Source organism: Melanotaenia boesemani, chromosome 3, assembly GCF_017639745.1.
Source record: "Melanotaenia boesemani isolate fMelBoe1 chromosome 3, fMelBoe1.pri, whole genome shotgun sequence".
NCBI lineage: Eukaryota > Metazoa > Chordata > Actinopteri > Atheriniformes > Melanotaeniidae > Melanotaenia > Melanotaenia boesemani.
In genome coordinates this window covers 34,903,092-35,019,723 of record NC_055684.1, presented here as the reverse complement: position 1 = coordinate 35,019,723, position 116,632 = coordinate 34,903,092, and the positions used below count along the sequence as shown (strand labels likewise).

At 39.2% G+C, this 116,632-nt stretch overlaps 6 protein-coding genes across 15 annotated transcripts; 4 read left to right on the top strand and 2 right to left on the bottom strand.

Moving 5' to 3' along the window:
* Positions 1-499: 499 nt before the first annotated feature.
* Positions 500-21,830, bottom strand: LOC121637146 (RNA-binding protein Musashi homolog 1-like). 2 transcript variants are annotated; one of them, XM_041981105.1, is made up of 14 exons: positions 21,688-21,830; positions 21,123-21,163; positions 20,334-20,415; positions 20,101-20,185; positions 13,143-13,184; positions 12,635-12,727; positions 7,559-7,607; positions 6,946-7,028; positions 6,432-6,549; positions 5,490-5,570; positions 4,866-4,922; positions 3,292-3,348; positions 2,985-3,139; positions 500-2,869 (listed from the first exon to the last, which is right to left on the bottom strand). In XM_041981105.1, the coding sequence occupies exons 1-14, from the start codon at positions 21,750-21,752 to the stop codon at positions 2,828-2,830; spliced, it is 1,050 nt and encodes a 349-aa protein (XP_041837039.1). In that variant the 5' UTR covers positions 21,753-21,830; the 3' UTR covers positions 500-2,827. The 2 variants fall into 2 exon arrangements, with proteins under 2 accessions (XP_041837039.1, XP_041837038.1); XM_041981104.1 differs by lacking the exon at positions 21,688-21,830 and having other exon boundaries at positions 21,123-21,605.
* A 10,785-nt stretch (positions 21,831-32,615) lies between these two features.
* Positions 32,616-37,650, bottom strand: LOC121635880 (protein unc-119 homolog B-like). 2 transcript variants are annotated; one of them, XM_041979270.1, is made up of 5 exons: positions 37,138-37,650; positions 36,204-36,317; positions 35,914-36,013; positions 35,528-35,700; positions 32,616-33,102 (listed from the first exon to the last, which is right to left on the bottom strand). In XM_041979270.1, the coding sequence occupies exons 1-5, from the start codon at positions 37,367-37,369 to the stop codon at positions 32,990-32,992; spliced, it is 732 nt and encodes a 243-aa protein (XP_041835204.1). In that variant the 5' UTR covers positions 37,370-37,650; the 3' UTR covers positions 32,616-32,989. The 2 variants fall into 2 exon arrangements, with proteins under 2 accessions (XP_041835204.1, XP_041835195.1); XM_041979261.1 differs by lacking the exon at positions 32,616-33,102 and having other exon boundaries at positions 34,455-35,700.
* Positions 37,651-39,908: 2,258 nt separating this feature from the next.
* Positions 39,909-60,933, top strand: tnks1bp1 (tankyrase 1 binding protein 1). Its single transcript, XM_041980847.1, has 12 exons — positions 39,909-40,127; positions 41,897-42,901; positions 44,608-45,619; positions 46,411-47,835; positions 53,166-53,513; positions 56,024-56,136; positions 56,662-56,746; positions 56,955-57,099; positions 57,260-57,396; positions 57,506-57,702; positions 57,803-57,888; positions 59,817-60,933. Exons 2-11 carry the CDS (start codon positions 41,907-41,909, stop codon positions 57,876-57,878), a joined length of 4,533 nt encoding a protein of 1,510 aa, XP_041836781.1. The 5' UTR covers positions 39,909-40,127; positions 41,897-41,906; the 3' UTR covers positions 57,879-57,888; positions 59,817-60,933.
* Positions 60,934-61,214: 281 nt separating this feature from the next.
* LOC121635886 (beta-crystallin B3-like) lies at positions 61,215-63,578 on the top strand. Its single transcript, XM_041979282.1, has 6 exons — positions 61,215-61,561; positions 62,043-62,123; positions 62,257-62,372; positions 62,470-62,602; positions 62,748-62,890; positions 63,076-63,578. The coding sequence occupies exons 2-6, from the start codon at positions 62,049-62,051 to the stop codon at positions 63,398-63,400; spliced, it is 792 nt and encodes a 263-aa protein (XP_041835216.1). The 5' UTR covers positions 61,215-61,561; positions 62,043-62,048; the 3' UTR covers positions 63,401-63,578.
* A 573-nt stretch (positions 63,579-64,151) lies between these two features.
* On the top strand, positions 64,152-108,028 carry cita (citron rho-interacting serine/threonine kinase a). Of its 8 annotated transcripts, none has more exons than XM_041980999.1 (50): positions 64,152-64,240; positions 64,471-64,590; positions 64,729-64,870; positions 65,515-65,690; positions 66,660-66,761; positions 72,749-72,891; positions 73,115-73,208; positions 73,323-73,526; positions 73,662-73,815; positions 75,036-75,225; positions 79,463-79,568; positions 80,231-80,374; positions 80,575-80,694; positions 81,907-82,077; positions 82,723-82,776; positions 82,878-82,931; positions 83,152-83,292; positions 84,327-84,452; positions 84,873-84,968; positions 85,226-85,342; positions 85,906-86,015; positions 86,407-86,581; positions 87,450-87,647; positions 87,887-87,940; positions 88,581-88,778; positions 89,076-89,269; positions 89,369-89,504; positions 92,763-92,867; positions 93,002-93,142; positions 93,369-93,476; positions 93,574-93,766; positions 95,200-95,361; positions 96,109-96,132; positions 96,671-96,808; positions 97,230-97,410; positions 97,509-97,600; positions 97,696-97,800; positions 97,979-98,148; positions 98,539-98,583; positions 101,926-102,006; positions 102,134-102,269; positions 102,524-102,663; positions 102,803-102,895; positions 103,031-103,139; positions 103,284-103,412; positions 103,597-103,677; positions 103,781-103,859; positions 104,008-104,190; positions 105,269-105,656; positions 106,017-108,028. In XM_041980999.1, exons 2-50 carry the CDS (start codon positions 64,489-64,491, stop codon positions 106,038-106,040), a joined length of 6,408 nt encoding a protein of 2,135 aa, XP_041836933.1. In that variant the 5' UTR covers positions 64,152-64,240; positions 64,471-64,488; the 3' UTR covers positions 106,041-108,028. The 8 variants fall into 8 exon arrangements, with proteins under 8 accessions (XP_041836933.1, XP_041836932.1, XP_041836936.1 ...); XM_041980998.1 differs by having other exon boundaries at positions 84,324-84,452; XM_041981002.1 differs by lacking the exon at positions 96,109-96,132.
* A 1,750-nt stretch (positions 108,029-109,778) lies between these two features.
* myl2a (myosin, light chain 2a, regulatory, cardiac, slow) lies at positions 109,779-112,416 on the top strand. The gene is made up of 7 exons (XM_041981729.1): positions 109,779-109,966; positions 110,328-110,420; positions 110,942-111,017; positions 111,197-111,301; positions 111,415-111,493; positions 111,681-111,729; positions 111,970-112,416. Exons 1-7 carry the CDS (start codon positions 109,964-109,966, stop codon positions 112,072-112,074), a joined length of 510 nt encoding a protein of 169 aa, XP_041837663.1. The 5' UTR covers positions 109,779-109,963; the 3' UTR covers positions 112,075-112,416.
* The last annotated feature ends 4,216 nt before the right edge of the window (positions 112,417-116,632 follow it).

Genomic DNA, 116,632 nt, shown 5'->3' with positions numbered 1-116,632 from the left:
GCAGCAATGGCTGCACTACAGGTAACTACTTAAAAAACGGTGTGCATGTGTGCTGTCTTCTTTCATGTGTAGACATGTACAGAGTTGTTTGTCCTTTGAGAGACACCGTAATAAATATGGTGGCCTAAATATGGCAGCTGCTATGTATGTGGACCCACACAGATTAAAAGCATAAGTTATTTTAGTGGAGTGATTATATACCAGTAGACAGATTCTATTTAAAGGCTAAATGTTTCTGCCAATAACCTGTTCTTTTTTTATGCATTGCACCTTTAACTACTTTTTTGCATAACACCCTGGCCTGTGGTCTGCCGCAGTATTGTCCACTGAAAAGATGGGTATTGCTATGTGCAATGCATGTTTTTCCAGCAGAACATTATATTGTAACAGGATTATCAGTGTTACTCACTTAACCCGTCTGCGATTTTAAAGTTATGGCTGATAATTTTTTTTATAAAATAAATAAAAAGGAGTAAGAAAAAAAACAATCATCACAAAACACTTTAGAATAATTTATTAGGATTTTCAAATTGAAATTGTCAGAAAAAAAAGAGAAAAAAAGGAAAGCTTGGTGGGGGACAGTCCAAATCTTTGACTTAAACCGAGCTCATGCAGAGCTCCATTCAAAACACTGGCCCTTTCCTGACATCAAAATAACAAAAAAATAATAATAATAACAATAATTCATTAAAATCAATATACAAGGGGAACAAGATTTCAAAACAGAAAAATATAGTTTCTTTTTTTTTTTCTGAAAATAAGTCTTAATGCCGCAGAATTTTCCACATGTTGTCTGCTTTTACCAATAATAGTACTATTTTCATTTGTAAGGTAAAAAATAACTTATTGCTTTATTGTAAGTTAAAAAGTTACAGTGTTGGTGTCCAGCAGTAGTTTTTTTTTTTTTTGTTTGTTTTGTTTTTTGTTTTTTTTTTTTCTTTTTTTTTGTGTCCCAGCCTGTCTGACAAGAGGAACCACTGGCTGGATCAGGAAGTTTTCTGCTTTGCTGAACATCAAACAGGCTGCAGCAAGAAGGCTGAACAAACAGACTACTTGTTTTTGCAAAGGTTCAATTTGTTCCAGCTTTTTTACTTTTCCTGCCAGCCAGCGTCGTCTCATACTGAGGTCCCATATCAAAACCAACTGGGAGCGAGACCCTGTTCCATTTCTGGCTCCCTGCCCAAGCCCTGTCTGTTCACCACCACATGAAGCAGCAACTTTATATAAACAATATGTTGGTTCCAGAGGAGCACAAATTTATTACAACTAAATATGAAATGGGAGAAAGTCAGGCGAGAGGAGCAGATGAACCAAAATGGAACAGAGCAATCTTCTCTTCTTTTTTTTTTCAGTACCAAAGAAAAAGGCAATCAAAATGCTCCTTCGTTGCCAGAAGTAGTTCCATATTACACTTTGATGTATGCGTACAAACACACACACACACACTCACGCTCAGACGCAATCACATGCACTTTCGATAGTGATAAGAGGACAGAAAACGATCTTAATTTTCTAAAACTGCTTTCTCTGAGAATGTCCTTCATTTGTCTTCACGGTGGACAACACCGCATAAAAGAAACTTTTTTTAAAAAGAAAACAATAACCAAAAACATTAAGAAGTGAACTGCACAAAAAAATATATATATAATATTTTAAAAAAAGAGGAAGTTAAGTCAACCCATCCCATGAACCCCACCCCCTGATTTATCCAGCTTAAGGTTGTTATTCTTCCATAAGTCCTTCGTGTTAATCTGAAGTAGTTTTCATGAAAATGCAAGACTCAAATTTGCTTTCTCACGATGTGAAGTGAAAGGGATGACTTGTAACATAAACTGTTAATAAATTCAGCAAATATACCAGAGAAACTTCTGGAAACGTACTTGTCAACGGCTTTCGTCGACAGCGCTGTGACTGGCCCACAGTGTACGCATACTCCATACGCATACTGATGAAAAGCAGTGAGATGAGCACAGATAGTAGCAAATGACATCCAGTCAAAATGCTGTTAACCCTCTTTAAACCAACCAATTACATGCCAGCCAGTTCAGTAACCCCACCACCCCACCCCGAGTCTATGTACAGTATCTTACAGGAAGACATAAAAACATTGCTTTAAAACCAATTACAGTTAAAATACCATACAGATTATCATTATTATGTCAATATTAATAACAATATTACAAAGGTTTTGTTTTTAAAGACTACCAAAATATACATTTTAGTTTTTTTTTCCATGTTTCTGTTACACTTGACTGTAAAAAAAGGACTTTGTTGGATTTGTTCTTCCTTTGTTAAAAATGTGTCTCAGACAAAGACCCATCTCGCACAGTTTTTCTCTATCTGTTCACAAGTAACAGCTTGAAAGGATTTCATGATGAAATGACATATCACATTGAAATATATAATAATATTAATAATAATAATAATAATAATAATAATAATAATAAAAAAACTGAAGATAGTTCTCTGTGTCTTACTGAAAGGTGGCGGTTTCTCAGAGATTTTTTTTTTTTTTTTTGCAGTTTTCTTCTTTCAGCTTTTAAAAAGAACAGAAGCGGATAACTGAGGGGAGATCTAGGTTGTTACACTACATGAGGACAAAAGAGGAGAAATGGGGGAACGTTATGTTGAAGTGAAATTAGTACAGCAAAACAACAGTTCTGGTTTTAAAAAGATATTCAGTCGGTGGGTGGAGCCACGTGGAACCCGGAGAGCCTGGTAGAGCGTGTGGCCAGCCAATCAGCTTGTGCCATCAATGGGCAGCCAGCATTCTGATTAGCTCAACAGCAGAGGAGAAGCCCTCCAATCCTCAGTGACCTGAGTCTTCTCAGTGGTAGCCATTAGTGAATGCAGTAGCAATCAGAGGACCCTGAGGAAGCATAAACAAAGATGAATACTCACTTTACTATCTTACTGAATACATAAGTGCAGTCTTGCATGATTGAAGTGTATGGAAGCGTGGGTGAGGGGGGTGTGTGACCTACCCCGAGACCGTGACCAAACCCTGTGCTAGGGGCGGGGCTAGCAGCACTGATGTAGCTGCTGACTCCTGAATCCTGATTGGCTGCAGCATACAGATCAGCCATTGGTCCAGGGCTGCTGGTACCCAGGAAGCCAGCTGTGCGTGAAGGGGTGGAGCCTGAGAGGCAAGAGAGAGGAGTCAGGCTTCAGCACCAGAGGGCTTCACACACATCTAAAAATATACTTTTATTTGTTCAAACAGACCTTTGTGCACACACTCTATCTAAGGCATACAAATATTCAAAACACATACACACACACACATATTACCTCTAACTACAGCGGCTGCTGCAGCTGCCATTGGTCCATATGCAGTCAGGGGAATGGCTGAGGATTACACAACAAACCAAATTATTACACAAACGAGTCATTGTGCATAACTCTTATATCAGATCATCAGCAATAATCTACAGCTCAGTGTGGGTAAATCTACATCTGCTCACACATCTGTCATGCCATAAAATGCACCAGTATTATAGTATTGTATAGCATCTGGCTATAGGAACTGAAGAAAAAACTATATGGATGATGAAAAAGACAGATTGTGTTTCAAAATACGTTTCCAGGATAACCGTTCAGATTTAACAGCAGAGCTGCAAGAGCTGCTTGTAAATCAGGGCCATGTGCACAAAACCTCCAAAGGCTAATGACTTGTTCTACCTAGCTGCATCAGGAGGGAGCTAAGAGTTTTTAATCATTCAAAAAATATTTTATGAGAGAAGATAAAGGCAGTCCTGAGGACTATTAGATCACAGAATGTTGGTCATAATAAGTAATGTGCTGCAGGAGTTCGTTTTAGATAATGATGTCATTTAAAAATCTGTTTTGATCAGTTTGATCGGTTTTCATCTTTTGATAGCCAGAAAGTTTTCCATTAAAAAGATTTTGTTAAAAAGAATCACTTAAAGATGAAGCTTAGATCAGGCAACAAAAACGTAGTCAATGCTTTTTAATATTTTTTAGTTCTTGATGCAAGAGATTATTTATAATCTCGTTCTCGTCCGGGTTGGGGTCATTCAGAATGACTCTGTGTAACGTAGATACAACCTCAAGATTCAAAGATAAATATCTTTATTTGAGTTTAACCCTCTGATGCTTTAATTATTCTAAAAAAAAGTGTCACGTTAAATTTCACATACAATATTTTATAGACATGCACATTGATGATTTTCTTTTTTTTTTAAATATTTGATTATTTTATTTAGTTAATTTATTTTTATCTATTTATCTATAAAATGTTATTATTTTTAAAAAATAGCATTATCATTTTCATGCCCTGTTTATCACTGAAGTAAACGTATTTATTATTAAATTGGTATGTAATTATTGGTATGTGTATATATAAAATTTTAGGATCTATTTAATTATTCTGTAGTGAGTGGATGTGTATTGGATGAGTCACTAAGGTCCAATGAAGTGGATAATTTGCAAATGTACCAACAACAATATAAATATACTAGTGTCCACTGTAGTGGACACAGTGCATCAAAGGGTTAAAGAATAGTTTGTAAAGTCACTCTTCTCTACAAATTTGTCTTCACACTACAGACAAGAGGTAACATGTCACCTGGTGAGCATTAGAGGTCCTATTAGGTAGATTTTGTTACCTTTCTAGTCTTCATGCTAAACTAAGCCAGCTAGCTGCAGGGATTAGATTAAATCACTATTTCACTTCAAAACTACACCAGGAGACCAGACAAGAAGGACGTCTTGTGAAGGTTTCAGTTTCTGTGACCTCATTTAGCTGAATTTAGCAGCAGGGACATCAAGTTCAGTTTGACTTTCAGCTGCTAAATGGGTTTGTTTTTCTCTCTTGGCTTTTGGAGAAGTAAGGAGCTACTGACCTGTCAGCTCAGGAGGGTGGGATGATGTCAGGAGGGGGGTCCTCTCTAAGTGGAATTCTAGAAACAGAGATGGTCAAGAGAGAGCCCCTTGTAAATACAGTCACTAATCAGAGTACAAAGCCCCACACACACACACTCAGTCACGCCAACACAAATGAACAAACAAAGATATAAAAAAAAAAAAGCTGGACAGACAGGAAGGTAGGAGCAGAGGAAAAGGAGGGGCAACATGGCCACATGAAAGGAGACTCCATAAGTAGATCAAATAAACAAAATATTTTAGGAGAAAAGAAGCAAATCAAAAGTAAAACATCAACAGTTTGTGTGTAAGACAGAAGAAGACAATTAGAAAAAGAGGAGAAACTCCAAAAGGACAGACAGAAACATTTAAGAGTTCACTTTAATCTACAAGCAGCCAGAAATGAAGGCGGCTTTAACTGTGACTGTTTGTATGTGTTTGAGTGGGAGAGGAAAAGATCCATCCGCATGGCTGATGTTCACACACCTTTCATGTCCCACACTTGAATCAACTACATGCTGCAGCCTGTATCCTTTTATAACTCTTCTGCCCTTGTCTGCAGACCTACAGAGACTCGGCTGTGTTTGAGGTTTTTACGGACTTACCTGGGAACTGGTAAGTGTATCCAGGAGCAATTCCAGAGTAACTGCGGCTGGTGTAGGTAGTAGTCTGAAAACCTGGGTAACCTGTTAAAAAGATATAAAATAATCAGTTTTTGGTAAACCCGACTGATTAAATACATGGATAATAAGCAAGCTCCAAGTATTGTGTTTTTGTATTAATAAAAGTAAATAAAAGTTAATAAAAGTAAATAAATAAAAACTAAGTACTAGGATATTCAGGTTTAGTAATTTATCTGTAATTGTGAATTCCACTTTGCATGCTTCCAAATGAAGCTCAGGGTTGATCGATCTATGATTAATCAAAGAGAAATTAGATATGAGCCACACCTGATAACACAAGGTGACATCTGCATATTTCACCGAGTTAAAGCATTGCTCATCACAGTATTATCTCAAATGGCCAGTAGAGGGAGTGAAACAACCACAGACAAAGAAGCTATCAGTGTGTTTTCTCAATGAAAATCTCTTCAAACATAATTCTCCTCCAATAAGATCCATTTACTCATAACTTCTGTGTTTAAATGCATCACAAATTAAACATCAGCCAAACTAGAGAGATTAGTTTCACCCAGGTCAGCAGGACAAATTTTCTAACATGGACATATTCATATGGGTATTATAGTATAAAAATTAAATGGAAGTTTGGGTGCAATTTACTATATTTTAAATACACTATTGCAACTAAAACAAATATCTATCATGTACTGATCTTTATTCCTTTTTTAAAAATGTTTTATTATATAGCTGCAAATTTTCACCTGTCAAGATATTTTCCAAGTAATTTAAAGTAATTGTTAATTCCAACCAACTTATGTCATGTTAAGTACAAGCTGTATTTGCGGGTATCCTTTTAAAAGCATTTTGATTGCACAACATGTCATGTTATATTTCTTTATTTTTGTAAATATTTATATTTTATCTTACCTAACATGCCAATACCCAGCATGAAGGCGTCCATCCCATAAGGCATCACTCTGGAACGGCCTCTGGCTGAGCCTGTTGGAGTCATCACCTCCTTGGGCTGGGCTTTCTTACACTCCACCTGTATTTACATAAGCATTTACATTTAGTCATTTAGCAGAGTCTTACATCTGGAACAACTTACAAGTAATGCAGCAAGAGACCGTGGGCTATGCATTACATGCTAAATCAATTCAAATTTATTTAAATGGCAGAGTACATGTAGAGCAGGTGGGGTGAATGCAAAAGGTGCACGTAAGTGCAAAGAAAAACAAACCTTAAAAGATACAAAAAAAATATCAAATTAAAAAAATTAAAGATCCAGACATAAAACTCTGCAGCTCCACAATATGATTTGTGATGTTATAACTCATCCTGCCAGACAACTCAATGCATTTCTGCGATGTATATCTTTACATCACAGAGTGAACCACACTCTGGACATGGTGACGAGCTATGTGCTTGCTCAGAGGCATACCATTTTGTTGTTGATCTCATGGAAGTGGATCTCACACACTTTCTCCACCACATCTTCATTCTCAAAGGTGACAAAACCAAAACCTGGATGAGTCAAAAACAAAGACAGAAATAGCTTAATGGCTGCTCTTGTCTTAACAGAAGAAGTAATTGCTTCAACCTCCTCCACTCCCATCATCACTATAACACAAAGAGCTGAGGCGAACCTTTCGTGTCATGCCTGTCAATCAGGTATTAGCATTTATGGAGCAGAGGGCATAGGGCGTGGTTCTCCAAACACTGAGCCCAGATCATCAGCACCAAATTTATCCAACTCTGCTTTTCTACTTCTCCCCATTTCTTCACTTGTCTTGTGAAGTTACATCATTGCCAGTAACCATCCTGACCCTGTGTGATGACCCTCAGCGGGCCCTGCCCTCCCAACCCACAGAGAGGACAGAGATTAATGCACTGGAGAAAGAGATAAATGTGATTGGAGAAAAACACAGTCTTGTTTGCAGATTTTAATGCAAAGACTGTCACGCTGTTTCTCCTTTCATTTCTACAGATGCACTTATTTGCATTATGTGTGTGTGTGTGTTTGTGTGTGTGTGTGCATATGACTGCTCACCTACCTCTGTGTCTATTGGTTGTTTTGTCAAACATGAGCATGGCATCATCGACCTATGAGAACAAAGCAAAGAATACATGAGCTTCAACATATTAGCACTCACACATCATTACCCAGCATGGGGTGCCATTGTCCCTCTTTAGCATTGGAGTAAGACGGGAAAACAGATGGAGAGGGGGGAGGGGGGAGAGAGGGAGGGGATGACAGGTGACAAAGGAGAAAACTGAAAGGGCGAGAAAGGAAGAGAACGATGGGGAAATCAGGGAAGAAGGGGTTGTGCTGTGTAGGGAAAAAGAAATAAAATACAATCTATTATTGTGAAAAAAGGAGCGAATGTTCAAGAGATGATGAGGAAAATCCTTCTGCTCGAGTTCTCACAAACTGTCCTGCTTTCTTTCTCCTCTTTTCCTTTCATTCTTTCACCCTTGCTGTCTTTCTTTCCCTCTCTGTAAAGTTTACTATCCCCATGGAGACTGTGTAAAGAATTTCAATTAGAAGAACTTGCTACCCCCCCACCCCCAACTCATTTTATTGAATAGGATGGAAAGAAAAGGGGAAAGAAAAAAAAATGGCAAAAAGGGAAAAGGAGAAACTGACAAATGGCAGCATGATTTACAAAAAATCAGTTGTAAAGTTTTGATGACGGATAGAAAATCTGTTAGGGAAGATTTTGAATTATAGAATAGAAAACAAAGTGAGCCAGGGTCTTTGTCAGCGTGCTCTTCTTTTATTCTCCCTCCTCTTTCCTTTTTGCACTCACTCCACTGCCCTATTCATATTCCACCTCCTCCCCCACCTCCTCCCTTACTTGTCCTTCACTGGCAGGAAAGTTAGCAGCTTCTGCTCGAGCTCTGACGACATGAGGAGGCACGCGGGGAAGGGGAAACCAAGGCCTGAGAGACTGTGGAAATCAAACTTTTCTGTTTTTAAATCTAAAAAAGCCTCTTTTTTACAGACTTGTGTGTGGAACATGACTATATTGCTATTTTCATTAGGCAACAAGCAATGAAACTTAAACCAGTGAAACATGAGTGGCAGAGGCCTCTGGATGCACTGGCCATCTGATTTCTAACACTTATCTCACATAAAAAACACCACACACACACACACACACACACTCTCGCTGGTCGATAAACATGTACAGGATCAAGGTTACTTCCACAACCTTCCTGACTCTCATCCCTGTCATCATATAGCTTGAACAAGCATACAGCTCCCCCCTGCTCCTCTCTCTGTCCTTCATTCAGTTTTTATCGTCCCCTTCATCTCCTCTCCCTTCATGTCTTCCGCCTTTCCGGTTGTCCAAACTCAATGACACAGCAGAGAGCTGGGGAAGAGAACACTAGGTAGACAGCTGCAAGCCAACATGTTATCATTAGAGTAAGGTTACACACACAGCTAGCCACTGAGTTAGCATTAGCAACATCTCTTCTAAGAGGAGATGGCTAACAGGGCCAGCCAGAGGAGATTTTGAGCCGTGTCGCTTTGCTGGCACGTTTTCGAAGCAAGAAAGAAAAAGATAATACCCTGAACAGAAATGCTAATGCGGTTCAGCTAATTGTCTTCCACGAGAATACAATGGTGTGCAGACATGCAAACAATTCTGTCACGTGTGTGAGCTTATGCTGTGGTCCTTTGCATTTGCCAAAACCAATAAGAGGACACTCTCACAATGTCCACTGCCCAGGGTGCTGTAAAACAATCTGATTGGATAGCTGTGGGAGTCTGAGATTGGCTTAGCAGTGGCTCAGTCACTAACTACTCTGCATTACATGAAAGCAGTAAGGAAAAGTTAAGGTCATATTCTCAAGTTCTGACATTCTCAAATGTACCCAAACAAGGTTCAACAGAGAACCCGGGCTGCTGAGCACAGCCTTAAAAATATCCCGTTTTAAGTGAAGCGTAAAGCCATTGTCTGAAGAACAAGTGTTTGCTGACAAGTCCATTACACTTTTTTTGCGAGATTATGAAAGGTGGCATTCACATTTTTTCCCTGCTGTCTCCTCACATCTCCCTCTTTCATTCTCGCTCTGGCTCTCCGGCCATCTCTTTCTAAACAGGCCAGCAGACAAAGTGTTCAGTCAAGCCTTCTAATCGCCAGCTCACATGGGTGAGTGCAGTCCCAACTTTTCCCGTCTGCTCTGTCCATGCTGCATTTTTCATCTTATCCACTCCTTCCTTTGCTCGCTGCTCTAACATATCCTCTCATTTTATTCAGGAGTACAGGAGGAGGGGGTGGTGAATCACAGTTTTACTTGTAAGGTACTTTCAGGTATGCAGTGCAGAGGCAGGATAAGAAGACATGAAACAGAGATTTCCTTTGGATTTAAAATAACTGACTGCGTGGCCAAAAAGCCTGAAATTCTAATAATCAAAGTATCTAATTGCAAGCTCAATTACCAGCTTAAAACACATTTCTGTGCTTCAGACAGATTGTATTTTATGTCATGCCCAAAAAAATGGGGGCTTTTGACAACTTTCCACCAGGCTAAAGGAGATTACAAGATCTCCACCAAAGGATTCAGATTCATTTCTCATACAAACAAGATTGCTGCAGTCGTCCTGGCCTGGAGACATTTAGTGATAGAAACTGTGATTTGTTCTGTTTGAAACCACTCATAAACCCAGCCCACTGACTCCTCGGTTTGGCCCAAAACACCTGATGTGTCAACTGAGCAGTCTTGTCTAATAAGGTCTGCGTAGGTATGCTTTGAGATGTATATTCAAAAAAATAAACTCCAGCACGAATCAAAGAGTTGAATAAAATACAGAGTGCATTCTGTGTTTTCCTTGCAAGGCGGTGCCACAGTATAAAAATAAACAGGACACAGAGTCCTGCTCCATCTAAACCTGCACCTTGTAACCAAGCTCAGATAATAAACAAGAAATACCTCCTGCTCAGCAGGAATGCACTGTGGGATTGCCGCTATCCATGATACAGCTTTGGTCTCACGTGTCCAAACAGCCCAAATATTCCCTCATCCTGCGGAGGGTGTGTTGTCTTAGATATGAGTGTCTCTAATCACCAGAGAGAACTGATTCGGCACAGAGCCGCAAACTGCCATTTTAGAAACTGCATTCACGAAACGAGACACATGTCACAACATCCACCTGAATGGGTGTGATGGTCACACATGTAATCCACACTTACCCGGCTTTACTAGGAAGAATTATTAGACATTATTTAAATTTGAACCAGCACCTGAAATACAGTAATACCCCAAGCATGAGTCAGAGGCCAACAGAGAGAAAACACAGCCAGACATGAGGCAGAAGGAGCTTCATGCTGTTAATTTCTTCCAACCCATTAGGCCAACATCCTGAAGCAGTGCTCATTTTCAGACTGTCCTGCTCACCGACAGCAGCAGAACCAAACACTTAATGTTTGTGACAACTGGATCACTGCCTGTGAGCCCTACTGTCTGTCTGTGTCTCCACAAATGTATGCAAGCTCGCCTCCCTCTGCAGCCATGACGATGACACTGTCACACTTTCATGCGCGCACACACCCGTCTTTCCATTCATGCAAATGCACACTTCTCCCACATTTTTTTTTAAAGGAAACAAAAATACACTGGATTACAGCGGGACAATGGGCGAAGGCAGGTCACCACGGCAACAAGCAGAGAGGGGCTGGAGCAGGGGATGCGAATGTGGAATAGGAGGGTGTCTGAAGTACTGATTTTGGCTAAGGTGGGGAACAGGGGGAGTGGTGGGGTGCTGTTACAGGAGCAGCTGTTGCATTTGATTAGTTAATAATGAAAAGCCTGAATGTTACTCCAACACACTCCGAATCCCCTTTAAGTATGGTTAGTTAAAAAAGTAATCCAAAATGTAATGTGTAATGGATGCTTTGATATATTTGTGGCTCATCAGATTGGCGCTCCCCTTTACTTGTCACTTTTATGCCTCACTATCTCAGCATCCCCCCTTTTCTGTGCCCTTCAACCTTTCCTGAGATCCCCTCCCTCTCTCTCTATGGGGGGTTAGTTCTTTCCTTTCAGTCCCCTGCCATCTCTCTCTTTTCTTCCCCCTCCTGCCTTTTTTTTCCTTCCTCCCTCTCCCCCAGCCACTCATCTGTCTCCACAGCATGTGTTTGTGCCTTTCACCAAATTTCATTCAAAGAAGCTAAACAGGACAAACACAGAGGCCAAAAACACTCAAATGTGATTAGAAAAGAGCAAAACAGCGAACAAAGGAGATAAACTAACAAACTAAGATGAGTCAGTGCACACCAGAACTACCGATGACGACACAGGATTTTCTCAATCATTTAGGTCTTTCTTGTGTTAGTGCTCTCCAACACTTTTGTTGTCTGCTGTTTTTTTTTTTTACTAAAGTCCCTTTTCTTCTTTACTTTACTTTTTTTTCTTGTCAATGTTCATAAAAGTGGAGGTAAGTCAAGCAAAACGAATAACACAAGCTCTTGTCCATCAAAACTGATATCTAGGTAAAAGATGTCAAATGGACAGACCCGATACACTTTTTAACTGCTGCCAGAGGCTACACGGAAAGACTCAAATGTTCAAGTAAAACAGAAATTACAGGAAATTTAGGTTGTTCTTTTTTTTGTTTGTTTGTTTTTGTTGTTTTTTTACAAAACAGAAATTAGTCAGTAATGACAATTTTAAATGCACAAACTCCCAAAAGCAAACCCAGTTTGCTGAAAATTACAAATTAAACATGGAAAAACATTCAAATACTCACAACTTTATCTCACAGCTATAGTTAAATGGTTAAATTAGCTAAAGCTAACTATTTTAGCTACGTATTTTAGCTAGAATCACTGTCTAGCTAGAATATAGCTAAAAGCTTATTGACTGAAATGGCTAAAAAACAAACATGAATATTGTTAGCCAATGGTTCAACAGTTAAAAAACCTAATAAATAAATTATAGTTTTCTGTTCTTTAAAAGTAAAAGATAAGTACAATTATACACAGCAAATAGCTGACAGTTCATTATTTTTTAAAAAATCCAGGTTTAATTAAATCCAGATGGTGATATCTGTGAAGAAAACACTAGGTTTTGATAAAAACAAAAGGTTAGAAAACACTGCACCAGGCTTGTGAACAGCTTACCTTTCCAAACTGGTCGAAGTATTGCTTCACATCTTCGATGGTGGTATTGACTGACAGTCCTCCAACAAAGATCTTCTTTGTCCTGGTCACCAGCTAGCAACACAAGAAGAGGGTATCTTTCATCAATAATAACATTAGGTGGAGGGTAGATGTTTGTGGTACAAAGACTTTGTGCTGGTTATCTAATCAGAATGATTTCCCTTTCCTCACAATTTAAGCTGACTCAGATAGATTTAAGGCCCCTAAGGAGTCTATAAGTGTATGTACAGGTAAATAATTAGTAAAAGCATTTATTTATGTGTCAGCCAGGTCACAAATGTATATGTGTGTGTTTACAGCGGTCAGGGTTCAGAGTAAAGGGTCACGGTGTCAGGCTGAACAAGTGGACTGTAGCTCCTATTTGGTCACGTGCCTGACTCTAATCCCAGCCAACCAGGTTTGAAGGATTATGGGTGACATATGACATCATCACTACTCCTTGCTGTTAACCCCATTAGGGGGCACTCACCTTAGGCTGAGCTCGGCGGGGAAATGCCACCTTTGGGTCGATCTGCAGGGGAGAGATGAATCGAGATGAGTTTTAAATCCAAGATAAAGTATTCAAACAATAATCCTTCCTCTCTGTGGTTTACTATTTACATTTTATATGAGCACATCATTTATGTTTAGGGTTCATTAAATTCTTTACAGCTCAATAAGAAAACTGCAAACAGATTTTATTGGGGATTTTGGAGCAGTTGAGCGGCATAAAAATTTATGCCAACACTAATAGCAAACAAACAGCGTTACTAAAAAAAACTATGCTGTAAAAATAAGCTCTCTAACACCATAAATATGGGTAATACAAACAGAAATGTGTCATCATTTCAAAGTTTCCAGATACAAGGAAAAGTCATATTTATCACATTCTTGCCCACTAACAAATTGCTATTTCTTTTAGCATGGGTCTGCATTTGCTCCATCTATGTTGATCAGTGGCTTATATCCTGCTTGTATAAAGTGCATCAGTGAATTATCACAGTGTTAACTAACTAGAATTAGTTACAACACAGAGCCTCTAAGTCTGAGCTCATGTGAAAGACTACTAAGGTCCACAAATAGAACATATGCTAATCCGCGAATATGTATAGTAGACCCTTGTTTGTGCAAGCTACCACAAATCCAAACACACCAGCCAAACAAACAGGCAAAAGGAACTAAATACACACTGAGACATCAATACATACTTTCTCTGAATTGTGTGTTGAGACACAAGATATACAGTATGTCAGCCACAAACAAGACAAGAGGGCAGTCTGGAATCAAAGATGAGCATTTCATAATATTATCGTTTTTTTTTTCTTGTTGTTTTAAATCTCACAAATCCTGACAAGCTCTGTTTTTGATTAGCCAGATTTCACTGTATTCATATTTCTTCCCACTGGAATGTCTCAGCAATGGTCAAGGTTACAGATAAAATTAGAAGTAAATGAGCTTTGAATGAGCTGGCCTTTAATAATGCTAAATATGCAAAGCCTGGCCTGGCATTTTAAATTTGTGTGGAATCTCTTGTTATTCACTCTCAAGCTAACGAGAAAGATGATTTTAGGTCACAGGACCTCCTAGTGTATTATGGTCTTAGAGTTCCATCTCTGTTGTAATAATTGGCTGTGTGAAGCGAAGCCCCTTGTGTCTCACTCAGACACTATTAAAGGTACTGAATTGTTATTAGCAACTAAAAAAGAAGCCTAAAAATAATTTACTCATAATGTGGACAATACAACCAACATGTCTTTCATGTCTTTTCTGTGGTAATTGCACGTATCTGATAACAAATGCACCGGCAAATACATCCTTTGAGAGCTTTTAAGTGCCTCAGATTTACCAGTGCTTCGAGAGCACAGCACTGTGTAACTAAGATGCAGCTGCAGCGCCCTTGGAAGGGATTGCAGAAGGACTTTGCACCTTGAAGTGGGATGCAAAGATGAGAAGAGTCATGTCACCTCCAGCTGGTCTAAACAAAAAGACAAAGGTGACAAGGACACGCGAAGCCACCAACGGCTAGCTGCAACAGCAGTGCAACAACAGAGCGCGGTCACAGACAAAGGCAACGCAGCTCTTCTTATAGGATCCGTGCTCAGTGGGACAAACATAACACTATTGATGGGGGCAACTTTACACATCCAATATATGATGTTGATTTTTGTCCTTTTTCAGGATGCGAGAAGGGATATTTTCATTGTTTCTGTAGTACAGAGCAAGTGTCAGTGCAACTGAACTAGTAAAAAAAAAACTAATTTATTGGTAAAAAAATTATATTTATGACAAGCAATGAACATCAGAGAAAGCCAAATGAATAAAAGGCAGTTATGAATGAAAGTATACAATGATTATGGTTTAAAGGTGGCAGCGTGACCATTACCGCTCAATCTGACTGGCCTCTGATGTTCAGGTCAGCCCACCTGCCTTTAACTGCTTTAACATAAGAGGACTGGAGCTGCCTGAGGCGATTACGTGGCAAAGACACAGTCTACGAGCTGACAGTGACAGCAGTCAGAAACCACCTCACATTTGACGTGGAACTGCAGTCACATAACGATTACCACAGTAAACAGAAAAAAAGTGCAAACAAGCATGAATGTCATAAACAACATTTTAATTCATTTAACACCGTGTGCTAAATTTAAGAATCAGCTTCCTGCAAAGGACAAGATCTGTTAATTGTTTGGACAACTCATCTGTTTTCAGGACTGGGAGTACAGTGAAATGCATGTTTGCTTTTTGTTTTATTAATAAGTTAATCAAATTCCTGATAAAGCAATGCCACCACAGAGATGCAACAGTCTTTTTAAAACAGTATAATCCCACCAGAAAGATTAAACACACAGACACATTTCATTCATACTTATTCATACATACTTTGACAAAATACCAGTAATTCCAATAAAAGCTCTTAAAATACAGAGACTAGGTTAGACCTAATGCAATATCTGTAGTAGAGCTCCTACAGCTACAGTCATGCCATGCTGTTAAAAGAAATCATTCCACTTCAATGAAAAAAACAGAAAATTTCTAAAATGTAATTTCTACATCCAGCTGTTCTCAGAAGGAGGCAATAATAAACAAAATCTAAAGCATCTATCAGAGTGGCAGATTAGCCTCAAGGAAGACAGATAGGCCACGAAGCAAAAAGTAAAATGACTTAGCCAGTTCACTGTTTGCAACACTCAGACATAGCTCTTCAGATGCTTGACATTTGAAAAGAGGCTCGGCCATGTAGCAGTCCCAATCAAACTGGTGAAAGTGTAACTAGTCTGAAAAAATGTTAGGAAAGGAAAAAAGTTGCACTTCCCGAGCCTGACAGAGAAGAGTTACAACCGAGTGTTCGTGAAATAGTCTGACTAACATCCTGCTTCATGACATCCCACCTCTGCTCAATCTAAGCAGCAAAGTGACAGCAGAGCCTACGATATGATTTTAGTGGTTTAGCTTTTAAACACTACGCTAAACTACAACCAATAGTCACCTCACGTGGCGCAGAGCATCCACCAGTGTTACAAACTGGAACACAAAAATAATAAAAAACAAACAAAAATAAGTTAAATCAATAAGTTGGACTGGAATATAATGTGGGGATCAGTGAGTGGGAATGAAGGAAGAGGGAAAGCACAGGGAAGAAAGGGAAAGCATTCGTTTGGAAAACAGAGTCAGGCCATGAGAAACTGGGCCTGTCCAGAGTAGCGGTGCAGCAGGGCCGTCCCAGCAGGATGCCCCTCTGATTTCATTAATTAACAGGACAAAGAGTGCAAAACAGATGGGCCCGTAGAGGAACTGGGGCTTCTGTTCTACCCCCACAGGCACACATACATATATGTACACATTCTGGAGTGCCCACATAATCTAGCACAAACGTAAACACCTGCATATATAGACATTGTGACATATATATGCAATTAAACAGGCAGAGAACAGACTCATACACACAAATATGCTGATGTGCCTCTTCCACACGCCCTCACACATAGACATATTAAACCTGGCCGACCTGCCAAGACATTCTCGCAGCAAAATGGCAAACACCCACACTGATAAAAAGGCACCACAGGCTACCCCATTATTGCAGCCTAATCAATATCAGCTAAACAAAAAGCTATAAACACAAGAGGAAGCAAAAGAGGTTGGCTTGTCAATACAACCCGCAGAGTCAGGGAAGGAGACTTGGTTTGGGTTCAGGCCAGCAGGGTCAATCTGCCCAACTGCACAGTGGCACGGTAATTAGTTAACGAAGCTTGCTAATGAGGACCTCCGACCCAACCCCATCCCTAACCCTGTAACCTTCCTCATGCTTAATCAGGGTGGATGTGTGGCGGAGAGGTGAAATGGGTTGCAAACATGTAGCATATTAAGAGCGTCCCGGATCCACCTTCAGAGCAGGGCCAGGCTTTATCCACAGATCTGATGGTGTGCATGGACTTCGGAAGCCCAATCCAGTTTGTTTCCTTCAATCCGATTAGTTGCTTTTCAGATCCATACTAATTACAGCACAGGAGCCAGGCCTCCCCCGTCTCTCTCTTATTCTCCACCCCCATCCTCCAGTTTTGTCCATGTCAGCATTAACAGCTAATCTTCCAGTCAGAAACGAAGAGTCGCCGCGAGTGTCTGAGCTCTCTGGTAGCGGTGTTGGACCAGTAGCCAGTCAAGACCCCACATTTGACAAAGCTACAGAAAAAACGATGCTTCATTAGCACCCCGCTGATATGACCTGCTGTGTCTTCACAGATATTTGTGCCAAAATCAATAACTATCAGCAACTATAGCACAACATACTCCACTTTCATTAATGTAAACTATTAAAATAAATAATATATACTGAATATAGAGATCACAATGAGACTTGGATAAAAAATGACACCAAATTAAAGTTACATATCATTACTGGATACAAAATGTACAATAAATGATGCAAAAATGCACAGTAATCCATCACTTAAAAATGCACAACAAACCGTTTGCTAAATCACCAGAACCAGAGGTGGCTGCAAATATCTGCTCTCGTTTTCTCCTTTTTTATGTAACTGGTTCCAGTAAAGCATTTCAGAGAAAACAAATACCAGTTGTGCCCTTCTTCTCTGTCCAGAGATACACAACTGCACATCACAGCCCTGAGGCCATACTCTGCACTGACAGGAAGTCTAACCTCCAACCAAAACAACAACCTCAATAGACCTCTCTCTGAAAACAATAGACAACCTCACATTTGTTGTATTTGAATTTGTCAAGCAGCACAGGTATGGACGACATTGCTAACGTTCTGTTCATGTTTAGCCCGTGATTTTCTTTTTCTGAGGGTGGATTAAAAACAATACAGGATGTAACAGGACTGTAAATGTTTAATACCACTTTTTAACCAGTGGCATGGACCTTTGCACCAGTTAATGTTGCTTCCTTCTCAATCTGTGGCCCTTCACAGCTCCCGTTCTTGTTATATTACGGCCATTCTCAAAAAGCAAAGGCTCAGCATAACAGGAGAAAAACATCACACACCAAATATTCCTCCTCATTCCAGGGAGGAATGTCTTTCTCTAGTCTGATCAAACAATAGTGTGGACATAAGGTCCAGGAGTGTTACCGAAACACAGGGCACAGAAGTTATGAGATGAATACTATGTAAAAGGATTTTGGCCGACTATATATATATATATATATATATATATATATATATATATATATATATATATATATATATATATATATATATATATATATATATAAGAAGAATAAGTCTACAAGTGGAAAAAAATATTTTAAAGTTACTTCTTAAAAAATACTAAATATTATTTCCAGAGCAGAACAGCAAAATGGCAACCATGTCCTTCTCAAAAGTAACTGGTCGGATAAATGATGCCATGGTGTGAGTGTGTGTGTTTACACCCCCCTCCCATCCGCCTCCCAGACTGCTGCCAAAACAACCTGAGTAACCATAGTTGCATTAGATCCAATAACATTATTATTGTTTAGCCTTACACTGTATTTTGGTTTATAATAGGGCAACGCCTAACCCCACCAGCGACCTGCCAAGCTGACCTCCCACAAGCACCCAAAAGCAGTGTTCAAATCGCACAAACACACACAGGGTCTGGCTCTTGAACACTTTAGCAGTACCTAGTTTTAAGAGGTAATATGACTCACTGAGTAACACTTTGCAGTTGCTTAGAAGCTACTTTGAAGCAAACAGCAGCAGTCATGTTGCAATGAGTCTAACAGCAGCTGAACAGAGATTCATTCATTTCCAGTATTTGAAAAATGCCGCTTTAAACTACAAGAACAGATAATATCTTGCACTCACAAAGTGTAAATAACTTGACACTATCTGCGTGTGTCAGTGCTTTGCCGCCCGACTGAGCCCAGTGCCTTAAGTTAATGCAAAATAGCTGAGAAGTTGTTATGGAGACATAAATCCCATTGGGTTGTGCAGTTACAGCACTACCTCCAGAGGCTGGCGTCACCCCCGGCAACAGACTTGCTCCAACAACTAACCAACTCCCCCCCCCACAGGCTCTGCTGCCTTTCTGTGCCACTGATTTTCACTCTCAAATTATCCTATTGTGTGTGTGTGTGTGTGTGTGTGTGTACATGTAGTGATAAAGGACCACAAGCTGACGACACACCCAGCCTCCGCTCCTACAACCAATCTACATGACCAAGACAGCAACGTTCACACCCTCATGCATATTCAGATCAAAGCCTTGTAGCTCTGACTCTCAGCAAACAAACCACTGGGATTCACATGCGTTTTCATGCCATTACCTTCCATGTGAATATGACCTCTATCTGGCAAGTGATTTGTCCCATTTACACACATTTGAATTTCCATGCGTCAGTGGTGTAGGAGGAGAAATTTCTCAGAGTCCTCCAATCAGAGGAGCCCTTTAAACACATTCTCTACAAAGTTACATTAATATTTAAATTCAGTTGAGACTCACTTCAGGCTCACACTTCCTCTGCATCAGTTTGGGATCTGATGCCACAACTGTGTCCTCTTCTCAAACCCTGAGAGCTGCCACTTAAAAAAATAAAATAAAAAAAAGTTGCTGTTGTTTTCTAGGTAGAAAAAAAGGAAGAAAAAATTTGAGCTCCTTGCTCTACATAAAACCTGTGAGGGTTTTGCAGGGGCTCCAACCCCATTCAGGTCCCCAGGTAACCATGGCAATGAAGACCAAGAAAGAACGCTTTCATGTTGGCGCCCTGAACCGGGATTTGGAGGGGGAAATGAGCAGACAGGAGGAGGAGAAGGAGGAGGGGGGTGGCTGCTCCAAAACGCACTCCTAAACTTTACAAGCCATACGGTGGGAGGCAAAATGCTCCGAGAGGCAGAAGAAAACAAGCTACACATACCCCCATATCAGGAAACAAAGTTACCCAAATGGTGCCACAAAACTCTTCAAAAATCCCCCCCCCTCCCCCCCCCCAAAAAAAAAAAATCTTACCGTTTTGGAATCCAGTTCGTGTCTGTTTTGCGCCAAAACCTTTTCCACACCAGCTTGTTCTGCGTACGTAACAAACCCGAACCCCCTGCAAAAGTAGAAGACAAGTACACACAAAAAATAAATAAAAGTCTGAAAACAAACTCATGGCAGCTCAGACGCCCTTCAAAGAAAAGCATGGAAGACTGTGAGGCATCCAGTAATAGGACGGCTGGGCGCACACGCCTCCTTCTTACCTCGACCGCTTGGTAACGGGATCCCGCATCACCATGCACTCCTTCACCTCGCCAAATTTACAGAAGTACTCCCTCAAGCCCTCTGCGAAAGCATCGAGGAGATAATGTTAAATAAACCAAAGAGATGAGAGAGTTAATCAACAGGCCCCGTGAGGTGAAGGGAGAGGGGGGCTCGTAGTGGCCGGAGAGACACAATGGGGTCGGGGTGGACCACGTTGCGTTTGTGTCCCTCCAGATTGCACATTGGTTTATCGCCATACAGCACAGTAGCTCATCAGATCCTGTGGTCCACAAACAAGGCTGCTGTTTTTAACACAGCAGCGGGATAATAACACAGGCCATCCAACAAGAATAAACTGTATTCATGCATCAGACTGCGCTCATGGCTCTTAAAATAAATGAATGGAATCAGTGGAGCGCAACAATAAGGAAAACAACAGAAGCCTATGCGTCAGTGTGAACTCAACTTCTGCTTTAATACTGAATAATAGTTTACTTTTAATAAAAATGTCCTCTTCGGTTATGAACAGTGTGAGTGCACATGGGGGGGAAAGGCAGACAAGTCGTATGTGCACGATTTCCAGTCTTAATCTCCTGCGTCTCGGCAAGTCTAAATCCCGAGAGCTGATCCTCAGTGAATAGAAGGCTTTGATTTAACTATTTAGCGTTTCTGCTTAACTTCAGCAACCCTCACATGTAATATGAAAGCGATTGTCAGGGTACAGATATAAATGAGAAAACAGGAGGCTTTTATCCAGACTTATTAAAGTAGCGTGCGGGACAGCTCACCTTGTGTTGTCTGCCAACTCAGACCCCCGATGAACATTTTGCTGAATGAGAGAAATACAAGCCGTGAGTCACACAGAATAAATCGCGTCTTTCGAGCACAACACGGGCACATTAGAGAAGAAATCAGAAGGAATTATGTGTAATATGGTATCAGTAAAGTAAGAAGAAAAGCATCGGCCATGTTGCGAAGTCGCCCATCGGCCAGCCGGGCCGTTATAATCCCCTAGAGGAGGGAAAAAAAGAGAGGATTTTCCAGATGATGGAGGAGAAGTTGCAATGTGGCCTTCTGGAGGAAAACCGCGATAAATAAACAAACAAGAGAGGAGGGGGTGGTGTTGGGGGGACAGACAGAAAGCAGCGGTGCGTCTGTGTCTCCTCCACTGAGTGGATCCATCCCACACATATAGAGAAACACACATACAAACACACACACACACACACGCAGCGTGCTTGTCTTTTGTCTCGGCGCGGCTTCGCTCCGCACTGAACTCAACTAAAGTCCAAGGTGAACTCAAACCGGGCCGAGAGGCGAGCGAAAGGCAGCCGGACAGGCTGAGGCTGTTACCAGGGGTCGTGGGGGGAGTTGTCCGTGCCGGAGGACAGGCTGCTCTGGCTCCCTTCCGTATCCATTCTGCTCTCCGCTGCTATATTCCCGCACTGTGAGGCGAGGAGAGGCAGTGAGGCTTCCACTGCTGCTGCTGCTCCAGACTCAGGGGCGGGCAGCGCGGTGGGGTGGGGGGGAGAGGGGGGAGGGGAGGGGAGGGGGCAGCGGCGGTGGGGGTGGGGAGGACTAAAGGAGGAGGGGTGAGCGAGGAAACACACGAATGCGTATACGCTTAGAGACAGACTCCGCCCCCACCTCGTTTTCCCGTAGCCTCGGACCTCCCCTCCCGTCCCCTCCCCTCCCTCCTGCACATTGCCTGCCTTTATTCATGCTGCCACTGGCGCGCTCTCTGTAGTGTTTCCCCGCCGTTCTTGTCATTGGTTGATCTCAACAGCATGGCCCATTACAGCATATTGACTGCCGTGAGATCCACAGTCGGGTGTTTTTTCCGCCTCTATTCAGAAACCTGTTGTGGCATCATAGCCGCATTTAGAGAAGCTGGGACAAGCGAGAAGTTAGTTGGTGGACATACATGAAATCACATAGGACCATATATTCCAGCCTTTCCCAAACTGAGGTCCTAGGATCAGTGCAAACAAAATAAAATTTATAAAATAAAATAAAATTGGGATTTTTATTAGGGCTGTTAAAATTATTCCTTTAATGCAAAGAGATTAACCCTCTAAGCGCCAAAGTCTGCACCAGGCCATGTCTTCAGATGTTAAACCGGATACCAATTCCCACCACTGGATGGCAGACATGTGAGCCCGTCAACGATCGACCGCTGTTCATCAGCCATCACAGTGAAAGTATGGACTACAGCTGCCAACCATATGCCACAACATGAAATTAGACGAGTACTTTTACTACCATCATCAACTCTTGGTTCATAGTCAACTTTTTTTTTCTCATTTACAGTATATCTTAAAAACTTAAAAATCTCCGGCGTCTAAAGGGTTAATCTGTGACACGATAAGGTTCATATTTTAAAAATGACAGCATATAAAACAAAAAGTTTTACTCACGCCATATAAAAAATCTGAATTTAGAATTATTGGGCTAATTTTGGGCATATGGGTGCTTTGTTACAACGGTGTCCAGAAACAAAGTTATTATGGTGCGATTTTAAAATTCCAAAATTTGGCTCTATTTCAGCGAGAGAAGCTGATTTTCACCATATGGGGGTTTTGTCACAGCTGTAATCCACCACAAACCAGTTAATCCTCCTTATTTATGAAGATTCTGTCAGGTTTCAGGATCTTACATTTAGAGGAAGGCAGCAGGATGACCCATGTGAAACATCACACAATTACCTCACGAACACCAACACATCTTATCTTGGGGGTTATGGCTAAAAAAGTTTAGGAACCACTGTACCATTTTTGTAAAAGCATGTTTCTAAAAATAGACCACTTCCCTCTCCCTTATACTTAGTTACATTTATGAGTACTTTGTGATTTGGGACTACAGGGGGAAATAATGAAGAGTGATGTCTTCCAGTAGTGTCAGGTTAGGCCTCAGGTGTGTAAATAGATTACTGAATGGGCACACACTAAAGGCACAGTGCCCCCAAAAGTCAAAGGAACACTCCAATTATATACTGTGAAAAATAGAGTAGTCTATACTCATTTAAAAAAAAAAATCTAGTTTTACTTATTCATGTATAATCTTAAAAAAGACATTTCTCTATAAGATCTTAAACTAACGTAAAACTTTGAATTCAAGATTCTATATTGTCATTCTTCATGTTTAATACGAGGGGACCAAAATTATGATTCAAAGGATGGATGTTGTGGCATAATAGTTGTTGCTGGTCTACATCCTGTTATAGAAATTTTATACATCTTAATTTGTTATAATTGTATCATCTCTGCTTTTATGTATTTATAGTTTTATGGTTTTATGATGTTTGTGTTTAAATGTTATTTACTAGTAAAAAAAAAAATGTGTTAAAAACATTCTAGACACTTGCCAATCTCCCAAAAGCTGCTTACCAGAGGTTGTATTTACCTCATTTTAAGACCTAAAAAGACCAGATGTGGTTCCTTAGTTTGTTTTTAATTATTCTAATTATATCTAATGTTTGTTCTTAGTTTGTTTTTAATTCTTAGTTATTATTTTTAGTTATTGTTAGTGAATTATTAGTTTTTACTGCTGCAATGCTGCATTTTCTAGACATTTACTGGGTAGCATAAACGTATCTGACTCTATGCAACGGTTCAGTAGCTTGACCAATTTTTGAGAAAACGTCCAACTTAGTCCATTTTTTAACAAAGCAGGCAATCTTCCAGAGAATTTACCATAGCTGCAGTTTTGTACCCGTTTCTGGTTGTCAGTGTATTGCTTTCGACATGTTGGACAATATTGTAAGTATTTCTATTTATATGATTAATATCAACATGAAGAGACTCGTCATCATCACAAATAAGTAAAAAGACTTGTTTGCATTTTTGATTTGCTACAAACAAGACAGTGATTTCAGCACCGGTTGGATGGACATTCTCTGCTGTTCATGTGGGAAATGGCTTAAGATGTAAAACAACCTTTGAGGCATTAAATATTATCACAAAAGAGATAAACAGAAGGATCATACAGCTTCCATATAGTCATAACACAAACTTTAAACAAACTTTTCTAAATTTTTCCCAAAATAGCAAGTTACAAGGGCTTTAGAGTTGTTCAGTTACATTACTTGAATATTCAGTAGTTGAGCCAAACTAGTGTTATGTGCAAACTCTGTCTGGAACATTCATTGTGGACTTCTTGGAGACAGTTTCAACCCTGATTCTCCTGAAATCTCTGGAAGATCAAAAATGAGATAATGTGTAAACATAAAAGCATATCTTCCAAAACATTTACTGACTGTGAGTGAGTGTGTGCACTTGGAGGAAGATTTGATGAATAAAGTTGTTTTGTATCTTCATGGAGGATCCTTTCGCTATGCTTTCAACCCATAGACGGGCCTTTTTTTCTCTATTTTTTTTTTTCAATGTGCATAAACTTTCATTCAAAAACCAAAAACTAATCATTGAAGCTTTCAGAATTTTCTGGATTTTTGCTATTTTTATTTATTATTTCCAATGCAAGACTTTCTTATACACACACACACACACACACATATATATATATATACACACACACACACACACACACAAATAGAATAAAGAAGTTTTTTTTTTTTTTTTTTTAAAAAAAAAGCTTTTTATTTGACACCTAATGGTTGATCATGTATATTTTCTTTTCTTTTTTTTTATTTATGTATTATTGCTAAGGTCTCATCACTGCCCAGGGGTCTGTTGTTTCTAAAATAGCAAATCTGTAAACATAATACCAACAACCATCTTTCTACAACGTGACTGAGAATTTTTAGTTTGCATAATTCAGTCACGTCCGGTTTGCTGTCCATGTGTAAATGTTATTTGATCCCATGTGATGTGTGTCATGTGATCCCATTTGAATAAATGTGACCTGATCATTTATGGTGCACACAACCTCATGTAATGTAATTTGTTGTGATAAAAGTCACTGTGTTTTATCACAGTCATATACAATGTAAACTGATATTATTTTATATGATGTAATATTTTCATCTTACATGATGTAATATAATGTGATGTAATCTTACATTCAGTTATTCAGTGGTGTCATAACATTTTTTTTTATAATAACTAATATTTGAAAACAGCATGTATCCAGCTCTTTTGGGTTTTTCTTGTTCCACCAGTCATCCTTTCCTGTGTCCTCAACTCGAGTGCAGCCCTCGGATCACCTGTTCCTTTGTGATTCATCACATCCAAAACAGCTGTGCTCAACATCACACATCTGTCATCCAGTCACCCAATCATGGTCCAGTCCCCATCTAAACCTGATCTCACCTAATTTCTTTCTCCCTCACTATGTGACAGGCTGTCCTAACCAGCTAAGTGCCAGATTAGCAGCATTACCTCTAAGTCAGCCATACTCTTGGCAGGGCCAAGCCTGGTCAGCTGAGCAGTTTCATCCTCTACCTCAGCTGCTGTGACAAATGTAAACCAAGAGCTTGCACTTGGTTCATCATATTCTGACCTTGACAAAGAAAACATTAAATCTTGCACAATAATGCTGTCTAGTGCTGGAAAGGACTACTTTAGGCCAGAAAATTACTTTATTTATGCCCTTTGAGTATTTATAGTAGCACATAATTGAAATTGAACAACTTTTTTTTGTCCACAAAAGAGATGTGGACAAAAAAAAAGTGCTCAAAAATCTTTCTTTCTCCACCTGACTGAAAGTTTTTAGTCGTGATGAGTGAACATTCCCAGCACGACATGATGATCTGTGCTTGTACCGGTTCTGTGAAGGGCCGCGGGGTGTTTGTGTGTGTCAGGGAGGAGAGGCAGGTCAGGGGGAGGGTGCAACTGTGGCCTGGCGGACCATAGCGAGAGAACAGTATGTAGGACAGGGCCTCGCACTAGCTAACCTATCCTGGCTGGAGCCATGGCTGGGCGTGCTGAATTTCTGCATGCATGATCAATGGCACTGAATAAAAAAGAGAGGAGAAAGACAGTGGTATGGGGGAGGGGAAGAAACAAGTTTGGGCGCTTTGAAAAGCCAAAGATTTAAGCAAAATTATTGGGCTTCTGATATCAAAAAGTAAGTACGGTTTTATGCGTGATTATTAGTTTAAGGAAACAGCAAATTAGAACAATAAGAAACAGATTTTTCCATCTTGAGAAACTTTGACTTGTTTTATGAGCTTAAGCAACAGTTTTGGCTGATTTAAAAATCTGGCAAAGTATACGTGGAGGTAAAATTTACACAACTGTGGATTGTGTGTGTGTGTGTGTGGGCATGTGTGAGAGAGGTTTTCAGTGCACTCACTGCCCTCCTCTGCTCTATCCAATCTCCATTTCTGTCTTGTTGTCAGTATGCCACCTCAAAACCCTGCAGTTGTTTGTCTAATCCAGGTCTTCACTGCTTTTGTTTCCTTGACTGCAGCTGACCCAGAGTGCGAAGCTTTTGTCTGTGAGCGCCCTCTGACCTATCAGGGCCTGGGACTTGCTCTCCACCACCCTCGAGGCTTTTTGAAATAGCACTGAGAGGGGGGTCTCCTTAGAAAAAGAGTTAGAAAGCCATGGTCTGATGGTCTAAAAAAAGCGACAAGCTGTGTGTCTCAGCTCAAGCACGTTTTTTAGAGTCAGAAACCATCATTTGAATGTGATGCAAAATGTACACAAGTAACAAGTAGTTCCTGAAAGACCTCACTAAATTGAAAGCAGTTGGCGGATAATGAAAAAGGATAAAAATGGAATGTTTGAACAAGCAAAAGCTCCCTTAAAGCGGAAGCCAGGAGGCCATTTTAAAGCATACCATTTGCTGTGGGTGTATTTTTCACCTGGCAGGTGGTGAGCTGAAGAAATCATTACATGAGAGAGGAGATGGGAGGAAGTGAGCACACCTGTGAATGTGCCAGGAGCTCCGCCTCCATTCTCCAATCACAATCCCTGCATCCCTGAGGGGGAAGGTGTGGCAAAAGCAGAGAGACAAAGGGAGGAGAGAAAGGCAAAGGAAGGAAGAGATTGAAGGGGAGATTTACATGCAACAGTTGACTGAAGGTTGAGTTAACCTTTTATTAATCATACGCACACAAAACAAAGTGGACTGATGATGCTAGGAGGCTCTGAGAGGCTTCCAAAAAGTGGCTGTGGGCTTCCTGTGAGTGCAAACACACCACAGCCTATCTACCTTAATGACACAGGACTATTTCTGTCTGACAGCCGCATGGGGGTAAGCAGCAGCGGAAATCTGTGCTGTAATACCACACAGACAGACGGCTGGGCGGACGAGCATAGGAACAGCACACACACACACACACACACACACACACACACACATGCTACACATTGGCTTCTGGGTACAAATCAGCAGAGACCTAACACTTAAAGACAGATTGTCAATACTGCACTTGCCACCATGGAAATTGGTATGGGAATCACAGTTTGTTAAAGGACTGCCTATCCATCACTGCTGCTCTGAGTGCATCATTAACTTGGAGATAACTAATTATCTCCTATCTCTTGTCACATCTACAAAGCTTTGCTGGGTGTGACATTGAATTACAGCAAGTACCCAGTCCAAAAATTACTCAAATAAAACCTCCATATGCCTCTTCCCCACCCCTGCTCAACATCGTTTCAAAATGTAGTTGTGATCTTGAATGAACTTTAACTGATGCTCGCTCATATTTAGGGCGGATGCATCATCCCTCATGTCTACCTTGACCTCTTTCAGGAGTGAGATGAAGTCACAGAGCTGTTGCAGGGAATGGCATAATGACACATCCAGATGGAGTCACGGCCATCTCTGAGACCATCATCGTGCTGACCTAAAAGAGAAGTCTGTGTGGTGACTCATCGTTTCTTTGCGGGTGATGTAGGTTTAACACTTGATGGATCTCACAGCGGGGAGCAGGGTGAGAGAAAAGCAACAGGAAAGGAAGAGAGAGAGAAAAATGAAGATGGCATGTGGACAGAGAGAGTGGGGAGCAAGGATGAATGGTGTTTTTTTTGTTTTATCAGGGAAAGTGTGTGTCTGTGTGTATGTTTACTTGAGGAGGGGTAAGAAAGCCATACAACCTCTCTTCGAAGTACCTCACTGACAAATACGTAGAAGAGGAGTCGCAGTGTGTCCCTGTATCTCTTTTAATCCTTTTTCCACTCCCCCCTCCATTTCTTTTCATGGGACCTATCAACGCCATTCCTAGCTTCTATTTATAGGAGACTACTGTCCCCCCCCACACCGTTCCCCTGCTTGTGTGTAGATATGCATGTGTGTGAAAGAGAGAGTGTGTGTGTGTGTGTTTTGGGGGAACCTCAATAAAGCAGTGCCTCTCACTCCTAATCTCCATGTGGCGTGATTCACTAAGCAGAATATATGGGGAAGTCAGGTACTAAGATATGTGTGTGTGTGTGTTTGTGTGTGTTTTTGTACAAGGGGTGGAGTGAATGAGCTTGATTTATCCCACCTGTCCTGTTGTTTCCGGTGCGTGTGTGTCAATCCACAACTGCCAGCTGAAATGAATCCTACGAAGGCCTGGGAATGCACAAATCATCCCTGGAAAGTGTGTGTATTTATTGCCTTGAATGCTTTTGTACTCACGCTTATCCGAATTATGAGGAGTCAATCTGGATATATTGAGATTCCTGTTATACCCAGACACAGTTCAGTACAGTACAGCTGTTTTATGTGTGTGCTGCAGTGTGCAGGCCCGACAGCCTGATGGAAGGCTGTGGTTATTGATTTATGAGCTCACAGTTAAATTGCGCCCTGCTTTGTGGTCTAATGAGCAACTGACACATGAGGTATTCACACCATCATTTGTTACTCATTCTAAAGAAATAAAAAAGTGAGAGTTAAGTAAAATCAAAAATGCTTTTTGTATCTGCAGGTTGCTTCAAGTTTTCCATAATAAATATTGGGTTTAACTTATATGCACATTTATATACAGCCTGTGTATGTAGACTTAACTTTGGAAATTTATAATACACAGCTGAAATTTCACTTCTTTAATGTAAAATTATTTAAGATAATTACCAAAAGTTCTGTTGAATTTAATTCAGGAAGGTGATTAAGAATCTTTAGAAACGTCTGTGCCATGCTTTGAGTGTGTAGTAGTTTGTTATTTTGCAGGAATATTGCTCTTCCACTAAGATCCCACAAACTAGAGGTTGTCTTCTTAGTCAGTGTTGTGATCTGCTTTGAAAATAGTCACAAAAAATTAATCTATAAATGTAATCATCCCTCAACCTTCACTCATTAGGACTATGCATTGACTGTTGCAGACCTCGGCAGGTTTAGTGTAAACATGCTGTTTTTGTTTGAACCTGCCATCTGAGCCATCAAGTTTATTTTGGTCTCATCTGACCAAAGATTGTGTTCCCAATATTCATCAAGCAACTGTTTATGTTCTCCATCAAAGTGTTATCACACAGTTCATGTCAAAGAGCAAATTTCTTTTATTTTATTTGTTGTTGCTGTATCTTTCTTGGATACTGTACAGAGGTTGGTGTTATGTAGATCCCTCACTGTGCCTGAGCTGTCATAGACATTCAGATTTCCTCTGAACAACCTTTGTACCAAGTCCACATCTTGACTGTCAGAGCTACGTTGTGAAAGTGGCATACTGTCCACAGTGCCATTTAAGGAGGTCTTATTACTGTTACTGAGGTTCATTCTGTACCTCCTGATTGCTGCTGCAGCTGTGCTTTCAGATTTTTACTTGGTCTCTAATCATTTTTATACCTTTTATAACTTTGTGAGGTCTCACAATTGCATTTATTTTATTTCTTTAAGCAATTATTTCTATGAGAAACCCCAATACAGATATACAGAGACAGAACATGGATCCAAGTAAGACCTTGCTAGTGTACACTGGTATGTTGATCATGATGGAAATCAGATGTACTCAATTTAGTTTATGTTCTGCTTTGTGTGTCCAAGTATGTTGCAGCGAATTTGACTTTGGGGCATGCATTTTCAAATGTTTTTGTATTTTATTGTTCATAAGATAAAAATAACTTACTAACTAAACTTAGAAGTCACAGTTATTATGAGGCAGTACAGTTTCTAATGATTGAATATTTAAGTGATATCACACAGGGATGCCCCAACTTCTGTTTTACCCTGTAAAATGTTTTTTTGGGTTGTTTTTTTTACCATTTTAATCATTTTATAATGTTAGAAATATGACTTTTTGATATAAATGATGGTAGTTTTGTGTGTATCAAATTGTGCTAAATCAGTTATTTGTTGACTTGTTTTTTCTTTTGTCTCGACAGTGTTTTACATTTATGTTGCAGTCACTGTTTAGTAGTCTTGGAGAAATCTCACCACTCTTCCACAGCTTTTGGCAGCCAGCATTAGCAACAAGATGGTAAGTAAAGTGGAGCATGTGGCAAATAAAGAGGCAAAAGATAATGCAAAAAAAGCAAAAATGTTTTAAATTTAGACAAGGTTTTATACAGATTATGACACTATTGTACCATGACAGTGTGTAAGTGTCCAAAAATCAGTAATATTGGCTGTAAAATTGAAAACTTTGACCACTTCCTGTTTGCATAGCCTCAAGGCCACAGCTGCAACAACAAAGATTCACAATAACATTTAAAGATGATGGGACATCTCAGCAGGTGATCAGCAGTTGCCTTTTATCTCAAAGCACCAATGTAATATTACAAGGAGGATTAAAACTGAAGTTAAGGAACAGAGAAAGGTGAAAAGTGGTACAGTATCAGTGGGAACTAGTACAGGAATTAAATAAAAATGATTTAGCTGAAAAGAGGAGAAAAGGCATCCCACAAAAAACAGCACAAAGAATCAAATGAGGAGGGAAAAGCACATAAAGACAGAGGGTGTGTGTATTCTCGGTGTGTGTTTCTGTGTGTGTACAGTTGTGCAGTGACGGAGCAAAGGGAGGAGTGAGCAGAGGGGGTCCATTGTGGGTCTTTGTGTGGTTCAGATTGTCCTCTTCTCTGGGAAAGTGGAAACTCAACACTTCTCTCCAGAGGTCTGGTTACCAGGTGAGAGAAGAGGAAAGAAAAGAGAGGGAGAGAAAAAAACAGAGCGAGAGTGAGAGGGAGTGAGAGCTGCATAGGTGTGGAGAGAAGCAGAAACAGAAGAGGGGGGAAAAGACTTGGAGGTTTGAGATATCGACCTGTGAAGGATGACACGATACGAGAAGGAATAAACAAGAGAGCTTTGATTTAAATCCAACACAACTTCAGAAATGGAAAATCAAAAGCATAAGAATACATTTAAAATACATTTAATGTTCATTACATGAGGCACAATAATAATTAAGGATTAGACAATTTTACATGTTTTTCCTTGTGCAGTGAAAACAGCCATAGATGAATGCCAAGAGAGCAAGTCATAACCTCATCTGAGGTTTTAAGTAACTGTCAGAAATTAACATATATGTTTGACAACAACAGCAATAATAATAATAATAATAATAACCATTTATCTATTATTATGCATGAATGTGCCCTGACAAGCTGTGACTGTTGTAGTATAGCTCCCCCCAGTGGCCACTTACGGGATTTTCTGTTCTTGCCTGTTTTAACTTAACAGAAATGAGACAAACATAATTTGTATCTGAAAATGTATGTTTATTTTCTTAGTTTTTACAAACTATATATATATATATATATATATATATATATATATATATATTACAAACACTAGCTTTTATCCTGAACACCAGTACACAAAGTACAAAGAGAAGGTACAACCATTAAGCAAGAAAAACAAAAAAAAGTAAAACATTTGCTCAATTTCAAGACAAATGCCAACTTCAGATGTTTTTGATTCGTGTCTGATAGTTAAAGAATGGAAAATACAAGTTGATAAATAACAACATTTCATTTTGATTTACAGTGAAGAGCTTCAATCGTCATTTTAAGATCATTTGTTAAAAATCCTTCCTTTTTTCCCACATCAACACATGCATTGTGACATCTGCAGCTTGGTTTCCCTGAATCTGCCTTCAACTGTTTGGTTAAACTGTAGTGACAGAAATGAGTTAACTATTTTCTGATCTATTTTCATGTTGCAACCAAAAAGACATGAATGTAAAAGTAAAAAATAAATAAACAAATAACCTTTGATCAGACTCTTGTGCTGTTGTATTGAGGGAGGTGGAGAGGAGACCACAGGAGAGGCCATGTGTGTCTGACAGGAGTGTTTATGTAGATGATTTCTCTCTTTCTTCCCCTGATGTTGTCTGGAGTGGATTATGGACACGGCAGCTCTGAGAGCAGCTGCTTCTGACAAACAAAAAACGGTAAAAACCGTGTGTGCCACTTAGGGACTGTGTGTGTGTGTGTTAAATGGATGCTAGGACACTTAAAAAGAGACTAAGCATCTATTTAATAGCCATTTGGCCTGTTAGAAACACATGTTACATGGCTACTAATTATCAGCCCTCTTTTCACATCAGAGATGTCAATAACTGAAAGTATATAAATTAACACATTGTGTCTCTTCATTAAAGCTGTTTTGTATTTTTGTAAGAAGAAACTAAAATCACTCTTCAGCAATATCAAATACACCCCCTAAAATAGATCTCAATGTCTGGAAATTCATCTTTACAAACACAAAAGACCGCACAACCACGTGCAGTCTTAGAGCTGCATGTTAGGTAATGTGCATGCAAGTGTGTCCGTGTATTTAAGTAAATGTGATTGGGCATGTTTGGGAGAGCATTTGCACAAGCGGGCAGACATCACTGTCCTCCATTGTAAGCATAGTCTGCCTTGTTGTGCATGACCAGTCTGTTCTCGACGAAATAGAAACTGTCTGACCGGGTTTCGTACGGACACTCCACCATCTGACGCACTGCAAAACAATATGTGCATGTTAATGTCCCAGTAAAGGATTTTTAAAAATGCATGCAATACAAACGGCATATAACTAAAAGTCACTTAAGGTACAGGTTCAGTAATGATAAATAACTTTAATGTACAAATATTTGGGTTGATGTTGCTCATTGGGAAGAGTTTGGAATTCTGTTGAAACCACAATGGTTTGATAGAAACTTGATAGAAACTCCCAGTAAGCCCTAAATGTTGTCATCAATAATACAATTTCCTTACAAACTAAACTGGATATCACACAAACATCTGAACTGAAGTCTGTAAATTCATCTTTGAGCTTTTGCTTGAAAATCAGTTTATTTTTAGTTTGGGTGTCTAAGAACTTTTAGTCTTCAAAAGGATGGTTAGAAGTTCAGTGTGTTAGAAACACAGAAACTTTCTGTTTAGTTGTGACTTGGACAAGCTACAGTACCAGTTAATATGAAAACAACTTTCTAAACTCAGATTTCACCGGTGGATGAAATGAAATCTAAACAACAGCTTCATTTCAACTGATTCATTTAAAATGTTAAAAATATGGAACAATACTGGTGGTATCCTGCCAGTAAGTGCATATCCAAGGGCTTTTTGTTTGCTGTTTCAGGAGTCTGTAGATAATCTAATTATCTTTTAGACGTCTTGCCATACAAAAAAGCCATTGGGCCAATTTAGTCATCATGTGTTTTATGCACGAGGACATATGTTAAGGATTTTTTTCTAAGTTAGCTCAAATACACCAAATTTTGAGCCTTTTTGGGTGGGGGTCCTATAATCTCCTTTTTGTGTTTGATGTTGAATAACTCTTTGAGGGAATTAGAAATAGATTTGATTTTAGGTAAATGAAAAAAGGCATTAAACTTGCACAGACTGTCAGGATTTGGGAAGTCACTTGGTTTGGCTACTTAAAAAACAGAAGCCTTAAGATATCTTTTTACATTTTCCTTCCATGTACTGTCCTGTTGTGCTAGAAAGGATTTCTTTATTCTTAATGTGGAGAGTTGGAATGACTGCAGCAACCAATAACTCTTTCAAAAGTGCATATAACAACTTGGCTCAATATCAAATCAGGCTTGAAGTCTAATTATTTTATTTCAGTACTTCAGGGAGTTGACAAACTTTAGGAATGGGGTTTAAAGAGCTATAGAGTGATAGGTGGAGCAGTGTTTCAATTCAGCCAGTCTGCCTCAGACACTTCGTGGTAAATCTCAATAGCAGGTTGCTAAAAACTTGTAAAATACCACTTAGTACACTAAGTAAAGACAGATTGTTTTAAAACAAATAAAATTTCCCTGAGGGCTCTCTGAAGGGATTAATAAAGTATTTCTATTCTAAAGTAAAACATATGGACTGAAGCTAGTCTATCTCAGTCATCTCAGAAACCAATAATCGTGACGCTGTATTTTTCTGCCCTTTCCGCCTGTATTTTGCTTGTTTCTTCTTTTTTCAGAGTTCAGGGTGTTTATGAGCTGCAGCCTTTAGGTAGCGTGGCTGTGAGGATAAAAAGACAATAAACTCAAGTTGTTGGCTGTAGTTCACGAGGAAGTCGGTGGATCGATTCCAGGCTTCCCATGATACATGCTAAAGTGTCCTTTGGCAAGACACTGAACCCCACGTTGCCTCCCGGTGTGTCTATGTGAATGTAATAAATTGAATGTGTGTGATAGGTTAAAAAGCACTTAGTATCATAACAATAGAAGTGCTGTATCAATGTCTGTGTGAATGTAATGTAAAAGCATCGTCACTAGAAAAGATCTATATAAGTACAGTCCATTTACAATTTGCCTCCTCTATATTCATTACTCATGCTGGCTGTGGATCTCTTCAATGCACAAATACAAACTTATTTAGCCGAAAGGCAACTTTGACATTTTCTGAGGTTTGGATGTGTCTTTTTGTGCGACAGAACACTGCTGTCAAGCAACCTGTAAACAAGCCTTTATTCTCTGATCTCCTCAGTGGCCATCTACAGTCTTTTGAAGGCCGCCGCTGTCCCTCCTCATTTCGTACTCTTTGAACCTGCTTTGCGACTGTTGCTCCTCTCTTTTCCAGCATTGATGTGATGAACTCATTTGTAAACCAGTAAATGACAATCAGCAGCAGCAGGACTTGACTCTCCTCTATGCTTACTGATGTTAAAGTGCTACTTGATGCTTACTTTTAATTATCTTATCGATGTTGTATAGTTGTCTGCATCTATACCATTTGACTGATTAAAATGAAGCAGCTTGTATAATTGTAGCTTAAAAAAAAACCTGCATCAGTGGACTACTATTAGCAAAGGGCGGGAACAGACAACAAAAGGTGTGAGCTACCTTCTCCTTGAATCATGTAGAACCAGTACATGCAGATACTGCCATAACATGGACAAGGAAGAGCCAGGCAGGTGTTGATTTTAAAACGTGACTCACCCAGGCCCTCTGATAACTGAGGGAACTCATAGATATGTTCACAGGTGTTACGGCTGTTTGGGATACAGAAACCAAAGTCGAAGTCAAAGCTCTTTAGCAGATGATCTCGAAAGTAGTGCCTCTCAATCATGCGGAAGTTGTTCAGAGGCCGATTACCAACAGTGAATTCCACTCTGATGAAATATAGAGAGGAAAAGTTAGGTCAAGATGTTACGAGTGTAATTCTTCACTGTAATTATGCTATTATTGTCAGCTCTCAGTGGAAAAACAACCAGTAAGGTGAGTAGCTGACAGGAGATAATGCTGCATTTGTTTTCATTGTTTGTGTGTGGAACAGGTCAGAGTGTTTTTCTTATGTGAGAGTGGTTGATGTGTGAGTCACTCACGTAGCTCCCACAGTCCTCAGTCGCAGGAAGGCCGGTGTGAACTGGTAGCGTACAAATCGGCCCGCACTGGCATCTCCCTCTCTGTTTTCCTCTTCATCATCTGGAAACAGCAAGATCAAATCAAGACATTTTATTCACAGTGAAGACTATTTTCACTGACGTTTCCTGACCCTGAAACCTGCTTCCAGTCATTTATTTTAAGGCGGCAACAAGCTGTTGTCTGCAGAGCTGCCGCATCTTTTTAAAGCGCAGGAATAAAACCGTACAAGGAGTGTGTGAATATGGTGTACCTGGGTGTGGTGGTTTAGCAATCTCAAATAAGACTGTGTCGGTCTCCAGGTCTCGGATCTTAAAGCGTACAAAGTCGATGTTAAAAATGTTGTCCTCAGGTTTACAGAGGTATCCTGTAACAGCAACAGACAGATGACAGAAGATGGAAAATAATTATTTTTACATTGCTGTAGTCATGTGTGGTCTATCAAAACCCAACTTTGCTGCCTTGAAATATTCAATAACATACAAAACCTGTGCCCAACTTTGCTAAAGCTCAAATGATAAATTTGCTTGTACACAGAAACACCCAACTTTGCATACACACATAGGTACAATACTAAAAGATGAGGCAACCTGCGGGGCTACTGTGTCATTATAAGCTCACACAGGAAATAGGATATTCCAACAAAAGACAACAAAATATGTTTCACAGCCTCTTTTTTATGCTTTTCTTTAATGCTATCAAGCTTTCAATTTAGTTTCTGTAGCTTAATTTCCTTCCATATTTCATATGTTTACCGAACAGCTGTAAATGTAGGCCATGACATAGATAAGACTCGTGCTGTTATTTTTCTATTTGCAGAAACCACAGAGAGATGGTCTTCCTGATCAGTCCTGGCTCTGATGCCACTGTAGTGCTTTGCAACTTTTAAAAGATTATCTAATAATAACTTTTTTTTCAGCACAACCAACATAACACAACAAAGCCTATATTGTCATACAACTAGTGTTTATTGATAATAAAAACTAACAAAAGCCAAATGTGTCAATGCATTTATAAAATTTATATCATGTTTGCATTAACTCCATTCTAAAATGACAGGCACGTGAGCCCGTTTGATTGTGATTTAGTGTATTTTCACATGCGAATTTGACGCATTCGTTTACATTTTTGCATTTTATTACAGCGAAAAGAAAAACCCTGTAAACCACCAACAAGGTGACTCAAACCTCTCGTAGCTACTCGCAGTCCCAGCACATCTTCTGGCGTGATGTGTCCACTCTGCGTCCGCAGGTCTTCCTCCGTCACGGGCCTGCTGTCCACCTGGCTCCGTCGGGACTTAAACCTCTTCAGGACCCCCCCGCCGGGCTTGCGGTCCCGTGAAGGAGCCGCAGCGCTGTGCCCGCCGCCAGAGACATTTTCAGCAACAGGAGCGTCGCTGCGGGCTTTGGCTCCGCTCATACCTGATTGTCCTGGGATTCTCTTCGTCTTAACGAGCGCCTGCTGTTTTCCCACCTTGATAAACGGTGGAAGAAGAAGAGGAAGATGGCGTCGCAGATGTCGAATGTCGAGAGAACTGTCGGCGAACGGTCAAGCTCTTGTTTTTGTAAGCGCATGCTGTACAGTTGCCATGGCAACTCGTTCAGCAAGCCTGAGGGCGCGAAGCGCTTTATTTAAACGTCCAGCAGGGGGCGATAATACAACCCTTCAGCTCATCTAAAACAAGGACTGGCTAATTCCAATAAATAAATACATAAATCTTGTTGGTTTTTTTTGTTTGTTTGTTTGTTTTTTTAAGCCAGTGTTCTTCCCAGAAGACTGAATACTGCCCAGAAGACTGAATACTGCCCAGAATATTACCCCACGCAAAAGTAGTAATACTAACATTTTACACAGGCTAAGTATAAAGTATAAAACTTCTGAATAAAGTAGTACGCAATTACGTAAAATTAAATTCTTGTAGTGTGCAAAAATAACACACTTTTTAAAACTTTTAACACACTGAAACGATAATTTGTTCTACCAAGGTGAAAGAGCACGTAAAATCATAATCTACAAAGAAACTAAAGTTAGCACAAAAAGTTAGATTTTTTTTATTATTATTATTTCTCCCCTTTAATAATACTAATTGGTGTTGTGATCGTTGGAAAACATGGTTAAACAGCTTTACAATGAGAGACAACTTGTAACAATGATGGTTCTAATGAGAAACACGTGTGAATAGTAGCCCCCTAAAATGTCCCAAAATCCCCTGAAACATTGTCCTGTTGGAATTCACTCATATTTTGAGTTGTTTGGTGGATTGGAAGATTGCACTCTACAGCACATATTGGATATTTTTACGCTTTACAGATGCACATTTTGGGGGGCACTACCCACACATTGAGGTGTATTGCTAATTCCACACATGTATGATCCTTACATGTTATACATCACTGTAACGGTGACTAATCGGGCTTTCCAACTTTATAATACAACAGTTGATATTATTAAGGGGAGAAATAATCACCGTTTTGTGTTAGCATAGCAGTAAATTAATTACAATGGAGTATAAACTTTATAAGCAGGCATAAACTAATATGAATTGGGAATAATTTAAATTAAGACTAATAATATCGATCATTATTTTAGTTATGTAGTTGTGTTAAGTATTCCGGAAAAGATTAGTATATTTGCTGTTATAAACAAATGCATTTTTGCTTGACTTTATTTAAAGCCATCAACCACACCTGGTGCCGATCCAACAATAACACACTTAACTCATAACAGTTTAAATTTAGGTAAGATCTAAGAAGTTTAGCTACTCAGATTTTGTGACAGTTCATGTGTGGTGTTTTCTGTTCTGATGCGCACAGAGCCAATGCAAAATTAATGTTGTAAAGGCCCAGGTGTTATGCAAATACATGTTTACTGTGTGAGAGCTGACAGGCAGTTCCTGCTGTTTAAAAGCCCCAGGTAGCATCAGCATCATCAATAAAGCTACAAGAGTCGCAGCGATCCTGTTCCTTTCCTCTCAGGGAGAGGAAAGTGGCTGTAGACAGAACCCGTTTATCCGGTCCATTACCTTCCAAAATGCAGTGAAGCTTGGGAAAATGACATAATACTTCCGGTTCAAATTTTCATGAGGAACTTTATTGTCACTGTTTTTATTCAGAATTAAGTAGGTTTTAATCCATTTGCTCATATTTAAAGGTACGCACCTTCTCATACTTATTGAAATACAGTTTTTGTCCTCGAACCCCAGAGGTATGATGACTTTTCTTGTTTGTTCACACTGAAAATTAACCAAACATAGAGTGTTCTAACAGAAATGGTAGGATATACAATCAATAATGATTGACCCAAAACGTCAAATTATATATATATATATATATATATATATATATATATATATATATATATATATATATATATATATATACCAGCTCGAGTCCTCTACCCGAGTCCTGGGAGCTTGCGGGACCTACGCAGTATCTCAGCTGTTCCTAAGACTTCACTCTTCTGGATAGAGGCGTCTAATCTTTCTCCAGGTATCTGTCGGAGCCACTTCTCCGGTGTGAGGGACACGGCCCCCAGTGCTCTGACCACTGGTACTACTGTTGCCTTCATCTTCCAGGCTTTCTCCAGCTCTTCCTTTGATCCTTGGTATTTCTCCAGTTCTTCATGCTCCTTTTTCGTAATATTTCCATCGTTGGGGATGGCTACATGAATTATTACGGCTTTCCCTTGCTGCTTATCCATGATCACAAGGTCTGGTTGGTTGGCCACCACCATTTTATCGGTCTGTATCTGGAAGTCTCAGAAGATCTTAACCTTCTCAATTTCAACCAGCTGGGGAGGTGTTTCCCCATTGTGACATAAAACATTCATATAAGTTCATCATAACAACACAGGAGGTGAGACAGAGCAAAGCGTGCAGTCACTGCGCTTTGCTTTGAAATATGTACTCACCACTTCCTGTCTCGCGGTGTTTCTCTGAGAGACTTGACGCCGGAGCGTTTATGTTCGACCTGAGGGGGGCAGAGGGAGTGACTGCTGGGTGCAGCAGCGGTCTGACGTCTTTTAACTCTGAATGACTTGAATAGAAAGAAAGAAGGAGAGAAAACTGACAACAGCTCAGCAGGCGAGACGTTTGCGGAAAGCCGAGGAAGAGTTTTCTTTTGTTACTTATTCCCGCTTCCTTCCTCCATCCACCTGTATGCCTGCGTGAAGACAAGAGGTAAAGAAAAGGAAACTTTATCCCTGTAACAAAATGATTATTTTTTGAGATGGGAAAGGCTACGTTGAGGAGCAGGTGCATTTACGGCTTGATATAATCATTTGGGTTGCATCCTGGTTGTGACTCCTCTAAATGTGTTCTTGTAAAATATTTTACGTTTCGCGTAGAGGACTCGTTTGAATTAAACATGATGTTACATTGATTTATCTCACGTTTCAGTGGTCGCTGCTTGGTTCATTGACTGGGAGTTCAGCGCTGACGTGTTTATTAGTAACTTATTAACAGGGCTTAATGAAACGTGTACCGGTCATTTAGCTTTTTGATGTCAAATGCGGCTCATTACGTCGCGAAGTTTGGCTCTATGAGACTAAATTCATCCTCAACTAAGTGGGCCTCGAATCATCACACAAAAATGAACCAAATGTAAACACCGAAAGCAGCCAGAGTAACATAGCCTTGACAGAGTAACAGACACCAAAAGCAAACAAAGATAAAGTAGCCTAAAAGCCTGCCAGTAAAGAGCTGCTGCATAGAGATTCCCACCGAGTCCATTAAATCCATTAAATTAACTCCAGCAATCTATAACTGCAGTTGAGGGTGTTTGTGTGGTAGGAATTCATCTGTAAGGGGAAAAGAGGGGGTGGAAACAAACAGGACTCGTTATTTGGACGGCTGATCTCATTACACAATATAAATCATACCCAGAGGTGTTGCGTTTTCAAGCTGTGTAGCAACAAAACAAAAGTGCGCATGCAGAATGTTGTTTGGGATATAAAAGATAAATAAATAAATAAATAATAATAATAATGCCAGCCAGCTGCATATGGACATGAGGGTGTGCAATTTAATGCTGTAAGTGTTGCACAGTGTTATATTGTGTGGTTTGGACTTACCGGTTTGTTCAAAAAGTCATACAAGCTTTACCACATGCTGCATATGGTGCCTGCAGTATTAGGTGCAGCAGATTTCAGCCCATCTTCAAACCCTGAGGGCGGTTGCGCTTTATTTCACAGGGCTTTCACTTCAGTGAGAGACGTGGTGTGATTGTGTCATTCCTGTGTATCACATGAGATACATGTAATGACTCATAAGGCCCGTTGAGTTTCTGTTAAAGCCACCTGCCTGGGTTGATTCATGCACAGAACATGAAGTAAAATGGCAAATGCAAAGAGCCGTTCTCTTCCACTGTCTAACCCGGGTATAATCATCATGTTAAATCTGTAAATGTTATCATGTAAACTTTTTATTCAACATGAAATTTTGATTTCCACCCTTTAAAAAAGGAAACAATGAAAACTTGTTTTATATTTTAGCGTTTAAGCTCCTCCATTAAGTTGTGCAGAATACATCAGCAGGCGTTAAGGTTTATGTTACCTGTGTAGTGTAAATAGTCATATGGTAATAGCTGTTTGCTTGTCAGGTGCAAGTTAGGTGCACAACAGAGGGTTTATAGTCTGTAATAAATAATGATAAAATGTAGTTTCTCATTCACTACAAGTGTTATAAATTTATGTTTCTTATTCTAACATATTATTCCGATTGACTGGGCTGAGACTAGCAGAAAATCTCGTCTTAGTAAGCAATATTTGTTAACAATGATTCATTTATTTGTTTTTGCCCTGCAGAAGAAATGTTTCGTTTAAAAAAATCTAGACCAACCAGACTCATCCAGTTCTTAGTATCAACCTAACCAGTTGGCTTAAGTAATAACATTTTCTTTGTTAATGTAGTTAGACGTAATAACTCTTCTATCCTCCTCTATCTCTCAGGAACTCAGCTATGGAGAGCTCTGATGAGGCTTCCCAGAGTGGAGACGCCTCAAAGCCAGCTCCAACCCCCAAACCTCTCTTCACTCCCAAACCCTTCTCTTTGCAGAGGAACACCCGATTTCGCTCCATCCATGCGCCAAAGTCAAATCGTGTTACTTCTACTGCAAAACCAGAGCATCCTGGAAGATCAGAGGCCACGGGTAGCCTCAAACTGCCTTTAACCCCCTCTGCTCTCAATCCGTCCAAACCTACTTCCGTCTCAGCTCCCGAACCAAGCTCTGTGAGTGCGCCTGCCGAAAAACAACCAAAGACTACCAAAGAAAGTGAAGCGCCTCCTCACAAGGAGGCTACTCTGGATTCAAGTGCTGAAATTTTAGAATCATCCCCTAAAAAGACTCCACCCAAAGAGGCACCTGAGCCAGTCCAGAAAGACAATGTCATCCAAACAAACCACAATGCTTCTGTGGAGGCTGTTACAAACTTCGAGCAAAAAGATGGAGAAGAAAAGGATGAAAGTCAGCTTTCTGTAGCCCAAAAGCTTGAAGAAGGAAGCAGTGACAGTGCCCCTAAAACCAGCTCAACACCTCAGCGTGGTGGTTCCAGGAAGCGTATCTCCATGGAGCTCACCTCAAAGTTTGAGTCAGGTGGTCTGTCTCTCCCCTCTCAACCTACTGTCTCCACAACCAGCACCAAAGACAGTTCAGATAAGTCAGCGCCTTCCAGTCCAGAGCAAAAACAGACAATACCAGAAACCCCAAAAGAAGTAATTGATGCTGGTGGACAGAAGGAGGATTATAGTGGTGGAAGCAGTATAAAACGCAGAATCAGTCTTCTGTTTGACTCGTCGTCAAGGCCGGAGGTCATGACGAAGAGAGAGGAGCCAGAAATTATGAATTGTACAGGAGGTGTGAAGGAGCGGATCAGAAACTGGGCGGCAGAAAAAGGCTCTGAGGGTCCAAATGTTGAGAAGAAACCTGAAGTTACAACTGGAACCTGCTCGAAAGGGTGAGCGAGACCTTCTTTTAAATGTGCTCTTTGTGTGTGGGAACAAGACTAGACATGAGTAAAAAGAGAAGAACATTCTCCTGCTGGTGCAATCAAGCAAGAAATACATTTCAATGTTGTGACACAAATAATGAGCAGCTATTACTAGATTTTTTATAAATTATTTTAGCAAACACATATATTTTATATTCAGTCATTTAGGAACACAAATCAGTCATTCCTCTCACCACAAGAAATTCACTGTAAAATATTTGCATTGTTCTCTTTTTCTAATTTTGTTTCTACAGCTGCATTTAAAAATAAGTCAGAAATAACATTTGTTTAAACTCCAGCTGCAGGCTGCACACATCGATAGTGCTCCGCAGAGTAATGAAGGGGTTTGTAGTGTTAACTGGGAAGCTTCTTACTGTTGTTGCAATTAATTTTTGTGCAGAGTGCAAGTCTGGAATTGTTTTGGCAGGAAGATTTGAGGGTGTTTTTTTCCTTTGTCTTTCGTGTGTAATGCTTGTGGATTGTAATGGGAGTGTGCCACAGTAAATGTGTGGCATTGCTTGCTATATCAACACTGTGGAAAGATTTCTCTCCTCAGATTAGTAGGTTAGATGAGAAGTTGTCAGGTTAATGACCAATTTTAGGGTTATGTATTTATTTATTTATATTGCGAGTCTCAGTTTGAAGTAATTGGGCAGTAATTTCTCATATTTTTATTGTTATTCTAAAAGATGGACATTTTTGTTGCTCATAGCATTAAGATGAAGCTATTATAATTTGGGTTGGATTGTTTTATATTTTACTACTTTTATTAGGTTTTATTTATTTTAATTGTTTTTTGTTGTTGTTATGCATTTTTATGTTTTTATTTTTATCTACCTTAGATGTTCAGCAGTTTATTCAGCTGTAGCTGGTGTTAAAGTGCTTTATAAATAAACTGATGATTGTGATGATGAGGAAGACGTTTGAGACAATTCAACATCACCTCAGTGGGGTAGAGTGACCTGAAGAGCTCATGTTGAGGTGTCCCTGAGCAAGACACCTTGACATGCATGGCAGCTTCTGCAATCAGTGTGTCCTTGAAAAGCGCTGTATAAATCTAATCCATTATTATTATTATTATCATTATTACAATCAATTTGAATTTAGATTGTATCTACTGAAGACCATAGACAAAGATTGTTTTAACTGATTGAAAAATGTAGGTTTTAAGGGAATAACATGGGCCATTTTTATATATATATGTATTTGTTTCTGACTGTTTCATTTAAAGATGCAGCTCTTAAGTTTGTAGTCACTTAAGCTGTGAACTCTGATACTTGCTAGACTGTTTCTTAGACGACTAGTAACTTCCTGGTTTATGTAAGGTTTCCAGTTAATCTGGAATCAAACAGGAAATAATTATGACACATGCAGTAAATCTGTAAAACTGTAACTTGTATTGCCTTTCAGTCTTTGAACAGATCAGAAGTGACATATTGTGACGTATCGTTACTTAAAGTGTCTCCAGGCTTTAGGCGAAGCTAATCTAACACACTACAGGGTATTCCTTTCTATTTAATGTGCACACATACAGACAGGGTCACTCAGCCCTCTGAGTCTAATGAAATTTGCTTGGGTAAGCTTAGATAAAAGTCCTGTCTTAATTTTTTAAAGCAAGCATCATGATTAAACTTTTTCACAATGAATAACTTGGATTAATATCTCCTTCTCAGCTCTGAGCCTGCAGCTGTTCCAGCAGCAGAAATAACACCCCAAAAACTAACTCCAGAGGTTCCTGAAGCAGATGAAGCATCCCCGCAGGCTGTGGATCCACTTCCAACAGTCGCACCTGCCAAACAACCTACTGAGACCCAGACTGAAAAACCAAAAGATGCTGTTGATGAAGATAAATCATTAGAAAGTGCATCAAATGCATCCGGAGAGCAGAACAAAGCAGCAGAAGGTGATGTCCAGCTACGCAGTCGCATCCTGCCTGCTGCCGATGAGGGAGACTCAGCCGCGGGGCTCAGTTCAAAAAGGAACAATGGCAAACGTCGCTCTGTTCGCTTTGGTACTGTGGTGGCAGATGATGGCGGTCCTCCAGTGATCCTGGGCTCAGAGCCTGAATCCAGCACAGACGAAGAGGAAGAAAAAGAAAAGACTCCTGAGGATGAAACTGAGGAAGATGTCCCTGTTTCAGTGCCTGTCTATAGAAGAGTTGGAATATTTCATAGGAAGGACGATGACCTGAAAAGAAACAAAGAAAAAATACTGAAAAATCTGGAATTTGAAAAAAAACAGAAGGAAGAGGAGAGCGAACAAGCAAGGTTAAAGTTAGAAGAGGGGCATAAACTAAATGAAGAGAGGGAGAAAGAGAAGGCAAAACAGAGAGACGAGCTTAGGCTGAAGGAGGAGGAAATGGAGAGACAGAGAATGCAGGAGTTGGAGAGAGAAAGGCTTAAAGAGGAAGAAGTGGAAAAAGTAAGACGGATGGAGTTGTTACAGCAGCGACAGAAAGAAGAAGAAGAAGAGAGGCTTAAACAAGAGGAGGAGAGGGAAAAGGAGAGGCGGAAGAAAGAGGAGGAGAGGAAAAAAGAACAATTAAGAAAGGAGGCTGAGGAAAGAGAGAGGTTTAGGAGACTACAAGAGGAGGAACAGCTGAGAGAAAGACAGAGACAAGAGGAAGAGGAGAGAAAAAGAATTGAGCTTGAGAAGAAACTGCAGCAGGAAAAAGAGGAAGAGATGAAGAGGATGAAGGAAAGACAGAGACAAGAGGAAGAGGAGGAGAGAAAAAGAAGTGAGCTAGAGAGGAAACTGCAGCAGGAAAAAGAGGAAGAGATGAAGAGGATGAAGGAAAGACAGAGACAAGAGGAAGAGGAGAGAAAAAGAATTGAGCTTGAGAGGAAACTGCAGCAGGAAAAAGAGGAAGAGATGAAGAGGATGAAGGAAAGACAGAGACAAGAGGAAGAGGAGAGAAAAAGAATTGAGCTTGAGAGGAAACTGCAGCAGGAAAAAGAGGAAGAGATGAAGAGGATGAAGGAAAGACAGAGACAAGAGGAAGAGGAGGAGAGAAAAAAAATTGAGCTTGAGAAGAAACTGAAGCAGGAAAAAGAGGAAGAGATGAAGAGGATGAAGGAAAGACAGAGACAAGAGGAAGAGGAGGAGAGAAAAAGAATTGAACTTGAGAAGAAGCTGAAGCAGGAAAAAGAGGAAGAGGAGGAGAGAAAAAGAATTGAGCTTGAGAAGAAACTGAAGCAGGAAAAAGAGGAAGAGATGAAGAGGATGAAGGAAAGACAGAGACAAGAGGAAGAGGAGGAGAGAAAAAGAAATGAGCTTGAGAGGAAACTGCAGCAGGAAAAAGAGGAAGAGATGAAGAGGATGAAGGAAAGACAGAGACAAGAGGAAGAGGAGGAGAGAAAAAGAATTGAGCTTGAGAAGAAACTGAAGCAGGAAAAAGAGGAAGAGATGAAGAGGATGAAGGAAAGACAGAGACAAGAGGAAGAGGAGGAGAGAAAAGAATTGAGCTTGAGAAGAAGCTGAAGCAGGAAAAAGAGGAAGAGATGAAGAGGATGAAGGAAAGACAGAGACAAGAGGAAGAGGAGGAGAGAAAAAGAATTGAGCTTGAGAAGAAGCTGAAGCAGGAAAAAGAGGAAGAGGAGGAGAGAAAAAGAATTGAGCTTGAGAAGAAACTGAAGCAGGAAAAAGAGGAAGAGATGAAGAGGATGAAGGAAAGACAGAGACAAGAGGAAGAGGAGGAGAGAAAAAGAATTGAGCTTGAGAAGAAGCTGAAGCAGGAAAAAGAGGAAGAGATGAAGAGGATGAAGGAAAGACAGAGACAAGAGGAAGAGGAGGAGAGAAAAAGAATTGAGCTTGAGAAGAAACTGAAGCAGGAAAAAGAGGAAGAGATGAAGAGGATGAAGGAAAGACAGAGAAAAGAGGAAGAGGAGGAGAGAAAAAGAATTGAGCTTGAGAGGAAACTGCAGCAGGAAAAAGAGGAAGAGATGAAGAGGATGAAGGAAAGACAGAGACAAGAGGAAGAGGAGGAGAGAAAAAGAATTGAGCTTGAGAAGAAACTGAAGCAGGAAAAAGAGGAAGAGATGAGGAGGATGAAGGAAAGACAGAGACAAGAGGAAGAGGAGGAGAGAAAAAGAATTGAGCTTAAGAGGAAACTGCAGCAGGAAAAAGAGGAAGAGGAGGAGAGGATGAGGCAAATAGAAAAACAGAGAGCAGAGGAAAGAAAGAGACAGATGGAGAAAGAAAGAGCAGAAGCTGTGGAGAGAAAAATGCTAGAGGAGCTGGAAAGAAAGCAAGTAGATAAACTTGAAGAAAAGCTAAGAATGGGGGAAGGGAAAGAGAGAAAAGAGAGTAAACCGATGATGAGGGAAGAGGAGAGTGTAGTTGACAAAGGAGAGCAAAATCTGATCAGTTTTGATTCAGAAAATTTTACTCACATGTCCGAAACCCTTTACTCCCCGCCATCAAACGTCTCCAAGCACACAGAGAGTCTGATCGATGTAGTTTTTGATGACTTTTCTATCAAAAAGCCTCTGATCGACATGGATTTTGACGATTTTTCCGTCAAACCAAAAAAATGGGGCTCTCGGGCTAAAGTCGAAACTGCTCCGATCAGCTGTGGGACAAGTGATGCTGTAGCTGAAGACGAGTTGCTGGTGTCCATGGATGTCCAGCCCCAGGAAAGCCAAGAGAAGGTGGAAAAAGAGAATGTGTCCACCTCTGCCCTGGAGAACCTAAATAAAAATGAGGTGGAAGGGGAGGAAGTGGAGGAGGAAGAGGAAGAGAAAGAAGAGCAGGAACAGCAGGAGGAGGAGATAGAGAGGCCAGCAGAAGAGCAGCTCATCTCTGTGGAAGAGGAAGAGAAAGAGGAGAGTGAAGAAGAGAACGCAGATAATGACATAGAGGTGGAGGTAGAGGAAGATGAAGCTGAGGAAGATGACGATGAGGTAAAAACAAAACTTATTCTAATCCGGTTGGATTCTAGCTCAGTTCCAGACACTTTTAGATGCTAACACATTTCTTTACTACTTGCTTGTTGTACAGTTCTATAATAATCACAGTCTTTATGTGCAGACTGTCAGCTTTCATGCATGGAATACAGCTATTTATTAGTAAAACACTCTTCTCCAGGGGCTCACATATATTTGGATAATTTGCATAAATAGAATAAAATGTTTACTTATTTTCAGGAAATTGACTTCACATCATAACTGACTGAGTTCAGAGTCTTCGGCTGTCATTATGTGGTAACCGATTTGGTCTTTGCAGTATTTTCCACCTTCAAAAACTCCTCACAATTTTCACAGAATGTTTTGGTTGGTTGTTCGTTTGTGCTCTGAACTGCTTTCCAGTTTGGCTGAATCTGAGCAGAGCACTAAACAATCCACCTCCCTGTGTTTATTGTTAAATCATCAATAAACCCCTGTGATCCAGTGTTATTGGAAGACATGCATGTTCACGCCATTGCAATGTCTCGTGTGTTACAGATGATGTCATGTGCATCGGATCACAGGCTGTTTCATGTCTTCTCTTGTTTGAAACCTCATCAGGCTTTTTAATTATGTATTTTTAACCTGGCTTTTTTTTGCCTGTTTTTGTTCTCAATGAAGTCTTAGCATGATGGCAGACTTGAATGATGAAATTTCTTCCACTGGCGGAGTGTTCTTCACTTTGCTGGATTCTATATATCATATAGAGGATTATGTGATTGTCCCCCGCTATTGGACATCCAGGCCTTTTAATATTGCAGAGAGTATGTTTTCTTTTTCTCAGAATGTATCAAACTATAAATCTATAAAATATAATCTTCCTGTCGCTTACTCATTGACATGTTATACTTTGCAACAAAAAGATTAAGTTTTTTACATGAGATGATCTTTTAGGGCACATTGAGGTTTCATAGCAACAGTTTCCAAATGCAAACTTGACACTCAGAGCGTTTACATTGCCACTGATGTTAAAAATATATAGCCCACTCCTGTGTAAAGAGCAACTTTCCACAAGCTGTAATTCCTCAACACTTCCACCAGTTTTTACAGTGTAATTCTAAAATGATTGCAAAATTAAAGTAAAAGCCTAAAAAACAAGTTTCACGAATTCCACCATGTTTACACAGAGTAGTTAATTGCTGATTTACAAAGAAAGGGTGAGGTTGAACACAGATATGGGAATGAACAAGCAAATGTGGTTTTTTACCAATGAATCATGTCATCCTGGCAGCCTCACGTGCCTCACCTGCACCAACACTGTCATTCCTGTAACACAAGAAAAATATCTTGTTAAACTTCCTCCTGACTGAACTTAAGAACTTGTGATGGTGTGTGCATGAGTGTTTTATTTTCTTATTACTTGTTTAACTAATATATTCCATTTTTATGTCTCAAAATCATAATCAGGTCTATCATTTCGTATTAAGACGAGGATGTATCCTGGTTAACACGAGGCTTAGTTCAGGATCGCGAGTTGTGAATGTGGTTTGGGTTAGTCTGAATGTCAGTAAGTGGAATGTTGCCCGTGTGGAGTTGTTTCACTCTGCTTATGCTGAAACAATAGCTCATGTTTTCTAGAGAAAAACGTGACAGAGTTTATTGCTAGCTGTAAATGTGTCAGCTGAGAATTTTTAAGGTGTATTCTCCCATAACAAAAGTTATGACAACTCCATTCAAAGCCCCAGAAGTCCTCTAACCCAAACATCATCAAAAAAATCTGTCAACAGGATTAAAAGAACAGAGGATAAGAGCCGCGTGGAGCTTGTGTTGGAGAAAAGAGAAAAAAAATCAAAGAAGAACTGAAATACAGTCAGCTGGTAGCTAGCAGATAATTTAGATTTACATAGCATTTGAAACATTTTTCCGAGCAGGGGTGTAGTGCATCAGTGCTGACAACTATGGTGGAAAAAATGGGTGGAAAATTCACAGTAGATTTTCATAAATGTTTCCATGGGGTTTCCAAACAGGTTTGAGCTAAATAAAATAGTTGAGCTGAGGCGTTTTGGAAATATCCAGGGTAATTAGACAAATATATGTCCATATGCAGCTGCCTGGGTTTAGCTATTGTGATCCTAAACAATATTCAGCCCATAAATTTCCTTTACTTCCCATAGAATATTTCTATAATTTTGCAACTATACTGCAAACTGACCCTCTTCTTATTATTTTGGATTACGGATTTGGATTATGATTACATTATATATATATATATATATATATATATATATATATATATATATATATCGTATCGTAAAGGAGTAATGTTTTATTTTTTGTTTTGTTTTTTTTTCTTACTGTATCTCAGAACACCTTGTGTTTAGTTTGATGAAGTGGTGCTTCATAACTGGTTATGTTTTTGCAGCAGAGCCAGCTCAGCAGTTTGTACCACTGGGAGAGTCCCACCTTACACGGTGTGTTTTGTAAATTGTAATGTAGAAAGCATTTCCTGTCCCTGTGATTAATAACCCAATGTGAAATTAGTGAACTGAAACCTTTTACTGAACTATTAAAGGCAGCATTGAATGTGAGACATCTTGATAACATAGCTCATTTAAAGTATTTCAGTAGAATTAGGTGTATCTGTTTCTGTTGTACCATGAGACCATTTAATAATTTAATTTGTATCTTTGAACATCTCTGCTTTTCACACACCATATCATAAAGTTTAAGTTATATATTTGAAGCATTATGGTGTAGGTTGATTTGACAGGTATCTTAAGGAACGGACCAAAACCACACAAATCTGATAGTTTGCTAGTAAAAAAAATGAATTAAACAAGTAACCTAGACATGTCTGATTCATATTTAACATGTATTTAATGTAATTGACTTTAAAAGGAAGTAAGATTATATTCTAAAATGTCTAAATATAATATTATTTTAAGTCCCTGTCAAACAAAATCCTTTTATGTGCTTCACTTGATTTATGATGATTTACTATTTGAAGATCACCATAGTTTTATCACTAAGTTTAATTTTAGTAATGTGTAACTTTAAACTAATATACCAATAAAATGTTAACTATTGTAAGCTGTTTGCATAACAAGAATAAACACGAATAGTTTTCTCTTAATCCATCCATCCTTCTGCCGTTCATTTGTAGCTCCTGCAAAACTCTGTAATGTTTGGAGCTCAGTACTTTAGCCTGAAGCTAGAGAACACTGAATGTTTATAACTGCAAACACTGACCACCCATTTATTAAAAGCAGCATTCAGCTGTGGACCTAATGGGACGAAACACAAGAAAACTTTATTTTCTTATTCAGTCAACGACTTAGTGCTGTTGTAATACAGCTGCAGTCATCAAACCATGTCTGAACTTACATCTGCATGGATCCACAAATAAACTTCATTATTGTGCAGCGGGACAGATGTGGCTAATCAGGTTGAGGTAAAAATGGTCAGCTAATGTTGGAGGTAGATTTTTAGATGATAGAAAACAAACAAAAGTACAGCACAAATAGCAAACATGAATTTGACGATTAAAATCCTTATCATTTAATTACTATTTACTATGTAAACAGGCACTGCAGCAAACTCAAACATTTGCAGCTGTGAAGGAACAAAGAACTTTGAGTAATGAGAGAACATCAGCTAACCGAAGAGCTTTCAGCCGCATGTTGCTTAAGACAGATTAGTTCAGCACCTGTTTGCACATGCAACAGTTTTTGCAGTTGATGAAACAACAAAATCAGAATTCCTGAAGTGTGTGTGTGTCTGTGGTATTCTGTGTCTTTTTACTGTATGCACGCTGTACTACATTAAAACATCCAATGTGCAGCCTGCTGTGATGGCACTTTATGCATAAGCATTTGGGTGCTGTGGCTGTCCTGGTGCATCCTTGTTTGCACCACTAAGTGGTGCTGCTGCTCTTAGAAATTGCACTTCCTTATTCTGCACTGCACAACTATAAAGTTGATCTCGAGCACCTGACTTTCATGTAACAGGGTATTTATGAGTAGTAAAAAAATTGTGTTTAGTTAAGAAAATTAACATTTTTGCTGAGAGAAACCTCCACAGTAAAGTGGCAGAGAACAGCTCTCCCATTTGACAGAGCAGAATGAGGAAGATGTGTACTGAACAAATGTGAGGTTTGCAGCCAACCGTGCACTGTAGCATTCAGACTACTGATCATAAGACTGATGGATGTATTGATAGGTCGTATCATTAGGACGTGTGATGTGGTCAGATGTTCTGCTTTGGGTCTGTCCAGCAGGGCAGCATGACAGAATGACCATACATGGTAGTCCTATTAGTTCTATTCTCTGTCTTTCCACTATCTCCCCACCCCATTTTAGTTTCCCATCACCTCCACAGACACACACACACACACACACACACACACACACATACACTGCCACAAAAGAGGATGGGCTAATCCACAGACAAGAAAGTTCACATGTCTGCTGTCTATTCTTTTATTACATGATCCCTGTTACTCAGATGTTCTCCCAGCTTTTCCAAAGTCGTCCTGTTTTCTACTCTCTCCTCTGTTCCCTCTGACAAAGACCGGCCTCATTCATTGCCTGCATTTACCTACGGGAAGAGAGCGCTGGAGGGAGGTACAGAAAGGACCTTGGCCCAGCCTGCCGCACCTTCCCTTCTTCCCTTTGGGATTTTCCATGACTGAGGACAGACCTCTGCTTTGTTTTGACATTTCTTTGAAATCACTCAGATCTACAAGAGATAAAGGGATGATCTAAAGCTCTGTTCTTGGGTTTGGATGTTTTGAGTGGCAGATATTTCCCACGCTGCTTTTTGGGACAGAAACAAACCAGCTTGACTGTGGAAGGATGTGGTTTAGGAAGGAAAGACGATGGAAATAAACTGAGGTAATCTGTCAAATTTAAACTGAAACCTTTTTTTTTATTCTTCAAGATTACAAAAAAAAACAAGTTTTTGACACAGACATCTTCCACTGCCTTTAAAAGGGGTGATGATGTAAGAGAGAGGACATTTATTTGGGATGGTGCTGTTTCGGATGTCACAGCCATCGTAATTAATTAACTGTGTTGTCAGAATACAAACACATGGCTGCTCAGACTACTTCACTCTGTACTGACAGCGAATAATAGGAAGTTTGTGACAGCATACAAATGTGGAGAAAGAAAGATTCCCACTCAACTGACTGATGGGTGAAATTTTTATTTTTTTTCAAGAAATGAGAATCTTTCTTTCATACTCTTTCTTCAGATGACAACTGAAAGACAAATCACAGACTAAGTTGTCTGACTAACACCCTCATTTCCAAAGAAGCTGAACTTCAGTTTCTTTGGTGACCCTGTTCCCATGGTGACCCTAGCATCAAGAGGATTAGCTGTATGAGCTTTGCAACCATGCAGTACTTGGAAGGAAAACTGTCATCCGCCCAGCTGCAGCTGGCAGGCTGGGTGGGCAACGTGCGACAGTCCCTGCAAGGTACTCTGGACCTAGTGTGGGGTCATCCAGATGAGAAGCAGGCAGAGGAAGGGGGTGATGAAGAAGAAGAAAAAGAGGAAGGTGGAGATACAGATGGAAGATCACAAAGAGCCGTGTCACCACTTCGTATCTTCGCCAGACGTAGCAGGAGATACTTTCGTCACTTCTCCATCAGAAATCGGCAGACTCTGGAGAGGAGAGCCACTGAATTCCAATCTGTAAGAGCTGATGTAGTTAGCCAGTGGATACATCATATGAATGCTCTGTGTAATAAATTAATTTATAGATTTTTTTATTTATAGCATTTAAAGGCTTTTCCTTCTCATTTCAGTTCATAGTTGATGTAATAACCAATGACTGCAACAGCTTTGAAAGCTTGTTTTAGGGGTTTTATTTACACTTTGCTCCATAGCTCCAAGTTTTCCATGTAAGTTAGAAATACTTCCCTGCCTGTGTGTTAAAAGATAACTATGCAAATCTAAATAGGGAGCGCTGTAGGCAGAGGCCATTTGTAACAGGAAGCACAGACTTATCTGATAAAGTTGTCTAACTGTAGTGTTTTATCAGCATACATGCATGCCCTTTCCCTTTCTGTCTGTGGTGTGTGTCAGAGATAAAGCAGAGGACAAAAACAAAGTGTGACACACTTAGAAAAGGTTTATCTGACGGGCTGTTTATGTCAATTTCCCTCTGCATCTGCCCTGTGTTCAAGCTCATTGAGTTAACTTCACAGTTGACTTCTTGTTTGTTGATATTTTAGGTTTTTCTTATTCCTCTTTGCCATTACTGAGGCAATGACATTAAAAGCTGGTTATTCTCACTCTGAATTTAATGATACATACATTTTAATAATTCGAGGTGATGCTCTGTTGATGGTTTTTCTCCATTATAGTTGTGTGCAGTCTCAGTTAGTTGTACTTGCGGCTTGAGGATGTCGTCCTCTCCACTTATCTGCAAACAAGCTCTTTTTCACATTCCACGGACCGTGACAGAACGGTAATGCAGCTAAACCATAATGAGGTAGACTCTGCCTTAACTTGCACAGCATCTGAGCCCACAACCCTCCCTTCATAAGCACACACTGTACTGTTACACACAGATGTAGTTTTTAACTTATACGATGGTTTTGTCTGCACTTGCTTAGGAGCTCCTGGCCCAGTGTAATATGCTAGGAATCTGAAAGCACACTTCAATAGGACTTTAAGGTATTTTGATATTGACAGTTTGTAGTAAAAATGTTTTTATGTGCAGCATACATTTTCTAAATCTTCGTTTTATACTGTATGATGCCATGTGGTAACTATAAAGATCAGGTGTCTATTAGGTTTTTTAAGAAGCTGTTTTTCTATATTAATTTAGCAATGCAATATCGTGACAGCCTTGATAGGGATCAGACATAAGCCAGCCTGCCAAATGTCTGTTTTCCTGTGCAAAAATGTTCTCCAGGGCCTGGAAATCTTTCTCTGTAGCTCCATGTTTCTGTGCTGTAGCTTAGTGAAAGAATAAATCAGATAAAAAAACTGATTATTCAGCAGCACTCACTGCTGCAAATAAATTTCATTTATTAGATCCTTCCAACTGTGGTTTGAATAGAGTTAAACTAACTCCTCAAAAGAGATATTTTTTGCTGCATTAAGGTAAAAATGTTCGAGTTCTAGGGTACTTGAAGTAAAGTCAGTTTCTTTATGGCTAAGTAATTGTTTGAGTGAAGCATCAGCTTAATTTTAAATCTGCAGATCATACTGAAATTCATATTTAAAAAGAAATCTGATGGATGGTGAAAAGAACTCACAAAATATATGGAAGTTTAACTTAGTGGTATGTTTTTGAGTTTAAGGTAAATCGTGTAAGATAAAATTAAAATCTTAATTGTACCTATAAAGGATGATTGTTAGACAGATGCAGGATAAAAACATGGCAGTGCAACTATCTCACTGTATATCATGTTGCTGTAGCAGTAGATTTTGCTTTCTGCATCCGAATGTGGACTGTCATTATGGGAAAATCAGCAGTAGCCTGTTCATTCATGCTGTGATCCTGCCAGATAACAGGCATTGTGCAAATGAAGCTGTCCTCTGAGTCCTTAGTGATAAAATAGAGTCATGGAGGAGATGAGACAATGGTGCTGGTGTTCACTGCAAGTGTTGTCTTGAAGTCTGGTGACAGTTTCAGGTAACACTAAAATGGGATGAGCCCCTTGGCAAAATATGAGGTGAGCTTAGAGGAATGTTTGTGAGGACGTGCACAGAGTTGCTTTTGTTTGGAATGTGTTTGTGTGCATCTGTGTGTGCATGGACTCTTGCATTCCAGCATGTGGGTGTGACATCATGAGTGTGTTTGGTGTGTCTGTGCATTGGCTTATATGTGTGTTTGCTAGTACATGTGCGTGTATCCACATGCTGGTGGTGTCTATTGAGGACAGCCCAGTCTCTGTGACCAGCTCATTAAAAGACGTATGCTTGGCTGGTCCTTAGTCTTCTCTCCCTGTGATGTTAGTGATCGTGGCTCAGCACACGGTCCATTTTCTCCCTGCCTCAGCTTTACAGTGTAAAGTTCTAGCTTGCTGATTTACACAGCAAAGGGAGTCACTGCCTGGAGAATAAACTGAAAGTAGACAAAGTATGTGCACAAAGCTAACAAAATACTGTGCATCTCACAATATTAAAACCATGTGTAGATCTGTTACATATTTTTCTTTTCCTAATTAACTTTTGTGTCCATCTCACAGGCACATGTTAACAGTTACTGCACAAGCAATGAGGATAAGGATACAGATGCTTTGACAGATGGTGAGCTGCACACACAGGATGGAGTCTGTGAACAAACGCCTGAAACTGACAGGTAGGAGAAGAGCTTCATGAAAACAAAATCAAACACAGCTCACAGTTGTACCTTAAAGCAACTTAATTTCCTGCATCTGCTTTGACTAAGTGGCATGTTTTGAGGGCTGGAATGAAGTTTTGCTTACTCATTGAGCTGGTTTGTTTCCAGCGGAGAGTATGCAAGCTGGAGGTCCAAGTTTAGTTCTAGTTTCTCAGTATTATCAGTGAAGCAAGTAGTGTAACCAAACTTTCATTTTTATTATCATTCCTTTTTTTTTCTTTGTCTTGTTGTTTTCTTTAGTTAGTTTCTGTCCCATGACAGCAAAACCAGTGACACTAAACTTTGCTGGTGGGTATTTTTGAGAATTGAGTTTTTTGTGCCCCCTTGTGGTTAAATGACTACAACGCATAAGTAAGAAAGAGTTCAGCTTGATGTAATAGAAAAAAAAAACATTAACTGACTCGATGGTGTATTAGCAGTAGTCTTTGTTTTTCCCTCTCCAGCTATGTTGACACCATACTAAGGATCTTCTTTTCCTTTCAGTCCAAAACTACCCCCTGACCTCCACTCTGAAGATGCTGATACCACTGATGCTTTTAGTGAGACCAATCTTTCTCCACTCCCAGAGGTTGGTAACTTTTTTCTTTTTAAACTTTCAATTTTCATTAAAAACATCAGATTCCGTCCATATCATCTGCTTCAATTGTGACATTAAGCATAGTTGATACTGTGCAAACCTGGCTAAGAAAATATGTCCTCTTCCACCTGGGTTTTTGTAGGGTTATAGTAATGTATGTTAAAGCACATATCTTTTGTTTTGTTTTTTTCCCACACAGATCTCCACTTCTCTTCTTGACACCAGTGCACAGAGATCCAAGGCAGATGTGGGTAAAAAGAGGTTTCGATCACGTCCATCACGTTCGCTGCGTGTAGTTTCAGATCAGAAGGGCAAACTGGACCGGCAGGTCCACGACACCACAGGTTAATGCAGCATCTCTAAAATGTTTTAATCCTAATAGGGAGGTAGAACTTGTGATATTCTTTTAATCTAGAATTAACAGCAAGATTGTAACAAAATAGCAAAGAGATCTCAGATCTTCTGCATATTTAGACTATTTTGATCTGTCAACTCTGTTCTTAGGTGGAAAAGAAGTGTCCTTTAAACAAAACGAGTCAGATTTTGAGGAGGAGCAGCCCAAAACAAAGGCTGTCTGTTCACCTCCTCCCTCTTCCCAAAGAGTTTCTATGTTCCCTGGTCCAAACGCTGCAGCCCTAATCGTAAGCCAACAAAGACAGAAATAAAATGTTTTTCAATTTCTATTATAGGTAATATGAGACGGATAGATGCCACTTACATGATTTAAAATGTACTTACTTCCTGTTTAAGGCTCAGATTAAACAACGAACAGGTGGAGGAGGACCTGGACCAGGAGAGGAAACAAAAGAAGACAAGGTAGAGGAGAAAGAATATCAAGATGAGGAGGTGGTTCCATCTCCCCCACAGCCCTCTCGTTCTCCACGCTCGGCTGCTCATCTGGCCGGGGCTGCACTGGTGCTGCCACCCCTTGGCAACAAAGACAGAGGGTACGCACAGAGAATGACAATACGATTTTAAAAATATCAGAGTCTTAGAAAGGATGAGACCTCTGCAGCTGTGTTTGTATTGATTCTGTGTGTCCCTCAGTGCTGTGTCCTCGCCTGCATGGTTGAAAGAGTTGAAGTCTAAGAAGCGTATGAGTCAGCATGGAGGTGAAACTTAGCCAGGCACAGGTGAGTAATTTAGTTTCTTTAAAAAGCAGAAACACATGGAATACTGTGCCGAATTTTTGATCCACCTCCTATTTCTTTATATTTTGCTCCCAAGGAGTCAGTCTTTATTGTAATATTTTAAAGTGGTCTTTAACAATAGTTCACCAGGCTTTCTAAAGGTCTTTCAAAAGTTTTCTTCAGACACTGGCTGCTTTTTTACTTGTTTTCAGCCCAGTTCTTGTACCTCACCATTTTCAGAGAAATGTTTCTGTTTTCTTTTTTTTAGTAAGCTACTTAACTCTGACCTATGAAGCATTCAGGCATAAAAAGCCATCTACCTCAGGGAGTAAACTGTTGTTGTGCCTACACATAGCCAAATTAGCAAAAGGCCATTTTAATTAGTATCTGTAGATATTTTGTTAATGGCAGGGCCCTGTGATGGACTGGCAACCTGTCCAGGGTGTACTCCGCCTCTCGCCTGATAGCAGCCGGAATCAGCTTCAGCCCATGACCCTGAATTGGAATTAGTAGGTGCAGAAAATGGATGGATGGATGGATGGATGGATGGATGGATGGTAGGTAGGTAGGTAGGTAGGCAGGCAGCCTGTCACAAATACACATAATTTATTCCCTTTTCATTTGTTGCCTCTACAAAAAATGGAAAAATACAGTTCAGTAGGAATGAAATACTGTTTTTGCACCAACAAGAGGATTCTCAAACAGCTTTTTCTCACACAGCAGTGTGTCATTACAAAAAAAATTAGGAAACAGGACAAGTGAAGAAGAAAAAAAGGAGTGGCAGGCTGGAAAATAATCTATCTACAACAGTTAAACAATATTTGAAAGTTATGTTCTGAAGAAACAGGAATAAATCCAGCAAAGACGGCATGCTGGACATGAGGCATTTATCTGGCTGTTTAGCTGATCTGTTCACTGAATCCTCATCACAAATGGTCTTTCTAGAAGTATGACTGTGAAGAAGCCATTCTTAAGAAAGAAAAATCAAGGAAAAATCAGTGGCAACAGGTCTGATGGCGTTCTGAATCCTCACCAGAGCCTGGACATCAATATTATTGAAATAGTGTGGGGTCATCATGACAGAGAATGGAGCACCAAGCAGAAACATCCAAAGATGACCTTTGGAAAGTCTTTCAAGAAGCTTGGAAAACTATTCCTAAAGACTACTTTTTCTGTTTTTATTACTTTTCTTTTTTTAAGTTTGTTTTTAATGCAATTCTTATTGCTTCCTGCACCCTGCTGTAATGCTTTTAATGTTTTATGTAAAGCACTTTGAATTGTCTTGTACATGAAATGTACTATACAAATAAAATGGCTTTGCCTTACTTAAAGAAATTACAAGAAAGCTTCTCTAAGAGGGTTCAAGCTGTGTTGAAGTATAAAGGTGATGAAACTTTCAAGCTTGCCAAAATTTTACTGTTTTTGCCTCATGTGCTGGATTTTGTAACATGAACAACTTCTGTTTTTAACAGACTTTTGATGTGATTCATTTCTGTGGGTAAACTTGGATTACTTATGCACTGCTGCAGGAGAGGAGGCATTATTAAAAAGAGTAAATATCCTAGTGAGTCACAGAGCAACATGGCTGATTAGGCATGCTGTAACAGAGAGTGAGTGATTAAAACATTTATTTTAGTGTGATGCAGACTGAGCAAACTGACAGCACAGCTAAAGACAGGAAGCAGGCCATTATCTTTGCAAAATTTTCTGCTACCATGATCAGTGCAGCACATCTGCATAATCTTTGCACCTGAATACATTTAACTCTGCTTGAGCACTTGTACTTGCCTGTGGTATCACAGCACACAGCCACATTTTATCGTGATGTGCTTTTACAAACTAAATGCACCCATGGTAGTACAGGGCTACGTATAGATTTCCATATCCAGCGAATTTCCATTTCAGCTTATTGCACCTTCTGTTCCCTTTAGGCAAAGCCGCACCTTTGCTCTTCAACAGGAACCAGCCCATCTCTGCTGCTGCTTACAGAAACTTTGGCAGGATTGCTCCATTCTGCACATTGAGTGCCTTATTTTGGATCTTTATTGAAAGATGCTTTGGTTGAATTCAGGATTTTGCTGGAAAGTGGTGATCAAGAACTTTTATGTTTTGTACATGCAATATGGTGCCAACCTATGAGCCAAGACTGTTATTCCAAGTAAATATTATATAGAATGTTGTGTGAAAACGCAGCGGAGGATGAATACTCCAGTGTAATCTTGAGCAAAGCCATGACTTGTCTTACTATGCATCCCTATGTATACTAACAGAGGCTGATGACACTAGGTCCTCTGCAGAGTATCTACCTTCATACACACACACTTGCCTTTTACAGTTGTGAGGATGCATTTATTTATATAATGCATTCCCTGTTTTCTAATCCATTAAACTACAGGCAAATAGCTTTCCCAATGCTAACCTAAGATCTACATCTTAAGCTGTTTTGCTAACCTTTAAAGAGTCCTACAAAGTTGTGCAGACCAGCCAAACTCACAAATTCTTAAACAGCTGTGTGCTTACTTACATATGTAAAGATATGCTGAATATGAGTGGTAAAGCTTATGTGTATTTAGTTTAACATGTACAAATTGTCTTTTTCTTGACGTGTTGAATTACAAATTGTCTCGAATAAAGCCTGAAGCACTTTAAAAGTAATTATAGCTGTGTCCATCCAGTACATCTGAGGGAAAACAAATAACTGAAGTGACAAAGTTCTGGGAGATTTTTGTTTTGTTTTGTTTTTGTTTTGTTTTTGTTTGTTTTTTTGGGGGGGGCTATTTCAAGGCCACATTTCATGTTTTATTAACATATCCAATATGTTTTGTCTGTTTTTTTACAGCAATGGGTTTTAAGGGGCAATAATAGATTTAAGACGCGTGTTTTTCAAAACCTTGTCAGACCTAGGCAGGTGTATTATCCTGCTTTAGATCCTTTTGTGTGCTTTTTTAATACTAAAGAATGAATGTCATGAATTCTGTAATCATTTATGATCATCATACTGTTTGTTTAATGGAAACAGGGCATTTTATTAAAACATTTTCTATTAAATTATGGTTACTGTGTTGGTTTTTTTGGGTGAGGAGCTTGCACCAAATATTAAACATATTCAGTGAAAACGAAGCATGAAGTAAAAATGTGGAGCTTTGCCTTGAATGCAACATATCAGAGTCCAAGTATTGAACCATACATGTATTTTTATGCAGCACATACGAATTGTTTTGGATTGTGGTTGAAGAGAAAGGTAAAGAAACAGGTAGATGACTGGAGAGAGGTGAGCAAGATAGTTGGGTGGGGCCAATACTGCTGAGTGAGACTGATCTCTGTCCATTCTCTTGGCTGGCAGTCAGTGCTTGTGCCCACTATAGGATCATGGTCAGGATGGCAGCATAGGCAGAGCCAGGCAACGCTTGCCAGTGTGCCAGGGACAGAGGGCAAGCCTATTGAGAAGCAGTGTGATGGACACAATGGGTGCGACAGACTTGCTGCATCAACAGGCTTTTTGCTGCTGTGGCCAGAAATAAACCATAAATACCCCCACTGGCATCCACCAACCGCTCGCCAGGCCTCCACAACCACACACATCCTCACACAGAGACAGGCAGAAACAGAAAGAAAAGACAGAGGAAAGACGGAGAGCGTGGCTTGTTCGGGGTGCAGTGAAGCACAAGCCATCCAGGTAAATGGAAAAGTCAAGATAATCCCTGTCTCTGACAGGCCTCTCTGTTTGTTTATATTCTATTTGCATCCAGATTTTTGGTTCTAAAGTAGCATTGTGTACTTTTTCTTTTTTTTTCATTCTTACATCTTACACACAGATTTGATTTGTGTGCAAAAATGTGTGCAAATGTGTTCCTGATAGATGTGTGAGTAGCAAAAATATTACAAATTATTAGATTTTGCCAACTGTCACAGGCCTGCATGTGTCTGAGGTCCTCCCAAAGTCGCAAGATCTGCTTTTCTGCATTTTTATATTTTACCTGCTACTGAAATCCATTAGTGATGTCGTTCAAACTCAGCAGAAATCATGTTGCTTACTACCACCTGTTGTAAATTTAACACTAAACAATGTAATTGCTGTGGGTTTTTTTTTTTTTTTTTTTTTTTTTTTCGTTTTTTTTTGGGGGGGGGGGGGGGGGGTTTGTTTTGTTTTGTTTTAGAAAAAAATGACAGAACAGCAGGGAACCCCAGACCAGCTGCCTGCAGACAAGGGACAAGGAGGGGCAGGAGCCACATATAAGGTACCAGATTTAACAAGAGGACAATTCTGTTAATTTTGGAAATGATACAAACACATAGTTGGACTGAAAAGACCTCAGAAACACACAGATTTGCATTAAATTGTTCAACTTTTGATTTCTTCCTGTTTTGTAGTTGGCTGTATTTGAATTTGAAAACTTTCGTGGAAAAAAGGTGGAGTTGTCTGGTGAATGTAAAGATGTGTTTGAGAAGACACAAAGAGTTGGCTCAGTTATTGTGGAGTCGGGACCGTGAGTGACTCAGTTGCTTTTGAATATCAATCCTGATATTTTTGTCTTGCTTTGAATAAATGCATTTACATTTAATGTAATTTCTTAACGTTGTCAGATGGGTGGGATTTGAGCGACCTGGTTTTGCAGGAGAGCAGTTTGTGCTTGAGAAAGGAGAGTATCCTCGCTGGAGCACCTGGACCAACTGCCAGAGTAGCTACAATCTGAGCTCCTTCAGGCCTTTGAAAGTGGTCAGTGCACATTATTACACCAACTGTAGACTTTTGCGTTTTAGAATACGTTCTATATTACATTGTTATATTATTTAATTATTAATGTAATATGAGCACTTATGGATTACACTTGAATATACAGAAACATGCTCTTTCTCTGCAGGACAGTGCAGATCACAAGTTGCACCTGTTTGAGAATGCAGGCTTTGAAGGTAGAAAGATGGAGATCGTTGATGATGATGTCCCCAGTCTGTGGGCTTATGGTTTTCAGGACCGTGTGGCCAGTGCTAAGGCTATCAGTGGAACGTAAGATACAATCACATATATTAGCACAGATATTAGCATGGCTGCCACTTTATCAAAACTAAAGTCATAAACTATTTTCATATATTTTTGTAAAGGAGAATTAAATTACTATATATTCTTTATAAAAAAAAATGTAATGTTGTTCTTAGTCCTGAAATTTAATCTTAATACTCTTCCCTTTGAAGGTGGGTGGGATACATGTATCCAGGCTACAGAGGGCGCCAGTACGTGTTTGAGCATGGAGACTTCAAACACTGGAATGATTGGGGAGCCACTGCACCTCAGATCCAGTCCGTCCGACGTGTGCGGGACATGCAGTGGCATAAGAGAGGGTGCTATATTGCCCCTGCACCTGCCCCAGCCCCAGCCCCGGCCCCGGGCCCAGCTCCAGCCCCTGCACCAGCCCCAGCCCCGGCCCCTGCTCCTGCACCTGCCCCTGGCCCTACACCACCCAATCCCAACCTTAATCCTAACCCCACTCCTAAATCCCAAACTCAACCCCAACCTTAACTGCATACCTCTAACAACTCCCACAGCAGCTGGGAAAAGCTGAAGGCGACTAGTCAGTTCCCAACCTATCTTCCTCACTCCTTATTAGTTTAGGCTATTTGACCATGCAGTTTTGGAAAACTGGAACTGAAAATGATGAAGCATGTATCTCTGTTGGAAATAAAGGTTTTGGCCCTGAGTTTGACTATGTTCAAATCTTTTTATTATTCCTAAATCCCTTTTAGGCAAATCGAGTATATAAAAATGGGCATTAAAATGGCATTTAATTTATTTTTCAAGTTGAGAAAGGGGAAAAGACTGAAAATTTAACTATAACAATTGTGGAAAGGAATTGTGTGAAAATAGCTATGGACAGAATACCAAACTGGGAAGACACGTATTATTATATTTTGTGTAAATAATACTTCATTGCTTTCTAACTTAAATAGCATTATGTGAATATATTCACAAAATGGGGTTTTAATGATTGGTGAAACAAAAATTATAATATAAACTATATAAAACGCCAGTATAAACTTAAACTTTTAGAGGTACAGCACTTGAAACTAATCTCTCCTTATAGTAGAAGAAGTAGAAGTAGTGTTCTGCTTAGAGCGGAAGCGTTTCATGGTGTTTAGCCATCAGTCATTGGTTAAACGCACACATTTAGACCCGCCCACATAAAATCTAATATCCAATCAACGGCCATTTTCATTCAGCAGGCTCGTGAGGTAGGCGGGAAACGCGCAAAATTTGAAAGTTGACCCGGAAACTCAGTGATAGAGAGGAAAACAGCGAAGTCTTTGGCGTATCAGCGTGCATATGTAAAAACAATATAATTAATTCCTACATGGCAGTCTGGTAAGTATTGTTAAACCGCAAAGTTTTTTATTTGTAGACGTGAATGAAAGACACTTGACACGTGCCGCGCTCTTGCTTGTTTAGCGACGTCATAGACTGACGGTTGTTACCGTTAACTTTACATGACAAGCTAAAGGGACGAATTGTCATGCGACGCCTGCTCTGTACGTAACATAGCTCCGATATTGAGCTGCATTTTAACTTCCACTGGTTGTGTATTATTCGCTTAGGATATACGTGTTAAAGCCATGTTGAAGTTCAAATACGTGAGCCAGGGAAGCCTGAAAACATTGTCTTCCTCGGCGGACCTCATTACCAACCGCAGTTTGCGGCTCAACCAGGTGTTTCAGGTAATGCATTGTTTACTTGCTCTTATGCTTTGACATGAATATATTATTTGTCTCAGACTGTGCTAACAGGCTGAAACTAGTTGCAGTAACTGCAGTCAGTAGCTGACTTCCCTTCCTGTGTTTGTGTATTTTCTCAAGGGAAGAGTCGACTTGTGTGGGCAGCAGGGAGGATGCACTTTAGGACGGGAGGAGTTTCTGGAAGCTCTGCTGCTACTCTACGAAGAATGCACTTCCCCAGATCTTATGAAGATACACCACGTGGCAAAGTTTGTTAAGAAGTGTAAGCATAAATTTCACAAATTTGTAAAAGGAAAAAAAAAAAAAAGTCTGAGTTGATTTCGAAGCTGATTAATTTTCTAAAGGTATGGTTGTAATTGGTTCAGCTTTTGAGACTTTACACCAATTGCCATAGTTTTAAGGTTATATCATAATAAAAATGACTATTTAATTTTATGAAATTATGTTATATACTTCAGAATATAAGGAGACTTTTACTGAAAATCGGAAATTTTTATTGTCATGCTTGCAAGTATAATAAAATTAAGTGCAGTTCAAGTTCAGTGCAAAATCCCAGGTATAAAGAATAAAATAATTTGAAGAAAAATTATATAAATGTATGAATGTGGGGGAAAATATATATATGCATCCAGATATTTAGTTCTAAAGTAGCATCATGTGTACTTTTTTTTTTGTTATTCTTACATCTTACACACAAATTTGATTTGTGTGCAAAAATATTATTATATATAATAGCATTTTTTATAACACAAGTCAGGCCAGGTTATTACTAATGTCAGTAATATGGAGTACCTAAACCAATAGTATGTGCATGTAGCTGTTTAAGCTGTTTATCTCTAGTTAGTATTTTGCATGCTGTTTAGATATTTACATCTGAAAATATCTTTGTTTGTGCCTGTGAAACAGTTTCAGAAGCAATTTCAGAGCTGCGAGCCTTGCAGCCAGGACTCAATGACTTTGAACTTCGTGCAGTGGTCGGCCGCGGTCGCTTTGCTGAAGTACAGGTGGTGAGAGAGAAGACAACCGGAGATGTTTGTGCACTTAAAGTGATGAAAAAGGCAGTCTTACGCACTCAAGAAAATGTAAGAGTCCTCATTTTGACCCAAATTTTACTGTTTTGAAACTAAATTTTCACTTTGATTTTGTTAGTTTTTTGCATAATAGACCTTAGCAGTAACAAGCATGTTGTATAAGCTTTGTTTTAGCACTGTCTATGCAGCTCCTGTTAATTGTGTTTAAATATATTTGCCATTCCAAAATTGTTTTGTTAAAATGCCCCACTGGAAGGTGCCGTAGAGCTGAATGCTAGAGAATCGAACATGGGTGTGTTATTTCACAGCTGTGCTCTCTGGCATATGAGTAATGGAACAGATCTCAGTCAGAATAGTACATGAGCTGTGACAGGGACAGATCTGAGACACAATTTCAAAGAACAAGAAATGTTTTGGTTGTGCCACCTGCAGCTACTTTGGTTAATGTAAATGGCAATCCACTTACAGAACAAGCTGCATGAGCCCAGGCTCAAGAAGAAGGATGTGAATTCTGATCATCAGAAGTTTATTATGTTAGTGGTAGGCTGATGTAAGATTTCAATGCATAATGTGCATTATTTTGAGAGCAAGGTAATTAATTTGTGGATAATTACGGTTGATATATCTTATGCATCTGTTCTCTATATCTTTTTGTTTTTGTTTTTTGTTTTTTGTTTTTTAACAGGTTCAGACAAAGTTCAAACACACACAAAGTTGTATTAACTAAAGTAGTCTCAAACATTACAGAGCAGGCATTAATGATGCTGCCTGAACCACAGATGTTTCTGCATTCTGTCTATGGTTACTATGCTTGAAACAATCAGCAAAATTTTCTGCCAATACTCATTTTCACCAAATGGTAAACTGTTTAACAAAATTCAAAAAAACAAACGGGTTGTAAAAAAAGCACATTAATTTTCTGAATGTTCTATATTTTTAATGTTAGACTGGTTAATTTGTGTTTCCTGCATTACACATACTTATGCTGATTGAATGCCTTTGTGATTTTTGTTTTTGCAGGTGGTTTTTCATGAGGAGGAACGGAGGATTTTGGTTCTCAACAGTGGTCCCTGGATCCCACAGCTTCTGTATGCCTTCCAGGATAAAGACAATGTCTACCTGGTAAGGCTTCTGCATTTTTGTTTTAATTTTGAAGATGCACTTCTCAGTGTCGGAAGGCTCTTTTTTTTATCTTTCGTACATTACCATAGTGTAGGGCAGGCTGTAAAGTTGTGGTGATGAAAATGTAGAAAAGGCACATACACATTCTATTAGGGCTGCAACGATTAGTCAACGTTGTCGACAATGAAAATAGTCGACAACTAATTTACCCGTCGACTATTATCGGCAAAAAAAAAAAAACCACCTACAGAGTGAGACATCATTCTCTTCCCTATCTCTGCTGAGAGTTGCAACACGCACATGTGCAAAGAAAAAAAAACAACCCACAGAGTGAGACATCGTCGTTTTTTTTTTTTTTAATCTCTGCTGAGAGTTGCACATGCGCAATAAAGTCCACCAGGGTAAAAATATGGCGGCCGACCGGGGAATAGAACAGCGACAGAGGACGTCAAAAGTCTGAAATAACTTCACGTTAAACTTAGAAAATAAATTAAATACATGTCAGATTTGTATAGCGGACCTTGCGTACCACGGAAGTACGTCTGCAATGCTCGAACACTTAAAGAGGAGACAAGTCAGATGTACATAACAACCTCATGCAAGATTTCAAAGCTGAAAGTGAAATAAGATCCATTTAATAATTATGAGATACACAATCCGATTGGTCGACTAGTCGTTTTAATAGTCGGTGACTAATCGACCATCAGAATAGTCATTAGTTGCAGCCCTACATTCTGTAATATAAAATGCATAAATTGTAGTTATTCATATTGTGCATAGGTCCTGAAGTTCAGTGAAATTTGCAGCAAAGTGCTTAAAACACCTCTGTTATATCCAACTCATCTATTACAAGGGATATTTTTTTAACTGCAGATTTAAGTTTTTAAAATTCTAACTAGGGAATACACTCACAACATTGCTCTAATGTCAATGTTACTTTTTCTATTACTCCCCCAATTATATCTGTATGCTTCATGGCACCTAAAAGCAATTATAGCAATTAATTGCACCTTCGTGTTTTGGCTGGTTGTTGTATTAATTAAACAGGGGAATTTGAGTTTATGCCCCCAAAATAAACCTTTTTGTACTACAAATTGAAAGGGTGTATTCAGATGGATGTAATCTATCATTATGTATAAGCTGAGGTTAATGTAGTCCATGCTGTATTAATACAGGTATGAGCTACAGGTTGAATTTTAGCAGTTATATTAAGACAGTTGTGAGGTCAGCCTATTATCACTTAAGGCAGTAGTTCCCAAGCTGGGGTCCAGGACCCCCAAGGGCATCCCCTAAAGAGCACAGGAGGCCCCTAAAGCTTTGAACATTTAAAGCTGTTGTGATCAATGTTCACACATTGTACCTATTTTAAGAAAGAAAACTAAGGCTGTATGTTGTTAATTTAACTTAGGCTTTATGGAAGTACATGACTCAGCCAGAATACATTATTTATAGTAAGAGACTCACTTTTGAAAGCAGTAACACTGACCTCACAGGTCTCCCTAAAAAGTCCATCAGACAGCTGCAGTTAGTCCAGAACGCTGCTGCTCGAGTCCTCACTAAGACCAAGAAAGTAGATCGTGTAGTATAACTCCAGTTCTCAGATCCTTTCACTGGCTTCCTGTTTGTCGAAGAATTGACTTCAAAATCCTGCTCTTAGTTTACAAAGCACTGAATGGTTTAGGACCAAAATAGATTCAGGATCTTCTGGTTCGTTATGAACCAACCAGATCCCTCAGGTCATCAGGGTCCCATCTGTTCCTAGAGTCAGAACTAAACGTGGAGAGGCAGCGTTCAGCTTTTATGCTCCTCACATGTGGAACAAACTCCCAGAAAACAGCAGGTCTGCTAAAAGTTTCAGCAGATAAAAACCTTTCTATTTGCTGCCTATTATCAAAACAGCTGTTAATTCCCAACACTGGAAATTTATTTATTGCATTTTATCTATTTGATTTTTTTTAAGTTTGTTTTTAATGCACTTATTATTGCTTCCTGCACCCTGTTGTAATGCTTTTAATGTTTTATGTAAAGCACATTGAACTGGCATGTGCATTAAATGTACTATACAATAAAACTAGCCTTGCCTTACCGCCAACCTTTGTGTTTGGCCCTGCTTTGGTGAAGACCAGCCAGTTTATATATGAGAATCCACTTGGACAGGCCATCAAATGCAAATGAAGCTCAACACTTGTTGAGTTGTGTGCTTCAATACTTTTTTTTTTTCATCTTCAGTATACACTTTATTGCCTCATGTGTTAATTATTTGTACTGTATGTGGAGCTACTGGCTCTCATAGACAAACCTAGAACACACTTCTACCCTGGCTGTGGTCTCCATTAAGTGTCCTTTTACACTCCCATTTCCCAAGATATTCTTATCAGCGCTGAAACTGGTACTTTTTGGTAAACAGTGTGTGTGTAGAAGTGTGTTAAAGCTGGGGTATTGTGTTGGAAATATTGTTTTTAACGTTTGTTTTTTGTTTTTTTAATTCCAACTAAAGTCAGGACAGCCGGTGTCTTTTTCCACTAAAAACCTGCTCGTTCTAACCTGCCTTGTCCTCCGCAAACTGAAGCGTCACAGCTGCTGAGAGTAAATAGTCAATCTAACAACCAGCTAATTTTAAGGGATATCCTGTGCTCCTTCACATCCAGTAGAAGTGCTGCCAAAGCTGCTTTTTGCAATGATAAAATCAGCACCAAGTCTTAGATTTCTTCTCAAAACAAAGAGTGGCCACTCAACTAAAACAACTCTGTTGCCTTTGCTAGAAACCTTAAAAGCAGCTAGAGCTACAGCTTAGTGTAGGGCTGGGCAGTTAATCGAAAATGAATCAAAGCCGACATTCAGAACCAATAATTGATGTAATCTTGCTCATGTCAATTATTTTAATTATCTGTTAAATATATTTAAAAATATTCATTAAATGGTCATATATAGTTAAACTGTGTGCTTCCTTTAACTTATTATAAAGCCAATATGTGCTCATCTATTATGAAAATGTTTGCAGCAAAAACTTTCAGTTAGCTATGAAGGCTAAAAATAAAACAATACTAAAATAATTGCTAATTAATTCTAATTGAGGTAACATGTTTTCAATCAATCATGATACTGATTTGAGGTCATATCGCCCAGCCCTAGCTTAGTGCTCTGTTTGTATAATTTTAGACCGTCAGCAGCTTTTAACATGGTAAACGGCACATCTTAACATCAATTGAAAAGAGCATCATAATCAAACCACATGGGTGGTTTGAATCCTGCCTCATCTTGCATTCTTTGTGTGTCCATACCCACACAACATCCATACCCCATTCCCTTTCCAAAGAAGTGCCTCAAGGCTTGGTTCTGAGGTCCTGTCTATTTGCAATGCACATAACATCCTTGGGTACTGTTATCCGCTCACATGACTTCTGTCACTGTTATGCACCCAGCTGTGCCTGACATTCTCGCCAAATAGCCCCATGGTGTTGACACCAATCTGTTTTTCTTTTAGAGATCTCAGTATGGAGGAAGAAGATCTATCTTCAGCTAGACCTTTAAAGCATGAACTATGGTTAATCCTAGCCATTCTTTTTGTCCATATTATTAAGTGGTTGTCTCTCGCCTTGCCCCAAATTCTTCTTATTGAAATGTGAATAATAGTAAAAAGGTTGTTAATGCCAATAATCGGAAGATGGCCATGATTGATACAACTTATCTATCACAGAAATTATGGTAGGTTTACCACCAGAACATCCACTAATAAACCTAATTTATCAGCCATGCTTACACACAGATATATCATGGCTGATCTGAGGTTAGAGGATTTTGCAGACCAGACACTCTTCAGTGAGCATGCAGTCACAAAGTTCACTGATCTGCTTGGTAAGAGCACAAAGTGGCTTCTGAACAGGTACTGCTTCCCAAATGAGATCCTGTTAGATTCATTCTATTATTTAGAACTAGTGTTGCAAATAGATGCTAACTGCACAAAAGTGCATGTACTGTAAAGTGGGTTTTTGGTTCCCGATGCCAGGTAGGAAACAGATCAGTGGTTTTCCAACCATCACTGAGCTGATAAATCAAATGTGAAAGAGCTGTTTCGGTGATGCTGGTAATGTGTGTGTGAGAGGTACATTCTGGTGTGCTCAGTTGCAGATATGGCTCATCTGCGTGCCATGCCATTTTTTTTAGTATTGAGTTTAATAAAAAAAAATAACTTTTAAATGATACAGATGTTTCTGTTGATCATAAATCATTATTTTTTCCCCACATAGTCTATTATATGAATTTAAAAATTTATATCTATCCCTGGCACTTTTATTTTATTTTCCTAAATTTTGTCAAAATATATTTATAAATTTTTACTTGTGGTTGGCACATTGTCATGCATGAACTAAGTGCTGACTTGGATGAGTTCAGTGAACTAAATGGTGATGTTTGGTTGGCTTAAACTTCACCAAAAAGCAACTCAGCATGGTTTTATTATTATTTATTTTTGCTCTTGTTTATTCTGGAGAGAACGACAAGCAATTTCAATGTGATTTCAAAAGGGATATTTTTGTCAATGTATTAATATAGAGTGTTTCTGAATGTATATAAACAGGCTCGGGCATAGTGCTGTTGAACATATGGGATTTGTCAACATATGTAATAAGCACAGATTTTTTTATTTATTTTTTTTTTACCTGCAACATTTTGACAGGGTTTTAAAAAATAATCTACAAAAAGTTCATAAATGAATCCCAGGATTTCATTCAGGCCAATAAAATACTTGATGATATTCTTTTTTTCTCTTAACTGGACCTTAAAGTGCTGTGGGCAATCTTTGGGCAAAGCTGCACTTCTTAATGTTACATACCAGGAACTGCTGCTGTTGATAAGTGATAGGAGGAAAAAAAGTTATATCACTTGCTCAGTGTATGGTTTGCTTTTAGTGTTTTGATTGCACACGTAACACAGTGTATCTCGTCTTTTATTTTAATTAACAATGAATGTTAATGATTTGAAATTTGTTGAGAGTGGAAACATGCTCGTCCCATGATCCCATTTTTTGCTGTTAAGCACGGTCATTTTATCTCACAAAGAGAGCACAGTGTAATCATTGTGATGGCTGTTAACCTCACAAAATCTATATTTTCTCTGATGACTTGGACTGGCTTAGTTTAAAGGGAAAACAGCATTTCCTGTGCAGGAAACCCTTACATTGAATACTGCCCTTTTTTTTCTTTCTCACCCTATATATATATCTTCCTTCATGCCTCCTGCTTGTCTGTCTCAATTCTTCTTTTTCCTCTTTTCACTCCCTGTCTTTCTCACCCTGCTCACTAACTGAGCATGGAGGAAAATACAAAGCATCCATCTTTATCCGTGTGTCAGAGAGGCACCCAGTTGCTAGGTAACACTAGAGAATGCTCCCGTTCATTCAGACTTGCAGACCATTCATGCGCCAGGGGCTTTCGCCTGTTAAGGTTGCGTAGTTGCAAACATATAGCTCAAATCAACTTTTAACAGTTCATTTTAAAGGTTCAGACAGTAAATAAGATGGTCTGTATGACCGTAAATGAAACAGATCTTCAAACTAAAAATCTTAAATGAGATGGTTGTTGTAGCATGTTGTACTGACTGTAAATGTTCTCTCTCTGTGATCACAGACAAGCTACAGAGGGATTTTGCAGTTATTCTTGATGTATTTTTAGCAGTGCTTTGACTGCAGTATCACAGATGTATCAGTAGTACTCTCCGGTTGTTACATAAGGGAATCTATAATGAGAAGAAATTCCCTATAAGCATAAACTGAACAGAACTTTGATGTAAGCTCAAACACATCCATTACTTGTTACTTTATTTTCCTTCTAAATATAGACATGTTTATAGGCATTTATTAGTGTTGCAACAGCTTCTCACACTTGACCTATCAAATTCAAATATGCATACTCATAATTCATTCATTATGGTCATTGGTCATAGTTATATTCTAACAATTTTCTTGTATGCATATATTTGTATATTCCTAGGCGATGGAGTACTTACCTGGTGGTGATCTGATGTCCCTAATGAACCGATATGAGGATCATTTTGATGAATCCATGGCTCAGTTTTATTTGGCTGAGCTAGTAGAGGCCATCCATGCCGTCCACCAGCTAGGTTACGTCCACAGGTAAGACACTGGCCGCTAAATCAGACCTCCCGGTGGATCTATGACGTTTTCACTAAATTGGTTTTCTTTTGAATTCTGATTGTGATAGTATGTTGTATAAAATAATGATGACCTTTACAAATGTGTACCATTATCTTCACAACGGTAGACATATTACAGTATGTGGGTAACAAACAGCTGTGTAAACGCAGTATCAGATGTCTTCCAAACGATGTACTTACAGAGATGTCAAGCCAGAAAACATTCTCATCGATCGGACTGGTCACATTAAGCTGGCTGATTTTGGATCAGCTGCCAGGTTGTCTGCTAATAAAACTGTAAGTGGATTACAACGTTTGGTTTATAAATTAACTTCAGTTTCCTTGGCAGTAACGTTGTATAGGTGTTTTTTTTTTTTTTTTTTTATTCTTTTTTTTATTTTTTTTTTTAAGGTGGCCACACCTACAGTGCCTGTCGGAACACAGGATTTTCTCTCCCCTGAGGTCCTGGCAGTCATGAATGGCTCTCACAGTACCTATGGGGTTGAGTGTGATTGGTGGTCCCTTGGGGTCATTGCTTATGAAATGATCTATGCCAAGTCGCCTTTTTCTGATGGCACTTCTACCAAGACCATTCACAACATTCTCAACTTCCAGGTACACAGACTGTCTGCAAAAATAGAAGATTGAATAAATAAACTTTGTACTCTTGGGAAAATCAATAAGATATGCAGATTGAATTATTTAATAACTAATCAGTCTGTCCTGTTTGCTCATCCTGTTTGCCCACAGCGTTATTTAAAATTTCCAGAGGAGCCACATGTCACTAAGCAGTTTGTTGACTTGGTGCAGAGCTTGCTGTGTGGAGCTAAAGAGCGACTGGGTTACCAGGGATTGCGCTGTCACTCTTTCTTCTCCAGTGTAGACTGGAACAACTTGAGACAAGGTGAGGGGATTCCCATCTGATGCTCTGTTCTCCTGTCTTTCAAATAAAAATGCTCAGTTTGTCACAGAGTTGCTGTAATCATGTCACCGGAGAGATGAAATGACTGGCTGTCAAATGTTAATGTTTATAATTTCTAAAAATGCATTGTGTATGTAGATAAAAACAACTTACCAGTGGTGTTTTCAGTAGTAGCATAATGAGATTCTGTCTACTGTTGGCAGCAGACCAGCTCTTTCCTAAAGAGGAGAATGGGTGGCAGAGATGAGAAGTGAAGCAGACAGAGTAAAAATCTGCAACTCATCTGCTTTTCAACAGATGCAGCACAAATCTTGTAACACCAGACACGATTTATATGGCGGAAATATGTGTGCTTTTTATTTTTTGTTTGTGTGTTTGTTTGTTTGTGTCATTGTTTCCACTAAGTTTGACATTGGCAGCTGATCGGCTGTTGGAAAAACATACAAATGACATTGAAATTACATTTTCAGTGAAGCATGGTCACATTTACAAAGTGCATCCCTACACTGTGCCTGTAATTCGCAAACGAAGCTGCAGGGATGAGTGTTTACTTTACCCTGCCTAATCGCTTTAGTTCAGAGCCTTTAGATGACTAAACCCTCCTGTTCTGAAGTGTTTATCAAACATCTTTTATACTAAGCTGTTTTCCTATGACAGTATTCCATCACTGAATATTTATGAAATTATGTTTTTTAAAGCCACAAAGTTATGATGTAATGTTAAGGTTTCAGGAGCTTTATTTTATTTTTATTTTTATTTTTTGGAGGGGTGGGGGTTGTTACTTTATCTGTTCTATTTGAATGATAACAAATAAAACTATCAACAGTATTACATGCATACATAGTTGGGAATGCAGCTCTTGTTTATTGACAGTTCAACACGAAAGGAGCTTCTTGCTTTAGCTGTGGCTCCAGCTGATTAGCTTGCTCTGCTGCAGTGAGGGAGAGCGAGTGAGCATGTGTGTTTGAGAGGGAGAGAGGAGGAGGGAGGGAAAGAGGCAGCATGTGCATCAACGCGCGACTTACCGCACTCTAGGCTCCCACCGCTCTGCTCCTCCTCCCCTCCTTTCTCTTCCCTTTCTCCTTGTGTTTTTATTTTTTTTTGTTTGTTTTTACATTTTTTTTACCACCTTGTTAGTCGCAGCTTCCTTTTTTTCCCCCTTGCCCTCTCTTATTCCCTCCATTCATCCTTTACTCCCGCAGCTCTCCCGCCTTTCGTTCCTGCATTGCACGCTGAAGATGACACCTCTAATTTTGAGGAGCCGGAGCAGGCTGCCCCCTGGCCAGCCTCAGCAACCCAGGGAGGAGCTCTGCCAGTGGGCTTTCAGGGCCAGGATCTGCCCTTTCTAGGATGGTTCTTCAGCAGAGCGTTGACATTATTAGCCAAAACTGAGTAAGTGGTACCTGTTTACTACTTTGTGTATGTGTGATTTTTTTCCCCCTTTATTTTTAAAGTCAATCCACTGCTTTTTTTTTTTTTTTTTCTTCTTTTTCTTTTGCCTACATCTCTATAACACCTTTGTTGATTCAAACCCCCATGCTAGCATTGGCTGCTCTTCAGCCATTAGACTCCTGATTACCACAGCAACAATTTCCAGGTAGCCTTGTTTCAGGTGACCTAGCATGATGGCCTGGGCAGTCAGTGCTGTCCCTGTCATTAGTGTTGTGCCTGTTTGGGCTAAAATTGGTTTGGCCATATGCTGTGTCAGACAAGGAATGAGGGAGGGGAGGAATCCCCCTCTTCTCTGGTTCTCCCTTCTTCTGTTTTCTTTTTCTGTTGCTGTTTCTTTGTGCTTTGAGATCGCATATTATCGATCCAATGCATAGGTAGATCAAATGAATGAACGGGGGCTGTTAGCCTGCATTATCTTGCCATCAGCACTGATTGGTATGCGGCTGAGTGTGTCAATGAGGATTGCTGAGAAGTGGAACCCCACACATAGGCACTCTCCCACCCTCACAGCTGTTATTATGGTTTCTCTGTTACTGTGAAACATAATGACTCCTGACTTTTACAGCATGGGTTGCAGGACTTTAATTTAGCCTAATGGTGTTTGGCTTCTTAACCTTTGATACTAAAGCTAGAGAATGGGTTTCATTTCCGTAGCTCCATGCCAGTGCTCTCGCAGGTTAATGGTGCTGGAGACTGCGGATCATGACAGCAGCAGCAACAGAAAAGGGAAGTAAAAGCGTGAGCAGATTAGACAGGGAAAAAGGATAAGAGCTCAGATTGGGGGAGAGAATCTATTTCTATGGTTACAACCGTGATTTTTTTCCTTTCCTTTCCCAGTCCCCACCCCCATCTTTACCCGTCTCATCTCCTTCTCTTATTTTCTCCCTCTTCTAATGTCTCTGTCCCTTGCTGTTACACCATCAGTCATCTGTTCATGGTTTTTAACTGGGGCCAGTCATTTTCTTTGCTGCGTTTGACTAAGAGGAGCTCAGAGCTCATAGAATGCATCACAATTTTGTGTGGGTGCATGCATATGCATGTTCACATTCTTCATTACAATGCCAAAAAGGAAAGAGAAATGAGCTCAGTGCCAGGCGTAATGAAATGCTAATCTTGTGTTTTGGGGGTTCCAGCTATTATAATTTTTTTTTTTTACTCTTTTTGAACTTGTTTGTTTGACTCCTCATTAGTAAAACTCAACAACAAAATCCCCCTAACAGCTTGCCTCAAATTTATAAGAAGCCATCTGCAGAGATGAAGAGACTGCAGATGACTCATTTCAACAAGAAATATTTGTTTTTAGTTTGTTTTTTGTTTTAAGAATTTTCAGTCATTCAAGAAAATTAGGTTGTTTACAAAAAATTTTTTTCTCTGAATGTCTGTCTTTTACCCAGTGATGATTTTGGGAGTGACACTTGAGTTTCTCTTGCACATTCAGTCTTATGAGTCAGCTAACACTTTGGTCAAGTGTAGAATATTTGGAGAACTCATCCTCAGAGTGCTTTGAATATCACCAGATCAGTATGGTGTATCTAAAATGGTCATCAAAATACCTAGAGGATGAGTTCTAATGATTTTACATGACCATTTAATCCTAATCTAATGCTATTACGTGGTTTAGGATTTTGTTTGGTGGCTAATGACCAGATTTTGGAGAAATCAGAGGGCTCATGCACTTAGATTTTTTTTGTTTTCACAGAGCTCTTCCTGACCTCCATCATAGTTCATCATTTGGGTCAAAAATGTCATTTGAGTACAACGAAAACTATTCTTCCACTGCCAGGAGACTGAGATCTGCATAGTATTTATACATTTATATACAGACAAACATGTACAATGTATTGATTGTATGAGACAGGTCATGTTTTACTTCATATTTAGAATTTATGTGGTACAACTGGTTTGATGTTGTCCACTCAGTTTTGTCGACATTTGTTCTTAAACAAATGAGTAATCCTACATTTTTTAAATTTAGCATCTTTGTGTTAATGCTGTGCATTGCTGTGTCCTAGCTGTGTTCTGTGTTGAAAAGGATTTATCTTGCCTATTTTCCTTGTGTCTTTCCTTGATTTTCTCCAATGATACAGTCTGCACCGAGCACTCATTTATTTTTCCCCCACTGTTCAAAGACGTGACAACCATATTCCTCCACACAAAGAGTGGCCTAACATTTTCTTCCATAATATTTATTTTCTATTCTGCCCAACGATATCTCTTGTTTTCTTTAAAGCAAACTTGTTTGTTTTTTATTTAAAGGACATAAGGAAAGGAATCGGTAGAATTAAAAAAACACCCATTGTTACATATTTTGATTATCGGGGGAAAATAATCACCATAAAAACACATCCAGCTTGATCTAGAAACCCTCAGATGGAGGATTTAAATTTCCATATTACCTGTATGTAGCTCCGCTAAACTGCTGAGCTGGAGCTGAATTTAGATGTCTAACATTAATTTTTAAAATGCAACATGTTCATCTTGCTGGAACGCTTCCCCACTTAATCAATAGAAAAGCATGAAATTACTGGAAAATGACTGGTGTGGTGTTTGTGCTTTTGTTGGTGAAGCCAAATGTGTGCGGGTTGGTTTCTATATGCATTATAAAGCATTTGTACCATGTATAAATGTGTTTCAGGGGGATTTTTCTTTGGTGCAGAGAGAGCAGAGCTTGCTTTTGTGATTATTTTTAACACCATGACTCAGTCTTGAGTCAACTTTATTAAAGATCCTCTTGCAGTATTTGTGATTTCATTCATACAGGTCCATTCATTTATTTAGAAAACTTCTATTCAGAATCTTGTCAATGGTAAACAAAATGTAATTCCAAAAGGATTGAAACAAAAGAGGACATTTCCTTCAATAAACTCAGTGCAAAGCTTAGTTTAGAAAGAACACAGTCCAAATTCTCCAGTTGCATTTATTTATTTTTATTTTATTTATTTATTTTTTTGTCAAGGAAATGACATCTTCTCAGGACGAAGTTGTTGCTCCTTATTTTTTGTCACTTTAGTCCTACCACAGTGAACTATAGTGAAATAAGAAAACTCATCCTTTTCAAAAGTGCTTTTTAAAAATATTTGTCCTAATTGTTGAGTTGACTAAATGCACTTCAAAGTCCTCTTCTTGGAAAGAAACCTTGACTCATTTTCCCAGTGGCTGTTTCTCATTTACACTACTCACAAAAAGTAAAGGATATTTGACTTTTTGTATGATGTCAGAATGAACTTAAAATCTTTTTTTTTCTTTTTTTTCTTTTTATAAGATCAACTTAATTTGACACTCTCTAAACCTTTAAATGCGCATGTACGACTTTAATGTTGTACATGTTTAAGTTCTTATTTCATAACACGCTGTTCTCCAACAAGGTGATAAAAAAACAAAACAAAACAAAAGAAGTGTCTGAACCAGAAATGCAGCACTATGATGGCTTTTATCTAAACAGTCCTCTTCATCATCCTGTTCACATTTAGACATCATTAGACCAAGAAGACACTTAACACACGACAAGTTAATGTTGAGGTATACCCACCACTGTTGTTGGGTTTCGTTTCAGTAAATTATTTGAGACGAAGGAAGTACCATCACATACTTCTACTGAAATGTCCCACATTTATGATATAATATCATTGTAGCATAAACTTTTTACATTTTCTGTAAATTTCACACTAAAGTTGAAGATCTCTAACTCTTTGTGAGTTGTTTATGATGCATATGTTTTGTGTCTGCATTTTGACAGACTTAATTACAGCTGCAGTTAAGGTGTGCTGTTTTGTGATGTGTCCTTTTGCCATGATATAACATAGCCAATGATCCTGAACCTGGTTCGCCATAATGATTTTAAATATTGTGATTTTTACATGTGTATATATATATATATATATATCTCACAAAGGGAGTTATATGTGATGTTAGCCAGCCAGAATCAAGCTATTGATGCTGTTTATCTGCCATATACTGTAATTATTTAGCAAACGCTTCACTTAAACATGTTTTATTGACAACAAAAAGACAAATAATCTTATCAGGGATCAGGGGTGGAACTTACCTTGTACAATAAAGAAACCAGTTTAGATATTACGATGCACATCTCAGCATTTTGATGTTAAAGTTCATTCAAGTTTGAATAATTGATGATTTACATAAACAGAATGAAGAATCTCTGTTAATGTTGTTGCAGGTCTGTGTCTGCAGGCCTTAACTCTCCTGCTAAGACCAACTCAATGGAAAAGAAATTGCATCTTAAAAGCAAAGAATTACAAGACACTCAAGACAAATGTCATAAGGTGATTTTGCATAACTTGTTTATTCTTTCATTCATGTTTTATATACATCTTCCCAGACTTTTGTTACCAAGGCATGTTATTGTCTAGTTCAGATCAATGTTTAGTAAAGTCTAATATATTTCATCATCTGCCTGCTCTAATTTTCAGCCATTCTTCATAGGAAATGCTAAATTTGAGCCTATTCTTGGAAGAATACTTTTACCGTACATGCAAAACCATATTGAGTAATTGCTGATTAGAAAGTGTAAAATCTGGTTCTGAGCAAACTCAGGCCATCTTTATGGGCTTTATTTCCAGACTTCTTGTGTTTTTTCTGGCAGACTTGCTTAACATGGATAAAAGAAACTTCTGTTCTGCACTGTGGTGCTGTAATAAGCCAAGATAATCCTTTATTTTTTTATTCATTTTTTTTTTCTTCAGCAATACAGCTTTGTGATTTAAACCATTCTTGATTGGGCGATTTGTCGGAGAAATTAGTTATAATCTGTATCAGTATTAGATTAATCAGCCAAGCTTGCTTTAGCATACAAGGATTTTACTGCTGTGTATAGCCATTCTATAGTGCAAGCTCAGACACTTGCAGATAAAACTCAAAGCTGCTGTAAATTGTCAACCTCCACTTGAAGGCATTGGGTGAAACTTGTTTTGTTTGATGCATTAAGATGGAACAGGAAATCTCCAGGTTCCAGCGAAAAATGACTGACCTGGAGTCAGTGCTCCACCAAAAGGATGTGGAGCTGAAGGCTTCCGAGACTCAGAGAAGCATCCTGGAGCAAGACCTTGCCACCTACATTACTGAGTGCAGTGTGAGTCATACTACCAGCCTTTTTTCATTTGTGTTTGTGGACTTTTAGAAGAGGTTTTGAATGGTTAGAGAAAAAGGGAAAAAAAATTATTCAAGTTGGTGTTTATGCAGATATTGGCATACTTTTCCATTGTTGTGCTCAACATTTATAACATCAGTGTTGAATTCGCTTTGAGCCTGTTTGCATGTATGTGTTCGCAGAGCCTGAAGCGTAGCTTGGAGGAGGCGCGTGTTGAGGTCTCGAGGGAGGACGATAAGGCCATGCAGCTATTACATGATATAAGAGAGCAGAGCAACAAGCTGCAAGAAATTAAAGAGCAGGTATGTAATTTTTCTCTCATCATTGCAAAATATTTAAAGCACTTTATTGTACTAAATGTATTTTTTGAAAGAAAAAAAATACCTTCATGCTCCGTCTACAAATTCTGTCTGTTTTCCACAATCTTTAAGCCATAATAGCTGATAGCGGTGTAACTGCAGAAGCAGTGAGATAAAATTCCTTCTCAGTGTGTGTCTGTTACACAGACAGGGCTTCCCCTCTGAGACCTCAGCACTTATAAAGGTCATCCCTGCAGATGGCAGCCCTGCAAGGTGTAAAAGCAGACTCTTTGATCATTACTCAAGAGACTCATCCACCCTCCATTCAGGGACACGAAACACTGTAATTGCAATAGTATGACATACTTTGACAAAACAATTAAAACTTGAGCTAGAAAGTAATTTTACAGAGGAAAACCCTAAACTCCTTTAGTGGAATCTTGGATTTGTCAGATGTGTCCTACCTAATTATGTTGTCTTATGGCTGAAAATGTGGGTACACAAAAAAAAAAAGTTTTGAGTTGCTAGCATCAGCGTAACATGTTCTGTCTGAAGAGTCTAAATAGACTGAAGCGTTGGTTTTCCTTTCACTCTGAGCCCTATTGTGTGAAGTTGACAACTGGATCTTTAGAGTTTAAAATACTTAGATTTTTTTCTATTTTGGCTTGTTTACTGATGAATGCTCTTTGCCAAAAAGCACTGCAGTTTCTATAGATCACTGCACAATGAAACTGCGTCAGCAGATCTGGAGAGTATTGTCTTGGTCTTTATAACACTGGCTGCAATCTCCATTAACATCTCAGTTCCTAACTAACACCACAGGAAAAATAAAACACTGTTATAACAGTCATGGCTTGAAGAGCTTTTTTAATCTAATGATTTAATACATTTTCTTTTCAAGACGGTGATCTTTAAGTCATCTGAAGTCTTTTGGTTTCTTAAGCAAATTAGTGTTGCAGTGCATTTTGCTTCAGATGCAGATATTTTATATACTGATTAAATGTTCTGTGTTAAGTGGATCATAATGATTATTATTTCATTATTTGAGTTCATTACATTTTTTGAGAGAAATCTAATGTGAGCAGCTAAACATTGTGATTATTCAAAGAGTTAATGCAGAAAATGACCTCTGTGTTTGAACTGCAAGTTTTTTATTTTTATTTTATTTTATTTTATTTTATATTGCTCTTCAATGTGTGCCGTTTGTGGCCTCAGGAGTATCACGCCCAGTTAGAAGAGATGCAGGTGACCATCAGGCAGCTCGAGGAGGACCTATCAGCTGCACGACGTCGCAGCGATCTTTACGAAGCCGAGCTCAGAGAATCCAGACTAACGAGCGAGGAATTGAAACGGAAAGCTGTCGAATACCAGCAGAGAATCCAGAAGGTGCTTTTGCATTAACTCTAGGAACATCACATTAAGTAACATTCACTTTTTGTTCTTGATTGCTTGTATTCTTCTCAAGCATTTCTATTGTATGTAAAACGCAATTAGTGTAATTTTTTCTGAAAATCGGCTTCATTTGTTGACCACTTGTAACTTTTTGTTTTTGCCGATTTATAAATAGAAATGTTATCATTGGCCTAAATGGCATTTTAAGTAAAATATCTGGTGCTAATTATTTTAATATAAAATGAGCTCTGACAATTTAGAAGTAGATTCTTAAATAGTGTTAAATTGTAATGAAGTAAACTATGTCTATAAATTGTCACATGGTTTAAATGCTTTTCGAGAGCCTCCCGTCAGCTGTGACCTGGGCACACCTGACCGAGCGGAGACACCAGAGACCGTCTGTGCTGCTTTGACTGCTGTGCTTTTTGTTGAATGATGACATGAACAGAATATATTCAGGATCACCGTTTTCAGAAATGCACACATTATTTTTGCCTTTTCATTGTAAATATCACAGATTATTTTATTCATTAGAACTCCACAATTTAAATTTTTTTTTTTTTTTTTTTTTTTTTACAGAAAAGAAATTTTGGTTTCACGGGCAAAATTTTAATTTATTCCACAATGTTGTCTTTTCAGGCCAAAGAGCAGGGGAAAGCTGAAGTGGAGGAGCTTCTTTCTAAACTGGAGAAGGTAAACAGAGAATCAGATTGCGTCTTTTTTGTCAGATATGTTTGCAGAGCGAAAGTTTCTGTCAGATTTGATGAGAGGTCACTATGTTTTCTCTTTTTAAGACCAACTCTGAACAGCAGGTGAAAATCCAAGAGCTCCAAGACAAACTTTCTAAGGTAAATAGTTTCTTGATTGTCATTGTCTAGTTTTGTTATCCTGTTATGCAAGTGTTTTACTGTTAAGAGTCTTATCTTCTCTATGATCTGCTATTTCTTTCCATTTATTTACTTCTGTAGCCTTTTTCCCTTGGTGTCCAGTGGTAGAAATTGCCCAAGCATGTCGAGATGTTTGTCCAGGGATCCATTAACAGCCTTTGACCTTCTGATTTCCCCCCAGGCAGTGAAAGCGAGCACTGAAGCCACTGAGCTGCTGCAGAATGTCCGGCAGGCCAAAGAGAGACTGGAACGAGATCTGGAGCGCCTGCGAGGCAAAACTGACTCTAGTGATACTTTGAAGCGCCGCCTGAGAGAAACAGAGGTACTAGACTAAATCTATAATGTTTAACAATCAATATACAACATGTTTGATTTGTTTGTTAAAGGTCCCATATTATGCAAAATTCACTTTTTAATGGTTTTGGAACAGTCATACTGGTCCCCCCGCATGTGTAGGAGACCCGTAAGTGTGAAACTCTTTCAGGCGCTCTCTCTCCCCCCTGCTCCACCTCTAGGGAAGTAAGCGCTGAATTGAGCGAGTTTGAAAGCGTGTACGTTATGACGTCATAAGGGACAATAACCACTCCCCACAGAGCGATGGACCCGTCTACCGGCTCTCAAAGCCCGCCCTCTAAAAATCACCTAGCGCCCAGTGTTTTTTCCCTCTTCGGCAACCCTCGTTAGCGGACATGGCTAAGCGACAGAAGCACTGTTCTGTTTGTGGCTGCATAAATGAACACGAAAACGTTTTTTTTACTTCCATCCACTGAACCCACGAGGACTGAGTGGATTAATTTTATTTTTGGAGGAAATGTACCCGGAAAACTTCCAAAGGTTTTGCATGTCTGTGGCCAGCATTTCAAAGAGGACTGTTTCCACAACATGGGGGCATGGAAAGCAGGCTTCGCCAACCGTTTGAAGCTGAAGCCAGGTTCAATACCAACTGTCCGTGACACAGCTGGAGAGGTAAGAGCTGGCAGTTATTTTATCGTTTCGGCCTTATTAGTCTGATAGCTTGAAAATATATTAACCTGTCAATCACCTCATGACGGGCGATGCGATGGGCGGAGCCAACAGCTGAGCTGCTCCACCAGGGTTCCGCCCACCATAAACGGCACATTTCTGAAGCTGCTAAAAAGAGGGAGGTGAAGAGAAGCCGCTGCACTCAAACTGAGGGTCGATTTGTCCATACCATGGCGGAAATATTTCATTTAGATATTAATGAATGGTCTCAGATTGGGAATAAAGTGTATAATATGGGACCTTTAAAACTCCTTTTATGGAAGCTGGAACACAATTATGTCATGTTCTATGCAATTAGCCTTATGTTGTGCCTTGCCTTTATCGTGTAAGCAGGAGGGCAGGAAGACCCTGGAGAACCAGGTAAAGAGGCTCGAGATGGTTGAGCGGCGGGAGAATAAGCTGAAAGATGACATTCAGACCAAATCCCAGCAGATCCAGCAGATGGCTGAAAAGATCCTGGTAAGACACCTACAGATAGGGCTCGCTAATACTCTGGACTACTCCTCCCCTAATTTCACCCCACTGCCCAGTGCCCACGCCTCCCACTCATCCAGCCCTACCCCAATCTACCTTCATAATTACCCGAGAACAAGCATGAACACTCTTCTTCTCAGAGAGCAGAGCCTCACGTATGGCTGTCAGTAATTTAGAGTTAGGTTTTGGGTTTTAATAAATACGCACACGATTTTACCAGCGTCAACATGAACAGGCACCGCCACTATCAGCTTCTGGATTTCCAACTTTTCAATGCAAGTTGCTTCATTTCTTCTGTATGACACATATTTGGTGTTTTGGAGTAGATTTATTAGAAGTGATTTCCTATTTTGTGTTTATAATCATTGTGATAGAGAGATCCAGTTAAATGTGCATTTTCTCTAGGAACTGGAGGAGAACCTGAGGGATGCCCAGTCAACAGCGCAGAGGATGGAAACTCAGCTGGTGCAAAAGGAGAGACTTTTTGAAGATAAGATCAAGGTGGGTCAACTTAATATCGTTTTTACATCAGTCTTTGTCAGTGCTGACTTTTACATCAGTGTCACTGAATGTGAGTAAGAGCTGTCTCATGTTTTACAATGAGAACTGGCACCACCCTAATTAAAGTTTCCACGCATTTACCATCATGTCGTGAAGGGCTGCTTTGTCATGTAGCAGATTACTGGCTGTACCCTAAACATGAATTTGTTACAATCAAAGCAGACAAGTCTTATATTCACTGACTCTGATTGATCTAGGTTCTGGAGGCCCAGATGAAGGCAGACCTGGCTGACAAGGAGAGCCTCGAGGCGAAGAGGGCGCAGCATGAGGAGGAGTCGAGGGAAAACTGTAAACTCATCAGCGAACAGAAAGCAGTAAGACGACACAAGAAGCTGCTTAAAAGCCAAATCCAAACATTTATTAGCCAATTCTTTACTGAGGTGAACACAGAGTATTCTGATAGCTACAATGAGCATCTGATATCTACTGTGTACAAATCTTCCTGTGAAAGCTACTTGTGAACATGAAAAAGTTTTTTTTTTTTTTTTTTTAATTAGCTTTGCATCATCTTAATTTTATGTAGTTTACATGTATTGGATTGCACAGGTAAAGAAGATAGATTAAATTGCAGAATGCTTCATGTTGCTCAATAAAGCCTGGACTTAAGTTCTAATCTGGTTAATGTGGTAGAACTGCGGCAGCTAAGAAGCTTTTGGGGGTAGTCATCTGACATTGACAGGAGACATTTCAGGCAACATCTAAATGGATTCCAGTGGAGTTTTCTTAATGTAAAACATTCCTTTCTTTATAAAATTGTTCTGCAGAAACACATGCATTCAATTATTCTTCTTAGGATTTGACTTCACATTAAGAAGGAACATAAGCTGTTTGCTAGGATGGGGTTTGCTGCATGTTATTGTTCCCCCTCTTCCTACAGACCATTAATGCCATGGATTCTAAAATGAAAAACCTGGAGCAGCGCATTGCTGAGCTGTCAGAGGCTAACAAGCTGGCCGCTAACAGCAGCATCTACACCCAGAAAAATATGTGAGTTAACTAAACCTGCTGCCTACACTGTGTTTTCCTGAGAGGTCTATGTACACTTTGTCTCCAGTTGCTTCATTAGGAAGCACCTACATCTTTGTGCGTCATGTCTGCTCTCTTTCCTGTGTCTGATCTGGTATTTTTAAGCCTTATTACAAGAGATGCAGCTGTAACTCATCTGAATCCTCCCCCAAAAAACAAAACAATGTTAAAATGTATGTTTGTTAGTGTCATCTAGTGTCATCAAGTATTTTATCATCTTATTGAGTTGGTTACAGTAGATTACATTTTAAAAAATTGTATAAATATGTCAAATATATGCTTTGACGTTCCAGTGACCATATTTCTGAGCAGGCTATAATATATTGATGTGTTTTTTGTTTTTTATTGTCAGGAAAGCCCAGGAGGAGATGATCTCAGAGCTTCGGCAGCAAAAGTTTTATTTGGAGTCTCAGGCTGGCAAGCTGGAGGCCCAAAATGCCAAACTAGAAGAACACCTGGAGAAGATGAGTCAGCAGGAGCAAACCAAGAGAACTCGGCTGCTTGAGCTGGAGAGCAGGCTGCGGGAGGTGAGGCAACAGGAGGCAGAGAGATCCATAATCCCAAGATTAAGTAATTCACTTTAACCAGCACAGATTGTAGCCTTCATCATTACCATCCACCAAAGGGATTAAGGCAGTTGATCAGCAAGCAAGCTCAGATACCTTTTAGAGAAACGGCTAATTAGATAAAGTTCAAATTACCAGAAAATTTCTTTCATGTATTGAACGTTTTATCTTATTTTATCTGATAAAGCATTGAGTTGACTCCTAGAATTTAACATCTTTGTCCACCACACAGAGAAATGTATCCTGAAATCTATTATTTGCTTGTGTGCAAACACACTCCGAGATGCAGTTTTGACAGATCTGCGGACTAGAGGGTCCTTTTTCTGAAAACCTGTCTGCAGATTTTCCTGGTAGACAGCCTGTTGTCATATCTCACCTCCTCGCACACGTCCCCGCTGAGATGTGATACCTAGATTGGCACTAATTGCTAGCCTTTCTGTACACTCGCTTACAAACAGTCTCATCGTCCTCTCACACACATATCTCTCACCAGTACCTTCACTTAATGGACTGTTCCATTGCTGGAATAGAAAAGCCACATGCACCTTGTAATGTTGTTTCCTTTCTTTTAAGGAATTCTGGTTTGCATTTCAAAGTCTGCTAAAACTTGTGTCACCCTGTGTCAAAGTAATCTCTTTTTCTTCTTTAATTTATTTTTTGACTCACATAACCTAAGATTAATTAAAAGGGGTTGTGTCATTCACTAGATTAGACATAATCTCTGCACCAAACAAGTTCAGGTCACAGTAAAACTACTGTGTACAGTACAGGTACTGTGAATTCCAGGTAATATAATCCAGTTACTAAATTTACTTTGTCTTTCCTGTAGATGGGCCTAGAACATGAAGAAGAGAAACTGGAGATCAAGAGGCAGGTATCGGAGTTGACTCTTTCCCTGCAGGAGCGCGAGTCCCAGATCAGTAGCCTGCAGGCTGCACGTCTTGCCCTGGAAAGTCAGTTGCAGCAAGCTAAGACTGAACTAGAAGAGACCACTGCTGAGGCAGAGGAGGAAATCACTGCACTGAGGGTAAAATGAGCTTTTGCAAGTACATGAGCATCATCATTATTGTTTATGAAGAAGTAGGTAGGCACTCATTATCCTTTGACTTAAGTCCTTATTCTATATGCAGTATGAAATAGTGTTCATGATACAGTATTTTAGCATTATTTATGCTAAATAAAGCTGCAGCAGTACACCATTTCTCATTATTATGTGTATAGTTAAATCTGGTTTCATGTTTGTTTATTTGCTCTGGTTTTCATCAGAACCACAGAGATGACATTCAGCGCAAGTTTGAAGCTCTGAGAGACAGTTGCTCAGTAAGTGCTGCTAAAAGATTCTGCTAAAAGTTATACAGTAAGGTGATTGTGTAAATGTTCATCCTAATGTGGCCACGTATTCTGTTAAAGCAAGTATTTTAGTATAGAAAAACAAGAACAGAGCTTAATGCGTTATCCGTTGAAAGTTGTCAATACAGCTGCTGTCCCATAGAAGAATACTTTTTAAGTACTGACATCCAATCACATCTGTGAGTTTTGGAGATTCTGACTACTGTTGTTAAATCCTTCAAGTCCAATGCTATTTAAACATTTCCTGTTTAATAAGGCAGAAGACAGTACAGGCTTTCTTCAGACCTGCTTTAAGGATTGCATACAATTAGTTTTAATTATATACTGTGAGAGTAAATAACATTATTAATATACCATTTTCAATAAATGATTTTTTTCAAGTTTGAGTTACAATATAAAAGTATTAAATTGTTGCTGTAACTGCAGCTTTGCAGCTCTAATAAGCCAAAGATATGTTTGATACATTAGAAGAAATCTAAAAGTACTGGTCAGTGTGCACATAAGAGCTTTAAACAATCCACAGCCCAGATGTGCTATGACTTAACAAGTATAACATCTGTCCTTCCTCCGACTCCTCTTCCTCATAACGTCTCTGTCTGTTTTGTTTCAGGTAATCACTGACCTGGAGGAACAGCTTACGCAGCTCAGTCAGGAGAACGCTGAGTTGAACCGCCAAAACTTCTACTTGTCAAAACAGCTGGATGAGGCATCAGACGAGAGGGAGGATCAGCTGCAACTCAGCCAGGAAGTGGACCGCCTTAGGAGGGAGGTGGCTGATCGTGAGATGCACCTCAATAACCAGAAGCAGGTAACATGCATGCATTAAAGGTTCATTAGTTGCTTACTTCAGGTCAGCAACTAGAGTTCAAAGATGAATTTTTTAACCACTTAAATATTGTCTTTGTTATATTTTCAAATAAGCTGTTACAGTTTAAAGTACTTGCTTGAATAGTTGATTGAAAGCCACGTAAATGATGTAGCATTTTAGCCTTATAGCATTTAGACTACATACTGTTGTTGAAAATGCAGAGACAACAATCACGTGGTTTTTCCCAAAGATCCAAAAGATGTTCTCTTCAGTCTGTTCTTTCATGTATGCTCTCAGAACATTGAGACACTGAAGACCACATGTAGCATGTTGGAGGAGCAGGTGGTAGAGCTGGAGTCTCTCAACGACGAGCTGTTGGAGAAGGAGAGGCAGTGGGAGGCATGGAGAGGAGCTCTGGAGGATGAAAAAAATCAGGCTGAGAGACGCACCAGGGACCTGCAGAGGCTGCTGGACAATGAAAAACAGAACAGGTAATGCTAAGTTTTTGTTGTGCATTGACTATGTTTGTCATTTAATTTATAATTGAAAATGTTTTACTATTATGTAACTTGTTATTGTGCTGTTGATAGACTGCGTGCAGAGCAGCGCAGCACAGAGTCTCGCCAGGCAGTGGAACTGGCAGTCAAAGAGCATAAGGCTGAGATACTGGCTTTACAGCAGGCTTTGAAGGAGCAGAGACTGAAGGCTGAAAGTCTGTCTGACACAGTGAGTCTGTCACTTTTGATTTAACTTGAAATCTTTCTTCGTTTCTTTTCAATAAATGTCTCACTTTGTCACAGACATTTTGTGTTGCAGTTCTAAGGGCTTGTCTCTCTAAAACTTAAGAAAATTTGCACATGTAAACACAAAGACACTAATTAAACTTTTTAAAATTTTTTACAGCTTTTGTGCTCAATCATCTTTTTGTGCACATGAAGCAGCAAAAAGATTATTGAGGCATTAACTGTAACATGCAAATAAATGCCACTTCTGCAAAAAACCCTGTGAAAACATTGCATTGATGACAACAGAAGTCCTGTCAGGGTTAAAAAAAAAATAAATAAAACATTGATGAACCAACTCCAAAACATGAAATGTTATTAAGAATCTCCAGGCACCTCATAATTTGATTTCATCATGTTTCTGGGGGCTCTATAGCAATTAAAGAACTATTTTTGATGCATCTTGGTGTTTTTAATTTTCCTTTTTTTATTATTTGGAACAATCTAATTATTTTAATTCTAATATATGTCATCAAAAAACAAGAAGAGATGTGGCTAATTAGGTGGAAGTTTACATTTGTAAACTTACAGATACAGATGTACAGATTTTCCAGCAGTGAGGAAGAACCAACAGAAAATGTGCTCCTGTTGCAGATCACTCTTCCTTGGATGTTTAAAATCACATTAACATTTATTTTCTCTCCATTACACGTTTCTATGAAACAAAAACAAAACCTTTCACTAAGCAAAGTAGAAAACTGTTTAGTCTCTTCCAATTAACAACACCTTAGTGACAAGACAGTTGACCTTAAATAACCTCAGGCCACCATTCGACACAGGCAGAACACAAAAAAAATAATTACCACTCTCTAGTGTTTTGGCAAAACTTAACAAAAAGAAAGCACGGCTCCTACAATATCTATAAAACAGCATGTTGTATCTCGGCTCCAAAAGTGTGCAACATAGCACCAAAGCCCAGATTCTCAGACTGAATATGGTTGGCTGGTTGGCAGCAACTGCAGCCAGGTGTTTTTCATCCTTTCCTGACTGGAAACGAGTAATGAGGTTTCTCGTTTTTGCTGTGTTCGTCACCATATGCTTCCTCCTAATAAAACCCTGCCAACTGTATTTTTTGCTCAGCCATCTTGTGCATTTTTTTTTTTAACCTTTATTTATACAGGTGAAACACAGTCTAGAGAGACCTGTTTTAGACAGACAAAACAACATTTAGTTACAGTTACACAGCTTTAACAGTACAAAATATAAATTAGAGTTCATTTAAAGGCAAAAAGCAGGTTACATCTAAAAAAGGAACTAAAAGCACAACAAAAGGAATATGATTTAAGTTTGTTACATACTCCACAAGAAGCGAGAACCTTTTTCTCTTGTTCATGAGGCAGGGAAACCCAGACTTCTCCTCGGCCACATTCGCCAGCTCATCCGGGGGAATCTCGAGGCGTTCCCAGGCTAGCTAAGAGATGTAGTCATTCCAGCATGCCCTAGGTCTTCACGTTATCTCCTCCTGGTGGGATGCTCCCAGAATGTCTTGCCAGGGAGGTGTACAGGAGGCATCTTGACCAGATGCCCGAGTCACCTCACCTGGCTCCTCTCAATGTGGAGGGGTTAGCTCTACTCTGAGCCCCTCCCGGATCAAGGGAGAGCCCGGCGACCCTGCGGAGAAAACTAATTTCAGCCGCTTTTATTTACGATCTCGATAACTACCTATAGCTCGTGACCATAGGTGAGGGTAGGAATGTAGATTGACCGGTAAATTGAGAGCTTTGCCTTTTGGCTCAGCTCCTTCTTCACCGCGACAGACCAATGCAGAGTCTGCATCAGTGCAGACACCACATCGATACGCCTGTCAATCTCCTGCTCCATCCTTCCCAGATGCAGACCAAAGTCTGGCACTGATAGTACAGGGACCGGACAGCTCTTCCCTGGGGTCCAGCACTACATAGTCCCAGAGTACCTCCCCACCGGAGCCCCTATGGGACACAGTGGAGCACCTTCTCCAAGTCCACAAAGCACATGTAGACTTGTTGAGTAAACTCCCATGCTCCGTTCAAGACCGTGACAAAAACCACACTGCTCCTCCTCAATCTGAGATTCGACTACCTGTCAGACCCTTCTCTCCAGGACCCCTGAATAGACCTTACCAGAGAGGCTGAGGAGTGTGATCCCCCTGTAGTTGGAGCATACCCAGCGGTCCCTCTTTTTGAATGTAGTTGAACAGATAGTTTTAATGAAACAGCAGATCAAGGTCATGAGAAAGTACGTAATTGTAAAAAACAGGTGGGATTTAAAGACACGGACACTGCCGCATGCACAACCCCATCCTGCCATGGATGAAGTTTCTCGTTAAATATGAAATAACCCGGTCAGCTGTTGCACATAAAAACACATACCGCAGACTACAGTTTGCCTCACTACCAGTGTGGAAGCGCAATAGAAAAAGTTCATGTGTCCCCAGCGGGGGCTCTGTAGAAATTACCAGATCAATACAAACTTTTTTCTTGTTCTTGCAGCCTTAAGAACAAGAACAAAGTTCTCACTTCTCAGAGTAGAGTATGTACGAAGCTTTAGACCAGTGGTTCCCAAAGAGCACAGGGGGTCCCTGGGGCTTTGACTGTTCAGAGCCTGTTTGATTTAAATTAAGGCCATGTCCACACACAGAGAGTTGAGGCGTATTCGCTTAAGTATTTTATAATTTGCCTGTTTCATTCACATGGAGCCAGTGTTTTGGGAGCCCATTTCATTAATGAGACATGTGAGAAATGCCACAATGCAGATGATTTGTCTGTATTTAAAAAAAGGGCTCTATTTAATTACATAAACTTTTTTTTATCAAAGGAAAGAAGTCAGCCAGAATGCATAATTTATGGTTAGAAGCAGCTAATGAAAGCATAAAACCAAGCATGGTTTCAAGACAGGGCTGGTGGGGGGGTCCAAATCTTTTTTTGTAGTTGCATAAAGGGAGTCCTCAGGGAAAATAGGTTGCTTACACCTTTTCAAATTCTTCCTTTTGCATTCCATCAGTGTTACCATATCAATTAATATTTAGAAAATAGATTTTTAACATTTGTAAATTTATTTAAAATCGTCATACACATCTCAATGCGTATAAGATTTGTATATTATTGTCATATTGTGTTTTCTTAAGTTACAGTAAGGTAAACTTTCTGGGCCACCGTAGTTTTATTTGAATGTGTTTATGGCTTGTCCATGTCAGAAATTGACACCAAGTCACACTTTATCACAGCTCAATGATCTGGAGAAGAAGCATGCCATGCTGGAGATGAACGCCCGCAGCTTACAACAGAAACTGGAGACTGAGAGAGAACTGAAACAGAGGTTGATGGAGGAGGTATACAGTGACATGCAATCAACCAGTGTAACACATTTACACATATGCATCTATATTTATTTACACTTTAGTTGCAACCACTTTCAAACATACACCTATATATAAGATTTCTTTTTTTTTGTGCATCTCCACAGCAAGGGAAGCTTCAGCAGCAGATGGACCTCCAGAAGAGCCACATTTTCCGTTTGACTCAAGGACTTCAAGATGCTCTGGACCAAACTGACATGCTTAAAACTGAGAGGACAGATCTGGAGTACCAGCTGGAGAATATACAGGTTCTAAGTATAATACTTTTGTAATCAGATGAAATACAGTGGCCTTCGGAAGTAAGGTGCTCCTTGTTATATTTTAGAATAGTTTGACTGATGTGTGCATGAAAGGAGGGTATCTCCGCAGGACTATGATGATAAAATCTTAATATGCATATTCCCAAGGGGACTTCTTTTTAAAGTTGACTTCAGAGGCATTTCCTGCTCTTATCCTCTGATTTCCATGCTGCAGGCTGTATACTCCCATGAGAAGGTGAAGATGGAGGGGACTATCTCCCAGCAGACCAAACTCATTGACTTCCTCCAAGCCAAAATGGACCAACCCACCAAAAAAAAGAAGGTCTGGGGAAACAACAAACGTGGAAAACAAAAAAAACAGCACATTTAGATTAGTAATCAGCTTAATAAAAGAAGCTAATTGTTTCCTCTGTGTATAGGGTATATTTGGGCGGCGGCGGGAAGATGTGGGCACCACAACTAACGGGGCGCTGACCCCACAGGCCCAGCCGGCTGTTCCCATGCAATACAGTGACATGAAACTGGCTTTAGAAAAGGAGCGTTCGAGGTGTGCAGAGCTGGAAGAGGCTCTGCAGAAGATGAGGATAGAGCTGCGATCGCTCAGAGAAGAAGGTAGGCACAGACATTTTTAAGTTTAATTGACTTGACCCTGATCATTTTTACTTACTTCAAAATTGCACATTGTTGTTCATATGTGCTTGTTTACAAGATATTTTGTATGAATTTTTTAACTGGTGCTAATGAACACTAAGAGTTTTGTGCTGCATGTAAGCCAAAAAATACACATTATGGTGAGAATTTTATCTTAATTTATTCATGGCTTAGATGCTGAACCCACATTTTGAGTCATTTCTGGTTAGTCATTTCTTCTCTTGTGTCATCTGCTCTGAGTTTTTTCATGGATAGGGCTCAGGAAGGTCCTCCAAAGACACATACCCACGTATACAAGTTCACACACAGCTATAGCGAGTCAGGGAACAACAACAGGTTAATAGATAATGTGACATTTTATTTCTTTGTCTTTTAATATGCATTTCCCTTTTACTCCAAATCCAAAGTTCAAATATTCTAAAGAATTCAAAGTTATATTTTTCTTAAAATGTTATTGTAGAGGTGAGAAAGAAAAGACCCAAATGCACAACTACCAATCAGGCAGGAATAAGGAGTAGAATTTATTTTAAAGGAATGAAAGGTTCTGCAATGGCAGGAGTAAAAGGTACACAGACCAAACTTCAATAACAAATCTTAATTGGCAAAAAGTCCAAAAGTCAAAGCAAAGCTAGGAGTACAAGGATGAACCTGTACAGGATTTATGAGGATCTGGCAAAGAGAAAAAGAAACCAAGGAGTATTTACAGTATTTAACAATTAAAAAAACTAAGGAAATAAAACAGGGCAAGAAACATAAATCTAATCAGAACTCTCTCTCTCTCTCTCTCTCTCTCTCTCTCTCTCTCTCTCTCTCTCTCTCTCTCTCTCTCTCTCTCTCTATATATATATATATATATATATATATATATATATATATATATATATATATATATAGTCACAAAAGCATCATTAAAAAATAGGATTTTGTGACACAGCTAACATAAGCAGAGTCTCTTATGTGTTTTTATATTTGTCATAGTATCCTTTGGCAAGCTGAGTCATACAGTGGCTTCATTCAGCCTCCAACTCTGATCCTGTTTGAAGAAAAGGCCAAAAATTCAATTATCATGTTAAATAAAAGCCTGTCATTGAAAGCAGACCTTTAAATTGTTTTAATACTAAATATGAGATATCTTGATTTAACTGGTATTAGTTTTTGCTCTTCTGAACTCAACGAGAAAAATGGTGGTCTGCCATGTGAAAAATTACAGCCTGTCTTCTCTCAGAAAATCTTGTTTTGCTCTCTGTCTCTAAACTATTTCAACAAAGTTACTTTTACACTATGAGCTTTATTTCAGGATTTATTATTTGTGTTTTGGAAGTGAAGCCAAATCATTTCCAGCCCTTAGCTGCTGCTGTAATATTTTGCTGCTTTGTGTGCTTCTGGTGATACAGCGGCTCATTTTAAAGCCCAGGAACACGTGGCTACTTCCACACCAGCACAGGCTCGGCATCAGATCCTCATGTCGGCTATTGTCAAATCTCCTGAACATCAACCCAACCCCAGTAGCCTTCTCAACCCTTCCACTCGCTGCAAGGAGACTTCTACCCCTGAAGGTAAGTCAGCTTACAAGTAAATAAATTCATGTGTACGGTAAATATAATCCCCAGACAATCTGTGCCCAATCAAACTACTGATTTCTTGCTCTGAGGGTGTACAGTGTACCTCACAGGAGTATTCAACCATATGCTAACAAATGGACTCCTTGGTCACTTGTTTAGTTTGTGTGGTGTGTTGTATATGTGTCCTTTCAATGTTGTGGGATTATGAAGTGAAAAACGTTGGATAACTACGTTCAGACATGTTAATCCTGGATCCCGACTCTAAACCAGGAACATGGACTGAATTAAATCATCTTTTAATTTGTTAGTTATCCAACTAAGGTTGTAATCCTGCTCGGTCCTGTTTCACAAAGTAAAGCAACAGCAGATTAGCCAGGTGGCACAAACCAACAGCAAATCATTTTTTAACTCCATGGAAACTGAACTTTTGGACCTTATATCTGTGTCGTCTGTTCAGTGGATGAAATGCAAAAGCATGAACACTTTATCACCTAATGAGCTCTGTGGAAAAAATAAGTCTGAAAAAATTCTACAGGGATAAACGCTCAGCATTCATTCACTCCACATACCAACCCAGTCACCTGACCTTGCTGGATCCATCATGAAGACTTTTTTAAAAAGAGCCTTGCCAGGTTGAACTTGCTTTGTGATCCAGGCTACTTTCTGTCCTGTTCTAAGCTTTCACTTAGCTATTGTTAGACTGCTCTTCTTTCTGTCTCTTTCCTCCTCTGCTCCTCACAGAAAAGAGGAGGGTCACGTTTGAAAGTAAGTTAGCAGTCACAACAGTGTGTCTTCTCAAACACACACTCATCACCTGTGCATGCATGTTTTACTGTGTACACACATGCTCATTACCATACTGTACATCTCTTTTACTGTCTGTTGGATAACTGTAACTTGACCTAAGACTTTATTCTTAATGGTCAAGTTTGGCGTAATGCCATAGTCTTTTTTCCTCACTGTCATTCCTGGAGTCATGATTTAGATAGCATTTGGTAGGATAGGCCGCTTTTCACCCAGAAACACTTCAATACATTCCATGCTCACTGGCATGTGCAATCGGATTTTGATTTGACTATTTTAAGACCCTGAAACTCTGATTTAAACCTGATATCTACAATTAAGCTAACGAGTTCATTATTCAAATTGCCCCATACTGCTTGGAAGAATGCATCTAATACATTTTTTTTTTTTTTTTTTGCTGACTGCTGCAAAGATTACCCCTGTAGCAGAATGCCACTTTTTTTCTTCCTCTCAGTTACTCTTATCCCTTCATGCTTCTCCTGCCCTTTTTGCTTTGCAGAATTTGGTCGACGTGTGAAAGAAAGAATGCACCATAACATCCCTCATCGCTTCACTGTGGGCCTCAACATGAGGGCTGCAAAATGTGCCGTCTGCCTGGACACTGTTCACTTTGGAAGACAGGCTGCTACTTGTCTAGGTCTGCATCGCCTCGCTGGGCAGCCGGGCTGTGAAAATATTTTTAAAAAACACTAACTGGCAAGCTTTAATATAAATACTGGAAACTGTTCTTGTACCACAGCCATGGTGTGGCTGAATTAGATTAGTCTTGTTTTGGCTATAATTCTCTCTAATATGAATCTTAGAAAAGGAGAAAGAAAAAAACTGTTAAAGTTTGATGAATTCCCAAAACAAAAACAATGAGGTAGCATAAAAACACACATGGTACTGTGGAAAAACTCAGTAGTAATTATCAGAGTTTTGTAATTTGGATAATTTTTGAGTAATGTGTCTTTGACATGTAATTTTCATAAAAGATAAAATTCATTATATAAAGATCTTACAATTCTAATAACAAACACTGTGAAGCATTATTCTACCTTTTCTCTGTCAAACTTTAGAGTGCCATACCCTGTGCCACCCTAAATGCTCACCATGTCTGCCGGCCACCTGCGGTCTGCCAGCCGAGTATGCGACTCACTTTTCAGAGGCACTGTGCCGAGAAAAAACAAACTCGCCTTCACTGCAAGTCAAAGAGGCTAGCGGGCATGTTCGCTTGGAAGGATGGATGAAGCAACCTAGGTAAGTGTTTTTAACAGCTATGCATGTATAATATGTTGTCCACAGCACAGATTGTGGTTTTAGTTTCATTTTTTAATATTTTATACATATTTATTTAGAAATGGCAAACGTGGACAACAAGGCTGGGAGAGTAAATATGTGATTCTTGATGGAACCAAAGTATCCATCTACGATACTGAGCCCAGGGAAGGTCAGTCTTTCTTAGTATTCATGGTTTAACTTTATATCTTAGTGTAAAGATCACAGTAAAAACAAAGCGATTTTTTCTTTTTTTTAACCCTATAGACTGCATAAAGGCTGAGGAAGAGTTTGAGCTCTGTTTGCCTGATGGAGAGGTGACTGTTCATGGCGCTGTTGGGACTTCTGAGCTCATCAACACTGCCAAGTCAGGTATGGAAAATCAGTATGACTGAATCCTGCTTCTCAACATACAGCGGCATCTTATATCTTATCCTCTGGATTCACCTGCTCCCATCCAAATGCAGCACAGTGTTGACTGTTCTGCTCAGCTTTAAATTCTAGCTGCTACCAGAGTAATCAAATAATTTCTTTGTCTGTTTTACGACAGATATCCCGTATGTATTAAAACTGGAATCCCATCCTCACACCACTTGTTGGCCTGGCCAGTGCCTCTACTTCATGGCTCCCAGCTTCCCTGACAAGCAACGCTGGGTGGCGGTGCTGGAGTCTGTCGTGGCTGGTAGCCGTGGATCTAAAGACAAAGTGGATTCTGATGCTGTAAGTACCATTTGTGTATTTTGAAGAATATTGGCTCTTGTTTTATGTTTTATAGGGTTCAGAGTTAAAGATTACACTTGTGGATGAGGTGTGACAGTAGCCCAGTGCTTTGTTTTTATTCAATTCAAGCTTGGTTATGCTCCAAATAGTAGCTTAATCCAATGGTGGTTGTGTTCTTTGGTGTGAAAAGTAGGTAAGATTGAATGCTTTCATAAACATCAACCAGTGCCTTCATGTCTTCTTCTTCTTCTTCTTCCCCTCCTTCTCTCTCTCTGCATGTTCTCAACATCCACATCCTGTATTTATTTGTTGTCCCCGTCTTTGCTTATTTGATTAAACTCTGTTTTGTGTGTAACTCCATTTAACTCGGTTGTGTGGATCATGTTATAGGCAGGTGTTTCTAAAAGACAGAAGAACCTTTCCCCTCTGGTTCAGGTACAGTAAGTAGCTGCACGAATGCTTGGGCTCCAGTCAACCGACTGACTGAGCATGCAGTAGCTGTGCATAAATACGCATATGACACTGTTGCAATTTAGTGCAGGTCATCTCAGTCCTAGGGTCAGTTTCTGAATATGTTCACTAGAAACAGCTGTTCTTGAAAAACGGGTCCATTGACATTTACACAGTGCATGAATAGGCTGCTGCACACGTTTGACTTGGTGTCCTATGCTGTCATGCATGCTGCTGCCAAAGCAATGCCCTGCTTTATTGCCCTTCAATAAAACACAACACACTCTCGTAAACATGCTATTTGAGCTAAACTGCAGACATTTGTTTTATTTATTTATTTATTTATTTGTGGTTTTGTAAGAAATATGTATTTTTCTCTTTTTCTGTCAAATGACTTTTTGAGATAATTCTGATAGATTATCCTCAAACTGTTTACCAGCTTGGTCAGAAAAGGTTTTACCGCTACATCTATCTTCTACATCTTTAAATGTACATTAAAAAGTTTAATATGCAGCTTTATGCTTGAAAGTAGCACACTGCATACAGCTGTGAAAAAAGTGTACTTTCTTTCAACTGAAAGGCTTTTTGTATCGTGACATAATTAAAAAAAAAAAAAAAACATCTGGTCCTTCCCAGGTCTTAATAAGTTCATACATCTTGAGGTGAACATCACAAACCTTGTCATGCTGTCATTATTTAACAAAAACAAAGTATAAGTGTAGAGGAAATATGTGAGAAGCTGAGCACACACATAATTTAATTGCTTGTAACAGCTCTCTTGGGTCCCAGCAATGCATTTAACTCGGGTTGAGATCTACAGTACACTCTGACTGGGTGCAGCCCCTTGATTTTTTTTTAATTTATTTTATTTTATTTTATTTTTTCTTTTTCAGCCATTTTCTGGTGGATTTGCAGGTCCACATGGAGTCATTTTTCCATTACATGACAGTTTTAACCATGCTAGCTTTTAGACGGAAGTTTATTTGGTAATAACAAAAATAATGATAATAAAACAATAAAAATAATAACAGCAATAACAATAGCAACCATTATGACAATAATTATAAGAGAAATACTCCTTCATCTATTCCAGACCATTTCTGTACCAATCAAATGTCATCTCTTTATATACTGATTTAAATATTTGTATATTTGGAGGCCGCCTGTGTTCTTCCCCATCCTCTTCCACAGTTTGACCCCACAGACAAACACACAAAGTCTTTTCCTGGTGTTTCTCACCAAGAGCATTTTAAAAACTGTTCCTTCGTAAATTATACCCCCATCTCTCTGGCTGAAAAGGTTCTGTATCTATTTACTGTCATTGTAGTCATTTCTAAGCCGTATTACAGCTTTAAATTGATCCAATATTCTTTGTAGGTTTTATTAATGTTAACATATTATCTGAGATCCGAACTTTTGAGATTATTTAGAGCAACTGAATGAAACGATCTTCATCAGGACATTTAAAAGTTGAACTGTTTTCTGTGCCGAGTGTTTTTTTGTTTAATCACTGCCTTTCAGTTATTTATGGAAAATTGGTCTGCAATGACGTTTGAAAATGTGACATGGCTTCACAGCTGATTCTAGCTGTTACCTGAAGTTTGAATAAGGCTTTTTGTCATCGTCACGTGTCATGTTGCCACTGTGACGGATAGGTTACCTGTTACAGCTACAGAGTGAATAGATGATTCAGCAGAGCTGATTTTAAAGTTGGGATTTACATTAAGCCTGTATCTAAGTTATACATATGAAACTAGAGTCAACACAGACTAATTGTTATTTCTTAATGGATGGATGTGGGTCGGTGTCTGTCCTGCCCCCACCAGTTATCATGAACTTTAACATTTACTGTGGCAATGCCTGCAGAGCCTGAAATGGAGCTCTTGGGTTGTTTGTAGTGTCACTGAACCCTGCAGGGTTTGAACTTGTTGGGATCTCCACTACTGGGAGCATTGTCAATTGTATAGAATTTTTTCTACTCTGAAATAGTGAAATATTTCACTCACAGTCGAACAATAAACTGCAGATTGTTTGGGAATGGCCTTATAACTGTTTTCAGATTAGTGGGCGGAGTTGCTTCTTATAGATCATTGCTAATGTCTTCCCTCTTTGGCACACTAGAATAAGACACACCAGAATAATCCAAAAGCAGCTGTAGTTTACTTACTTTTTACTTACTTATTTTGACTTGTTTTTTCCAAATAGTAAAAAACAGCCAGGGCAGAATGTCATGTACTGCTCATCTGAGATTGGAGTTACCTCTTTTCAAACCTGGTGAAGATTGGATGTTTTTTTTTCTTTTCTTTTTCTTTTATCCATTTAACTACTCTGATACATTAAACCCTAGAATTTAAACAGAGTATTCTTTTTTCATACAAAAGTATAAACATTACATCTATATGTTATTGACAGAGATTTTTTTTCATAACCACAAGGCTTTATGTTGTTTTAACAGCCTCCACTTTTCTTCAAAGGTATTACACAATGCTTTGCTAGCTACCATGTATCCTAAATAACATTGGAACATAAAATATAGATGTTTGTTAAATCTACTCAGAAGTAGCACTGTGGTCTAAAAACCACTTTCCAAAGAACTGTCAAGTATACACAGTTGGAGGGTATTACCCTGCCTATACCACGGCCACAAACTAAAACATGTATGCTGTATGTAATCATACTAAAAGTATACACTTCTAATGTATAAACAGCTGATTTGGATCTTGCTTTCCTGTTTTTGAATTTCATAAGATGTATTTCTGCTTCTGAAGCTATATTTACATCAGTGATCAATATCTAGTCAGACAAGATGGAGAGTTTTCAAGGCTCAGGAGTTTGATCATCCTTACAAGTTTTTAACATTATTAAAGTAAGAAAATAGCGACGCGTTCTGTATAAAACTGTGTGTACATGATAGCCAAAGTTTCTTTCTCTATTTTAGATTCTCTCTCCTGATCTCTTCGTTTTTGTGCAGTTCTGGTTGGATTTCCTCTCCAGTCTCTGGTCTGTTCCACTGCAGACTTTCTTAATCTTGCCATCTGCTCATTTTGAGTTAAAAATTCACTCAAAATTATATAAATTTAAAACTTAAATATAAATATAATTCTCACATTTCAACCAGTGATATTTAATTTTACGTGGCCATGGTATAATTAAGACATCCTCAGCTTACACGAAAATTCAGCCCAAAAATTGTTGTTTGTGAAGGCGTCTCTGGCTCTCACTTCTGCTCACTTAGCTTGTTTTCCTCTAATTCAGCTGATACATCAGAAATCTTTTAAACACTCTCTTTCCATGTTCCATGTTGATCTTTTTTCCTTGTTTTATTAGAAACTTCTTGGCAATTCTCTGCTGAAACTGGAGGGTGATGATCGTTTGGACATCAACTGCACGCTGCCTCTCACTGACCAGGTACACAGACAAGAAAATTTGCCGCCTATAAATCGGGAACCAGCGATGTAGCTTTTATCCTCGTGGTTGGACAGTTTCTCTGACTGTGACGTCACCGCGATATGAGCATCCTTGTTTTGTCTTTCAGATTGTCTTGGTTGGCTCTGAGGAGGGCTTGTACGCTCTGAACGTCATAAAGAACTCTTTGACCCACATTCCTGGCCTGACCTCGGTCTTCCAGATCCAGATCCTGAAGGAGCTTGATAAGCTGCTGATGATCACTGGTCAGTAAATATAACCATTTTAGATTTTATTTATGTATCAACTCAACAAAAGCTTCTCTGTTATACACATTTATAGTAGAAGTGAATTAGATAATGGCAAACTATACATGTGGTGTAACCTATGTTCACAATGTTTTTAGTATTTTCTCATTTGTGACATGCACCTGAGAATAACTGAGTGCAAATTTACTGACGTAAGCTGCATGTTTGATTGTATATGTCATCATTCATGGCATGTTTCATGTGTCATTCAGGAGAGGAGAGGGCTCTGTGTCTGGTGGAGATCAAGAAGGTGAAACAGTCTTTGTCACAGTCCCATCTTCCAGCTCAGCCTGACCTCAATCCCTTCATCTTTGAAACAGTCAAAGGATGCCACCTCTTCTCCTCTGGAAAGGTGAGTCAGGTTGTAGTCTACACAAATGAAATCCCTCTAAAGCTGAGTTCAGTAACATTTTATTAAGCTGAACTTCACAGTAACAACACTGTAGCACATAGTCAGACTGCAGGTATTTACAGCTGTCCTGTCTTTGCAGATTGATAATGGGATGTGTATCTGTGCTGCTATGCCTAACAAGATTACAATTCTGCGACATAATGAAAGCCTCAACAAGTTCTGTATCAGAAAGGTAAATGAGCTTTTTAAAGTTAATTAGCTGATAGTGTGATAAAGGGTTTTGTGTAGCAATGTAGATGCTCTGCATTGATTTGGCAAGCCATGTTTTTAAAGAAATAACTCAGCTGAAGTTTTTTTTTATTTGCAGGAGATTGAGACCTCTGAGCCATGTAGCTGTATTCACTTCACTGGCTACAGTATCATTATTGGCACCAACAAGTTCTATGAGATTGAGATGAAGCAGTATGTGCTGGAGGGTAAGCTTCTTCTAATTTGGACTATCATTTTTTGACAAGCAGATGGCGTTTTATCAAAGTGTACAGAAGTGCGATTCTGTCACTGCAGTGTTTCAGCTTTCACACCTGAATGAGCTGACTGACGCTGATTATTTCCTTCTGCAGAGTTCCTGGATAAAAATGACGTTACGCTAGCTTCAGCTGTCTTCGCTGCGTCCTCCCACAGCTTTCCTATTTCCATCATCCAGGTCACCACAGCCCCACAGAAGGATGAATACCTGCTCTGTTTCCATGGTTAGACATTTATTTGTGTGGGCATACATCAAGAATAAATTATTCACACAGCTGAGCAAATTTATTAGTAAGAAAGCCAAAACTTAACATTTGTGTTAGAATCAGTGAGTCTTAGCATGCAGTGTTTACTTTCATTTGCACTGATTTATGTTAAGTGTTGTAATAATTGGAATTTTTGCTGCAGAGTTTGGCGTGTTTGTGGATGCATATGGGCGCAGGAGTAGAACGGATGATATCAAATGGAGCCGCCTGCCTCTCTCATTTGGTTAGTGCGAAGCAGGATTTTTGTAGTGTAACTTTCAAAATGTCTTTAATTTTGTTTTTTCTAAGAGTAAACCCATAAATAAAGTGTTATGTTGGTATTTCAGCCTACAGAGAGCCTTACCTGTTTGTGACTTACTTCAACTCTCTGGATGTTATTGAGATTCAGGGACATGCTGCTCTTGGGTAAGATTGCTCTCTACTTTTTTTTTTTTTTTTTTTCCAAGGTATTTATTACTGCCCCTGCACTGGACAAGCTTGATAAATGTCACCCATTTCAACCAATGTCGTGTTTGAAGAGTACAATGTCTTATTTTTATGCTTTCCTTTCAAGGCCACACTCATACGCACACTTGGACATCCCAAACCCACGCTACCTTGGCCCAGCCATCTCCTCTGGGGCCATCTACTTGGCCTCATCCTACCAGAACAAACTTCGGGTCATTTGCTGCAAAGGGAACCTGGTGCAGAGCCAAGAAGGTGGAGGAGATCTGCAGCGTAATGGTTCCGGACGAAGGTAAGAAGGCGAAAAGAAAGCTGCCTCAGCTCACATTCATTTTCTGGTATCTCTGATCCCTTTTGGTCTTGTTTTAGGGACATGTTAGCTCCACAAAATGAGACACAGTCAAAAACTGTGAAGTAGGGAGAGCTGGCATCGTTCCTGAGGTCACATTAGTAAAGTTAAGAAGACTTCCTGACTTAAACATGGACTTAAACATTTGGACTGTTTCCTGTAGACACACACATAGTTGATTTATATTCATGTCTAAATTTTTCTTTTGAAGGAAAATAAATTGGAATAACACCCAGAGGAAAAAGTGAAAATTAATTCCGTTCAGTGAATAATAATCCTGCAGCAGGAAATTAAATCTCATGATAAAAAGTTAGAAAAAAAAAGATGTATTTAATAATTTATGTTTTTCATTTCTTAGTTTACTTGGTCATATATGTATTATTGAGGTTTTTGTCCATTTACTGTGTTCTGGGGCATTTTCAACAACGTTGTCCTTTTTTATGTGCACTGGTGTTAATGGGTCACTGGGCTTAACTGGCACAGGAGGGCACAGGTTGGCATCAGCACATGGTGATAGTTAAATTACAATAATGTTTGAACTTGTTATAAAACAACAGTTTTATCTTGATTTTGTTTTTCTTTGCAGGAAGAGGGGTTCATTTTTTATCTGTAATAAATCCTAATGTGGTTTACTTTATATTTTTTCCTTCTTTTTATTTGTTTTATTTTTATTTTTTACCTTTTGAAAAACCTGACAATTGTTGAATAAAGACTTTCTTTATCTCCTGAGACTTGTGTATTATAGTTTAAATCACCATCCAAGCTTTGTTCTTCAGTCACTGTTGTCAGACACGGACAAATCTGATTAGCACACTAAATGGAGTTAATGCATTCAGTCACTTCTAATCACAAAAGCACTGTTTACTTTATTAAATTAGTTTGATTTGTTCATCATCCTCACCTTATCTGCTGAGCAACTTGACTCCCACAGTGTCCAGTGAAGCCCTTGACCCAATATAGAAAATCTTGAACTTGTACCATTGTTGCATCCACTTCTGTATTCCTGGGTTCCTCCTTACAGCCCGAACAAGCGTGGGCCTCCCTCATACAATGAGCACATCTCTAAGAGGCTTGCAGCTAATCCTCTCGTCCACGGAGAGCCCGGCACACCTCACCGCTACAGAGAGGCTCGTACAGAGTTTAGGAGAGACAAGTCCCCCAGCCGTCCTCTGGAAAGAGAAAAGTCTCCCGGCAGAATGCTGGAGAGCCGGATAGTGGGCTCTCCTGGCAGGGCCATGGCCGACCCCAGGCTGGAGCGTTCCCCAGGCAGGGCCATGGCAGACCCCCGCATGGATCGCTCCCCGGGCCGAATGATGGATGTCCGAAGAGAGCGGTCTCCCGGACGATTCGAAGAGCGTCAGAGGCTTCACACAGGTTCTGGACGCACACCCATAAACCCTGTTAACAAGGTTTGTCAATCATTTCTGCTGATGGGATTTAATAAAAAATACTTAAGAGCTTCACAGCAGATTAATTACTATCCTGGCTTGTTTTTTTATCTTCCAACCTGATTTCAGTTTGTCCAATATTATTTGTGATAATTAGCATACATCAGCTTGCAAAAGTAGGCATTAAATCAAGTGTTTAGCATCAGCATAGTAGAATTATCACTGTTGCAGAGGTTGGCATGTTGGTGTGATCATGCCTGCATGGATTTAGGCTCATTTTATTGGTTAGATTACTGTTTGTACACATCTTTAAGCGATAATAGTCATTGAACCCATAGTCAACACTTCTCTGTTTCTGAATCTATGTTGTTTATTTTGCAGGTTTGGGACCAATCATCTGTTTGAGAGGCAGCATATTCATCATAGACTGAGACAAAGACAAAGGAATGAGCAGAGAAACAGTGAGATGTCACCAACTCATGAAACACTGCCACACATCTGTCTTGTCTGAGCTGAAAAGCACGCACTGGAAAACAAGTGTAGCTGTCAGAACACAGACGGAGAACTAGAGAAAATAAAGAGATGTCATTAGAATCAGGTTATTTTTCAACGAATACCAACAGGATGCCATATTCCCCACCTGAGCAGGGTTTTATGATGTTTTTCAGCCTGTGTTCTCTATGCTCAATGTAACTAATTCGATACAATTTCTTCTTTCCCAAAGGAAGAGGAGTTTCTTTCTTCTTCCCAAAGAAAAACTTTGATATGTTTTCAAGTTAGGACTTGACGTGGTGGGTTTTGCTAGCTTCTGTTAGCGTAAGACAGTAGTCACCAGAACAGATAAGCACAGCCGTAGCAAATTTAACTTGCAAGTCATGCCTAAATATTTACCAGTTGAAAATGGCTGAGGTTGACTAAACATAGCATTTACATGTAGCCACAGTAGCTACAGATCAGGGCAGACGTGTAGCAGGTCACCTATTCTACATCCAGTATTACCTCTGACTCCAGCCCTGCACTGACATGTCAACACAATCAGCATCGGCTAATTACAATCATCTTCAGCTCTGGCATCTGTCTGTTGACTGCTGACAGGATTTGGCTGGAGAGCAAATAAATTTAATAAAAATTAAATGAATGAGCCTTCACTTAACATCTACCCCGACTCATGCAAAACTACACACTAGATTACTGTCTGTCCTCGATAGGTTGACACTAAAAGTGCACTACCCACAATCCCCAGCAGCAATGGAGCAGGACCTTTCTAATCCTTCAGAACGCAGTCTGACTGTAAATAAACAAGACATAATTTTATATATACTGAGAGGGAATTTCAAGGCTGGACAAGCCATGTCTATTTTTGTTAAAGAAAAAAAGTGATTAAAGTGTCCTCTTGAATGTCCGATGAGTATTCTTTTAATATGTCCCAACGTCCTCTATCAAGTGAGTGATTGTATCTGGATCAAACTCGTGTATGCATTTCCATCTTTTAAAGGTGAACCTCAGTGCTGAACTGTAAGAGGGTATGGAGAAAAAAATCATGTTTGAAGCTTACAACATAGTAATTGATCGTTTCTTTTTGTACAGTGTCCCTTACTATTGTAAATAGCTCCATAAAAGTTCAAGTTGAAGATGAAAATAACTTTCATTTCTCTCTGATTCGTATTAGGCATGGATATGTATATCTGAAATGAAACAGAGTGTTGTCTTCTGCTTCTGCCTCATTGGGTTCTTCTTTTATCCCACAACTTAACAACAAAGCACGTAAATATATCTTCTGTCCTTCAACTATTTACCCATTTGCACAGTGAATTCATGTGATTTATAATAACTCAATCTTTCATTTCTCTTATCGAGACACTTGGCAAGTTAAGAAATCCAGTCTGACATGAAAATCTTCAAAAATCCATCCACAACAATTTGATTAACCCAGACAAATTTCTTCTCGATATCATGCTTAGATCTATGAAAACAGGATATTTTGTTATTTTAAAGTTGTGTTTTTTTTATGTAAGCTAATGAAATGTTTCACTTAACCTGCCGAGTGTGTCTGTCAACAGTAAGGTGATTAGTAGGAAGATTGTCCTGAATGTATAAAAACTAAGAAGACTGAGCTGATTGGTTTTCAAATGTTCAACAAGAAAAAAAAAAACACCAAATGCAACAGATTGCACACATTTTCATTTGGTGTTTATAGGACTCTGTACAAAAGGGTTTTTCATCTTATATCATTTCATTTTTATATTTTTCTTATTTTTTTATGTTTTCACATGATCCTGATCATAATGCTGTAACGCTGGATATGATATTGATGTCTGCTTACAAATCTTTAATTAGCGTTCTCTGTAGAGATTTTGTCACAGAATATTAAATATTATAACCCTTGTCTTTCACTTCTAATTTGTGCCTTTTTTTTTTTTTTTTATTGTACACAAAGAGCTTTACACTGTTCCTTTTTCACGCTATAAGGTTAAAAAAAAAAAAAAAGGAAAAAGTGGTCACCATTGAAGCCATTTTCCCTCCTCTCTTGTGCTTCCAGACTCTTAAAGACTTGCCAGTGAAATGGCCATTTGTCCATGTGCATTGTGATAGAGGAGACGAGTCTATTTATAGGTGTTTGATCCCAGCCCTCAGCCGATGTGACAATAGGCTGCCTTTCCAGCTACAGAAGCTGCATCGGCTGCTTGGATCCAAGAGGAGCCGAAGAAAAGTTTTTAACAATAGCCCCCGCCTGTTTAGTTAACAATAACTCATCTAATTCTGACCTCCTTGTACACAACATGCTGTGAGATGACACCAATGGCAGCTGCTGCAAGTTCATCCTCAGCAGTGCGTTTGACAGTGAGAGGCCCGGGTGCGTGGAGGCTTTCAGCGCCTCTTTATATAGACCACACACCTGTGGCCTCACCTCCTAACCTCGGCCCATTTAGCTCATTTTCACACTGTCACTTGTCTTGACCAAGCTTGCAAGTGACACTGGATGATCTTGTTAATGGTGCATAGTGACATGGCACATTGTAAGGATGTGTTCAGGATCACACTTCAGTATGTCGCACCTACTCTTGTTGACATTCGTAAGCTTTGTTTTGCAAGCCCTGGAATACCATCATCAGAAGACTGTAGACATCATTTGATGCCTTCCTCTTGCTCATCTGTGAACTTGATTCCTGGCATTAAGCATCCTGTTCACCTTTATGAAAGGAATGGCTGCTAGTGGTATTTCCTATAAGCATTGGGTTAACTTGGTCATATCCCAAATAAACGGAATACAGAAAGTCAGATACTTGATTGCAATGAATATCATCAAGTGCATTTACCTTCATGGATTACATTAGGTCATGTTATACAGGCTGTCACAATGTAACATGGCTTTGTGAGAGAAAGGTAAGCCAGGACCAGCGATGCGAGGAAGCTGATGAGAAATGTGAACAAGTTGGCTCCAACTCAGTCCTGACAGGTCACTAAATTACACATAATGAGCTGGCGATTTTCAAGCACTCTCGTCCTTTTTATCAAATGACAACGCGAAATGATTGGCACACAGATCAGAATATCAAATTAGGAGTTAATTATGATATTGTTGGTGAGAGTCCACAGCCTCAAGAGGTGATTGCTTTTAATACATGAGGCTTTTTGTCAGCTTAGGTTTTCAAAGCTTTAAATATAATTGCAGGTCTTCAGTACAAAGGGTTACCAAGCTTAACTCTTTGTGGGCCAGTTCTGCAGTGGAGGCTGTTGGTGCTTTATTCTATTTGTTTCATAAAAATCTAAGCAACTCTAATATAGATTAAATCAACAGTAAAATAATCCCCATTTTTGAGGGAGACAAGCGATTTCTAATCATATAATGTTTAAGCTAACAAAGCTAGAAACTGTTGTCTGTGCTCATTTTCCGTATAGGTGTGTCTGATCATCAGTGAAAAACAGATCACTCAGTCCAGATTTCTGTTTAAATTTTCATCCACTTAGTCATGTCTGTAGTTTAGACTGTTAAGATGATAGTCTGCGGACATAGGATGCTTTAAAGTGATTAAGTGCTTTAACCTTCAGTCTGCTCTTGATATTCTAGACAAGTTATTCCATTCTCTTTGTCCACTGTCAATCATAAGTACATGAGATGGACAGGGGTCTGCATGTGTGCTTTTTTTTTGTAAGCACACCGAACCGTATGTGCTGTATGAAGCATCATTTACCTGTCACTTCCTAAAGAGGACATAGTTTATAAATATCATCCAGTGAAGGCCTGGCTTGGGGCTACAAAAGGCCACCCTCAATCTCCCCATTGTTCACTGGCATCATTGTTGGTCCGACGTCCCAGCTGCTCAGCCATGGTAAGTCGGTGTGTGTGCGCTCTTTGTTGAAGCAAGGACAGGTGTGCTTTTCAGGCTTCAAGGATGCTGTTTTTAATTTGGACAGCTGATTGAGATTTTTTTTTTTCTTTTTTTCATTTATAGTCTTTGTTATTAAGTAAAGATGCTCATAATTGTAATTTTTTTATTTTTTAACATGTTTTTATTTACAGAAACTTGAAGTACACTTGTGTTATAACCACTTTTAACTTCTTGAAGTCACATTTAACTATATTTTCTGACAGGCAGCTTTACTTTAACACGTCTAGTTTCTGTCTCATGTGTCCTTTTGCTTTTATTTATTTATTTATTTATTTTTGCTGTTGTTATTTTGTGCTAATAGGCCCCCAAGAAAGCCAAAAAGAGGGCAGCAGAGGGAGCCAACTCCAATGTGTTCTCCATGTTTGAGCAGGCCCAGATCCAGGAATTCAAAGAGGTGAAAACAGTTGAACTAGTTCGCTTCCACAGGCTGACGGAGTGACATAAAATGTTGGAAATTGTACATAAATAATGATTTGCTGTATTAAGGGTTCTGATCCAAGTGTTTTTGGATTGTTTCATAAGCCAACACACTTAGATCTCCAGCTACGTTCCCCCTTTGTCTTTGTATTTCCATTGTTCATCACTACAGTATGCCCACCTGTCTATTTTCCTGCCTCTGGCTTGACGACAGTGAGGTTTGTGGTATGTTGGTATGAGGGTTGCCGGTGCCCAGACATTCAGACTGTGTCATCAGTGATTAGACTGGAGATGAACTGCTGGGCATGCCCTGGATGCCTGGCTGAATCCTGGCGGGGTTTGTGTGATATAAATACTTAAGTGCTCATCTATAAACATGGTGCACACAGATGGGCATTAAATAAGTGCATAGCAGTGATTTTTCTTTCACAGAACATTTGGCTTCTTACAATAATCCCATTTTAATAAAAATGATTCATTCACCACCTCTGATCTCAGGCCTTCACCATCATGGACCAGAACAGAGATGGGTTTATTGACAAGAATGATCTTAGAGACACTTTTGCTGCCCTTGGTATGTTGACATCTACATTCAGTTATCTTAGTGACCACAGTCACTGCACTGAGGAGTAATAATGAGCTTATATTTAAGAGTCTCAGATCAGCAACATTCCATATTTTTCTCACTGTACAACAGCTAAATCTGCTTATTCTGCTTATGCTGCATGTTCATATGAATATTTGGTGCCACAGGACGTCTAAATGTAAAACAGGAAGAGATTGATGACATGCTCAAGGAGGCTCCAGGTCCAATTAACTTTACCGTCTTCCTCACGATGTTCGGCGAGAAGTTGAAAGGTGAGGATGCATTAGATGCTAACTTAACCATAAAGACTACAGTTACATAATTTAAACAAAGCATTATTGTGGCTCTTTTTCAAGAGGTGTGATGGTTGCTTTAATGCATCCAGGTGCTGACCCAGAGGAGACCATCCTCAATGCCTTTAAAGTCTTTGATCCCGAGGGGAAAGGTGTACTGAGGAAGGACTAGTAAGTAGCATAACACACTTTTCCAATATGTAATTTCATCTTAAGCGGTGCTGCATAAGCTTTCCTTGGAAATGTATGACTCAGTCTGAGTGCAATTGTTCATCCCAGTACAGCACCAAGATGAGTACAGATTATTAATGCCTGCACAATTTCTTCTGGTGTGAAACTTCTCTGTCTCCCTCTCCAGTGTGACACAGATGCTAACAACGCAGGCTGACCGATTCTCTGCTGAAGAGGTACATTGTGATCTTTTAACGATAATTATCATCATTATAGCGGACTGCTTTGTGCATGTGGCTTTGAAGAACACGAGGATGAACGTCAGCATGACGACCACATATTTCCATGTCAGACACATTTTTATGCAAAACTTTTTCTTTTTTTTTTAAAGATAATCACTGAATCATCCCACCTTTTCATGCAGACTGAGTAATGTGTTTTTCTTGTGTAATATCTGCCTTTTTCCTTTCGGATAGATGGAGCAGATGTTTACAGCTTTCCCCCCTGATGTGGCAGGAAACCTGGACTACAAGAACCTGGTTCATATCATTACTCATGGAGAGGAAAAGGACCAGGAGTAGACCTTTATGTCCCAATATTTGTCAAATTTAAATCCAGTTCCTTAAATGTGACCCAGGGCCCATGAAGAGGACGAGGACTCTTTACTCAGCTTTTATGTTGGTTTTATAAATTTACAGCTACGCCACAGGATGATCATGGCTTTACAGGCCCTAAGAATGGACATTTGAGAACATCGCTGCAGTGAGCTGCCTTGTTCCTTATCCGCTTTTTCCTCAGTACATTTTAGCATTAATCTGAGAGTAATTAAATTATCCTCCCTCTTTATTTTGAACACCAGAAACTGCTTTTGTCATATCATGTTATTAGGTAATGCATGTTAGTCCAATAAAAATTATTAAAAAATGCTACCAGCTTGCTTTTTTATTACAATTATATCAGGAGACTGAATATGAGGGTGATAGGACTGTATATATTAAAAAATGGTGCTCACATCTTCAGATTATCTTTACTGCTGGAACACATGACTGTACAAGGTGTTCCTATACACCTGCAATTCTAAAGAAAAGTGGTGATACTGTAAAATGTAAGAAAAAAAGCAATGGTTTGCAAATGTCATAAATCCCATATTTTATTCATAATAGAACAAAGAAACAAAGTCAAATGTTAAAAGTGAGACATTTTGCATTTCATGAAAAATAATATTAACCCATCTTAATTTTAATAAGTGAAATTAGAAAGAAAAAAATGGAGGAACATTTAACTAATTAGGTCAGTTAACTAATTATCAGAGAGGCAGAGTCTCTCGAAGGTAAAGATGGGTAGAGGCTCAGCAATCTGGAATAATGTTTCTGAGGTAAAACAAATATTCCATCATCTACAGTAATAATATGAGGTTCAGGGAGTCTGGAGACATTTTTATTCCCAAGGCACACGTGAAAATTAATAATACATGGCTGGGATCTTTGAACCCTTGGGTAGCACTGCGTTAAAAACAGTTGTGATGTTGTCACGGAAACCACCACATGAAACACTTCCAGAAATCACTGTCTTTGAACACAGTTTACTGTGCTATCCATAAATGAGGTTGACGTTCTTGTGAACATAATCCAGCATAATAAACTTCCAGGCTTGGTTGTGTGTATGTTTGTACTTTGGTATCACAGATGCTTGGTTGCTGACCCTAGAGCTTAATCCATATTTCAAGCTAGTGTTGCAAAGATAAGGATATGTGTGTATAAAGTGCATATGAAATGTTTGGATACTATGACACAGGGCTTTACTGAGACAAAGCCCTGTTGTTATTTTAGTGCTGTGCTGATGTCAGGAGGGTAATGCTATACCGTGGAGTTGGGGTGGTAGGCTCCCAGAAGGATGCCACCATCTAATCCTTCCCACCCTCACCTATCTCTCTTGCCAGACCTTGGTGGGGTGATGTGGGATGATGAAAATCCCTGGTTGTTCCAGCTGGAGTGGCCGGAGCAGTGAAGAGAGCCGACTTGACAACCCCATACTCAAGAATTGTCTTCTGTAGAGTACATGGAAGTACATGGAGTGTAGTGAAGTGTGAGTGCTTGGATCAACTCTGGTATTTTAGTCCATATTTTAAAAACAGACTGGAGCAGTGAGGGCAGGGAATTTAAATTCCAGGGAAAAAGAGAAGTCAGTCAATCTACTGAATGGATAATGTAATACAAAAAAACAGAACAGGCAGGCAGATTGTGAGGGTGTGGCGTGACAGCCCCCTCACTAAGGTGAATGTGTTCCATATTTCCCAAATTTCCCTGAGGGCTCTCTGAAGGGATTAATAAAGTATTTCTATTCTATTCTATTGTGACATTGTTTTTTGCTTAAGTTGTAGTTGTGATTTATTTTGGGAAAAGTCACTAACATCTCCCTCTTTGAGGTCTTGCTGGGCGTGACTTCATGGAGCGCACACATGAGGGCAGCCTAAGGACCCAAGCTGCTGGAAATTGTCCAGTAATCACCTGATTGGGCTGAACCAAGGAGTCAGAGTAGAGAGGGATGGGAGTGAATGGGGGTTTTGATTAGTTTGTTTTCTGTGAATGTTACTTTAGCTTTTCTGTTATGTATTAAGTTTAGTTAGTGACAATGTATGTAGTTTGTAAATAAGTTCGGGGAAGTTATGTTGTAAATAGTAGTTTATTTGTATTTAGAAATATGAGGGACACCATCTTTTTGTAGAATGGTTTAACCGATAATTATTTAGGGGGGGGGCAAAGCTGTGAGGCACTTTTGAAACTCTGGGACTGCAGAATCAAACTGTGGTGATGCATGCTGTGAACCACCCTGCTATTGGTGAGCTATTTAGCAATGTAAAGAAAATCACTTACTTCTAAGTAAAAGAAAGCTCAGAGCTCTAAGAAGTGACTGTGGAGATTCTTTCCATGCATGTGAGATGCTTTACCCTTCGAGACTGCTGATTTTTTTTCCTGTTTTGAGGGATCCATAACATCTACACCCCTACACAGATGATCAATAAACTGCTGATGATATTAAAGCATATTCAGAATTTAAAGTGACAAATATTTCCTTGGGTGAATGTGTGAAGACCGGAATGAATCTAGCCACCAAATAGCCGACCTGAAGTCAGCAGGTAACAAAAATCACAATGCCAATATAAAGTTAATGCAGCTGTCAGCTGAATCTGTACATTTTTAATAAAAAAAAGCAGTTCTAAACAATTCTTAGCTTAGTAGATATACAGTGGGAAGCATGGAAAGTTTGGGGACTGCATATTTTTACCTTTACCACAAAAGCTTTTACTTATATACATTATACTGCATCTGATGCTTCGCATATAGTAAATAATGTTGTTTACCATCTTGATTATGTTAGAAGCTGTTATTTAAAGAAGGTTTTATGCAATTTTAGACCAAATTACAGGAATGGTCCATAAAAGGAGGCAGAGACGGTGCTGGCTGCTCACATTATCCTGTCTAAAAGGCCCCTGATGGCCTTAACTGATCTACTGTTCTCTGAAGCACAATGCACTGTTTTTCATCTGTCAGTGATTTTTTTTTTTTTTTTTTTTTTTTTACTTAGAAAAGAGCAAAGACAGAGCCAGGGAGAGCAAAATGATTTAGGATGAACAATTTTTCTATATATCAAAGCTGTGTGATGATTATATAAAATATATCGATTTACGCCTTAATAAAAGTATGCTTTTCCTCTGTTTTAAACACAGGAAAATTATAAAATCATTAGTTGAAACTGGAAAAATAAAGTAATATTCATTATTTTCTATTATTTTCTTTAACAAATATTGTTAATTGTAGCAACATTATTTGCTCATTTCAACATGTCAGAGGGTAAAACTTGGATCTGGCTCTTGGAGCATTTTCCAAAGTAATTAACCAATTGAAATGTGTTATGAGGGACGTTCAAACAGTGGTGTTCTGTATGTTATGTGTAGGTTCTCTCCAAATACTCCGGCTTCCTCCCACTGTCCAAAGACATGCATGTTAGGTTAAGTGATCACTCTAAATTCTCCCTTGGAGTGTGTGTGAATGGTCGTTTGTCTCTTTGTGTTGGCCCTGCGATGGACTTGTGACCTGTCCAGGGTGTACCTGCCTCTCACCTGTTAAATGCTGGGATAGGCTCCAGTTTCCCCCTCCAGCCTTTCACTGGACAAAGCAGTACATATAATGGATGGATGGATGGAAATGAGTTATGCCATATTCTTGTTCTACTAGTCAAAAAAGGGAAAAATTACATCCTTTTGGAACTGAAAGAAGAAGAAAGGAAGAGCATTTCTGAAACTAAAGGCACTGAAATAAAAATCACAAACTTTTTATTTGTGACTTTGCTCATTAAAATGAAACAAAAAGCTGAACTTTTGTGAAGAAAATTTAATATAGAATAATAACTTTTATCTCCTCTGAGTCTGTAAAATGTTGCACATGAATACCCTCTACAGGCCACTGATAAAAATGGAAGATTAAATAAACCAAATGTGCATTCATGATGGCATCCATGATGCCTTCAGACATAAATAACTTCTTACATAAAGGCAGCGAGACAGAAAATGACAGCATTGACAGAAATCTCATCAAAACCACATAAAATGCATTAAGAGGTTGTGGTAACAATAATCTCACTGCTGAGCATCACACACTGAAATTCCCTGTAGGAACATTACAGGAATATTACAGCAGTCTTTTCTCAGAGGAAGTGTCTCACAGTGTGCTGATGGTGCAATCACAGCTTTTTATTGAGATTTAATTCAGTCTCTAAGTGACATTTAGTCGACATCCACTCAGGAGAAATAATGGATGATTTTTTACCATGAGAACTGTCTTTTTGTGCAAAGTGAGTCGTTTCGGATGCAGCTTTTTTTTTAGTTAGCCAGGAAAAGGGTAGTGGTATAAATTCACTTCTTATCCATTGTTTTAACTTAATTTAATTTAATTTAATTTAAAGGGACATATTAATGAACATAAAAATGTAAATATGCCAGAATTAACCAGTGTTCTACTTTCATCTGTAATCTCTGGCAGATCAAGGAAATATAAAAGCAGTTTGCAACAAAAATGACAGAGAATTAAAATAAAAAATCATCCACATAAACACACAAAGAAGACATTGGTGGTTAAACGT

Bases quoted from the DNA above. Each gene is read 5' to 3' on its own strand.
- myl2a (XM_041981729.1), top strand. The intron at 110,421-110,941 runs GTGAAAACAGTT...CTCTGATCTCAG, and splicing joins AGATCCAGGAATTCAAAGAG to GCCTTCACCATCATGGACCA. The intron at 111,494-111,680 runs GTAAGTAGCATA...CTCCCTCTCCAG, and splicing joins GGTGTACTGAGGAAGGACTA to TGTGACACAGATGCTAACAA.
- tnks1bp1 (XM_041980847.1), top strand. From the start codon at position 41,907: ATGGAGAGCTCTGATGAGGCTTCCCAGAGTGGAGACGCCTCAAAGCCA. The intron at 53,514-56,023 runs GTAAGAGCTGAT...TCCATCTCACAG, and splicing joins GAGCCACTGAATTCCAATCT to GCACATGTTAACAGTTACTG. The intron at 56,747-56,954 runs GTTGGTAACTTT...TTTCCCACACAG, and splicing joins ATCTTTCTCCACTCCCAGAG to ATCTCCACTTCTCTTCTTGA.
- cita (XM_041980998.1), top strand. From the start codon at position 64,489: ATGTTGAAGTTCAAATACGTGAGCCAGGGAAGCCTGAAAACATTGTCT. The intron at 86,016-86,406 runs GTGAGTTAACTA...TTTTATTGTCAG, and splicing joins ATCTACACCCAGAAAAATAT to GAAAGCCCAGGAGGAGATGA. The intron at 102,664-102,802 runs GTGAGTCAGGTT...CTGTCTTTGCAG, and splicing joins ACCTCTTCTCCTCTGGAAAG to ATTGATAATGGGATGTGTAT.
- LOC121635886 (XM_041979282.1), top strand. From the start codon at position 62,049: ATGACAGAACAGCAGGGAACCCCAGACCAGCTGCCTGCAGACAAGGGA. The intron at 62,373-62,469 runs GTGAGTGACTCA...TAACGTTGTCAG, and splicing joins GTTATTGTGGAGTCGGGACC to ATGGGTGGGATTTGAGCGAC. The intron at 62,603-62,747 runs GTCAGTGCACAT...CTTTCTCTGCAG, and splicing joins CCTTCAGGCCTTTGAAAGTG to GACAGTGCAGATCACAAGTT.
- LOC121637146 (XM_041981104.1), bottom strand. From the start codon at position 21,234: ATGTGCCCGTGTTGTGCTCGAAAGACGCGATTTATTCTGTGTGACTCA. The intron at 20,416-21,122 runs GTGAGCTGTCCC...ATGCTTTCGCAG, and splicing joins GAGTTGGCAGACAACACAAG to AGGGCTTGAGGGAGTACTTC. The intron at 7,029-7,558 runs GTAGGTGAGCAG...TGACTCATCCAG, and splicing joins AACAACCAATAGACACAGAG to GTTTTGGTTTTGTCACCTTT.
- LOC121635880 (XM_041979261.1), bottom strand. From the start codon at position 37,369: ATGAGCGGAGCCAAAGCCCGCAGCGACGCTCCTGTTGCTGAAAATGTC. The intron at 36,318-37,137 runs GTTTGAGTCACC...TTGCTGTTACAG, and splicing joins ACTGCGAGTAGCTACGAGAG to GATACCTCTGTAAACCTGAG. The intron at 35,701-35,913 runs GTGAGTGACTCA...ATATTTCATCAG, and splicing joins CTGAGGACTGTGGGAGCTAC to AGTGGAATTCACTGTTGGTA.